Genomic DNA, 144,179 nt, shown 5'->3' with positions numbered 1-144,179 from the left:
GAGACATCCAAAACTCCATGAAATGAACTCCTTACATCTATCATGTGAAAAATTTTTGGACCTGACTAATGCCGTATCCTATTCCAATTGCCCCCCACTGGCTCATGTTTGTTGGCATACTAAAAGCTCTGCACCTATCAGTTTCCTTTTTGCACAAGCTGAACCCAGGCCTACAAAAGTAGATTTGTTTTCTTGATGCCCAAATTTTAATAAATGTGGGCCAAATCTTGAGGTTTCTCAGACTCAAAAACCTCCCAGGAATTGACATGATATAGTTCAAAAAGTATTCTAAGCATTTTAATTTTAGCATTCACTCCAAGGACTGTCTCAACTGTAAAAATCTGTTTGTCAACCTGCCACTGGGATGTGAAGAAAACAGCTTGTCTGAAAGCTAAACAAGGAGAGACTCTGTGATGTGCTGTGTGTCAAGATCGTAGCTCTTTGAGGAAGCATGACACTCTTCTAGTTGTTACTTTAATGAAGAGAAATAAAAATTGCCTTTCTAGGTCTTAACACAAAGAATAATACTATTGACAATACCTGTGTGAATATTAAAGGTCTTGTTTTGATTTGGCATGTAGCGCAGTCTTGCTCTCAACGTGATGTACCATCATGAGTAAGTCACACTGACAATGTTAGCAAGAAATAATTTAACCAAGTCTATTGAATTATCTTTTAACATTCCCACATACAGAATATGAGTTACTAACAAAATGCATTAAAATCAGTTTAAGTAAATTTATTCATGTCACACTTTCCTTGCCTCTCAGCTTGCTTAAAGACAATTCTTAATGCATTTGTATTTGTAGGATAGCTGCAGGTCATGACTGAGTAACAGTCCGGATTAATGTCAATATCAGTCCAAAATGTAACAAACTATGATTTTCAGTGTCACCTCACCACGGCTTCCATGTCAGCATACACAATTTGGTGCATCCACACACCTGTTTATATATAGCTGATCAATTAACACTTATGAACACAGCAGAAAAGGTTCTAACACCTCTGTGCGCGGATGTTACAATTGTATGTACAGAACACTTTTAGACAACTGGGTTTTGATTGTGCACATTCTAATATCTATGCATGCAGCTTCTGGACTCACCCCTTTCTGTGCTGATCTTAGTGCTTATCCACTTGTGAGTTTAGGGAACTTGTGTACACACTATAGTTTGGGGGTCTAAAATAGTGAACCAACACAATATGAAATGCACATCCAGACAGAGTATTCTTTGGGATTTGAGAAGGAGCTCATTTAAAATCTGAACACCTCTTGAGATTTTGCCTAGGAACATTCTTGTTCTATTCATTGTCTTAATAGAAAACACCATATATTTAGCATTATTGTATTCCAGGGGGAGGTGGATGAAATATTCATAGCAAATAATTTGTTTGACAAATTCAGACCCTTCTTCTGTTCATGATTCAGCAGCAGACAGGTTTTGATTTTTTCAAATGTATTTGTTATTCAAAATCATTTGGTAAACGGTTTATGTGAATGTATTTCAGACTGAGGATTGTTCAAGCCACTGTCACTATTGCTTAGAGTATTCAGCATTTGCAATTCACTGTTAGTGCTGTGTGATTGAACCTGAGCTACAGAGGACAGCATTTTCAACAGTAACCTCTGATATTGGGTGCCTCGATGTTTGACTGACGGTCTTGAGACATCTTGGCTGTGATTCTCAGTGGTGGTGAGCAACTCCATCTTCCGTGGACATTAAATACAGTTGTGAGTACCAGTCCATCAAACAGCGAGGTTTATATATTTCAGATTGTACACTCAGAATTAGAGGTCACTTTTGAAATTTTTGATCAGAGTTTTCCTATTGCCAGACTAGATGACCTCCAAGCAAACACAAACAGGTTCCAGGATGGCTAGATGAATGCTTCAGGCACAAATATATCTGTGCACACATCTCAGTGACATTTTCTCTTTCTGCAAAAACTACTGTTAATTAAAATATGTTAGTCTGAATGTTTTCAGGAACATACAGAGGCTTGCAAATATTGTCAAAAAGAGTTTGTAGTTTTTGTTCAAACCAAAGTTCTCTCCTGCCTCCTCCTCCCCCCATCCACACCATAATTTCAGTCTTGCTCAGGGTTAAGATATGAGATAGCTGCACGCTGCTGCCCAGACCATGCCTGTTCAGTGAATACAAAAAAAGAGATCTGAAGTCTGTGGAGCTCTCAATCTGCCCTAAATTCACTTTCTTTATATACAGATTAGCACGTGCAGATGAAGAGAAATGGTTTTATTTGGGTGCCTCAGAAGCTTCCTCTGTCATACTTTACAACCTGTGAGCTACTAATGTTCGGAATCCTCTTGCTACAATAAAGAGTCTAACAGCTTTATATGTAGCACTCGCAAGGAAGATGACAACATACATTAAATGGAAAAATCGGTAAAATAACAGCTGAATGTTGACTCACATCATACTGAAATCATGTGTTTGAAAACATCTATGGTCCAAAACTCTCCCTCCCAAGTTTACTACAGAAAAAATTATTTGCTTAGGATTTAAATTTCTGTTGTATGAATAAAGATGCTTTGAAGGTAACTGCACTATTTGGCTAGCCTCTGAATTAACCTTGTCCTTACAGAACTCTCCTTGTGGCAAAGTCATCGTAGTTCTAGTTCCCGGTAATTTTTTTTTCCTCCTCTCTTATTGTCACAAGAATCCATGAAATTTATTGATTAGCCCAAGGGCCTTACTTCAGTGCTCTAAACACAGCAAATGTTTAAATGTTAAAAAAACTTACACATCTGGTCATTCTGTATATTATTTATAGCCTTTTCTGATGTGTTCAGAAATTGATTCAGATGTGTTATTCAAAAATGTAATTTACAGCCTGGCATCTCTGTTTTAAAGATTTATTTTACCAACATCCACCAGGAGAGTAATCACTTTTGTGGTGAGGCAGACATAATTGTACAGAATTTTTATGTTATCTTTATGCTTTTGCATAAAGTTTTTATTTCTTCCTGTCCTTCATTTATGTAATGGGTGATATTTATGCCAGCCGTACGCTTTTCCTTTCATAGCATGATTCATAGAGTCATAAAAGAAATGTAAAATTGATCAACAAGCAAGGGGGTAATTATAAACTGCTAAGCTACATTTCCATTGACCTCTATTGTTATTACAGTCGCGTTTTGCAAATGCTGTTCAATTAGATGAACTAATTTCTTTATTGCATGATATTTCTTTCTATTTCTTTAACTGCATCAATGTGCCATGACTTTCTTTTTCCGCCAAGTAATTAAAATTCTTTGACTTTTCTTCTATCCACTGTGATTTTCAGGAACACATTGATGTGTGTATTTTTGCAACACTGCTTTTATGCTACCAAAGGCAGTGAGTATGTTTCATCCATGAATAAATGAAATTATGAATGAGAGAACTTCATGCACTTTTGGCTTTAGTTCAAGTTTTCATAAAATATTCCTGGTAGTATTTTATGGAGTGTAATTTAAATAAGGCCATCACAAAAATAATATAGGAGGATGCCTTAATACTCAGTCCGTTTACTAATGCTTGTCACCACTGATTGTTTGTAGATTCCCATGAGTTCTCAAATTTTCCTTGACCTTCACTTGAAAACACAAGACATACGTGTGTTTTGATTATTAGTGAACATAATGAAAAACAGAGGGAAAACAATTTATTTAATTAAGAAATGCAAACAATTATATTTGACCTTTATGTTAAAAAATAAGTCCACATTTCTTGTGTTTTCTTTCTACTTTCACAAAAAGTAAGATAAAGAGACGTAGATGCACTACATTACACTACATATAAACACATAACATTATATTCAGTTCCACCGCCTAGAAAAAAAACGAGAAAAAAGATGGGTGTTGCAAAATTGATGAATTAAGTGACCAAAATGTCCTTTTCCTTCAAAAATGAGTTGGCTTCAATTTCTATAGTGGTATTAGTGGATCTTTTTGCAAAGTCATGATGAGGGCTGGGTGGGAACCAGATTTTCCATTTAATGGGAAATTCGACAATTTTGAAATTTGCTGTTCTGAAACAGAATGATAATCAAAAAATCAAAATTTGTTGTGAAACAAAATTCTGGGGGGAAAAAAATCAAAATAATTTTGAGTTATTAAAACATTTTATTTCAATCAAATTGAAAAGTTTCATTCTGAATTCAATTTGTTTTTATTTTATATTATTTATTAAATTTTAAAAGAATGAAATGAAAGGTCATTTCCAAATGTTCCATCTCGAAAAGATTGGAATGCTTATTGGAATGCTCCATTTATTTTTCCCCCAAATAAAATTTTACCAAAAATCAGTGTTGCTGTAAAAAATTTCACTTTTGACAAGAGGGCACTTTTCAGTGGAAAAAAAGTTCTATGGGAACATTTCCAACCATCTCTAGTAATGATAAACATCCATATTCCATGTTATGAACTAACTAACTGGTCACACATTGTCAGACACTACCACCTCATTCTACGAGGAAGTATTAGCCAAATTTGAGCATTGAAGATCTCCCAAATATGGGAAACGTTTTCTGGACTCAAGGAGCCAGAAACTCTGTACCAAGCAGCTAATACAGCACACTCCTGAGACTGTTGACTCATTCAGGCGACCAAGAGTTCTTGAAGTACTGAAGGAAGTTTAGGCCACCCCATCTGACTCAGACACGTGCCCTTTGTGAATAGTGAAAGACAGTAAGAAGATCTTGATCCCTTTCGTAACACAGATTATCAAGACCTCTTTTTGACAGGACATTGCACAGTCTACTTGAAACCTGCAATAGTTTAGCTGGGTGCTTAAAAAGCCACCTATTGACATAAACAATCTACTCAATTATCACCCAGTGTCTAAAGTTTCATTCTTGGTCAGCAGTTCATCCACCTGCAAAGCTCTGTCCTAACTTCCATCCTATTCAACACACATTAATACCCTAAGAAAATGCCATGGACTTTAGTGTCCGAGATATGTAGATATATATTTTCTTCACATCAATCACACAGAACACCATTGCCTAGTTTTGCCAGTAAGATTATCACCACCTCAATGAAAAGTAGCTAAAACAGAATTTAGGCAAGACCAAGGGTGGTATGAGTAGGAAGAAGGAAACATTTTGAGGAACTTGCCAAAATTGTAACACCATTCCTCTTCAAGTATTTCTGTCTCCTAATCTTTTAGTTTGGTCGCACGTTTCTTTTAGGCTCTTCCAAATAGTAGCGGTGGCCAAAAATTCCTTCTAGCTTAGTATTTGTCCAGGTAGCTGTGCCTCTTGCTGTTAGATGTGGAACTGGCATTCTCACTACTCCTCCACACTTGACTATTGCAATGTGCTGTACCTTGACTTGAAAGTGAGTATCATGAAACGCTTTTGATATTACATGTGGAATCCTGCACTTGCATAACTCCAGGGAGGAGACCGAGAACACATTGCCCTGCTAAGCTGTACACTGTGCTGACTCACTGGCTAATAAAAAACCATATATAAGGGGCTGATGCTGATCTTAAAGGATGTTAACAGATTAGGCCAAGGCTTTTCAGGGATGCCCTTTCCCTCCATTACCGTGACCTGCCATGATAATTGTATTCTTAAAATAAACTGCACTTGACTGCACTTAGGGTGAAATTCACATGTCCAGGGGATGGGCTTTCTCTGCAGCAGGAGCATGCATTGGAGCACTTTTCTATCAGGAATCACAATTATCACAGAGCTCAGGAGCTGCAGAATGAAATCTACGACCTTTCTCTCATAGTGAAACCATGGGAGTGAAGGGCGCTCAGCCTCTCTCAGCATCAATCAATAATGATGTTTCCTAAGAGTCAGTTCCCAGTGAGATCATTTAGATAGAATGGTATGAACACTGCGTAACAGAATTACACTGGCACCCACATTGCTGCTGGGAAATGGGAGACAGTGCATAACATTTCTCTGGATTCTATGTTCTAAATAAGGAAGAATCTTTCATGGACTAAGATATTAAGGTCCATCTGAAACACTCTGGGTTACTATCTAACATGGTGTAACTAACAACCTTCCCCCTCGTGAATTCATCACTTTAAAACACTTATTTGTAAATATGATTAAATATAAGAATTATATTTCTTTAGTTCTATTCCAACTTCCTCAGCTCCTGCAATTTTCCTCTTTCAGCCAGTTCTTGTCTTAACTCACTCTAGGAACATAACTCCTTCTCAACATTTTCCTTCACTTGTCACAGTACGTTCTTTTTTTCTCAGCTATCATTTCAGAGAGTTCAGTTCTCATTTCCACCACCAACATTTGATTGTCAGACTCTCATATGCTTATACAATGATCCTGTGTGCTCATCTCCATAGCAGAGTGACCTTTATAAAATATCTCCCCATCACAGTTCTATGATCTATTAAAGAACAGATGTTTTTGAGTGTCTTTGCAATTATTGCTGGGGTCTTTGTTTGTTTTAATGGACCCTGGATCCTTGTAACTGGAAGCAACTTTCACACATTCACAAAAGATTTTACGATGTGCTCCAGTGAGAGATCCCTAAGTACATTCCACCAATTAATGCTTATGCACTGAAAAACATATTTGAGGCCAGAATCAGAAGATGTGATAGCATGATTCAGCCATGGGAGAAAAGATGAGAGATTGTACTTCTTGTGAGAGCCTCTCTATTTCCCATGGTTTTAAAACAAACTTTTAATATTAAAAGTTTCTTGCTGGAAAATTTTCACCTTACCACTTCCAGAAAGAACACACAAAAATAGCAGTCCATTCCTATTCTCCTGTGTTGGGCCCCATACACTCATTTTGGGGGCTTTAAAAAAAAATTCTTCACTCCCTTGGTGAAATACACACACACACTGAGATAACAGGCAAAGACAATGGATTCTTAGAAACAAAAAAGAGAAAGGCAGTGAGTCAAATTCTCAATGGTATCATGCCACAAGAGAATATGACTCAATATCCTGAGGGCCTTATTTAGGCAAAACTCCCAACTCCCATTGAATTCAATGAGGTGTAGGTAGTCAAAGTGAGTAAAGATTTCAGGATCTGCCCCGCAGGAAATAAATACAAATGCAAAATGTTTCCATCATGAATGACAGTAGCAAATTACATTACCCAAAACAATCTCTCTCGATTAACAACTTTATTCCTTAATACTGCCCCTTGTACATCCTGCTGGAGAAAGGGGAACGAATAATAAAACTCAAAAAGCAAGGAAAGAGGCAGCACTGTCCAACAGAACCATTTTAAACCTGAAATAGTTGCCTGTAAGTAGGTAAATCATCAAGTAAGTTTGTTCAGTAAAAAGTAAGCTAGTTAAACTGTTGGCAATTATAATACGGAGTTCTGCATGGCTGATGAAATTGGAAGCAGAAAATAAAAAACCCAATAGGCTATGCTAGTCCTATTATTTATCATTTGTATTTTGGTAGTGCCTAGTGAGTCTCATTCTGTTAGGTGCTGTTCATATTCATATTAAAAGACCGTCTCTGCTCTGACAAGCAGGCAAGAGAGATGCAGTAAGGATTGTGTTCCCTGTTCTACATAGAAGGAGCTGAAGCACAGAGAGATTCAGTGACTTACTCAATATCACACAGCAATCTCTGAGCCAGGAAATTAACTCAGATCTTCTGAAGTCAAGCCAGTACCTTAACCACAAGACCATGCCAATTCTCACGTGAATATATACGATGGTCGTACATCCTCACATGAACATATGAATTGAGTTGGTGGTTGTGACTGAATGGCCCAGCACCCCAAATTGTGAAAGCTATCACCTCACTTGGTCCTACTTTCCTCTTTTACAAATAAGTCTAGTTTGGCATATGTACGAAAGTCAGGGTTAAAGCGCAACTCTAAGGGCCATTGTGTTATTACATCCCTTGCTATACTGGGCCTGTGGATAAAAGGCAGGATTTCAATTTCCAAGGCTGTTCATCCAGCATGTTTTGGGACAAATAAATTCACTTAACAATTAACATACCACACTAATGTAAATTCCAAATGCAAATTCCAAAACTGTTTAACTTTAATGTTTCACAGCACCTTTGGAAAACAAAAGTTCCTTTTGCAAAACTGTAGATGAAAAGCTTTGAACTCCTAAAAATGTTTTGAAATTTAAAGTGCTAACCATCACAATGGACCATGGAGAAAAGTGCCACAGAAAACAAAAAAGAGCTGCAGGAAATAAATAAATGAATAAAATAAATAATAATAAAAATCCTCTTGTGTGATTTCTTCACTGGCTTGGCAAAAAACTTGCACTTGATACACGAAGAGCTCTGTCTGAAATCATTAATAACAAAAACAATCACCAAATGAAAGAGCAGCCTTGCAAGCAACCATCCATAAAAAGAAAGCCAGTTAATTAAACAAATCACAAGCTATCTCCAGGCTGTCTCTCTCACTTTAAAGTCCACAGTGCAAAAAAGGAAAAAAAAAATCTCATCAAATGATATAATCATAATAACCTCAAAATAACTCACACATATTTCCAGATAAATCACTTCTGAAATACCAAGTGCTTGAGAAGACTAGAAATGAAAGGCTTTTCCATCCACTAACTTGGGTCCAATTCCTCCTTCTCTGAGGGGCATTGAGAATAATGGGTCATTGTCTCTCAGTCTTCCTTCTCCCGAACATTCCTCCCTGTACCTAGAAGTGTCACTTTTTAATATATAACTTTAATTATTCTCTGTATCCATCTCATTTGGTGTCTCAGGATCATTCTACTACATACCATGATTCCGCACTTTAATTGGAGTTGAAGTCTCAGAGACTCAGCATTATTCCATTGCTGAGATTCTCAACATCTCCACAGGGTCAGGGATCCACAGCTGCAGTAGGAAATTGGCTGGAGGGGTAAAGGAGGAGGGTCAAAGATAGGGACGGGTAGTTGTGTATTGTCACCTTTCACAGCTCATGGAAAAGATAACAGATTTAGTGGAACTGGATCTGCATTAACTCTGCTGAGACGCTCTGCACTGTGGTACTGCCTCTCCCATTCCTTTTAAAGGGGTTCTCGGGTCACAGCAGTTGATGGTGTGGCTCCATTATAAGGCTCATTATGTTCCTTATCCACCGGGATTTCAATAATTTCCACCCCACCATCAACCTCAGCCTGGACCAGTCCACACAAGAAATCCACTTCCTGGACATTACACTACAAATAAAGGATGGTCACATTAATACCACCCTAAACCGAAAACCAGCTGACCACAATACATATCTTCATGCCTCCAGCTTCCACCCTGGACACATTACATGATCCATTGTCTACAGCCAAGCCTTAAGATACAACCGGATTTGCTCCGATCCCTCAGACAGAGACAAACACCTACAGGATCTCCATAAAACATTCTTAAAACTACAATACCCACCTGGAGAGGTGAAGAAACAAATTGACAGAGCCAGACGGGTACCCAGAAGTCACCTACTACAGGACAGACCCAACAAAGAAAACAACAGAACACCACTGGCCATCACCTACAGCTCCCAACTAAAATCTCTCCAACACATCATTAAGGATCTACAACCTATCCTAACAGATGATCCCTCAGTTGCTCAAGCTGTGGGAGGCAGACCTATCCTTGCTTACAGGCAGCCCTCCAACCTGAAACAAATACTCACCAGCAACCGTACACCATACAAGAAGATCACTAACCCAGGAACATACCCCTTCAACAAACCCTGTTGCCAGCTCTGCCCACACTAGACTCTAGTGACACCATCACAGGTCCTAACCACATCAGCCACACCATAAGAAGCTCATTCACCTGCACATCTACTAATGTTATATATACCATCCTGTGCCAGCAATGCCTCTCTGCCATGTACATTGGCCAAACAGACTGTCACTACGCAAAAGAATAAATGGACACAAATCAAACATAAAAAATGGTGACATCCATAAATCAATCGGAGAGCACTTTAACATCCCAGGACACTCTGTAGCTGATTTGAAAGTTGCTATACTTCTACAAAAAAAACTTCAAAAACAGACTTCAAAGAGAAACTGCAGAGCTGGAACACATCTGCAAATTTGACACCATCAAACTGGGGCTAAATATGGACTTGGAATGGTTATCTCATTACAAGAAGTAATTGTCACCGTTCACACATTCTCACCTCCTAATCAATGGTTGTGAATAGGCCTCAACTACTCTAACTGAATGGACTTTGCTTATACCTAACTTCCCCATTGTTGTTCCTTAACTTTATATGTATATATACACCCCCAATCTGATTTCTATTCCTTATATCTGACGAAGTGGGTTACAGCCCACGAAAGCTTATGCCTGCAGAAATTAAATATGTTAGTCTTTAAAGTGCTACAGAACTCTCGTTGTTTTTGCTGTATACAGACTAACACGGCTACCCCTCTGGATATATTTCTTATGAATTTAAAATCTAATTTGAAGATTTGGATTGGAATCAGTTTGGATTGGAATCAGAACCCAAGACGAGGATGATCTCAGGGTAAATATGATGCATTTTTTCCTGTGGGTGCCATAAAGCAATCTCTGGCCATCTGAGATGAGCCAGCTGCCATTGTTGCAAAAAAGATGTTGGATAATGTGCAAATAAAGAATTATAGTAATCTAATCTGCATGTTATGAAAGTTCAGAAAACAGGCTCCAAATCCATCTGAGCTAAACAAAATGTAATCCCAGATAAATATCAGATGATGGCAAGATGATTTCATAGTATTTCTGATGTCTAAAACAAAACACCTCTTTGGATCCAAAGTAACTCCACTACGTGTCATAGAATGCTATGCGGAAAGAGAGTAGAATGAAAACCTACTCTAAGATCTTAGGGCTTGTCTACATGGAGGGGTAATAAGCACTACAAGGGTGTGATTTCTAAAACGCACTAATGTGTTGTGCATTGATTCATCAGTGAAGACTCTGCCAGTGCACACTAAAAATTCCCTACTGTGTTCCACCTTTTAATAGCGCCACCAGGGTCTGCATGGACTGATTAATGAGCAGAAAGTTAGTGTGCTTTAGAAATTTCCTCCCCCACATAGTGCACATTGCAGTTCTGTGTAGACAAGCCCCTAGACAATTACCTGTATTACAGCAGCACCTAGAAGCCCCAGCTAAGACTGCAGTTAAATGGAGATCCCCTGCCCCAAAGAGCTTGCATTCTAAATAGCCAAGACATCAGGTGGAAGGGGAAAGAAAGAGAGAGAGTGGTGAAGAGGTGAATAGTTTGAGGAGTTGAGGTCAAGGCCAGAGCCATGATTCGCTCTTAAAAAGTACAGAAATCCTGCAGAGATGTGGGGAATGTTACCGAGTTATCTAAAGCAAAACTGGAATTTTTTTTTCAGACAACCACCGTCGAATCAGTTTTATTCACCTTAATTGGAGAGAGGCTTACATTGACTAATTCCAGATGCAATTAATTACAGGGGAAAAGGTCAGAGATGTAAAACTTCAGCATTACTATGTTGGAAGAATATTGACATTGTATGGTGTTAACTCTGCTCCTGAAAAGGACATAAATAAAACAGAGTAAAAATAACTATCAAGAGATAGACAAAATGTACCTATTGCTTTTTGATTAGAGGGGAAAAAATCCATGAAGGGAGGTTTAAAGTCATATAATAAGAAAGTGCTGTGAAATCAGGGACCACTGATGAAATGTCTCTGGTGAAATCCCAAGCAGCACTACAAACAAACAACATTGCTGCATATGGGTTATGCTTTCTCTGATAGCTAACAAGGAAAATTGCTCCTGATAACAAAAAAACAAACCAAAATAAAATTGCATACACTGACTATCAGCTATAACTGCAAAGCTGATTCACGAACATGCCCATGACATCACACTTCCTGTAACATCTGGACAAATAGGGCTGAATCTTAAATTTAAATCAGCTTCTGTTCACCCAATCCTGGGGCCGATGGATGCCAGAATAGCCTCTGGCATAACTCAGAGCAACCTAAAGGTTGGTCTAAATTATGCTTGTTGCAGCAGACTTCTAAAGGATCACTTTATCGTCATGGTGCACCAGCTTTGGCCCCAATGTGCCCCCTCCCTGTCTCTGGCACAGCCTTTATGGAGAGGGAAAGCAAATAACATAGAACTGGCTACATCAACTTTATGTCATCCAGGAGTTTGCTTTATACCAAGGAAATCCCTACCCTTCTCTTCAGGGCAGTTTTCCAACTACTTTACACTGTCTGTATAGAGCAACCCAAATGTCTGGAGGTTCTGGCCCAGTAGGCTGCACTGAAGATTCCAGCCACGGCTGACTTCAGAAGGAGTTGGAACTGGCTACTAAGACTCATTTATTTTCCATCACAAACTGTGGTGATGTCACAATTAGAAATTTCCTCAACACACATTGAATATATAGGAAACTAGAGAAGAGCAGATGGTTTTATTTCTGACATATCTCTTTCTTTCTTCATTTCCAACCTCAGGTACACCTGCCCTTTCTGCCTTTTGTTCACCTTATAACTTTTCCCTTCATTGTTCACTCCCAAATCCATGCTTATTTTTATGTCATTCCTTTTAATTGGATGATAGTTCCAAGCAACATATGCTCACCCTCCTCCACTGTCAAAAAAAAAAAAAATCTGAAAACATGCACCACATCTCGAACAATCACACCTCTGCATTGCAAAGGGCATAAAGGATTTATTTAAAATGGTATGCAGGAATACAAATTGAAGTGACAGGATGAAATGAAAGAGAAAATGCAATATTTATATCAGGAAAAACTTTGTGACAATGAACTCTATTAGCCCGTGAAAGTCTGTCTTGGGAAACGTGAGAGGCTTGTCTCTAAACAGAACACTAGACAAAATTGTAGAATTATGATCTAGCAAGGATACCTTCGGACTGGATCACTAGGGCCCCTTCTACCTCTAATTTCTATGACAAATCTATGATTCCATGTTCTGTAGTGTAGTGCATGTATTGGGTATTGTACTGTTTGTTTCGTATTACTCAATGGTACACTTTCTATTGGCTCAGGTAAGATTAGGGTGACCAGATGTCCCGAATTTATAGGGACAGTCCTCATATTTGGGTCATTGTCTTATATAGGTGCCTATTACCCCCACCTCCATCCTTTGTCCCAATTTTTCACACTTGCCATCTGATCACCTTAGGTAAGATCATTGAGGAAGGGATTTTATTCTTTTTTCCAACATATTTTAGCTGCTATAAAACACCATGTACAATTACAATACTAGGTCAATAATAAATAAGCACAATAATACACTATTACAAAAGAAAATATGCATATATTAGTGGTCAGTGCTATGTGTCTCACTCACTCCCAGCCAGTTCTAAGTCTTTTGGCCCCCCGACCACACAAGAGTTAGAGGAGTATTCAGTCAACCCTGCTGTGGGTCCCCTGTCCAAAGAGAGAACCTTCCATTGCAGGAGAAGTCAAAGGTCAACATAGAATCAGTACTGATTTGAAACCTATAATAATAAATAAGTGAGAATATAGCCAGAACTCACACTTCAGTTCCAGTAGACCCCACATTATATACGCTGATGAAACCTGCAGCCAGTCAGGGCCCGGCATCTTGTGCATCTTGATGGAATCAATTTTCTGTGTTTTCGGATGAATTTGATTGAATGAAGTGTCTCTGGCATTTCCTTCACCTCTCTCTCTCTCTCTCTCTCTCTTTGGCACTGTACACCTGAGAAGAATGGAATTACAAATGAGGGCATAATGGATACATATTCTGTAAGGACTGTTTTGACCACAGATAATCAATTATTTATGTACTGTTGCACAATTCCCTCTTTTTGGGAATTACATGCCGCTTTGGTACTTACAACTGAAAAGCAGTTCTAACTTCCACTCAGACACAGTATAATCTGATTAAGGTATTAGGGCTAAAAGTGCAGTGGTGACCTATGTTAATGTGGAGACCACAAAATCCTCTAAGATTTCTTCTGATGGGCTGCACCGGAATGAGCATTAGTATATATCATAGGAACCTGCAAGTCATTACTGAAAGTTGAACCAAAATAAATTAGTAATGATTTTTAAAATATATTTCTCTGTAGCAATACCACAACAAATATCTCTCACTACTGCAGTATAAAGACCTAACCTAAAGCTCATTGAAGTCAATAAGAGGTCATCTAGTTCAGAACTCTCTGCTGAGACAGGACCACTATACCTAGACCATCCCTGGCAGGGTTTGTCTAACCTGTCCTTAAAAACATACAATGGGGATTCCACAACCTCCCTTGGAAGCCTATTCCAGTGCTTAACTATCCCTATAGTTCGAAAGTTTTTCCTAATATCTAATTAACCTAGATCTCCCTTGCTGCAGTTTACGCCCATTACGTCTAGATCCTTTGCTGCAGTACTACTGCCTAATCACGTTAAACTCTACTTCGTGGAACCTCAGTCCCGCTCCCCTCAATTCATAGTGATCTACCACCATCATTGGGCTGTTCACAGAGATCAAGAGGCAAGTGTGGCCTTTATGCGGAAACTAAACCTTTGGGTATTGTTTACTCGGCATCTTATTGTCACTGGAGCAAAACACACTTCCCTTTAGGGCCACTGCTATCTCTGTTCTTTGTCTCTCTTCTTCCCCTAAAATCCTTCTTCTATTTCTCTCCCTCTTCCCTGTCTGTATCTCCTCTATTCTTCTCTCTGTATTTCATTCCTTGTGTGATGTTCAGCTTAAGTATTTGCAAGAGATCTAATTTATTCGTTGGGCATAACAAGAACTTCACAGCAATCTACCCAGACGGTTGTCTGGGAAGCTCAGCCCTTAAAGACACAGCTCCTAATAACTGCAGCTACTCACAATTCCCACCCTCTGTGGGATTCACTGTCACCCCTGCCCCATTCTATCTGCCAAAATGATCAGCACTGAAATAATTAATATTGACCCTCAAATGTTAGCATTGGATTTTAGAGGTGACACCTAGTAAGATTAATTAATAAGGTGCAGGGGTGTTTCACACTTCTCAGTCATATCTATTTGTTTATATATACTATTCTATTCATTTCCCCAGAGAGAGCTATCTGGAGAGAAGGAGTTATGCAAGTTTATAGGTCTCCTCTTGCCCCATTTCCTATCTTTCCACTCTTAAATATCTATTAAACAACAGTTTGTAACTCACAACATGAGTAAAAGAGAACTTGTCCAACCCAGTTCTATCACACCCTTCCTAAGATATTCAGTGGATATATGGAGAAAGTCAGAGAATCTATTAACAGCTAGAGATAGAAAGGGAAAATGTGAGGTTAAGGGTCCTCAAATATGCCATTCTGTTTGACTAAGGCCTCATTCAATGAGTCCAGGAAAATTAAAAAGGGCTAACTGAGAAATCTGATTCTGAAAGAGTCTGTGTCTTGCTGAGGCAAAATATACAATAAGCAAAGAAAAAATAAGTAAAAGAGGGAACACTATCCCCACTGATCTGAATGTGCTCTTAGCAACACTAGTATAAAAGTGGAGTAAACCTTCTGAATTATGTGCTGTAAAACTGCTATGAGGGAAATCGGAATCTGGCAGAATAGAGTAAATTCTCATTCACACTAGTAGTAAGGAAGGAAGTAGTAGGAAAAATAGAATAAAGTCTTTCTTATATCAAACACTTGCTCTGGGCTGTTTTGGTACCCAAGTGCGGCAGGTGAGAAGTGTGATGGATCTGCAAGTGCTTGGCTCTGAGTTGCGGTACATCTAGCACACTAATGGCTAGGGGCTTGGCATACTGGGCAGCCTCAGTAATTACACAAGATTAACAAATAACAGAGTATTTTGTTGGCACTAACAGTAGCTGTGTAAGGATATTTCAGATATTTCTTGATTTCTTTGTAACCCCCACTTGGAGTTTGCCATCTCCTGGAACTCTGCACTGAGGTTCTAGGGGACCTACTCTATGGATTACCGCAATGGATACCAGAGCCCTCTGATACAATTTCCCAGCCTGCTTGGAGTTGGGATGGGAACAGACTGGACTAGCAACACCTGCTGAGGGCAATAGGGAGACTTCTGCATGAGGTCATCTGGACAAGTAGTTTATTGAGCCAGGGCTGCTCAGCCACTCAGTGGGAGGGGACCGCCTGACTTAGAAACACAGAAACTGGTTTTTGCTTTCAGTTTTGACTTTTTGAGTTTGGGACGTTCAGAGAAAAGCAGAATATCTCAGGAAGTCTCTGATTAACTTCCCCTCCCTACAAAGGGAGCCTTTGAACTGCTGTGGGATCTACGGCATGGGTCTAGAAGTTCTAGCCCTGGCAAGACCCAAACAGGCACCAGATACTGAGAGCCAGTCGAGACATCCACAGGACTCCACACCAGGGAGGCAGGAGAGGATCATGCCCCAACCAGTGGCGAAGACACTGTAAGAGTTAGAGGACCCCTTTCTTTGTGTAAAGTGATCTACATTCCCAGCACTGCTGTAATTAGCTCCAAACTCACCCTCAGCATACCATCTGCCTGGGAAGATGCCATGGAAGGACCTGTGGGTTGGGAAGAGTTGTGAGTTTTGGGAGATAGGAAATTTTAGTACTTATTGGTTAACCCTTCCCCAGATCCTATTTTCCTGCTCCCAATAAAGCCCCCTTTGCCATACTGTTACTTTTGGATCTGTCATTTCTGTAGAGGTTTTGCTAATATACTATATTATTTCTTGTGTACTGAATGCTCCTCGCAAGCAATGGTAGCATTATTCATTTTCCCAAGGGACAGCACCTGGGGAGAGAGGCACCAGGTTTCAGAAAAAAAACCCAGGACCCAACCCAGGAGAGAAGCCATTCCAAGTTACAAGCACCAGGAAGGAGACTTGCTGATGCCATGCTTTGGAGGAGGGGCACACAATACATTAATATTATATTATTTGTGAGTGGAATGCAAACAAATCCAGATGCCCATGGAAGTTAAACAACTCTCATTTCATCTTACAATTTACATCAGCTGTATAAAATTAAATCTAATTTGATGTCTTTTTATTTTAAAAAATTATTTAATAAGCAGAATGACTATTTGCTGTGATCCCTAGTGTATTGTACACTTCCTAAACTCTGCTGTAATCGCTGATCTCATCTATTTAATTCCCTTTCCATTATGGAATATGTAAGAAAATAACTTGTACTGTCAAAAGTACAAGTTTACATTTAATAAAGACTAAAACTACAATATAACATTAAATTAGTTTCTCAGAATTGCCCACACTGAGAAGAGGACAGTCAGATTTAGCAACCACATGATTATAAAACAAATCTTAGGAAAAAAGGAAAGAAAAGATAAAACACTTCATTATGAAAATGAAGAAGATGATATTTTTATCCATAGTTTTCTATCCAGACATTATTCAGACAGCTTACTGGAACATTAGTTCTTCAATTTTTTTTTTTAATTACAGGGCCTAGGAATAAATATGCACCACCATTAGCACACTCAGGTTGAATACAAGGGGGTATTCACTTTCATTCCAGTCAAGGCACTATTCCAAGGTGATTTATACTCTCATTATAGGCTGTTGCCTTTCCTATGTAAATTTGTAATCAAATATTCTAAACGGGTGATGACAAATAATTTGGGTAACTACTGCTAGCAGCCTGAATCACAGTCAGAGGACTTCAGGAATCTAATTGGTGAATTACACACACACACACGCACAAGCACACACTCATCCTCCACCCTCCCCTCCCCTCGCCCCTGCCCCCCCCAGAACATTTTCCAAATTATTAAATCTAACAACATCTGAATACATGGAACAAACTACATCTAAGTCGTGACAAAAATCTTTTACTATGCTTAATTTAGCAAACTTCTTTCTCATTATATGAGCTATTAGAACAAAGGAACTTTAATTAACTTACTGAATCTTTGGTCATATATTTGCAGTGATAATCTATCATTTTAATAGGCTTTCCTATACGTGGAATTTTTTTTATGTTTCACCAAGTGAACCAACAAAATAACAACTAATAATTCTCTATTCATGGTTCAAATATTATGCATCATTCTATATTCTTTAATTACACTTTTATTACTGTTGTAGAATGTACAAGTGTCTTTTCAAAGGGCCAAATTTTCAGCTGGCATAACATCACTGAAATTTGTGGAGATATAGCATCACAGAATTTGAATCTTGATTTTTATTCAGTTTAATTTTTTTAAAAATGGAAGCAAAAAAGTTTGAGAGATGAAATTTAACCTCAAATACCAACTTCTATAAAAACTAATGCCTAAATTTCTAAGAGCAACTTTTTGGGTGCTTGGGAAACCATAAAGGAGGCTACATTTTTGCAAAGTGCTGAATACCCACCCTTATGTCCCTTTAAAATGTCACAGTTTCAGTATCCAAAAATTGAGGCACCCCAAATCACTAGTCCCTTGTAATAATTTAGGCCTAAGAACATTTACATCTAAAATACATTTTGATTCCCTTTCCAGCTCTTTTTCCCTTCAGCAAGCTGTTTAGGGAAAAAAACAAACATTGTCTTTTTGGTTTGCTTTTTTCCCCCCCATAACCCCCCTCTTTTCATTATCAACATTCTGCACAAGAAAGATATGACAGAACCATATTCCCTCTGAGAAAGAATGAGATGGACTTGATGACCTACTAGATCTTTTCCATGTGTGGTTTCTGTGATCCTGTGAAGAAAGAATGACTTTGTGAAGATAGAGAGATTTGACAGAGATGTTGTAGGGTTGACAAAACAAAAAAACTATTAGATGTTTACAGTAGCATTCAGCTTTTGATCTTTAACCAGAACTCCCCTTTTGTAGAACAAAACGTACTCTATACTCTACAAGACTTTGAAAAACATGGACTCTTAGTCCTGGGGGGTTCATGAAGGGGAGTCCAGGCACGGAATCCTGAAAAAGGCGTGCACACAGAGTCGAATTCACAAAGAAGTTCTCTTTTTAGAGTGAGATGATGGAATATGAATGCTTCAATGGGGAACACAATAAAGAAAAGTCAATCCATTAAATGGTACATTAAAATGTTCTCCCTATTCCTAGGAGGTCAAGGTATCATTAAGAGAAACAAAAGCATAGGGTGGTTGTGTGGGCACACTACTTGTCTAGGGCTTGTCTATACTTAAAATTCTGCAGTAGCACTGCTGTAGTGCTTCAGTGAAGATTCTACCAAGGCTCACTGGAGTGCTTCTCCCGTTGGCATAGACACACTACCACCACCCCAAGACACAATCACTAGTTCATGGGGAGAATTCTCCTGTCGATCTAGCTCTGTCTACACTGGGGGTCAGGTTGGTTTAACTGCATTGCTGAAGGGTGTAGATTTTTCAGACCCCTGAACAATATAGTTATAATGACCTAATTTCCTAGTGTAGACCAGGCCTGAGTTCCATAGGCAGCCTATGTCAATATCCATAGTCCCATGGGACAAGATCTTGTGATCTACCCACAGTTTCTGGGCACAGAGAAGAGAGGTACAGTTCCTTCCTGTGTGATCTCTGCTGCAAAAGGCGAGGTTAAAACAATAAGGATGGTACAGCCTAATTTCCTCCAGTACACCTACCCCATAGAGGGTGGCCAGGTGCCCGTTTTTTAACTGGAAAGTCCGAGTGAAAAGGGGATCTTTCAGGTGAGATCTACTGACTGGATACCAAAAGTCCGGTTACTGCGGGCAGGGAAGTCACTGTGTCATCACCCGTGCCAACCCCTACTCAGCCAGGGCTGCCCTCCTTTCTGTGTCGGGCAGCTGCAGCTTCCAGACCTGGCTCTGCAGGAGAGTCCCTCCCTACCCGAGCAGAGGGGGGATAGAGGGGAAAAGCAGCGAGCGATAGGGGGAGGGAGTAGAGGAGTGAATGGGGACAGGCCTTGAGGGAAAGAGGAAGCAGGAGTGGGCCTCAGGGGAAAAGGCAGGGCAAAGGTGGACTTGGGAGAAGGGGCAGGGCAGGGTGGGGTTTGGGAGGGGGGAGAGAAGTTCCCTCACTCCTACTGGAGTGTCCACTTTTTCAGCATTACAAAGTTGGCAACCCTAACTCCATAGTACAAAAGATCCATCCCCTTCTTCCCCATGTTTTCTAAAGGCCGTCTATGCCCTTGGGGACACATGGTCAAAAAGGTCTCTGTGTCCCCCATATTCAGAGATTGTGATTGCACATGTTCCTGCCCAACCTCACAAGTAAAGACCAATCACAATCTAGCCTATGGATGCTTCTTCCCTATGCATCTGAAAAAAACAACCAGAGGTCATTTGTACACAGAACTAAAGGGCTGTCATCAGTATTCAGGCACTTGTGTGCTAACACCTTTAGAATCATGAAACTGGTTGCTATATCTGAAAGAAGAGGCATAAATAAGAAAACAAAAGGGAACAGAATAAAAACTCTTCTAGAATGCTGTGCACAACCATTGGAGATGAGTAAACAACTTTAAATAACAAAGAACTGATCAGGACCACATCTGAAAATCAAACAGAATCTGGGCCAGAACTTGTCACAGTTCAGTTAACTTTGTCTTCACCTTCATCTACCTCTGCACTTTCTGCTGTCAGCTCAGGCCTGGAGGAGAAATGAAGCACTGTCAGAGAGGCTGCTCTTTTGTATTACATCCTGCTCATTCAGGACTCAGAAGAACGAGATATCCCTGGAGAAAGCCTCCTCTTGTGAGATTTCCAGATCTTTAGACCAAAAGCAGTTGGGATAATTTCAGATAAGCATCCAAGCTTTTCTATGCTTATCTGAGCTGAACCACTGAACCTTTCAGGGTTTGCCCATTAATAGTTATCGTGCCAGAGAGATGATTTTGGGAGAAAACTTAGATGGGAGGAAGCATAAAGGACAAAAAATGAGACCCTTTTCTTGAGAAATGTTATCAGGAAATTTGAAGGGAATTGCGTCCATCCTTCACTGGCAGACAGGAGATTAAAAGGTCACTTATCAGAAGGTTTCTAAGGGCACAATTGTCTCTTGTCCTGGGCACCTGCACAGGGAAACAAGAGCTGTGATTCATTGCCTTAGCCCACTTTGTGAGCTACCTGCATTGCAAGTCACAGTGCAGGGGTGCAGGCTCCACATGGCTGTTTTTCTTCCTCCTGCTCAAGTGGGTGGGCGAGCAGGGGTGGGGAATGGGCAGAGCCAGCATGGAGAGGGCATCGACCGGTAACATGCGCCCTGCACCCAGACTAGAACTCATCCCTAAGCACACTGGTGCTCGGGTTACTGTGCAGGCATCTCAGACTGAGCGTGCCAGGCTAAGGAATAAGATAGGGATATAAGGCAAGGGGATCTGGCCGCACCCCATAGCGCTATGCAGGATCATGTCCCCAACTGTATGCTTTCAGAGAGAGCAGAGAGTATGAATTCAAGTAACCTTAACCCCCCGGGAGGGCGACCCACACAGTCTCAGTGGCAAAGCAACGAAAGGAAGATAGTTTTCAGGGCTTATAAGAAAGAGCCTTCGACAGGCCATGTAACAGAGGGGAGACACACAGGAGAGAACTTGGATGAGACTGGGGCCAGCCCCTGCTAGGCAGCTCTTTGCATTCTCTAACCTCCTCGTGTACCCATTCCAGGACCAATCACAGCCTAGCCCCATGAACGATCTAGGGTTGTAATGGGAATTCGAACAATGCTCAAGCAAAGGAGGAGGTACTGGTTATATCTGGCCAGCTCAGAATTCCCCTGGCATGAGAGAGTTCATAGTTGGTGTAAAGCCATTGTAGCCAGCTACTATGCCACCCCTTCCAGGGTATGCTGGGGACAGGCCTGCGGGCGGGTGGGAGGGGCATGCTAGTACTACCTCTGGCAATTTTCAGGTGGCAGTTAATCCTGAGGTTACTTGAACACACACTGGGACTGGGGCTAGAGCTGCATGCTGCAGAGAACCAGGGAGCTCTAACCTGCTCCCTAGAAGTCCATCCCACTTTTCTGTACCGAGCAGCTCTAGGTACAGGAAAGCATGCAATTATATTAGAATGGCGAACCACAAACCCCACATACTGGGCACCACAGAGACTGTCCTTTCAAATAACATGGTACAATTGATACAGGAATGTGCTGTCCAGATTTCACATTCCCATCTCAGCTCCATGCCCTCCTTCCACCTGCAACCACTTAGACTTAAAATTCCAGCCTTAATGAAATAGGTAAGATGCTGAACAGATTAAACTAGAAAATACAGCAGGAATACAGAATGAGGACAGGTGATTGATCTTTGAGAGGGTATCCAACAGTGCAATGAAATTCTCAGGCAGGTTCTTTTTTATTTCAAAATGGGTTTGATTCAGAGGGATTTTATAGCAGCTAAATCATGCAGTTGGCAGGGATTGTTCAAGCTTTTCAGAGTGTTATACTCTGAAAGATGTCAAATTTGGCAGAAGCAGTAAAGCTTCATGAATTTATTGTTGTTTTCCATTGAATGCTAAAATCCAGAGCAGCTAGAGATGACACAGCAAAATTACAACACAATTTGTGTGGACTCACCTGTTACCTTGGTGAGCACAAAACTGACACCTCAGAGGTACCTACCACAAATGGAAGCCACCTGGTATGGAAAATGATATTTACAATTATGTGTAAACTAGTGGGTAACAGGAAGGAATTCTCCCCGTTGCAAACATATGCTCTGATCCTTCACACACACAAGCACTGAGTAAGTTTACTCAGGTGAGTCTCATCATTGATGTTGGTAAAAGCATGCACATGCTTAAATATTTGCAGGGTCAGGGCCGTAGTTTGGGTGTTTAACTACTTACAACAGACAATTGCCATTTTTGGGGAAAATTGGACCACTGTTATCTCAACTTGTGCAAAACTAGTGCAAAACCTCTGAGCAAAAAGTGTGGAAACATGAAACCAGGTCAAACTCGATTTTCTGTTCTTTTGTTTTTTTGAACGTGTATGGTTTTGGTTTGTTTATTTTTTTGTTTGAAACCACCGTGAAACTTCACTCAGGTTTACTAAGCTTTGTGCAAATCTTAGCCGAATTCCAAGTGAGACTGGGCACATTTCTGAGTGAACCTGGAACAGAGAAGTAGGTATGAATTTGAGTGATAATCAAAATCAATGAATTCTCTAATATGCTTTCTCCTTTGCCGTTGGCTGTCAGTTCAAAGTTGAGCCAGTTGAAAAAAATTGACAATTTTTATGAAAAATCAAAAATTTTGATGAACATTTTGAGAATTAAAAAATAGGTCACACAGGTCAAAGGGACCTGTTAACAAACAAAGAAAGTATCTATCTAGGCTATCTGTAAATTTATCTGCCACTTATGAAATGAACACAAACCAAAACTCCCCCAGAAATTACTCCAGTGTCCTAAACATTTAAAGTCTCAAATAAAACTACTTTTCAATTTAGTTCCAAATGGCTTTTTAAATTAAAGGCATTAATAAAGATTTTATATCTGCTGTTTTGTTTTCCCATCACCCACATGGTCAGTACAAAGTCAGGTACTACAAATATACTCCCCAATGTACATATCCTCCAAATAAGTGGTTTATATAATGACAATTACCACATGAAAGTTCTAAGAGTGTTCTGACCCTTTGTTTAACCTTGCAAGGAGTCTATTCTTCCTTCCATGAGATACACATACTAATGTTAATTTTTCTGTGCAGTGACAGCAATAGTAAACTCTTATGCACTTCGCAAACAGGTAATATATATCCAAACCAAGTTTATCATGGTGGAAAGAGAATTGATATGAGATTGTTATTCACAAGAGAGGAATGTCACACTTTTCTACATACTCTAGTTCAGCATTTTTCTTATTTTATAGACCCCAATTTACATGTGTCAGTGTTTGAACTCCGACAATATTGGTCTACTCAGGAAATGACTTAAAGGGGATGGAGGTCATGCACCTTTTGGGCAGTACCATACTTAGTCAATGCATAAATAAATTGCTGCACTGGCATGTCAGCAAAAATACATGTCCTAAGGCCCCTTGATACCAAGAGCAATGTCTGTTAGAAACAAAAGGTTAAATCTGTTTTTTAAAAAAATTGCAAGGATGGTGTGAAGGGAATCTAGCTAAATTTTTAGCATAAGTCCACCTTGCTTTTCAGTATGAACCTACAGAAATGGAGGTTTCTCTGTATTCATTAGTGTATTCTGTGTGGGAATTACCATTTATTTACAAACTAAGGTGATGATTACTAAGATATAAGGTATTCTTTATAGACCTGATCCAAAGCACACTGAAGTCAACAGAAGTCTGTTCACTGACTTCAAGGGTCTTTGGATACGCCTCAAATGTTTGTTTATTACCAACAGTATTCAGTGATGAGAATTCCCGTGAAGTACCCTGTGCTTAGCTAGCCTCTTTGAGAATCTATCTACCTATTCAGAAAGAAAAATATATTTCTTCATTAAAAGGATTTTGTTTATGGTTGAAGCTACTTTGTGATTGCTGGAATGCACTTAGAAATAGTTATTTTTAGTAGATGTAAGTTTTCCCATTGAATTTGGTAGAAAGGTAAAGCAACTCAAAGTCTAATAACTGACTATTCTAAACAGTAAGGAGCTATATTTCATTATAGAATCAAGTGCTTGAACAATCTCAACCCAGATTTCTCTTGTGTATGCACAAAGTCTTGAATGAAATTTTGGTGCATACAGGTAATAAAATACCTACCACTTTTGCACCTAGGTGACAGAATTTGCATGGGTAATTCATACCTAACAGCTATTCCCTACAATTGTAGGTAATAGTGTGAGCACAAATGGAGTCCACTTTTTGATCATTTCTTATTCTGTGGTCAAAGAACTTAATAAAAGAGGGAGGAAGAGATATTTCCCTTAACACTGAACACATTAGTGACTTCCAAAGGCTGAGTCGTACAGATAAACATAAAAAAGTTTGGGTGCTTAACTGAATTTCTCCAAACAATAACTTTTAAACTTTTTCAAAACCTTTTCCTCCCAAATTTCTGATTTGGTTTCATTTAAATCCTAGGCCAAAATTTAGAATCAGCTCTTACTTTACTTGAACCCACCACAAGAGCCTATCAAGGATCTAGATACCATGAGTTTTTGCTTACATTGTATTGGCATTGTATATTTGCATACAGCAAACGTTTATTTGGTTTCAATGTACAAATCATGGGTCTTGGACATACCAAATTTGGCTGCCCATACATTGCATTACAAAACATCTTGGGACTGCACATTTCCATTTAACATTAACGTTTGCATTCCATTTTCAGTATACTGTATACAATTCAAATAGAGGCTTACATACTCTATATAATATTTTAAAATTATTGTATAGCAAAAAGAAATAAGGAGAATCTTGTTTCCATAAAGAAGACTGTCATGAAAGTCATAAAAAAGTCGATTTTGTATTAAAACAATGAAATTCATTAAACAAACAAAAAAGAAACTGTTAAAACAAGGCATTTGAAAGTAACAGCTGTTAAAATGAGCCCTGAAATCTCCATGCAACATGAGATTTTTATTGGCAAACAATTAAATCTGTCTTTAAGTGCACTTTCTCTGTAGAAGCTAATTTATAATCTTATCAGGCATGTCTCTCAGAAGAATTTGCTACCAACATAAGTCTTTATCTGCACAATGCAGAATACTAACAGTTGTCTTGGATGTTTGTTTCCAGCGTCAAAGACTAAAATTCCAATATGAGGTTCTGACTGCTTTCAGAATCTGATATTTTTTAAAGTGCATTCGCTTTTGTTCACATGATCTGTTAGAAAAGGAAAATATAAGAATAATAAAAGGGCATGTTCCTGCTAAAGAAGAGGGGAAAAGTGACAAACTGAAGAACCAGTTTGCTACAGCTCATTTGCTGTTTTATCATTTTCCTGTTAATCCCCAGGGACCTTGTCTAATTTCAGCACTACTCCTTCGGGTATTAAGTTTTATAAGCATTAAGGTAAAGAAAGTTAGAGGCAAGGTGGCAATAACAGAGAGTATTTTATGTATCTTTCACCCCACATAGTAACCCTATGACTTGTAAAATTTATAATTTTATAAATAGCTTAATTTGTGTTATCAGTGCTCATATGCCATGTGCTTTTGCTTTTTCTATAATGCTAGGTGTGAATCAGTAATAAATTTACTTTCTCAGCCATAACATGAAATAAGATTTTTGCCCCAACTGGAATAATAAATAATAATTTCTCTTTTAAATGGAACCTACTACTCCCCATTTTTGTCAGAATTAAAGCAGGAAGGTAAAGGAGGCAAAGAATCAGAGAGATGAAGAAGAGGAACAACTGATTTCAGTACATATGAAAGAAAAGAAAAAAGCAGAAGGGAAACTGTTATAAAGAAGAGAAAAAAAGTAAAAATGTTGAAAGACAACCAAAAATATGGAGAAGTTGTAATAGGCCAGATTAGCTAATAGCGATGGGTAAACTACAGACAAATGATCTCATTCCAGAGGCCGGTGGTCTACCCTAGTTATTCATCTTGACAAAATTCACAAGAGAACAAAAATAAAGAGTTTTCTTTTTACAAGCTAATCACAAGCACTCTGCACTGGTATTTCCAGCCCTGCCTCACAGCCAAAATTCTGAAGCAAAATGAGAAACTGAACCACAACACTCACATAGAGGGCTTTATTAGACTTTATAACACTCTGGCTCCTACCAGCTACCAACTTTTTCACCATAAATAGCCAGTGCTGCTTTTCCAATGTCTCCTTTTATTTGGCTCAGAAACTGATAGCTAATTCCTAGTTAAGATAATTAGCCTTCAGTTATCACCAGTTACATTGTCATCTGTTCAACTTGCAATGCTTGGAACTTGGAGCTTTTCCAATTAGCATGTTCTGGTCCATGCACTAGTAACATACAGCTGGGAGGCATCCCGTTCATGAGGGGATTAACTCTTCACTTGCAAACCATACTGCCATCTCTCAGTTGACGCATTTCATAGAAACATATGTCTCCTAATATGACACAGCTACTGCTGTGGAAGAGGGAGAAACGGAAAGAGAAAGCATACAGGAACATTCCCTTAAGCATCCAAGCCAGTCTAAGTCATTCCACTTCATCTCTACATCAGAGCCATGCCCAAGTATTAAGGCATAAATAATAGTCTTCTGTTGTAATAAATTCTATGATATATGGAGCTGAAGTTACAATAAATGGAGCAAGTGGATATGTGATGATTTCAGCCTTCATTCTTAAAGAAAAAGTAAGTTTCTTGCCCTTGTGGCTGTGGAGAAAGCTTCAAAATGTGGCCTCAAAAAGCAGAAGGCAACCCCCCCTCCCAAATCTTCACAGGTGCTGGGGTGCTCCTGTACTCCCTGCCTTGAACTGGTTTCCATTATATACAGGGTTTACAGTTTGGTTCAATGGTTCTTGACACCCCCACTATAAAAATTGTTCCAGCACCCCTGCAAATCTCTTATTTTTACATAATCTCATGATTTTAAAGCCAATCTCATGAATTTTGGTGAGCCTGACTCATGATTTTTAACATTTGGGGTTGGCAATCCTGGTTCTTCTTAAGGTTTCTCTTGGTGTCCTTGTTTCCTCATTACTTGACAGCTTCATGTGGGAGTCTTGTGTTGGCATTCAGTTACATGGCCCAGACATGTCCAGCACTTCCTTCTGATTCTGGTGGAAATGGAGCTGCTGGTTGGTGATTACTGAGATTTCTTTTCATTGGTAATGAAGTCTTTCCAACTAATGAACAGAATCTTTTGTAGGCACTTATTTTCAAAGATATCAAGTTTTCTGTCTAACATTTTGGTAGATCTCCAGCTTTCGCAGCCTTGCGTTCGCACTGAAATTACATTTGAATTGATACACAAAGAAACACAGAATTCACCAGATGGTAAAAAGAAAAACCAGATCGACCACATCTGCGTTAGTTTGAGATTCAGGTAATCTGTCCCAGATGTAAGGGCATATGCAGCAGCAGCTATCAGCAGCAACAAGAATCTTTGGATTGCTAAACTGATATTAAAATAAAGAAAGATAAACTTAAAATAGAAAGCAGTAAAAAATCAACAGTACAAACTGAAAACAAAAGAGTACTGCAAAAAATTCCAGCTTGAACTAAAGAATAAATTGAACACACTGTCAGTGGCAGAGGAAGGTGAGATACAGACTGGATCTGAAGAAAAATAGGCAATGCTCATAGACTATGTGATTCCAGTTGCAGCAGACAGAGCTGGATACAAACATAAAGCAAGAATTGGAAAAACCAAAATATGTGGCATCTCATCGAAGATTGCAAAGTACCAAAAGGAAAATTTCTGAAATCTATGACCAACAAAATATGAAAACAAAACAAAACAAAACAAAAAACCCCAAAGGAGTACAAGAAATCAGATAAAGTAGTGAAAAGCAACAAAAGAAAGAGAAATGGATATATGTTGAAGACCTAGCTGCTGAAGCTGTTTCTGTGATAGAACACCACAGAGCCATTTACCAAGTGACTAAACTCCTGTGTGGAAATATCAAAATTGAAAACGGGCCAATAAAAAAAGCAGAAATGGAAAAATGCTTACCTAGAAACACTGAAACATAATTCCTCAGATTCTGAGGAGGTACTTCTAGAAGTGCTGTTATAAAACGGTAGGTCAGCTAATACACAAAATATACATATTGATATTTTAATACATGTGCTGCTCTTTCCTGGGACGTCTGATGTGGATTTATGGCCGTTCAGGGAGGTTATTAAGGCACATAGTCTCAAGTACTGAAGTCGAAAAATGGACACAGGCTCCTAAAACTCATTAATATTAAGGTTATCACAGAAGTCTTGATACTATCTTCCACGCACTCCTTCTAGCGGCTACCTGAGCACACGACATATACAGTACCCTGAAATTGTGAAAGAGAATTGGATAAAAGTAAAGAAAGTAAAAAAAGTTGGCCCAGAACAACAGAGAAAGTAATATAGAAAATCCATTAAAAGGGTTCAATGATTAGCATTGTCTGTGCCTTTTGGAGGGTATCTCTTTGTTTGGAATTGGGTTGAGGAGGATGGGTCAATAACTGGAAGCCCAGGCAAATAAACATAATGACAAGGAGAAAAGGCTGGTTGTCCAGTACTATCAGCTCTGGAATCTGGATAGCTTTTGTTACTGATTATGGTTCCTATTCTCCAGTCCATGTGTACTGTCCGATTTCTCATTATTTAGTACATGCAGTTTGATCTAGGTTGAGGATCTAGGTCAATAATGATTGTCTCAATCTGTATCCTGAACTTCGGAAAACGATGTATCTACAAAAAGGAGTCTGCTGAACCCTCTTGCAACACCAGCATCTGTAAACAGTATTATTTTAAATATGGTTCTACAACTCAGTTGTATGATGGAGATGTAGCATATTTTTAATAATATCAGTGATTGGTGTAGATAAACAGACTCAGTAAAGGGTACAATGAAACAGTCTTCTCAACTTGTAACCATAGATCTACTGAATGGTGGTTTTACTCAGAAAAGTTTCCTGCTGCCCTGTACCAATTGCAGATCATAACATTTTTCCAGCTATCAAGTAGAGTGGGAGGTGGAGACAAGACTAGGTCCATCCTCTTGCTCTCCAATTGGTCTGGGGAAGGAAGTAAATTAGCATGCAGTGTCTGCTTACTGCTTCATGTCTCTGAGATCTAGATATTGCACCCTGCATGGGGATAGGATGTTACTTCGCTAAATGGGTATGCAGTATCAATGACAATCTAGCCCGTAGTGATCAAGACAAGAACATCATGAAGATTTAAAGCAGTTAAAGGAGTTTATTGTCCAGGTGGGAAATTCAAGTGTCTAAAGTAGAGAAACATAAATTCTGCAATCCAGCTTTCCGGAGAACGTGTAAAGCTATTTGGTGCACAAGGAAAGCTCAGAATGAACTGTGGCTGATAACGGAGGGCAGAGTATGATGAGTGGTTTTAAATTATGGCTAGGGATATGTCTGAGCTGAAGTACGCAGGTTGGAACAGAAGAAAAATATCCAGATCTGCTATAATGGTGCTTTATACCATTTTTTTTGTGATGGTCAAATAAAGTTCAATTGTATAGAATGATTGTTACTTTGTATTAGTGATATATATGGTAGTTCTGAACATACCTGCCAGAATGCTTTATTCTAAGAGACAGAATAGTATTTCACATGGCGGAGATTTCTAAAGCTCTTCCTAAAATAAGATGTTGCTCCAAAAGGTGGGAATATAAAACAGATTTTGATTTTTCAGTATTGCAGTTGAAGATGAAGTGAATATTTGAGTGAACATATTATCTGGATGCTTTGTTGATATTTAAACACTTGGGAGAGCTGTAAGTACTGCAAATACAAGTAAATGAGTCAATTTAGCTCAATACCAGTATATTTAACCTGCAGTTTTCACAATTTTGTGGTGATTTTATGAGCCACATCATCACCTAAAATGTATTGGAAAGGCTGGGAAATTAATTTCCTATACATTTACTGTAATGATAGCACAATGTCAGAACACAGTATGGTCCTAGGCAGTCAATCATTACTCTTAAAACAACCTTTACAATATTACTTGTCTTCCAGCTAAGGACCAAACTCTAACATCCTTATAATAGTCCCATTGGTACTACTACTCAATACATACTACTCAGCATGAGGCAGGATGGGAGATGAGACCCTAAATGACCAGTATGCCAGAATAGTTCCACAGAAATTGTGTTAGACCCCGCTCATGCCTCTGCATGCTGTCTCATGCAAGATCAGTGCCTCAGCTAATTGGCCATACTATGGTTCCCTTTGGAAGATCAATGGTAATTTGAGGAATTTATTTGGCTATCAAACAAAGATAACAAGAAAAGAGATTTTGTTAGGAGAAATTAATAGAAAACCAAAGAGCAAAAAAGAAAATTTGTAAAAAGCAATTTAAAATTTGGAGGTTATACTTTTTTTTCTATAAGGTGAAATTTCTCACATAATTTGTATTAAAATGTGGATGTTCCTGACTCTCCCATTCAAATAACTTGAATTCAGTATTTTCTCACCCTCAAATTTGATAAGTTCTCTATTTTTTTTCAGGTTATTATACTACCCTCTTCTCTGTAATATCTGAGAGTTTTCCAGTCACACATTAAGTGACATGACTAACAACTGCCACATCTGGTTCATTCTGTCTCTTATTCTCTCCCAAGGGAGAGAAATGTGTGTGTAGTGTATTTTTAATAGGTTTTTTTTTTTTTTTTTAATGTACATGCTGCTATGTGCTTGTCTTAGAAAAGGCAAAGTTGAAGAAGTGAGCCTTGAACGTGGAGCATAATGTGACATGGCTTGTGACAGTCCTTAGTTCCCATAGTATTTCATTCCAAAATCTAGGACTGGCCACCAAGAAAGCACTGTCTTTTGCATAGACCAGCTTTAGTCTTGTGGTAGAAAGTTCCATTGTATCTGAAGAGCAGAATCATTGACCACAGTCTTTGGCCTGGTCTACACTAGAGAGTTTTGTCGACAAAAGTCATATAGGTCTCTCAGCTCCCCCCATGCTGCTCCTTAGGTCGGTGGAAGTGGTCCTGGTGAGGATGCACTCTGCTAACCCAAGGAGAGCAGTGTGGATGTCACATAATTATAGTGGTGGCTGAAAGTCGACATATCTTATGTCAATAAATTTTTGTAGTGTAGACAAGGCCTTTGTCTCCTGAGGATAATGGCTAGGTATACAGTACAATGTATGCTCTCAAAGGGTAAAAAAAAAACCCATAACTAAATAAAAAGAACTTTTCCAAAATGTATAGATGTGCATATGTTTAAAACTGATGTAGGTGTGTGTGTTTTCTGCTTTCTAAAACCATTTTGTAATAATTGAGAAATTAGGTGTGTCTGCCTGATCTTGAAGAAAAGCTTTTAGATTTCCAATACATTAGAGAAATTGTTCAAGAGCATTTCATCCTTGTGAAAATATGACCTCTGTAAGACTGTCAAAGAAAGAGAGAGAGCTACTATTGGGATGGTCTGCTGAGTAAGTGCTGGTCACAGAGGTTGAAACTGTTACGCGGCTTTAAATGGAGCATCTCATTCTTCCAGTGTTACAAAATATTTGAAATAAGACTTATTTTCCCATCTGGAGCAGTTACCTCCCTTTTCCACAAGGAAAATAAAAGGAGTGGTATACTTTATTCCAAAGTCCTTGTGTTTGTGTAGCTAAAATCATTTACCTCATTTTAATGTTTTGTAATCAGGTTGTGACCCTTCGAGGATAGCAAATAGTTGTCAGGAGGTCATAGGCATTCTGTCCTTCCCTTATTGCTAAATGGGAGGAGGATCCAGCCAAATGGGAGAAGGGTACCAGGATGATCCCTATTAGGAATGGCCAAAAACACTATCCAAACTATCTTTTGATTGGGTTTTCAACAAATTGGGTTTTCAAAAAAATGAAAATATTCATGGAAACATCTGCTTCTCATGGGAAATGTAAACTTTTTGTCAAAGTCAAAATTTTCCATGGGGGTGTGGGTGGCAGGGAGAAGCCTGCCCAGCTCTAGTCCTGGTACGAAAAAAGGCTGATAACCATTGTTCTAAATAAAAGGTCTATAATTATTTTGTCTAGAATTACAAGCTTGATAGTAGGCCCGGGGAATATACTTATTGTTCTGTATGATGGATTTGTTTTAACAAAAATGATTGCCCAAAATACAGTAATTCTTCCTTGCCACCTCACCATCCCCTTCTGTTTGTGCTGATAGCCACTGTGAAATCCTGCCTTGACTGATATTGATTTTAAGCTGGCATGCCATTATGCATGACAAAGTAATTGTTTGGACACACACTGTTAATATGCACCTGAAGCCATCACACACTTTCCTAATGGATTGCTGCATACAACCAATGAAACTATTAATTACACAAGGAGTCTTACTACTGGCGTTGGAGCTAAAGTAGCTAGATTTAAAAAAAAATATATTTTTTGAGTTCATGCCATGGCCCGCAGGGAACAGAGCTACTGCATTATCCATTTCTTCTTAGGTTATTTAACCCTTTACTGAAGAATACCAGTTCAGTGTTAGAAAAGCTGCATTTAACTCTTTCCGCTGCAGATGTAGCTCTTGTAAACTTATCTTTCTTTAAACCTCCTTTCTTCTTCATAAGCAGAGCTGCTTGAAATTTTACTGCTTTTTTTTTTTTTTTTTTGGTATGAAAATGTTTGAAAGAAAATTAATGGGTTTAGATTTGTTTGAAATGTTTTCACTTTTCTCCCTTTCCAATTAAAATCTTCAAATAAAAACTTCTGTTTTGAAAATGTTCTTTTTGAATTTTTTATTTTCTTCCCTCCTTCTCTCACTTATTTCCCCTGGAAAAGTGGGAGAAAAAATAGTAATAATAATAAAAAAGTTTCAAAAGCAGAGAAAAGTAAATATGAGAGAGAAAGTGGTTTTTGGTTGCCTGCCCCCTTCCCAATTTTCTCTAACTTTTTTTGCCATTTGGCCCCTTCTTAATAGTAATAAGTTTATGTGGTTACTCAAGCCAACAATGTACAAAACTTGGTAGGTTTGATATAATTTAAATATGTTTTGTTTGGGCTTTTGGGACACTGGCCTAGCTACTATTAGTCTCAGCAGAAGTGAGTCTTCATGACAGATTTGGAGGACAGATTGTAAAGTCATTCTATGAGTAACATGGCAACTCCTGCGAAGAGAGGAATCTCTCTATCAGAATTTCAGTTGAACTCCTAGGGTGAAGTTCTAGATCTAGTGAAGTCAGTGGGAGACTAGCCATTGATTTTAATGGAGCCAGAGTTTCACTCACAGGATCAGGTGCGCTGAAGAGTTCAACTGACTCCATTCTGTAGTGCCCAAGTAGGCTAAATATGATCCAAATCACACTGTTCATAGCAATTTTAGATCTATTAGCTGAGGCCCTAATCCGACATGTGCTTAACTTTACCCATACTGAGTAGTCCCCCTGAAGTTTAAAACTGTGTGCATATCATATATTCAGGGGTAAGTCAACAGCTAATTTGCTTCTGATTATTAATTATGTTACAATAGCATTTTAGGGAGTAAACTTTTCCCAAAACTTGTGTTTTGTGAATAAAAACCTAAACTTATCAACCTTCCTCAAGCTTACTCTTCAATGCAAAAAATAAAATAAAAAATCAACTCTATACCTCCACACCTGGGTTTAACCAAAGTAGCAACATCAAGTAAAAATTACAAAAGTACCTTGCCGCCACTAGGATTTTACAATGAGATCACTATCTCAATATAAAAACACGCTTTTTTAAAACCTTTTTTTTTTTGCAGTGACGACATAGCCCAAGTGACAGTTAACCTCAAAAGCAAAACTCCAAATGAATTTATATAGGAAACATCACAGTGCATTTTAATATGGCACTCTCTTAATTAGCACTTGGGCAATTCCTTTTGTTCTTCAGAAACCCAAGTAAGAATTGTCAAGGAAGAGAAGGGAGTATACATGCCGCTTTCATATGCCATTCAAACTAGCCTATCACCACTACCAAACAAATACTTTTTTTTACACTAACTTCCACTAAACAGTGCTAGATTTTAAATCTAAAACTGGCAGGTTTTCCCAGGGTTGCATCTGATATCAAAATCAAGGTTTATTAACATTACAAAGAGCACAGCTCTCCTATAGTGCCCATTTTAACATGCTAAGCAGCTGCCTGGAGGCAATGCATTTAACCTTGGGAAATGTGATAGGAATTCTGGGATGTCAGAAATCTTTGACAGCTAAAGCCTTTTACCTCCTCCAGAATCTACTGTATAGCTTTCGCTCCCACACTGAAAGATGAGACACTTATTTTCATTTGATGTTTATCAATTCTATTCATTGCTCTTAGAAATCGAAAGAGGCAGCAGCTTTCACTTACAAACAGTGATATTCCATTTATGCTTAAAGCGGCCCCGTTAGGAAAATATTCCTTTCCCCCCTGAAAATGCTATTAGGAAGAAAGCACTCTGAAAAATGTGCATGCTAAATGTTTAAAAATAGTTCTGTAGATTATCTTATCCCTTCCTGCTTTTTTATAGCAAAATGATAAATTTCGTTTCCCTACTATATCCCATGTTGCCATCACTACAGTGAAGGGGCTGTCATTGTTTCAATGATAAGCCCTTATTTGTCAGGGGTTTAGATCTTGGCTGTCACAATTCAGTTCATGCTGCTGGTGTCCAAGAAGTGATGCCAGTGTTCACTCTTCCCTCCAAGTCAGTACAGAACCAGTGTTTTAGTGGGATTCTCATGGCTGCTGATCCATTGGAGAGGTGATGTTTCTGACGCCCTGTCAAACTCAGGTCCTGAGAGCTTAAATATATTAAATTGGGTTACAAACCAATTCTAAGTTCTAGCCCAGATAGTTCCTTCCTTCCTTATTCCTTCCCATTGTAACTTAACCTAGATATGATATTTATTTTCACTATCCCTCTTAAAATTACTATTGTGTTTATACATCAACGGTAGTGTTTTATGTATATATCTGTCCACACAGATGAATAACTGCATTTGCTGCGGATCTATGATATGTAGATTGTTACTGGTTATTATTATGTAATATGCAAACAAACTACATTAAAAGAATGTTGAGGTTTCACAGCCAAGTGCTTAAAAATTGGGAACTGACAGAATTCCAATTGCCTGTGCAACCTTAATTTGATCGCCTTGTATGTGTGTATGATGGTACAATCTTTAATTACATGATCATACAGCCCTGTTTCCCCACATGACTCCAGTTTCATCCATTGCACAGAATAAAAAGCGCTTTGAGAAAACTTAAGAATAAAAGAGGATACAACACAGACATGTAAGTTAGTATTATCTTCAGAGCTGAAATAGTTTGGGGAGATGGGGGCAATGGTACATTGCTTAGCCTTGAGAAGAATAGTATTACATTGCTTCCTCCCCTATGTGCTGTGGTGGCTTCAGAGCTCATTATAGTTTATTTTGAAGGATTTCAATCTAGATACCCATTGCTATGAGGAAGATGAGCAAGTTTAGTTTCCCACAGCAGCTGAATATAAGGAGTGTTCTCTGAGCAGGTAAATGGTTGTGGGTGATTCAATTAGGGATGCCCTCTAACTTTCATTGATTTAATTCTGGTAAGTCTGATGTCCTTCTGCTCAGCTCACACCACCTGTTCACTAATGCTTCTCACACTGCCATCTCAGTTGGTGGTACTAGTCTGCTTGGTCAAACATATAGATGTACTGCTCAATGAGAAACATGAGGCTGACATGTGACACATTATCAAGCAATCTTATTACCACTTCAAGGATGTGACCAGATTAAAATGGGTACTCTCACATGCAAATGCCAAGATTCTTGTTCATGTTGTCAGTATGTCCAGCCTTACCTAATGCAATTCACTTTTCTCTCTTTTAAGGAACAAAACTTGCTATGTCACATCTTTTCCTGTTTGCTTTTACAGACATGTAGGGCTAAATTCTGACACCTGATAATGTCAATGGGTGTCGTCAATAAGAGGAGATCACTATATTATGAAACAATTGACTGTACTGCATTGGTAGTAGACAGACATTTAGTTGACATTTTAAAATATATATTTTCAGCTACATTCCACATAAGAGCAGTGGGCCAAATGCAACCTGATGTAACATGGCATAACACCCAGAATGAAATTAACCCAATGCTTCAATTTACTTATATTTAAATGTATCATTTGTTTCAGTATTAAGCAGTTCATCATTGTTGTTATTACAACATTTTATCAGCAGAGGTAAATTCATTCATTCTATTTTTAAAATATTGTAAAACTGTTCATTCCCATCTAAATTCTAAGACACAGTTTGGTTCCAGCTGTTCTTGAATATTGAGAAAAGTTTCAGTGTTTAATTTTGAACAAGGCTGTTAATATTCATGTCCAAACCTCCTCCCATCTGACTCAAGGGAGAGGATTCACTCTTGTATATTCCTTGGTAAAATATTCTACAGTCTAATGTCATACTTTGATGAATTCCTTGATATTCAACCTAAATATTCCTTTGCTGAATTTCATCTCATTAGTCCTAGCTATATCCCCATGGACCATGCAAAACAATTCCTCTCCCCCTTTGATGTTTATAACCTTTTAATACTTGCAGATAATTATCAGTATCCCCCTTTGTCATTCTTCAGCCAAGCAATGCATATTTAGTCTTCTTAATCGTCCATTGTAAATCAGTCCCTCCAGCCCTCTTACCAGTTTTTATTGCTTCTCCCTGAAATCTCTCCAGTTTGTCAGCATCTTTCTGACTGGATGCCCAGAAGGTACACAATATTCTAGGTGAAATCTCACCACTGCCACCTAGAAAAGGGCTTTCACTAGAGATCATTTGAATTCTACTGGGAATATATAGCGTCATGGGAGACAGGATCTGGCATCTCCTCTCCACGAGCCTGATTCAAAAGCAGTTGAAGTCAATAGAAAGGGTTCTAAAATCCTTTGGTCAGGTCCCATTTGAGCATCCTCTCCAATGAAGAATAAACACAGGCATCAAGGCTGCCTTTAGTGAAATAACTATAATGGGTGCCGATCCATCCTTGCAAACAAGTCTTTATTTGGCCCTAGTAATGGACCTTTTCCAAGGTTGTTCTTGGTTGTGGCCCAGACAATGTGAGCGGGAACAAAAGTGCAAAATCTTTCCCTGAGTTCTGGCTGGTCTTTAGTAGCAGGAAAAACCCTTTTGCTTAAAGTTAAGTATATGCTTTAGTCACATTAACTACAATGGCACTTAAGTACATACTAAATATTAAGTGTGTGCTTAGGCGTTTTCCTGAAGAGGGGTGGACATCCATAGATATTTTTCTGAATTCGAGCCAAAAGAACACTGGCAGTGCTGCCACAGACCTGTTATCCCCAAGTACTTTTTCCCCCTCTCCCCATCCTATCCTCCAATACTCAGCCATAGCTCCTTGGTGGGTTCACCAGCTCTTTTTGTCTTAAGAGGGGGCTTATGCGTACAGTTATTTTAACTAATGGGTGAGTTCACACCTTTCAATCTAAATGGGGTTTAAACATCTCACAACAAGGTTTTGCCCATCTCAGAACAATATACAAATCTCAATATAAGAAGCCAACATGCTAGTGTGGTCTCTATGGATTCCTAGCTGAGTCATCCTTTGTTGTTTCCTCATAGTTCAACCAATCTCAGACATCAAGGATGAATGCTCCCCTCCTGCAGAATTTCTGATTGGGTAGTTTGGCATTGTCAAGACTTCTGATCCATTGCAAGTGAGTCAAATATATTTAGGGCTTTTTGCTCTGCTACAAGCTGTGGCACAGTCAATTCAACACCTCTTATACCAGGAGGGTTGCAACACTGGGAGTACTTGTACAATTGTTGCAGCTCCCTGAGTATTTTCAGGAAAAGGTGAAATCTCAGACTTGTTTGCTGAACTGGGCATAAATTCAGACTGGAAGGAGCCCTCCAGGGGACCAGTTAAATGAGAAGTTTGTCAGGGGAAAGTAGTGATGTTAGTGGCTGAAAGGTGTGGGTTCTGATTAAAGCATAAGGTCTCCGAATTGTGACATACTATCACATTCCTTCAACAGGCGTATGAAGTGAAATAGGGAGGTCTGACCACTGTTAACTAGAGTTGAACATCATCAGCAAAAAAGGCTATTTGGTGTTATTAGCTATGGAGCTGGATTCCATCCCGGCCTTATTTGACTGAATAGCCAATGGCTCAATAATATAGAGGAAATAAAGAGAAACTGGAAATAAAGACTTCCTTCTATAAAGATTGGGACAACATTTCCTTGGCAGCTCCCAAATTGTTCAGGACTTTAAAAAACTGCCAGTATTCCCTTATATGTATTTTTAAAACAAACTGCTTATACTTGCAAAGTTTTCACTGATTTTTAATTGTTCAGATCCTTTCGGTTCTATTTTTCTTGAGAAAACTGATTTTTAAATAAAAAGGTCAGTAGTTTAGCCATTTTAAAATAGTCAGTTCCATCTCCCTCATTATTTCTCATTCTTTACTCCAATATTTCTTTCCCAACAGGTGTGTCTGTGAAAGCCACTCTTATTTCCTTTACTCCCCTTTGTCTATCATGAACTCTCTGCCTTTCTGCTGCTTTACATTTTCCCCTTGAAGCCTTTAGCTTGGTTCCCTCTACAATTCTCCTTTTCCACTGCTGTTTTTCCACTCTCAAATCTTTGTCAGGTGTCACAATAGCATGGTCACTCTAGTAGCTCCTTGTTCCTTTCATTTTACGTAGGGAGCTACATTTCATGCTAGTTTTTTTTTCCTTTGAAATCCATACGTGTAGCTGTAATAAAGATCCTTTTTATTAGCCATCTTCTAGTACTATGCTAAGAAACATAAGGCTAGTCCAGTGCTCTGCCAGCTCTCCTTAGAATCTATGATACATGCTAGTTCTTTTAGTATCTCATTATATGTGTCATTGATAACTTGCTTGGCCTAAAGCCACATGGCAGCCTGACAAGATGTACTGCAGTTTGGCAGTTTCCATACAGGGCACAGCTGTCAGCATCTCTTATCCTCCATTTCAGAAAATCAGCTGGTACTGGCAAGCAATCATAAGCTAAGACTAAGCTGTAACTGTGCATCCTTTTTGGTAAGGCAGAAATGGAAAAATCATTTCAGAGAGAGTTTTCTGTCCTGGCTTTTTCAGCAGCTCTTTCTCACTGATGGGAAATCAGATAGTTCTTTTCTGTTTCAGCCTATCAAATCATATAGAGCTTTTTCCATCTTTACTCTACTACTTGCTGCTAACGCACAGCACACCACTTGAAGGTATATAAAAGAAAGGCTTCCCATTATGTATCTGAGCATATGCTTTGCCTGCTAAGAACATGTACTCCAGGCGCTTCTTCAGGTCATGCTCAGGAATACAGAGTATTAGCTCATTGAAAGAGAACAGGGAGGTTTTCTGCCATGTTGCCTGATGTCCTAAGCTATTACTTTTTACATCTAAAGCTGTGGCAATCATGTGATGTGACAGAGTATCGAAGGCTGGGTAGGAGAAGGAAAGGAGGAGGGAACCTGCAGGGGAGGAAAGGGAGGTGAAAAGAAGGAAGAGGAAGAAATGTAATTTGCAATGAGTATCAAACGAAAAGCTTCTGTGTGGGTACATATGACCGGCTCTTTCCAGATAGGTACAATCAGATCCATGAGAGGAGGAAACCAGAGACACGTGGGACTACTCATGTGAGTAACTGCTCTTTAGTGTTAGTAAGGAGATCACAATCTGGCCCATTATTGTTAGGAACCGGGGATGCATAAGGTTTATTGGTGAATTTATTAGCGATCACTTACTCCCATAAGAGATCCCATTGCTCGTTTAAGTGCACTATTGCATGTAAGGGCTGTAAAACTGGATCTTGTCAAACACCTATGCCTAATGCTAGTGACAAATGTGCATAACTGAAGATACAAAACGCACATTACCCAGTGTGAATATATTCTTGGAGTACATGCTCACCAATATGAATAACAGCTGTACAATCAGGTCCACAGCATTGTTGCTTTACATATGTCATTAGTGATCATGTATCAAAATGAAAACAGCCCCATACATGAGAAAATGTAGCAAACTGTGAAAGGAGCATATAAAACTTTTGAAAAAGGATAGCTTGAAAATAAATAAGAGACCCACATTTGTTTGGATTGAACAGTAAGATGCCTACTACGGAAGAAGCAGATGAAACACTTATACATTATAGCCAAGTTGGATGTGGAGTATATAAATCCCTGTATCTTTCTAACTTTGAGTATTTCATATCTGAAGTGAAATTACATCTTTCAGTGCCTTGGATGGTGAAACTACTTAAACTCCCATGTCACCTTGCAGGTTATACAGGCATCAACGAATGAACTTTAAAATTTTAATAGCTATTATGGATATTACAAGAAATGGGGTTAGAGATGCATGTACTCCTAATCAGTCTTGGTTTCTCCTATATTTTTTTCTTTCATGCCTCCAACTGAGAGTCTCCATATTCCTTTCTCATTTTTTCTCATCATTTTTCATTGTGTTGCTCAGACAGCCTGCTTCCAACCTGCCGGGCAGGCTGCACAAGAAAAGAGAGGGCTGTACTATGGCCAGTCTAACAAATCTATGCAGTAATTGATCAACTGTAATGCCTGGCAGGCAACATAACAGATCATAGCAATGAGACCTTTGTTAGAATATTACACAGTACTGAGGCTATATAGAGTTATTGTCTGTGGCTGAAGTGGTGAAAAAAGACTTGACTTCAAAATGTATACATGATCAGCGTATTTATACATTGGAAAAATGTATGTGAATTGATCCCATTTCTGAACAACACTACTGTACTTAACAGAAACAAAAATTAGTTTTACTTATTGAAATTCACAGACAGTGTATTTTCCTTTTGCTTAATTTGCCATCTAGAACAGGGGTTCCCAAACTTTTCTCTTTGATACCTTTAATTACTTTGAGGCACACCACCATATAGTCTCCAAATGAACTCATGAATATTCATGAGCCAGTTCAGAACTCTTCAAGTAATTTTTCAAAAAATTCTGTGGCACACCTGCTCAAGCCTGATGGCACACTGGGAAACACGGATCTAGAATAATTTATTAGACTGGAGAAAAAAAGACACATATAAATGGTTGCCTCCAGGGGATAGGTTGTCTCCCAAAGCCAAACGTTTGGGAGTTGCAGAGGATGGTGTTTATCACTGCTTGGAGTTAGTCAGTGTTTGACTCAAAGGCTCAGGTTTGAGATGCCTGTACATCTTTATACTAACACCTACACATACCATCTACTTCAATTAAAAATGCATATGTTATTTGCACACACAAAAGTATGGTGACTGCATGCTCAAATGTGGACATGCAATGCACATGGACATTGGGTCTTACATTAGGAAAATCTGTGCCAAGGGGTTAAAAGGCTCCATAGAGCTGTTTGCACAAAGTAGCCAGTTATGAAGCACAGCTTTTCTTTTCTTTTCTTTTCTTTTCTAAAGTGAAAGGACCAAAGCATCTGAGATCTTTCTGTGCCTCAACTGAAAGCCAGATGACATAAAAAATTCCCCAACTAAGAGTAGATTCTTAAATAAGTGACAATTTATACAGATTCTATCTAGTGGGAGATAGAGGACAGCAATGAAATGAACAGGCTAAAAAGATTCAATCTACATCTCAAATATGCAAAACGTTTTTGACTCCCCTTCACAAGATGTACTTCTATCATCCGGATGTTTCACTAGCAGTGACAGCAAACTTAAAAATGATTGGAAGTCTAATTTGAGTAGGATATGATCCCCAAAATTTGAAAGCTTATCTGAGCTTTATCCAAACTATTGCAACTTTGTGAGGCCCTAATTCAGCCAGGTGCTTAATCACATGCTTCACTTTAAGCAATGGGACTACACAGGTGCTTAAACTTAGATACATGCACAAGTATCCTGCTGAGCTGGGATCTAATACTGTAAATAGGAGACTGACATCTGTCAAGAACTGACTTTCTTGTGGTAGTTTGGAAATTCTGCTTCTAGTTTTGGGAAGGTGATGAGATACCTGGAAGTTCGGATCTTCAAAAAATAATATTATTTAAATATATATATATTTGTATCTGCAGTAAAGGTTCATCTGGAATTGTAGAGTCTGTTGCTTGTTAAAAAGTCCATAAAATTTTGCCCGGGCACAATTTTGACTCCTGTCCCTTATAATTAAACAAGGACATCTAATTACTGTAGCACATTAATACAAATATTTAATGTTTTGAGATTTATTTGGTTTTACATTTATGAATAGATGAAATTCTCTCTTTCAATGTACAGATACTCTTACAAGGATTGTTCACTATCTCTGGATATCATGTCAGGTAATACAAAAAGAAAACTGACATGCAGAACCAACAAAGCTCAATCCTTTCACATCTATGTAGAATCATTAAGAGATACTGTGAAAGGACAAAGCAATGGCAGCAAAATACCAGTGACAGACAGCTCTGTATTTTCCTCATTCAGCTTGGACTGTGTTGTCTCAGTGAATGCAGGAGATCAGAGCTCAGAGAAAAAACAGCTGCATGAAAAACAAACTGAACCAAGGAATGACTGAAATTCTGTTAGTTGGAAGACGGAGCTCCTTTAAAGAACTTTTGCACACCACCACCATGCCTTCAGTTGAGGGTGCCTGTCCTATAGTAGTTAAGATAGTCAACAGCCTAGGAGTCACACTAGACTCATTACTGTGTGTGTAATATTAAGCAAAAGCAAAAGCAAATTCTTCCATCTCCAGCTAGCTGTCTAATCTTCTCAGGTGATGAGCTGGCCACGGTGGTTCATGCCTTTGTCACCTCCAGGGTGAAATGTTGTAATTTAGTCTGTCTGGGTCTGGAGAAAAGTTCACGAGAAAGCTGCAGGTGATAGATAAAGCAGCAGTCTATCACCTAAGCAGCATGAGCTGAAGAGAGTATATAGCACGGTGCTTCAAAACTGCCATTGTCACTGCATTGCCTACTAGATTCACTTCAGGCTTCTGGAACTGCACTATAATGCCCTTAATAAAGTAAACCCAGGGCATCTGACAGACTTGCACTCTTTTCAGAACTCAGCAGGCAAATACGATTGTCTCAAACAGTGCAACTAACTGAGTGCAGGAATAAACTTGAGGGAGCCAAAGGAACAGGCTTCAGAATAGTAGTCTCAAGTCTTTCAAACACCCACCCCAGGGAGATCAAGATAAATTCTGTCCCTGTCATCTTCAAATCACACTGTAAGAGCAGCACCAACATTTTCAAAATTAGGGCCCTGTATCCATATTTAGCTCTTCTGAAAATTAAAGGGCTAAATACAGACTTTATGTTCCTATTTTTGAAAACACTAACCTCACTTCTTCAACAAACTATTGGCCAAAGAACCAGAACAAAAGGAATCCAATATAGCACTTAAAAGGTAGAAATAACTACACAAAAGACAAAGGCTGAGAAAAAGCTGCCTGTCATGGACAGATCCCACCATTTGGTGTAACCCAGGTACATCCCCAAGATATTACAAATATATGAACTTTAGAAATGCTTGTAGATTGATCTAGGTCTTGCTGTCTACATCCAGCCTGTATAACACTTAAATCCCAAGTTTGGAAGATTATTAGCACATGGTAAAAACCAATGTACATGTATTGGGCTAGCTGCCCAGCTATTCCAGAGCTCAACTCAGCACACCTGAGGAAAGAGGCCATAGACAGCTTTTCACCACCTTTCTGCCTCCCCGTTTACTCCAATATTTACCAGCTAGAGATTGGTTTGACCAGCTAGAGCAGCTCTGAGGCTGCCCTAACTTCTCCTGGCAGTAAGGCCCCATTTGACCAGACCAGGATCCCTGGAGCACAGCTTGTTTTGTACATGGCTCCTGAATATCCACTGTGCTGGGAGAGGAAGGGAGGTAAGGGCAATATACAGACAATTGCACTGCCTTTATACAGCGTCCACTATGCAAGCGGAATTCCCATCTTAAAGCTTAAGAGAGGCACAAAGGAGACACAGTGAGGTTGAAGATCTGGCCCAAAATTTAAAGTTAGCATGACCAAAACACACAAAAAAATGTGTTTCATACACAGCTTGTTTATTTTATGGTAGAGAATTTTCAAATCTATTGTGTGTTTAAATGCTTAGTATACTTTACAACTCTAATTCTCTCTAGTAAACCCTGTTACAGGAAAATATATCCAAATGTTTCTGCTCTGGCAAAGTTAACTATTATTACAGAATGGAGATAGATTATTAATTTCGTTCCAATGGAATTGGCTGGCATACATGTTTGTGTGTGCCAGGCGATAGGTCATTACAGAAATAGCCAAACAAACCTGTTCACCAGTCTTGTTCCAGCACATTGCATTTAGATTTTAGAATCATAACTGTTGGATACCTTTCCTGAAGTTATGTACAAGACCTACTATGCCAGCAGCTATATTCCTCCATGAAATGTCTTTGATGTAACTCTGTTCTGATACCCATCTCCACATAAACAAAGTTTAACAGTTTTGTACACAATGTCAAATCTCCTTCATTCCTAATTAAGATGAAGGCGAGTAGTACAATTCTCTAATTATCTTTTATGTCATATTTATTTTCTGGTGAATTATTAAATAATGATTTATAGCCTACATTCCATTTGTGTACCTGCTAATTCAGGGGGGAAATATCAACCCTCCCTCCTCATTCAGTTAATGGGCATCGCTAATTGAAAAAATGTTCTTTGCACATATCACTAACTTTCCAATCATTTACTTATTGAAAAGTTTGACAACTGAAATGAAATGAATGACACATTAATGGAACTCTGCAGTGTGTGCATACTGCTGTGTGAAGCATACACTCTCCTCTTTTTGCAAACAGACTTTAGTTCAATGACAGATAGATATCACCATCTATCACACACTGCAAAAAAATAGAGGCTGTCAACAATAGCGGTTGAAGTTTGGGATACTGATTACATCCCAAATATGTTAGTTCTCATGATAAAGTTATTTCCTGAATGTTTTCTGCACTGGGATAGACAGCATATTGACAACCTGACTTAAAAGTGTATTACTCGCTGAGGGTCACAAGGGCCACATTTTGCTGGGTGGAGGATGTAGTTAGGATTGTAGCCATTCCTGAACATTTGTTAAAATCTGGTAAGAGATGTTGGGGACCTGTTTACAAAGTTGTTGTGAGCAGTGGTACAGGAATTGCTGCTCTCAGGTTCCCCTGTGACTTTTTGGCCAATGCTTTTTTGTTGTTGTTGCTGTAACTCCAATCTGTCCACACCCAAAGCAAATCAGGAGAAAAATAAAAATTTGTCCCACAATGTGCATATCTGCTCTCAGATCTATCAACCAGCTGTCTTCTATGGTTATATATTTTAAACTATGTTCTAGCTATAGCCAGTGCTACAAAATTCAAAATAGGTGTCATGTCCATGCTACCTTTTTTCCTAAAAGAAATCATGCAATCTAGCTACAGTATTCCTACAGCTAAACTTCACCACACATTCACCTAAATGAAATGGTTATGATATAACCGAAGCCAGCAGACACCCAAGCTATTCGACTCAGGGGAAAATATCTAGAAACAACTGCCTCTCTGTTTACAATATAATGACAGATTGTTTACTATACAATATGTGTTTCTGATACCAAACTCCATAATCATTATGATCCCCTTGTTAGCACTTTATTATAACATACAAATGCCTCTGAGAACCATTGTTAAAAAGGAAGATAAGAGAATCTATAGTATATAATTGAATTTAAAGACAAGAATTAATCAGTTCATAAACTACCATACATTAATCTCATCGAACAGTTGCAGGAGTCTAACCTCTAAAGTTAATACAAAGGTAACTGAAATCCCCCGGTGAGAACTATTCATACCCATTAATTGTTGCAATACAAGATACCGTAGGTCTGAGTCAGTTGCCTGTTCTTCAGTATCTGAAATGTGCTTCTCGGCAGAGTGGAGGACACCGCTGGGACTCATTTGACTCTGACTTTCACATTAATTTCGCTGTGCTGTGAAGAGCAAAGACAAAATCAATGTCCATCAGTGATTATTCAAGGTAAAATATCTAGTGATATTGAATACCAATGGCAGTAGTGAGCATTAAACTTACTTAAGGTTTGTTGAGTTGACAAAGCCATTTATTCCAATTCCACTTCATTGTCTATGATGCATGAGTACAGAGAAATTACACAATTATAATGAAAATGCTGGATTACAATTTTTGGCAATTTAGATGTTAAAGTAACTAAAGTATTGTGTATAAAACTCTTCTAGCAGCATACAGCTCAAGAAAGGATTGAATCATGCCAGGACGCAATACATCTTTATCCTAAGAATGTGCTACACTTTCTGACTGTTACAATTAGCCATGTTACAATGGTCATGTTACTTTTTAGCGATGGAAAACTTATTTGTGGCTGATCTGCGCATAGAAAAATATGCAAGAAAAGCGACATCTCTCCCATCCTAGTTTTGCCCACTCTCTCATTGTTTCCCAACAAACAGAGAGTGAAGGCCTGGCCTTGTTGAAGTCAGTGGGAGTTTTTCCACTGATATTAATAGGCCAGGATTTCAATTTACAACTTTTAAAACTTTGTAAGTATAGCAACAAAGGGCATGAACTGAATGAATATAAGGTTTTTGTTACCAATTGTTGTGAACATTTTCCCCCTACAATCCTTATACAACCACCCTACTTTTCCCAAAATCTCGCTATTCTTTCGAGAATGCTATTGGTTATAGCTTACAAACAGAAAGCAATTAAAGCACATATTTCCAATGGTGAGAGAGAGGTGATCCGATTCTTCTTTCACTTAAACCAGTGTATGTCAGAAATAACTCTAGTATAATCAGTGGAGATAGAGAAGGTTAGAAAATGTCCCCCCACACAGAAAATTTCAATTAAACAAACATCAAAATTCTTTTTCTCATAAAACAGAAAAGTATTTTTTCAGATGTAAGTTTGCTGTCTTTAGCTAAAAATAAATAAATAAATGAAAGAATAATTTCCATGGAGGGGAGTTTAAAAAAAGGCATTTTTTTCCACAGAACACAGACATTTATCATACAAAAATTTTGTTTAGTTGAAAAACAATTTTCCATTTGAAACAATTTTAACTGAAAATGTTTAACCAGCTCTCATTAACGCAAGATTGGTGTGAGAGTAGAATCATCAGCATGAGAGGATTAATTACTCTAATTCTGATAACCATATATAAGCACTAAGAGAAGTCCTAGGAACCATATTGCTAAAGAACTATCCACTGGATTCTTCCAGCCAATGTCCAAGCAATGACTGATATCTAACTAGTAGAGTGGTATTTCTAGACAAATCAAATATATTCTGAACACAAGTAGGTTCACATGCTAATATCATATGAGATTCAAAATGGACATTTCATCCAGCAGACATATTGACTAATGCAAAAACACGGAGTCAGAAAAGTGTCTATAAAGCCTAAAAATAACATCAGGGCTTTGTAAGGGGATTCATCTACTCAGAATGACATTCCTGACAGACAACACTGGAGGCATTTGTATAGTACAGTGATTGAGCACCACATTAATGTCCAGATAGAGAAGCAACATTTTCATATACATATGGGGTTACCATAAAAAATGTAACAGTTGAACACTTACTGTAGAGGTTAAATACTCAAGTTATTTGTTAGGAATAGTACAGAAATCACTGCTGATCAATATACCACTTTTCTCTGCTAGATCTAAAGGTAGGGTAACCAGATATCAAGTGTGAAAAATCGGGACAGGGCGTGAGGGGTAATGGGCCCCTATATAAAACAAAGCTCCAAATATCAGGAATGTTCCTATAAAAAATAGGCACATCTGGTCACCCTATCTAAAGATAGCACTCACCCATATAGAAAATCCATAATGAAATCAATAAGGCCCCATCTTGTATGGTGCTGAGCACCTCCCACAAAGTGCTGGGAACTCTCATAGATTTCAGAGGTTGTTGAGGGCGCTCAGCACCACACACAGGATGAGGTCCTATATTGTGAAACACTGTTTCTCCCAACCCTCCGCTTTCCTCCAGTGTCATCTGAGTGATTATTTAGCACCACAGGGGATTCTCTCCCAACACGCTGGCCATGGAGGTTGCCATCTTGAATTGAGAGACTAATTTTCTTGAAAATGAATTTGCCACTTGTGTATATCCACATTGACTCTGAAATACTGCCCAATAATGATCCTAATAAATCTTCCTAGTCATCATCATCATCTGAATAAAACTGTCAACCCCAGTGGCACATCTATATTTACGATGAACTAGAATCAGATCCCAAAGAAACCAGGCACTAGGTCTCACACCAACAGCTTTCCTTCCCCATATCCTATGTAGGGAGGAATAATGACTTTAGAAAACAGAAGAGTTTGCTGTGATAAGAAGTCACTGAATGTGGGAGAAAGGCTTTTACAGGTGTGTGTACCCTCTTACTGTCAATGAAAACAAGCCTTGCTCCTAAAAGGGAATCATTAGTACATTTTATTAATACAAAATCTGTGTTTTTTCCCCATTTGAAGATGAAACACTATTCACTGTTTTGACCTACAGCACAGAGATACAGGGAAAGGCGAATTAGAATGGAATTTAAACAAACAAGAATTTCTGAAAAATATAAGCCTTCCGAAAAGGGAATTTACTTTTTGTTATATGTTCACATTTTGTTTTTATTCCCTATTTTGGCCTCATTGTCATTATACTGAATTAAATTCTTCTTTTTAAATAAAATTCCTAATTAATATTTATTTATAACCTAATTATAGTTTTGCATTGTCCCATAAAAAACTAGCAGTATTTGTACATGTTAATATCTGGAGCTGAACATACAATAAAACCCCTACAGTGTCTCTCTGGTATCATAACTGCTTTTATTGTCTTGAAGCAGCACAAACTTTCAATCCACTTCCTACAGAGTACAAAATAAAGTCCCAATCCTACATTGTGATGTGCCCAGGAAGACGGTTCAGCAGTCTGGAGGTGTCAATCACAATGAGAGACCAAGGCCTAACAGCTTTTAACTCAGGATTAGAGTTTTATCTGAAAGGTTTACTTTAAATTTAAGCCTTTCAGAAAGTTGTGTAGGAACTCTCATAAGTTCTGCTAGGAAATGACAAAAAAAAGTGAAATAAGTTGAAGAATTCAGTTAAACTCATTAAGAGAGAGTGAGGTAAAATTAGGACAATAGAAAATAATCTTTTTAAATTATAATTAATGATGTGCAGGGAAAAAGATACATCTAAACTGGCCACAATAAATAAAATTACTGAATGTTAATATTTTGTAATTCCATTGGCTCATTACAAAGATGGGCAATCTTTCCATTTTAGAGAAGAGTAAAGTGAGGTACACAAACACCTTGGCTTGCTCAAGGCTGTAATTAGTTAATGGTAGAGTCAGAACTAGAACCCAGGTCTCCAGCCTCCAAACTCCACACACAATACACTCAACTGTAGCTTCCCACAGCAGCAGAGTCTGTGCACATAAAGGAGAATCCGTGTGCATGCTACTGAGAAGGAAATTAAAGTGTTGTCATAACTTTCAGCTGCTAGTTACTCCCTGGCCAGCTGCCCAAATTAAGGCCAAAGGTGTCCTGAATGTGAAAGAAAATATTTGCTATTTGTAAATTGATTTTTGTTTCCCCTTCTAAACTAAAATCAGCCATGCAGATCCAGCTCCTTCAGTTTTAAAATGTCATGTAGTGCAGCATAACAGTTATTCAGGTGACATTGTGCAAGTGAATTCATAAGTTAAAGGGGACATGCCAAGGACAGTCTTGTACAGTGATATGAGACTAATATTTCAACTAACATCTCCTTCAAAAATATCCACTCTTGAATTATTTTCTGAAGTGTGCATAAATGTGTGTGTTCCAATGTACAGGAAGGATAGAAGAATTGTAGAGACTGTTCATTTGTTTTCCTTTTTAACCACAAACACTCCCACTTAGCCATAGCCAAAGAAGGGAGGCAGCATCCCTGGGCAAATACACTTGGATTAAGCTCATTTGCTAGAAAGGTTTATATGATGTCCATAGAAATTACACGGACTATGTTAAGAGTTGTGTAGAGTGTTCAACTTGTGTTCTTTGATATGAGAGTTGGTTGTTCAAATTGATGTAGAAGGCTTCAGAGTGTTTTTTCGGGAAGTAGGTTTGAAAATGATTGCACCTTGGCACAATCTGATGCTGTCTAAATGAAAATAAAGCATCACTCTTTGCAAGGATGTTTATCAAAAGGGCTTAAAATGGGTGTATTGGCAGTATCCGGAGAAGGGGCAAACTCCATCAGAGTCATCTCTTCATCTCCTCCTTCATATTGGTGGTACAATTGCAGCTCCTGTCCTCCCTCTGCCCCCAACTCTCTCCCCTGCCAGCATATCACTACAGTGCTTTCCACAGCTCTGATCTCAGCTGAAACAGACATTCAAGACATACAGCCATCCTGCCATTTGAGTAGAAGGTTCAAGTTGAAGAGGGAAGGTAGCTCTCTCCTTCCTCTCACCACTAACCAACGTTACCATGCTGGAAGGTTATTCAAAACATTTGGCCAAAGAAAAGCTGGTGCAAATGATTTGCATCAATCATCTAATAAGCTGCTCCTCATCCCTCTTACCTGGTCATTCACAAACCAACTAAAATGTCTGTATTCTTCCAATGTTTGCCTTAATGATTGCTTTTCCACCAGCTCTACTTAGAAAAGTTACCAACTTAAAGAAACTCTTTGTCACATATGCCTTTTTGAAAATGGCAGCAATAATGCTCATAGGAGTTATGTATTGCCACTTATTCTAAAACTGCTACATCTCTCTCTCAACAAATGGAAAATGAGTCTGAAACCATAAGGGAAGCAGCGGCAGTGGAAACCAGTTTTAATAAATTGCCATTAGACTCTCAGTTCAGTGAAATATTTGCCAGGGATGAATATTCACTGTCATCATTGCTTGCACCATGTCTCAATGGCAGAATTAAAACATACTTCTAACCCCTACAGACAAATTGCAGAAAGGATCCTTTCAAAAAAGAAGAGCTGAAGGCCATGTCATAAAACGCCTCCACTTCCTCCTCCTCTTTGTTTTGTCATCTCCCTGGCAAGGTGAGTTGTCTGACAAATAATTTATTTTGAGAGCAGTCAAGAATGCAAAAGGGATTAGTGAAAAGAAAAAGAGCCATCCTGACACTACCAAGATCAGCTGTAGCAGTAAAATTGGGTGAATGCCCAGGTTACGCTATTTTAAAGCATAATAGAGCTTAGAAAATATTTTGTCCTTTTCTTAGTGCAAGAAGACTTCAGTATATGACTGGGGTTTTTTTTCTGAAGTTGACTCAAAGTTATCTTTTATATTACACTTTATATCAGATTAAGCCAGGAATCAGTGAACTATGATTATGAACTGTAAAAAGGTGGATCTCTCTTTGTAAAAATCAAATTATTGATTACTAACTAACTGATACATTTTATTGTATTTATTGCTCCAGAAAAGTTAATTTACTTTTCAACATTGGATTCAGTGTGGGAGCAGAGCCAGCTGCCATAAATATTTTAAATATATTCAGTGAGCGTTAGCAGATATTTAACATTTTACCTTCATTTTCGGCTTATTATTCTAATTCTTTTAACCTGTGAACCCAGCATTCCAGCAAAGCTGAGGTCAGTTTATGATTTCACATGTCCAGTTTTATTTCCCCACCCAACTCTCAGACCAGCTCAGTTACTGTCTTCTAGGTATTGTACTTTTCTATGTGCTGCAATGCCCAGAGTACTCCTTTTTTCCATGAAGAAACCCACAGATGTTCTTTGTCTACAGCTTTTCACAGGGATTTGCTGAAATTAATCACTAACTAGTTTCAGTCTTTCACTGAAATCATAGCTCCCAGGGATTTGTTAAGATTTAGTCAACAACATTTACATTCTTTAAAGAATTGTGGAGGATGCATTTATCAACTTTTAAAAAAAATTAATTTTGTTTTTTTTAAATACTGTTAAAAAACAAATCAAGAAAAATTGGTCCCTCCAAAATCTATGTAAATCACAAAGGACCCAACATATGCATTGAAAGGCACTCTATTTTTAATTAAAATAGCAATATCCAGATCTGTTGATGGCCTGGCAATAAGCTTATGTCTCAGAAATCAAAGAACAGCATCTGCAGGAGAAAATATCACTCTGGGGAATATCTTTATCCTCAGAGAACCTCTCCCACTATAGCCTCATTCTAGTGAAATGCTATTGGCCCTCTTGGAATAGGGCAGAGGAGTGATGTCACCAACATGCACTTATATCTTTTCTAGATGGTCACTCTCCTTCAGCTACTGTCAAGTATCTGCCATAGCAGTGTCCATAAGGCCAGCCCTCCATCTCCAAAAACAACCAACTCATGGTTACGCCCAAGGTCCTAGTTTATTAAACCATGGGTGAAATCCTGGCCCCAGTAAAGTCAATGGCAAAAGTCCCGCTTAGTTCAATGGGATTTCACCCTGTTACACCACTTAGTCTGGCCTATTAGATGGGGGCGGGGGAAAGCAAGAGTAGCCCAACCTCCTTATGGATAACAGCTCTGATGTCTTGGTTAAAGTAATGCGTGTTTGTTCAGGCACAAGGGGCATTTATTTCTTGAAGCTGTGGCACACCCACAAACTCTCAAAGCAAAGGGACTTGTGAAGGAGAGGGGTTTGCACTGCTAGACCCAGTCTGCACTGACCCATTGCTGCAACATGGCATTGTGAAGCTCAGACTGTGCACCCTGGCTGAATATCTGAAGGGGTCGTTTCTTAAATACTTGTTTATTTGCTTTGTGTATTGTATTTCTTGTTGTGTGCCCAACCTAATGTAACCTATGTAGAAGGGAGGTAAGTGAATTTACTTACCAATTGTGTGCTACAGGATTTCTTTGTCTGACAAAGGGTTTGCACAGATCATGAATTCATATCCTTGCATGAGACAATAGCTAGATTTTTTGTAGGAGTCTCTAAATACTAAAAGTGGAAGTTGTAATGGGATTGACTTTCTTTCTCTTCCAAGGAATCCAGTACCAGTCTTTACCGTAAGAGAGTTACACACACTTACTAGTTTCAAATGCCTTTAACTGAATAAGGCTCCAAAGATAACACATTACAGCACAGCAGTTACAATGCATCCTACCTAGACTAATGACACTAACGAGAGAGATGTTATTTTCCTTTAAAATGAAGAATATAACATAGGTCCTAAACCTGAAATACATATTTTTATAATGCCTTACAAAATAAATACAGGAATTGGGACTTCAGACAATTGGAGATCTTCTGCTTTCACGTTAGCTCACCCTGGGTATTATACTGACAATTAAATAAAGCATTTAGTTGTCCTACATAACCAACTGTTTCAGCATCCACACCATTGAGTGCATGCGTAACTTCAAATAAGAAAAATCCCTGACAATGACTGTAGCAGCTAGGTTCACACACTGTCTTTGGTTCCATTATATAATACACCTCAGGATGACATTTGGCCTCCAGTCTATGATTCCTCCTATATGGTGTTTTCCAAGTCTCAATCCCACTGACTTCTGTAAAGTTACAGGAAAATATACTGAGATTCAAACCACAGATTCAAGGCTCCTCCTGGCAGCTCTATCTCCTCCTTACAGGGTTGGGCTGGATCTGACTTGTGCTCCACAAGCCTGACAATTTTGTATCCCTGACAGAACTCACTACTGATTAGTCAGGAACTTGCAGCTTCTAATTAAGGGTGTATTTGTGTACATGCAGGAATGTCTGCCTACCACACCAGCTTCAAAATAGCTACTGAGCCTGGTTAACAACTTCCCGCACATGTTCTATTGTGCTGAAATAGCAACTAGTTCTGTGCGGTCAATCAAGGCTCTAAACGGCCATCATGTCTGGGAATATTTCCGTATCAGCTCAGAGCAAATAGAATCAGCAGCTGTAATTACAGCAATAAGGTGTTTTTGTCTGATTGCTGAAGACCATGAAATAAGAAAAAGAAAAGGTGGTTACACCAGCATTTTACACTCTTTTCCAATATTCCTGTAAATAAAATTTCTGATTTACTCCACTGGTATTGGTGAGAATTTCCTCTCATCTCAGTGAAGGTTTGAATGAGGTTCTATGTGCATGAATGTCACAAATGTCCACTTTGAATAACTATCCATACAGATATTTGCACTGGAGATGCTCTCCTGCTCATTTTGAAAAGCTATTTTAATATTAATGCAAGGTGAGTCCTGGTGTAGAGAGCCATCTTTTTGATAGTCTAGGTGGTACATGGACCTTCTGCTGGCCTTTTGCCCAAGTATGAATTGTACCTTCAATAGATTCATCAGACAGCTACAAATATCTACAGATCACTTGTGAACAGGCAAGTTTAAGAAGCATTATTATATAACTTAGGTGACTCGTGTCAAAAATAAATGAACTGGGAATATTCATTGAGACCAACAACTGAGTTGCTCATTCAAACTATTCCTTGAACAGCTGCAAATAATGAATTAAGGCCCCCCCCCCCAAAAAAAAAAACAAACAAAAAAACCAAACAAAAAACAAAAAAACGTATACATGAGAAATTCTTGAACAGAGAAGAGTTCACTGGGCTCATTATTTTTAAAGAGCAAATTATCAGTGCTACATATTCTCTAAGTGAACTACAATAACATGTTATAACAAATTATTTTTTAAAAACAATGACATTGTTGGGGGGCAAAGTGTTTTTTAAATGAGCTTTGTTTCCCAACATTTCTTTTATTCACAAAGAACATTTGCTTACTTTTATAGCAAAAAGATATTTTCTATAATAAGTAAATAAGAAAAATGCTGCATTTTTATTTGTGAAGCTTCAGTACAGAGTGACAACACTGAATTGTTTTAATTTGCAATGAATTCTTTGTGTGATTACTTTGTTTTGCTGCAATTTAGATCTGCCAGCTTGGAAATGGCTATTTAAAGGTTTGTGGAGGTTGTCAGCATTGTTTTATCACTGCATAGGTTTATATTAGCAGAGGCTGCTTTCACAATCAGCTATGTATCTTGAATGCTTAAGATGCCTTGCTGTACTAGGCAGCATAGTTATCTAAGGATATATTTTCCCCTTGGCTGAGGCCTGAAATCATTTTCTGGTGGCATAAGCTGTCTCTGTAAAATGTGTCTATATTAAATGGACTGGGCCCACAATTCAATTGCTGGTGCAGCCTCTAAAAAAAATGTACCCCTCTAGGTACATTTCTAAGCTTACCTAATGAGTCTGAAGTGTTTGTTTCAAGTTCCCTGACAGGAAAAAAGATAAAAAAATTTTAAAAATTGCGGCAAAATTGACATTTTCCCACAACCATCTCCAGCCCTGATCCATCCAAGGAACTGGAATGGTACCATACCAGTTATGTGACCAATCACAGCTCTGAAAGGGTAAAATTCACCCATATGCCGAGTGGCATATGTACCACATAACTTTCATTTGATCCATCTCTTGAGTGATGCAAGACTTGTATTATTAGTCTGCTGTACAGGAATAAATTTCACGCATAGTGAATGCTTGCAGGTAATCCACAATGTTGTTTTAAATCAAATAATAAAAGTAACTGAGGAAACTGTGATCTGCTTAGGGACAGTTGAAGTAGAAGAAAAGAAAATTTCATTTAATAAATTTACTGCAAAGTATGAAAAGACTTACAGATGATGAGAGACTGCATGAACTAGGATTATTCTTTCTTTGAAAGCAGAAATGGTTAAAAAATGAGCAAGCTCACTGAACAGGAAAAAAAACCCACTTAATCCTTTTACTGTCATTCAGAAATCAAAACAAACCACTTATTCAAACTCTGTGTGCTTAATCTGATCTGTAACACATACCTACTGTTATTTTCATTGTATTGTCAGTGTACGTACACTAGATATGGGCTGTATAACGGCACTGTGACAGATTAGATTTCTTAGCGGCTTCCCCTTCCAAACTTAGGTCCCTCACAACAAGTATGAATAATTTATTTGTTTTTATGCCTTCTTGCCATTACAGTTTAGGTAAAATGGGTAAATCTACGGAAAATGGGAGGTTCGGTGAAATGCAGGGAGTTCTTTTTTTAAAAGCTGTAGATTTTTTTTGGTAAAATATTTTAGTTGGGAAATCATATTCTAAGTCTTCTGACTGTAATTAAACGCACGTAGTCGACATGGACTATTACAAAAAAATAAACCCATTTGCAAGTATTCTCACTTTACAGCCTCTAAAACTTGAGAGATCTTCTCAAGTTGATGAATGTATATCTACAGTCTTTTCAACCTTCATTTTACCTTAAATTCTTCCTGCTATTTAGTCCTCTGCCTATGGGTCACCCTTACTCACACTTTAGTAGTACTTAAGCCACTTGTTTCCCTGAAATCAGTGAGGACACTTATATAGTAAAATGCTCTTCAACATGAGTAAGGGAGGCAGAATCTGGTCCTCTGCTTACTCATACAGTTATGTTGATAGCATTAATAGGAACTGCACTTTACATCTACTGTAGTTTTGGGTATTGAGATAACAATAGTCCCCCGTATAGTCAGCAGAATTCACACATGCTTTTACTTTGTTAGAAAGAATTCTTTAGGAACTAAACTTCTCACTTCTAGAAATTTGAGAAGAATCCCAGAATGCATTTATGCTGCAGAGGTGGAATGTAGAAAAGTAAACCACCATTAGCAAAGTTATTTTATATAATATACAAACATCCCAAGCCACTAGAGCATTGATCTTATATTCAATTCTGAGATAAGATCTGCCCACATTGAACTGCAGATGGTGATATTATATGATTCAGGTGCACACCTCCCAACCAGAGACTTAACAAGTATTTAACTAGAATTCACACAGAAAAGAGACTTTTTTGGGAAAGCCTTCACAGGTGATCCCCTTCCCAGGGAAGTGGCTGAGGTTGGTTCTTTACTACTTTGCACTAACTGTACATGGCAATGACATGAACTCAGGGATGGATCGGCCTTTAGGAACAGTCCTCAGCATGCGTCGCTTGTAGCTGCATTACTCCAGAAGCCACACCAGGTAAGCATTCAGTCATACAGAGACACACTTCTTCCAGAGCTTCCTTGTTTCCCCCAAGAGGAGAGGAGAGAATATGCTGCACCAGCCCTTTACAAAATGCTGCATACACCTCTCTCTCATAAACAGCAATTTCCACAGGGGAGGAGCTACAGCTCTGCCTACTTCCCATTCCTAACCTGCTCTTTCTCTGACCACTTAATTGCTGGGGGGTGTATTGGGTGTGCAGCCCATACTGTCCCACCACATATGTGAAGGCAAACGTCAGCTAGGTCTTACATGGATGCCCAGGAATGTTGGATGGGGGCCTGTCACAGGGGGCCCTCCTTCCTCATGCATTTTTTTTTGCAGACAGTTCTCACACACACTCTCCTGTGGGTCCAACACCGTGTACATTATTTACCATGTCTCATACAAGCTCATATCCCCACAGCTTAAGACTTTCCCCAAGTTTCTACCCGCTCCTAAGACACAGGGTGAAAGGGAAGAAGAGATTTCACCTCTCTGAGATCCTAGACTTCTGTACCCTTCCTGCCAGCCTCCGCTCTCTCTTCCTGTCTCCTTTTTAACCATCCCCAGCTGAGATCAGTTAACTAGGGGATTCAGCTTATTAATCACCAGTCCTTAATTATCTCCTCAGTTTGGCCCCTGTGGGGAAGCTTACAGGGTGGTGAGTCAGCCTTAGGCTACTCCCACTCTGTCACAGGGCCTTATTACTTTGCTCTGCTGGGTAGGAGTAGTACAGCATAATCTAACCACTAGATAGTATGGGGTGAGATATGTTACATTTTACATATGTATTAATCTAAGTGAACATATGTAAAAAGACCTCTCCCAGACAGGGATACATTGTGTTCATTTCATAGTAGTTGCCTAGTAAAGATGTTCCAGCAGAGGAAGGGCTGAAATGTTTTATTAATTCGTTTTGTGAAACCAAACACGGACTGAAGAAAAAGATACAAAGAAATAAAACACTAATAATACTAGGTCAATGAAAAGCAGGAGCATAAATGCACTGACATTAGTCATTACTGATGTATGGGGCATGTGAACATATTGGATACCAAGTTGGCCCTGCAATGACCAACCCTCCTTCAGTTATAACAAAATATTACCTCTGCCAAAATAATTGAGGTCACTGGGCATTTGAAATAAAACAAACTAGTCTGTTTGTTTTATTAGTATGGCAGTTAATTAGTGCTATGCCTGATGCTGTGAGTTTCAGATGCTGGACTAACATCTGTATCAGCTGCAGTGGGAGCACACAGAAACAATGCTATTTCTTTTTTAGATAGGGGGTTTATTCTTCAATGGACCCACAATGCAGCCTGGCTTCTGTGAATCAGGAATAACAGACTGATTGAAATACTGCATCTCCTTTCACAGGGATTAATTTTGGACTTGCTAAAGAGCTAGATTAGAAGAAGGAAGGACCACCTTCAATTACTGGGTGTACATTAGAGTTGTACAGCAGAGAAAGGACTAGACAATGTACATTAACTCTAATCGATATAGGAAGCCTCCTCTGAACAGTGTTCACTTTTAAAACCAAGCATGCATTATTTTCATTTATTGCCTTTTCTTTGAGCCATTATGAAAGTCTATACCCTTCCTTCTCCACAAATGGAGATTCTACAGAAATGTTATCACTCAGCAAGAATCTGTGCAGTGCAGTAGAAAAAAATTCCTTTATTCAACTTAAAAGGATTAATGTATTTCTTTCAACAAAAGCTCAGCAGGTCTCCCTGGTCAAGCCCTTTGAGTTAACTAGGATTTTTGTTTGTTTAAAACAAGTGTAAACTTGAGATTTCCTGTAGGATAATCAGGTTTGTTTGTTTGGTACCAAGGGACAAGTGGTCTCTTGGAAAATCTCAGGTGCTGAGATGTACAGGTTTGTGTTTTGCAGACAAGAAGACAGTTGGTATAGGAAAGAGATTTTAAGTGTATAAAATCCCACACTTAGCATAGTTTTTTTTTTTTTGGACTGGTGTAGTTTAACTGCAGTAAAGCCCAACAGCAGAGCTTCTTATGATTTCATAATAAAAGATTTGAACAGTTTCATTACATTTGATGGTCCCAGTTTTTGTTTGGGGGTGATTAAAACACTAACATAAAGGTGAGGATCAATTTCTTGTCATTGTTAAATTACAAAGAGTATTGTATTTGTGCTGTGTGTAGAGAAATATCTTGAGTTATACACTGAAGTAAAAATAGATTTTCACTATCTTTTAACAACAAAATTGAGGATCATATCACAATTATATTACAAAAATACACAAAGTGCTATAATGAGAGAGTTAAAACTTGGACTGACATTGACTCTAAAATTAAAAACAAAGAAGAAAACTGTAAATAGTACATGATCTCATACATAATTTGGAATTTCAGTGCATTCCTGACCTGTTAATCAAAGTCACCTTTCTTGTAACCTTAACTGTTTGAATATAATTTCTGTTTGAGTGTCAATACAAGTCAATAGAGAAGGTCACTGGAGCTGCTGCACAGTTCACTCAGTGTCCTTTATCATAGTCACGATGTATTTCCTGAAGAGGCAAACAAATGAAGCACTAAGCAAAATCAGCAAAACTTTGGAATTGCAAAAATAATAGTTTCAATTAAGAATAGAGCTTGTTGAGAGACTCCATGAACTAGAGAAACCCTGGTAATAACAGTAGGGATGAGATGCCAAAAGGTACAACTATCCTGCTATCACATGACTCTGTCAGCAGACAAGCAGTCTTCTTTCTGACTGAATAAAGAGTATTTATCATGGGGAGCATTTTATGGTCAACATTCCACCCATCCACAGTCACTGGATGAGCCCGAAATATTTTGGAAGTTTAATTCAGCTACATAAATACTCGGGCCTCGTCCTGCAAACACCGTGTACATTCATCTCCCTCTGAAGTCCATGGAAGTTGATGATGCTCAGCAATTGGGAGGATAAGGCCCTGTTTTGCTTATTTTGAGCTATTCAGAACTCTGGGGTCTACAATATTAGACTGCATGCCTGAGGGGGGAGGGAAAGGTTGGGGGGGCAAAGGGTCAGAGCCTCTACTGCTCCTTGCCTCTCCTCATCTACTTTACAAAAGCTAGAGCAGGAGCAGCAGTGCTGGCTGTACTATTTATATTGCCATAGTGTCCAAAATATATAACGTCTTTTCTAAGGCCCAAGGAGCTTGCAATGCAACGGCAGACATGGTACAAGGAGCTGGAACTAATACAAGACTTACCATTCGCAGAGCACCCCTAGGCAGCACAGTGTGGAATTGCAGCTGCCCTACTTCAGCTTCCCCCCTATACTTCTTGGCCTATTCCAGCCATCTGTATGGCTTCGCCAGCCCTCTGGCTGAGCCACTGTAAAGAGTTCCACCCCTTCCAGGGTAACAAATCCTCTAAAGAAAGGACAACAAAAGCATAAAACAAAGGAATCTTCAGCCCAGCCTGGATCAGCATCCAAACTCCTTCTGAACAGACAGGCTTCAGCTGCAATGGCCTGTCTCAACACCCATGCAGGTGCCTGTGCTCAGATCCTCCCAGCAATCCAGTCCAGGTCCACCCTCCTACAAAGGGCTCAGGCCAGCACAGTCCCCAAACAGCTCCTGGCCCTCAATCAGGCTTCTTTCCCCCAGGTGGGAAGGAGCAAGCAGACAGTCTGAGTTCCTCCAGTCAGCCCTAAACTGATGAGCTTTCTTCCTCTTAAGATCAGTACCAAGTGTAAGCATTGCAGGGCTGGGCTAACTAAACAGGGCTGATTGGCCCCAGATCTCCTGGACCTTAGAGGACCAGGCAGCCCTGTTTCAGAGTGACAATAATACACGGGGGAAACAGAAGGATTGGTGGATGAGGGGGAAAACATAAAATTATAGTGTTACTGAGTTGTGTTGCACACATCTTGTTACAAATGTGTTCTACATTATGTACAAAATTCCTTCCCCCCACAAGGCAAAGAGCCTTTTTATCCAGTCAGCCATCCTCTCCTACTGTCAACTAAATACAATGCCAAGCAAAGACAGTCTCTGAATGTTATCCCTGACTCTATCCCCTTTCACTGTCCAAACATCCTCCACTATCCATGCATGTCCAAACATCCTCCACTATCTTTTCCATGCCCTGTCTTTTCATACAATCCAACCAGTGTGTCCTCACACTAAATGGCAATGTCTCCCAGGAGATGGTGAGAGAGAGATGCCTGACTCAAGTGATGCCAGATGGGTCTACTTTGTCCTTCTGCTGTCTGACCCCTCTGCTGAGGTACAGGACAAGGGGATGCTCCTTGCGCACTCACGCAGGGACAACTATAATTCATAGGTTCATAGAGTCTAAGGCCAGAAGGAATCATGGTGATCATCCAGTCTGACCACCTACACAACAGGCCCTAGAACATCCCCAAAATAATTCCTAGAGCATACTTTTTAGAATCCACAACGACCCTTGGAAAATTGTTCTAATGGTTAATTACTTTCACTATTTAAAATTTATGCCCTCTTTCCTGTCTGAATTCATTTAGTTTCAATTTCCAAACACTGGATTATATTATACCTCTCTCTGCTAGACTAAAGAGCCTATTAAGTATTTGTTCCCCATGTAGGTATTTATATACTGTAATAAAGTCAATACTTAACCTTCGTTTTGTTAAGCTAAATAAATTGAGCTCTTTCAGTCTATCACTATAAGGCATGTTTTCTAATCCTTTAATCATTTTCGTGGCTCTTCTCTGAACCCTATTCCAACATATCTTGAATTGTGGGCAACAGAACCAGACACAATAACCCATGCCAAATACAGAGGTAAAATAACCTCTCTTCTCCATATCAAGAGTCCCCTGTTTATGCATCCAAGGATCACATTAGCTCTTTTGGCCACAGCATCACACTGGGAGTTTATGTTCAGCTGATTATCCCCCACAACCCCCAAATCTTTTTCAGAGTCCATGCTTCCCTGGATAGAGTCCCTCATCCTGTAAGTACAGACTATATTCTGTGTTCCCAGATGTACACTACATTTAGCCATATTAAAACACATTATTTGCTTGTGCCCAGTTTACCAAGTGATCTATTTTGCTCTGAATCAGTGACTTGCCCACCTCATTATTGATCACTTCCCCAGTTTTGTGTGTCATCTGCACACTTTATCAGTGATGATTTTATTTTCTTCCAGGTCATTGGTAAAGATGTTTAATAGCATAGGGCCAAGATCCAGTCCCTGTGGGACTCCACTTGAAAATCTTGTTTTTGATGTTTAACAGATCTCACTCAGTACAGAGCTGTAGCAAAGTGTTTGTGTAACCCATATACTTGCATTGCAGCAGTCAGTAAGTAAAGGAAGAACCAATGGGGAAGATGCAGAGTTTCTAAGCTTTGTTTTGGGGTATCCTCAGTGCTAGCAGATTAACAGGATCTAGGGTGATGCTGGATAGTCCAAAATCATCCAGAAATTGGGTGTGGCAGGCACTAGGAATGTTCATGGACTCTTTGAAGCTACTTTTATTTCCACTGTATGCAAAAAGCCTGGCAAGACATACCCAGAGTCTAACCAATGAGAATGCAAGGGGGGCCAAGGAGTTTATAAATGGGCGATGAGCCAAATGGAGCCAGACTGGGAAACTCAGCAGTGGTGTATTGGAAAGACTTCAGTATTGAGAAAAGAAGACTGAGGAGAGAGATGATAACAGTCTTCAAATATGTTAAGGGTGGTTATAAAGAGAATTGTGATCAATTATTCTCTATGTCCACTGAAGGTAGGACAAGAAGTAATCTGCATGAAGGGAGATTTAGGTTAGATATTAGGAAAATCTTTCTAACTATAAAATAGGGCAGTTGAGCTCTGGAATAGGCTTCCAAGGAAGGTTGCGGAATCTCTGTCACTGGAGGTTTTTAGTAACGTTGATGTCAGGAATGGTCTAGGTGTACTTGATCCTACCTCAGCACAGGGGGCTGCACTTCTCAAGTCACTTAGTGACTTTTCAAGGTCCCTTCCAGCCCTACATTTCTATGATACTATAAAATCGGAAAGGTCTGCTGTAAGGATTGTGGTCCAGGAACTTTGCCAGTTTTATTAGATTACATTGAAAGCTCCCTCACCTCTCTGGAGAAGAGAAAGAGGACTAGAATTTGCAGTAGGCTGTAAAATAGCAGACTGTCATTAAAAAGACTCAAGGGGAGTTTGAAGGAGTCTGTGGGACTAATCAGATTCAGGGAGCTGTCATGCCCTACAGAGGGGTTGGACACTATTCCACAGAAACTGGGAAGGGTAAAATCCTTCCAGATAAGAGGCCTAGTGAAGTGTATATATGAAGGCAACCATAAATTATATTTTGCATTTTAACTTGTGATAATAACAAGTATTAAAACTTGGAGACAGAGCAAAAACACTGCAAAGTCATCTTTAAAAAGTTGTTATTCATAATATTCACAAAAGTTTCTTGGATTACAGGTAGATTTATGCATTGACGGATAGACAGATTTCATAAATATTTTCCATTAAGGAGTTTCAGTCACTTTTGTTCTCTCAGAGATTTAACTCAGACAAACAAAATCCTGAAAAGATCATACTCTGATCTCTACCACAATAGAGAAGTAAGCTGAGCTACAGGAAGGGGAAAGAAATATTATCGCTGACAGTGACAATCCTGTCACATCTGCATGCAGTAAATTTACTACTGCCAGGCAAAGGCCATGGTTTTATTGATGCGCATTAAAAATCTTTGTCCAAAAGTGTAGTGATAAACACACTGCACATACCAGGGAAATATAAGGAGCACGACACATAGGCCTTCAGGACCTCTCACCAGATGTTGAGTCCCTTAACTTCAACGGAAGTTGAGGGCATTCAACAACTTGCAGAAAAGCACACAGCAGCCTTCACAACTGCCCCTTTATCACCATTCCTCAGTCACTGCTGATGATGCCAGATTCAGGACAAATTGCTGAGAAATAGGGCAGTCATGCCAAATTGGTGGTTATTTTATCATTAGATTATACCAAGCCAGTAACAAAAGTAAACATCTGTCTCACCTCAGTGGTTAACAAGAAGTGAAAAATGCAGTCTCCTTAGGCACTCCAGCCCTTATTTCACCACCCAGACACCAGATTTTATGATGAGTGGTAACTGAAAACCAATGTAATCAAAAATAAAAGTTTATTAATAAAGAAAAGAAGAAGAGAGTTATTAATGGTTAATAGATCATATACATACAAGTAATCCTGCAGTGTTCATAAATCAGGGTTGTAGAAGTGATGTTATAGACAGCTGGCTTTTAAAGTCTCTTACAGTAACTTACAGAAGATTGGAAAGTCCTCAGTCCATAGTTCAAATGCTCCTTTTAGTTGTAAATCCAGGGTCTTTTATACCCTTTACCATGTGCCCAGAGATTTTCTGTTTCAAAACAAAGCTCATAACCTCATTTTGTGGAAAGTTACGGCACAAGATGGAGTCCAGAGTCAAATGAGCATATCACATGTCCTTATATGATTTGATGACTCTCAGGGGCAGCCATTGCCCATATTCTTTCTAAAGCGTCCACAGGAGTAGCTTGCTGGAAAAGGATGAATTTCTTTGATGGCCCATTGTTTGAGTTAAGTGTCCTTAAAGCGCCATCAACACATATCTGTCTGGCTCAAATGTAAATCTTACCTGGGGGGGGGCAGGGCTGCCAACCGTCCATAAATTTACAGACAGTCAGTAAAAAAAATGTCCAATTTTAACACTGTCCGTAAACCCGTAAATAAATGAAAATGTTTGTGAAATTGGGTAGAAATAAAACATATTGTATTTTGACATTGATTGTTGTAGTTCAGAATCACTTCTTGTATCATAAAACTACACTGACCATGACTTTTATCAATTTCCTGTTTTCTATTATTGGCACACGCCCAAAGAACCAGATTGATCAATTAACTGCAGCTAAAACAAGTGCATAATTCTGAATTCTTGTCTACAGAATATTGCGAGTGAGTACACGCTTTTGTATTATTATTGTATTGTTTATGGTATTTTTAGTGATGTCAGTAAAAAGTTTACTGTGTCACTAAAACAAAAATCAACTTCAGTTCTTCATGTCAGTAAAAACTAAAATGCAAGGTTGTCAATTTTCCTGGGGGGTGTGACCTAGGAACAAACAAATTTGGGATACCAATGCATAGCCAACATTCTTAACTAAGGTTAAGATTCTGTCACAAGTATTTTTAGTAAAAAAAGTCAAGGACAGGTCATGGGCAATGAACAAAAATTCACAGAAGCCAGGACCTGTCCCTGACTTTTACTAAAAAACCTCTGGAGAGGGGGAAAAACAGAGCTCCCTGGGCTTGCAACTGCTCCCGCATACTACTCCAGTGGGTTGGCCCCTAGACAGCTGTTTGGTGGCCCCAGGCTGGCTGCCGGTCACCTGCTCCACAGCCCCGGGGCCCATCAGCCAATCAGCTGTTTGGTGGCACCCTGGGGCTGACAGCTGCTCCAGGCCTGCTCCAGAAATCACGGAAAGTTATGGAATCCAGGACCTTCGTGATCAAATCATATCCTTATTCATAACTGTAAATACAAAGATGATGCAAGAATATAAACGGATAACCATATTTGATCGATTGTAACTTCCATTGACACCTTGCATGACATACTTTCTACAAGCTTTTCTACAATTATATCACAGTGGCAACATCAGTGATGTAAAAGATCATATTTCAATCATACAGCATCACATCCTTACATTCATTTTATTTGTTCTTCTGCTGGAATTTTCAAACGGACCAAAATGATTTAGGCACCCACCAACTCCCACTGACTTTCCAAAATCCCAGCCTTCATGAGTAAAGTCACCAAAAATCTAAAAGGAAAAACTCCAGAAATTCCAATAGAATGAGACAGGAAATAGATGTGTGCCTCTATATGTCTGTCCAGGTCTGTCTATTTATTGGTAAGAAAATTTCTAGGTTGGGTTACAGCTAACATTTTGTAACTAGTATTTATAAATATGGATGTGTTTTCATTTCAATTTTGCATCTGTTATCACAATGCTCAAACCACAAAAGGTAATCTATAAAGAGCAGACTTCCCTAAAAGATGTAAATGTGCTACTTTGATTTGCTCTCATACCGGACTATAAAAATAAATTAAGGTATCCTTAAGTTTTAAAACCTTATCCGCACTGCAGGTTTTTATGCAGTGAGGTCCTTTTTTAATTAAACCACCTTCCTTTGGTTCTGCAGAATCTGTGCTCATGGCCTGATGAAAGAAGCATTTAGTCAATTAACTATTTTATTAACCAATTGATTTTTTCTGTAGGTTCTAAACTCTTTGTACCTGTTAGGAATGGTTATGAAAGCTGAATAAATTGGTTTCTTTCATCTCTAAAAGGCAACAATAAATATTAAAACAGTTTGAACAAGGTTTCAGTGGGGAACCTAAATACGAATAAAAAATACCTGCCGTGTATTATACAATGTAAAATACTAACCGCTCAGAGCAGCACAGTATTTCAATAAATCATTTTGTCACACTGACCTTTATTAATATACCATTTCCCAACTTAAAGCATCAGTCCTGCTGCTTTAAAAGATCTTTTGTTGTGAAAGACCTGAGAAGTCATCAGGTAACAAAATAACGATTTGTTATCCATAAGGTTCACTAAATCAATATTTTAAGAGGAAACAAAAAAAAAATCCTCATAGGAGCAATTTAGTTTTTGAAACTTGTCTGGCATCACAAGATGCATTCCTGAAACAAATAGAAAATGTGATTTATTTTACCAGTTAGTAAACTCACAGGAAAACAAACCACCAACATCACAACTTCCATTTCCAGTAGTTAATAGACTGCTTAATTTTATGAAGCATCCTGCTGTTATGAAGTGTTGAAACTATGTAATGACAATATGGCATTATAAAATGCAATTCACCACATGGACTGAAACACAGCAGATTTATTAGTTTCTTTGTACCAAGGGCCAAATTGGACAAATTATTGCTGTGTGAGGTAAGCATTTGTGAAGCGATGGAAAAGATCATCTTTCCACAGTGCGTGTGTTCCTTCACAGAGTACCCCCCCCCCCCCGGTGTTTAAATAGAAAGGAATGAAGAAAAGTCTCCAGTTCCAGATTAAGATCCAGATTGTGGTTGAGCCAAAGGTTTCAGTTGAAGGGTGAATCTGAGTATTAGGGATTGAAGAGCACTAAAATAACACTTTCATGAGATTTCTGTTGCTGTGAATGATAGAGATCTTGTGGGATCCTTTGTATTCATGGATTTCAGAAATGCTGGCTCACCCTGATTTTGGATACAGTTCAGAACCAAAGTAGTACAGTAAGGAGGGAAGCAAAAAAAAACAGTGATAAACTAAAACTAATGGTTTTGTGACCATTTCCCCCATGCGGCAACTTCCACCCCTCCATTCCAAATCCTGTCCAATAAGGAAGAATGTGTCAAAGAGGTTTATAGCATGGCAGAAGAGGGATGTGCAGCTCATCTGATGCCTCATTGGAGGTATATTTGCTCCATTCATTGGGCTGAGATCTGTGGGGCTTGAGATGAATCTCCAGCCTGCATGCATTCCAAGGGCTGTGATCTCTGTCCCTTCTTGGTTACTGCTGGCTCTGCATATAAAGCTAACTACAGAGGGTGGAGAAGATGGTGCAGCGATTGTTAGGTGCTCCTGTCTCTGTAGAATTTTCCCGCACAAAATTCTCCCTTTCCATATATTTTTATGTAGATGAGTTTTTAGTGACGTATTAAACCTTGAAGTGCAGCTATAGTGATGAATCATATTTTCTGTGAGATTAAAGGGTTTGCTGCATTCCATAGAAATCTGATTGGGGAGGAGCTCCTTCCTCATTTGTCCTTTCCTCCCCTAATGACAGCCCCTTCTTACTCCCTTCTGCACTGCTGGCCAGGTATGGATCCCTGAGCAGCTTATTCACCCATCTGCCTCTCCCTCCCTTTGTTTCCTTTGATGTTCCTATTCCCCACTTCGCTTACTAACCTGTCTCCTATTCCCCCCATCTCTATCTATTTCCCTAACAACCCAACTCCCTACTTCTCCCATTCTCCTCCCAGTCTGCACCTGCATAGCCTAGCTGTACATCCCTCCCAACTGCCAGGGAAACACCATCCACATTGCCCATCTGAGCTTCCTCCCAAGCTCCCCACCTCCACCCCCACCCTTCCTCTTCCCCCTCCTTCTCTCTCCACCCAGAAGTTATAAAAAACAAATCAGGAATGGAGGGATCAAAGTCAGCAACCATTGGATTTAAATGCCAAGTGAGAATGCCAGCATATTGCATATTCAAATCCAATGTAATCAAAACATACCAGGGTAATGCTTTACTTTTCCCAACATGTGACATTTATGAGTTGCAGACATGACATTGCTATGTTAGCAAAGGTTGCATTAAGCAGTGTCATAAGTGCTGGAGACACCAGATTTGTTGCCATTTTTGAGTGCACCCGTCAAGAACCCTATCTTGCCAGTCCCAGGGCACCTCAAGAGAAGCAGAATATAATGAAGTTGATTGATTTGTGTTTGTCATTCATTCAAGTGGCTTCCAGTTCAATGTTTCTCACTATCATTCTTTCATTGTCATTTGGAGTCACTGAAATTTCAGATTCTACAGAGTCCACGCTGTTGGATTGTCAGCTAGTTCAAAACATCTGCACAGCATGAACAAACTGTTTTGGTAGCTCTGATAGAGACCACAGCTATCCCTCTTTTATGCTCTGGTAGGTAATATTCTACCTTTTCTCATGAGAAAAAAAGTTTTTATTTGATAGAACTTTTTCCATTTAAAAAAAAGAAAGAAAAACCTCAAAATGCCACAGCAGTGTGGGGCCAAGGGAGTTTACAAAAAGTACTGGTCTCAAATTGCTAAAACTAAAATGTAACAGTTATTCCCCAGTGCCCATAATATGACTCATGAAGCACCATATTCTTAATTGACGCATTAGCAGCAGCAGAACCTAATTTGCTTTTGTTTGTTATTTGCTAGACCAAAAGTTCTTTGCCCATTCAAATGTATCAAGAGTGAACCAGCTTGTTCCCATCAAATTGCCAAACAATTGCATTCTATAAGAACACTCAATATCCTGGCCAAATTTACCAGTCTAGGAGTTTAAGGCCTAGGGATTTAAATAAACAAAAACCCTATTTCTTCTTCTTTTTTAAAAATATAATCTTTATATACACAGTGTGGTTTGTTGCTGTCAGTCCAGAAGGGCCTGGATGGGAGACACAAGGTCACTGCAGTTGAAAAGAGACTTTTCACAAGTAGTTAGGATGAAAGAAAATCCCACTGTGGCTTTGGACTTACTATTTCCTAGCTCTTGAAACTAAAAATAAATGTATCAATGTCTGGAGTCACCAGCCATAGTCTCTTTCTTGAGGCTAACATTATGGTCAGAATTAAACAGGTGAAGTGGATGAGACCCTTATGTCTCATCAGTGACTTGGCTTCTGTACACTAGGGGACTGGTTCCATTGAAAAGTCAGCAGAAAGCTCTCATTGACTTCAATGGGGCAAGGATTTCACCATAGAAATGTTTTGGGAGAGACCTTCTGATTTCACTTTCTTCAGAGAGTAAATAGTTGTATAGGTTTATGGAAGTGCAAAAGAAGTATAAGACGATGATGATGATTTAGAAGGAATTCCATATGCCATTAAATTGCCTCCTCACCCAAAGCAAAGTTTATTTTCATTTTCCTTAGAGAAGCATATGGTTCCATTGTGGGAAAAATCCTTCAGGACTATAAGAAGCAAGCATTGAGGTTTGGTAGTCTGGGGCTTAAGCCCTGAACTAAAACTCAGGAGAACTGGATTCTGTTCCTAGTTTACCTACTGACTTCCTCACAGACCCTGGACAAGTCATTTAATTTCTCAGCTCCCCACCTTTAAAATGGGGATAAAAATACTTCCCTACTTCATCTGAATGTTATAAGAAAAAACGATTAATGCATGTGAGGTGCTTATGGTACAACGATGAGTGCCATAGAAAAGCCTACTAAAAATAACTACAGTGACATGGCAAACCATTAATAGGTAAAAACAAACCTGTTCACCTTGAAAACTCTGGGTGCTTGACTGAACTAACCCTTCACACACTTTTGAAGGTTCACCTATGTGTACTTCATACACGGTAATTTAGAGAACAACCTTGTCAATACTCTCTCCTGTCATTGAGAAAAAAAAAAAAAATTAAACTCCAAGGAAACTCTCAAAAGTATGAACTGTTCGCAGACTGGAGCTCCATGTCTGACCTCACACAAGGCCCAGCTGTGACTCACACCTGTATCATTCAGTTTAAAATAGACATATTCATCGCATACTCACTGGGGGAACTGCAGTTAAACTGTGTAATGCCTTCCTATGCAGGATGCGAGTTATCCACTTTAGCTTCATTTTGACTAATTCTTTCCATCATTAGTGAACTTTGGGGTAATGGTTTAATCAAGCCACTGAGTAATGAGGGAATTTGACCTCCAAAAATAATATAAGCAAATCATAATTGTTTAAACGTGACTTCAGAAAATTTGCTACTTAAACTTTCTGGACTTGATGCTTAAGATTGTGCTGAGCCTGCAGCATTATGTCCAGTGTTGTCTGTCATGTTGTATGTCTGATTCAATTGGACGTGATACATGACACAGCCATGCTGTCCTCCACTAAAGTAAAAAAAAAAATTTTTTAAATGGCAGAAATGGGAGTCCTCCAAAATCCTGTTAAAGTTAAAGCTGCAGTTAAGTGCCTCACCAGAGTTTCATGATCCCCAAGCCATCACAGGCTTACGAGTACATGAGTGCAGTACACCCACTGGACTTGTGAAAAAGAACAAGTCAAAAATACTTTCTGCCTTTAAAGCTCTTGATGAAAAGTGACCTTTAAAAAAAAATCTGTCTAAATTCTTGCCACTGATCCTTTGGGAAATTCAGCTTGCTTCAAATGCAAAAATTTATCAGATCAGCTGAAACCTCAAGGTAACAATCCAAATGAGATCATTGCATCATCTTGCTCTGCTTTTTTTCTTTCAGGGAGGGTTAGAGGGGTCCATAATGTCAGCATTCTGCAGTTTGACCATCTCTCTCTCTCTCTCTCTCTCTCTCACACACACACACACACACACACACACACACACACACACACACACACACACACACACACACACACACACACACACACACACACACACACACACACACACACACACACACACACACACACACACACACACCCCGGAAATGTGAATTAGCCAACCCTGGGATTTGAGGGGGAAGATATGGTTCTGAGTGCTTTGAGGATCAAATAAGACTGAAGGGGAAGGCCGAGGAAGGACATGGATAAGCTGTAGTCAGACAGGTTTCTCATTAGATCACTGTACAGCAGCTACTGAGCAGGTTGGGGTGCCTGATCCCCAAATAATGATACATGGATTTCCACTAGTTTCCTGATGATTCCAGTTGCCTCCTGACTTACGGCATTATAGCCTTTCCCCTTTAAAAGGCAGGGACTAAAACTGCAATATTTACTTGGCTTACATAAAGATGTGAATAACCTGGTCTTGGAGATTAGCTATGGTATCAGTCTATATTGTTGTTTACCTGTGATCTCTACCTTGATATCTCACCATGCCTCTGATCTTCTCTTCTTCCTCACTCCCTCAAAGCATGAGGTTACATATTGCTTTTGTTTTACCATCATCAAGAGACTATGGTGAAGTGGTAGGTTTTGAATTTGTTCATCTCAGTGGCAAGACTCATTGTGGTTCTTCTGAGTTCTAGAGGCTGGGAGCTCACAGCAGAGAGGAAGTCACTATTTGTCGCACCCTCCTGCGCCTAACTGTTTTGATTAGAGAGCACAGCTCTCATGGTAAATCATCTCTGAGAGGAGGACAGCTTAGCCTCTGAGAAAACCTGACCTCAGCCCACTGGTTGCTTAGTCTGGAATTGGATGAGATGCCCACATGATGTCCAGTGCACTGAAGAGATGTGTCTGACAGTATTCTTATTTACCAGCTGCATTCTGAATCCGCATTGCGGGGCTATTCTTGTAGTCATGATCAGCTGGCATGAATTCAAGAATCACTGTGACTAGGTCTGCATCCATTAAGAGGAGGCAGAATTTTTCCACCCTTAGAAACAGGAAGGTGCTTCTAACTGCTGTTCCTGTCTTGGTAATCAAGAAGCAGTGGACAACATGGTTATACTTTCAGCAATTTCCCCATTTCACACAGTGCTGCCTAACCCATATTTAGCTTCAGCCAGCTGCCCTTCAGCCAATCACTGATCTCCTGGGAACATCTGGGATAGTATTGTTTGCTTTTGTAAAAGATACTTATAGCTGGGTCTCTTTTGCCCGGTGCTGCCTCAATTTCTCTCTCAGTGATTTTACATATTTGGTACGTTTTAGGAAGGTAGGGATATACAGCGCTGCAGAACTCCACAAATGAGAACTCTAGAGACAAATTTGCTTATGAAAAGAAGACTTGGAAAAACTTATCCATTTCCTTGTATCCCTTCCTGGTTTCTAAAACGAGTCAATAGCATCCTGATGTTGGTGATGAGAAGCACACTGCTGAGAGACTCAGCAATGGATGATCAACGTTCATCTGTTGCTATAAACAGACTATCCATCAGGGTGACCAATGCAGTCGCTAGCCCACAGTCACGTGTAAAGCCTGATTGGGAAAAGTCCAGAATTATGGCAGAGGTTAGGTGTAGCTGGAGAAGGGTATTTATCAGATCCTTGGCTATATTGCTCAGAAACAGGAAGTGGGACACCAGGCTGTAGTTTCTTTGTACACACTCCATTAAGTGTATATTGACTACTAGACAGTACAAAGTGAATTGGAGCTACTCCTGATGCAGACTTTCGGCTAGTACCTTTTGATTGTCCCCAGGATGAAGGGAATAATTTAGTTTGCTTCTCAACTCTGGCACACTCTACTAGACAAACTGATACATGCTTCTATGAGCAAATCAGCTTCTAAAACTTACCTGTTACATTAAACAGTCATCACATTAAAAGTAATAAGATGATCTGGAAAAAGCAGAGTTCATGCAGGCTATGTGATACATACTGCCAAAAAATACCTGTAGAAATGGTTAAATTTGAATAAGAACATGAAAAAGAGTGGATATAATTCCATCAAGAAGTGTAAACTGAATAAGAATTGTAAAATTATATATCTGGAAGATATGACTCAAACACGTCTATTACAATGCTACTACTTATATGCTATCACTTATGCATTCCTTATTAAGTTTCTTACCTCTGCAGTGTGACTTCATGTTCTACCAGATCAATGCATGCCTCATTTCCTTTGGGACTCTACCCACTCATACTGAGGGCAGCTTAGTTATGTTCCTAGTAATCAAATTAGTTTTTCTGTGGCTTTCCTTTGTTTAAAAGACTATGCCATTAGTAAACACTGGATGGAGCCACTAAATTGCATTTACAGTAGAGGCAATATACTGAATCTTCACTTGATGAAGAGAGTGGACCTTAAAATATAAGGTTTGGAGAAGACTGCTGGAAAATGAAGTACTTGGAGACCATGCTGTATATATACTGATGAAAATGTACTTTGGAGATAAATTTGTATGTGCAAAGTAAAGATAGTACAATGGTAAATAAAGGTTTACACACAAGTAGTCGTTTAGATGATAAAGTTAAGCACATAGTACGTGTTTCCAGGAACAAAGTCTGAACCGGTAAAAAAAAAAAATGTATATGCTACATCAGCCTTCCAAAGTTTTACATGCAAATTTACCAGCCAAGGCACATCTAGTTATCTACTTCTTCCATGATACTAATTCTAATGAATGAAGTGATATTAAAATGAATTACTTGCCCCAACTGAGAGGGCAAATAGAGTTATACCAATTTATAGTAAAGTAATACCTCTGAATGCTTAAATATGTTCTTCTAGCCAAAGCCAGACCCCCTTAGGCTGGACAACTTAATGGGGTGTGGGTGTGGTTTTAAATTTCCTTCCTCTGATGCATTGGAGGGATGTCCATGGCTGGTGATGGGACACTGGATGAGGATTACCAGGGCTCTAAGATGGCATCGAGCTCTCTCTCTCAGGTGCTTGGGTTGGCTGGTTCTTGTTCACGTGCTCAGGTCTGACTGACTGTTTTGACAGATATGTCAATTTTCTGCAATATTTCTGGGAGATCTTATTGAACTAAGTTTATATAGCCTTTAAGTATAAATGCAAAGTTTCTTATTGTGGGATTGTGTGTAGTTAGGGTGAGACATGGCTAGTGTAAACCCTGGGGAAATATTATGAGAGTCAAAGGACTATTTTAAATAGTGTGCCAGATCAGGAGGAATTTTTGGGATTTAGTTAAATGGGTTCCTAGAAAATACCTGGAGGGAGAAGAATGCAAATTTCAACTTTTAGACCCAACTTTTTGAAGCTAAACCCTGAGGAGTGAACAGTTGTCTGGCTGATTACCTGTTCACAGTCTCTGGAGATCAAAGACCCAGACTGTACAAAGAAAAGGCTAACCTATGCATAGGTGTTCTTGTTCTGCTGTTATAAACTTGTAAGCACAGAAAAATCCCAGTATGGGGTCTGAAAGACTGATCACCTACTAGAGCCTTTGTTGGAGTTTGGGGTGATCTCTGGGAAGCTTAATAGCATATGTGGATGGTCTTTTATTGTTTTAATATGATTTTTCTGTTATCCTTTCACTTTAAGAATAAATATGTTTGCTTAGAAAGATCTGTGTGGTAATTTATAACTGCGGGGAATTATGCTGTTTATAGCTGCTGGAGAGAAAGCAAAGTGCAGATGCTGGCCATTTACACGATCGGTCTTGCTGGGGAATTCACAGTGCGGGTAGGAACTGTGCAACTTGCCCAAGAGAGGTGACAGCAGAGGAGCCAGGTGCTTAGAGTTGGTGCCCTTATTGGACCATGAAGGAAGAAATACAAGGGCAGTTCCCCTGAATGTGCTAAGTTCCATATATGAGGTCAGGAAGGAATTTTTCCACAGGTCAGATTGACATGACATTGGGTTTTTTCCATTTCCTCTGCAGCATGGAGGTGAGGAGTTAGGATTCTCTCTCTCTCTCTCTCTCTCATTTCCCCTGCCATTGTGGGGGGGCCTTGGGTACCGGAGCATCTCAGTCCCTTCTGTTCTCTGCCTGCGGCACTCAACAGTCTAGTCTCCTGGGGGCTGTAATAGTTTGGTCTAATTTTGGTTGTTGGGTTTAGCATAGAGGTGCTTGGTGGTCAGGAGGTCAGACTAGATGATCTGTTAGTCCCTTCTGGCTTTAAACTCTATGAGATCCACCTCAACAATTTCATGAAAGATGTCAGAAAGAATGTCATTATGGCTTTGATGTTGTTGAAGATATGCATTGCATTTCTAAGTGAATGAATTGGAAGGATTAGCTCAAGGGATGAGTGTCTGCCATAGGAAGCTGGGACAAACAAGGAGACCACAATAATATCACCATACAGCAAGATATGTCCTTCAGATGGAAATTCTGTCTCCTTTAAATAAGAAATTGGACTCAAACTTCAGCTAAGTACCATCACCAAGAGTAACTATTGCATCTAAAAGGATTTTAGGCCTGAAGGCTCGGTAGCTCTTTATAACACGTACATCTTATTATTGTATCCGTTACACATAAATTAGAGTATAGATTTTGTGTTCTTTTATATAAGAGTACAAGAAAGCTAATTCAATGCTCTTTGGGGGAAAAATCCATATTGGAAAAAACACAATCTTTTAGATGCTGACATCTGATTTAATAATTCTATGGTAATTAGCCAAACCATCCAGAGAGGTCATGGAACTTGTTTCAGTTAGTCCATATTTCTGCAAAGAACAGATTTAAGTATTTCTGTAAAGGCTATTCTGCTCCTGCAATTTACCTTTTCAGCAGACTATGCAAATAATGTAATGTCTCTTGTTTCACTAGTGATTGGCAATTATAGTGATATAGGACATTTCCACTGAAAAGGTTACAGTATGGGGAGATGTATTATCCAGACAGTCATGAACAGGTACAAATCATTCCTTGGTTTTTCCTCAGTATGTTAAAAAGAAATCACCAATCATCATTTACTTTCTTATGCATATTTTGGGCTCAGTTTTGGCTTCAAGTCAGAGGCTGAGGCAGTGAGTAGTTCAGAGATGCAGTCTCTCATCACTTGCTCAGAGGCATTGAGCCTAAGGAAGCTACCATGCTTTCCTCAACAGGAGTGAAGAGTGTGGCTGATGGGAAATTCTTTGGTGGGGTGCTTTTTCGCCCCCACACATTGCCACCTCTGCTGGCTGCTGTAAGAGGGCCAAGCTCCTGGTCCTGGCTTTAACTATAGAAGATTAGAACAAACAGACATGCAAGTTTAGAGCAGTCCTTGCATTCAGTGGAAGACAAGGACCTCCATTGTGTCTCAGGTGTGCTAGGGAAATAATCTGGTATTCATCCCCCTTTCACACCTGTACATGGCTAGGCACAATCAAGTCCTTAAGATTTAAAGTTATGGGGTCTGATCGATACTGCAGTCCTTGCCTGGGCGCACAGCCCAATTTACTTTGTTGGGACATCTCGCGCTACCAGAATACAAAGAATCATAATCGTAACAGTCTCTTAAGGATCTAAAATGTGACAAGACTGACAATGGATACAATTCAGATTAGTAATTCCTCTTGTACCGTCTCATCTGAGAGTGTTTGAATCCAGCTCATCATAGAGTGAACAGCAAAGAGCTTTTGTGCTTAATCATAAGAAATAGGGTCTGATACTTCATTGCATTGCCCATGCAAAGTGAGTGTGTAAAATGTGACTGCCATTTTGATTGAGCGTAGAATTCTCATTTGGAAAGAATTATGCAGAGGGAAGAACAATAAACATACTGTGCTTCTTAATTCTTACAAATGTGGTTATGTGCTTATTCATGGCAGCCTATTTTAGAAGTATTACCTATTCAATAAGTATGATAATACATAGTAAAATGCCATGAGGACTATGTGGGGTACATACTTTCCGAGTGGTTCTATTCTCTGATGAATTGGTGATTTGTCAAATTAAAAAAATACACTAAAATAAATAAGACAAAAATGGAGTTTTCAAGTTAACTTGCAAAAAGATTTGACTCAATAGCAAAGCATTTAAAAACACTTGAATACACAGATTATGGAATATATGTATTGGAAAAGTGGTTAGCAAAGCAAACTGCAATGCTCAATAGTTATCAGTTTCATTAAGAAACATTTTATGTCCCTTTTCAAGCAATTTTAGATGACTAATAAAGCTACCAGCAATCAGTTTTAAGTAGCATAAAGCTGATCTTAAATGCAATTACTCTGATCAGCATGGTGTCTTAAAAAATTAGCCATGACGACCCTGAAACCTGGTCGCAGTTAGAATGATTTCTAAATGAAGGATTCCCACCACAGCAATTTGCTATCAGTGCTGATCCTTCTCTATCAGGTGTTTATATAATATTTGCTAAGTTTATGCAATGCTGACATATCTTAATAATACTGATGGTACTACTACCTGCAGAATCAACTGGAACTTGTTTAAAGAAGTAATTCTCAGCCTCTAGTAAACGCACCCATTTTGGTTCTTCAGACCTTTGCATCTGGGACTCTGAGCTCCCCTACAGTACAGCTATATCTTCTGGCACAACAAATCAGCATAGACAATAGGAATCACTGTACCAGTTTCTTATTTCTGATATTGGTCAATACCAGATACTTTAGAGGATGGCAGGGGTGTTGGAACAATTCTTATAGTGGGGGTGCTGAAAGCCATTGAACAAAACTGTAAACCCTTCAAGCCAGAAGGTGCTGCTGCACTCCCAGCACCAGCACCCCTGGAGGAAGGTGCAAAAAAACACCATACTAGGAAGGTTCAGGGGGCAAAAATTATGCAGATTCACCTTCCAAGTATTCTATGAAGTGGTAGTGGTCAATAGCTACTATAGGCATGAGATGCCACAGATTCCATCCTTCCTCACTCTCTACAGAACTGCCCCTGCACACGTCCCATTTACTCAGGCTGTACAGAGGGACCAGCATTACTTCTTAATGATACGCCTCTGTGCTGGGCTATACCATTTCATCATGCATGTGTAAACATGCCCAGGAACCGTCTTGGGCTTCTCCAAATTCTACTGTGGCAGGTCAGAGTGGACAAAATTGAACAGGAGGCATTGTCAAGGCAATGACAAGTGCAGTCAAATCAGATAAATTGGTGAAATTGCCCCCCCCCCCCCCCCAAAAAAAAAAAAAAAAAAGTTTGAGTCTAAAGATTTAGGTTCTGGGTTTTAGTTTTTTAGTTATTTAACTATTTCAGTAAGTACTCAAAGGGCAGGGGGAGCCTGAAAGCATATGTTAATAAATTCAGATATAATGCTTGCCTATAGACCTCCAATTCTGAACTCCTCCTCCATCTATACAGGAGGGTAGCTTAGCTCTTACATGGCATCTTCCATCAGGAGATCTCAAAGCACTTTACAATGAAGTCAGCATCAAGATACCCATTTTACAGATGGGGAAACTGAGGCACAGAAAGGTGAAGTGATTTGCCACAATCATCAAGCACGGCAGTGACAGAGCCAGGAATAGAACTCTTGTCTCCTGAGTCTCGGAGCAGGGCAGTGCTCCACCTACTAAATCACACTGCTATGAAAAGAAACCAGCGTGTAAGAGATCTCCACATCTCTCAGAAGGCACAGACCCCAGCATAATCTCTTGTGAATTTCAGGATATCAAACAAGCCCAGCTCAGGTGACCCCAGAAGAACATCTGCAACCCTCTTATGCAAACCCTTACCACTTCACCGCAGTGCTTCTGACTTTCAAAACTCTGAGTGAACTCAAACAATTTTCAAATAATGTTCAAGAATAATGCGTATCAAACACAGTAATTTGGGTTTCCATTCATTAATAAATCCTCACCCTTCATGACTGCTGTAGTCACGGACGGTCTGGCAGCCACTTGGGCTCTGTAGTTTCTGTGGATAATCATAATTCCTCAGGGAAAACTTACATACAATGTAGCAACTATGGACCTTCTGCGTATGCCCAGAGGCAATTAGGCTCTTTATAATAGCCCTCAGGAGGATACCACTGAATTAATTTTAGCTGTCCCTCTCTAGTGTACACTAAAAACAGCAGATATAATTATGCCTCTCTGAACTAGGGATGTAAAAGCCTAACCATTTACATGTTTTAAACAGCTGATCACCATTTAAACTGGGGGGGGGAGCCACTGCTCCCCTGAGCCAGAGCAGCTGGACAGCTCTGGCTAGTGAGAGGTGCAGCGTCCCAGGTGGGGGGGGGGGGGTGAGTAAGGGAGGCATGGAGCCCAGCAGGAGGGTAGCTACAGCTGGACTCAGCTCCCCGCAAGCCAAAGCAGCTGGGCAGCTCTGGCTCTCAGGAGGTGCGGAGCTGACTGCAGTTCCCCCCACAAGAGCACAGTGGGGGGAGCCGCAACTGGGCTTGGCTCAGCTCCCCGCCAGCAAGAGCTACCCAGCTACGGCTGTGCGGCGGAGGACCTGCAGCTAGGCAGCTCTTGCCTGGCAGTAAGGATCAGAACCCAGCACGGCCCCCTCCCCCCACGGTTAAATGGATTTTATTTTAGAACGTTTACATGGATTTTTTTCAAATAGATTTTTACATCTCTACTCTGAACATACAAATAAAGTATCCCCCAAATAATGGTTTTAGCATGTATCTATCTTCTTTCAATATTTGGCAAGATAGGATAAAGAGGGATATGGGGAGGCCAAGTCCCTTGGCTAATATTGGAGGCTGTTGCTTAAGCTTAATTTGTTCTTCAGAAAGTTCTTCCACAACCCAGTGTTCAGGGCGTGTGTGTGTTCTGAGAGCAGTACAATTACATTTTCATCTCTATGATAAATCAGCCATTATCTTTCCAAAATCCCAGTGTGTAAGTACATCATTGTTTTATGTATCTAATCCTATTAAAGACAATCAGCAAGCTTCCAGCCTCACAATCAGTATCTCTGATTTAGGGAGCACTGAGGTGAATGGGATTTCTACATGCACAGTGAAGGAAGAACAAACTCTGCTTAGCACTCATTACTTTATGCTTATATCTGCACAAGAACTGAGGGCCTGAACTAGCAATGCTAACACAGAATAAAATTCTATTGACGTTCAAAGGAGTTTTGCCTGAGACTGCAGGATTGCCATTCAGAGTAACAAAAAAATACAAGGACATATTAGGGGAAGGACTTACCATTTGAAATGGATTCTCTCAACAGCTCAAGAAGGGGAAAAACAGCAGCATTTTATGAGCTGCCGCACTTAGGCAATATGTTTTTGATTTCAATAACGTGTGTGTTATTAAGGCGTGCAGCAAGGTTACCTTTAACTGCTGCACAATGTCATCGGCTCATTCTCCCATTAGCTGATTCCTCCCTCCTATGAGCCTCAAATGCATAGGTGAGTTAATGAAATCATTTATTTTTGTCAAGATATCATAACTTCTTAAAATTCAATATTTTTAATTATAGAAGAAGGCAACAGAGGCACTGATGTCTTTTGCTGATTTAATAAACATGATTTAATTAACCAAAACACCAGCTCTTTATATATTTGAAAGGAAAGTAGATTTTTAATAGTTCAGTCATAGCATTTACTTCATTGTTCAAATGGTATTTTATCAACGTCAAACTATTTTCAAATATAACTTGTCCAAAGAAAAGTAATGATATGTAAACTACTGGGGAACACTGGCCTCATGAAACAGCATTACATTTAAAACTTAATGTTGAAGAACATACCATCGAGCATTCAGTTGTGAAGAAAAATTGAATGTTCGGATAGATCTAGTATTGTAAATTGTGTAAGTACAATTAGAAGCAGGTTAAAATAACCTTTGCAGGGTTAGCTGTCATATACACATGAAGCACATTAACCCATGCCAGATTAACCCTTGCAAAACATCCTTTCTGAATCCAATTGAAGAAACATCACAGTAAGGAGAAATTCCCTTAAAAATAATTAAAATACACCTTAGAAAAGGATTAGGGGGAAGTATAGAGACAGCTCTGCAGAATTGTCATGAGATTCTAATTATTTGTAATATTAGGATCCCTTATCTATCTCCTGGTGTCAGCGCACTTCTGAGTATGCATAGTTGAGAGATAATGACAGGGTAGCCACAGCCTCTCTTGCTCACCTGGGAGGTCTCCAATTTATATAAATATAATTTGGGAAAGGAGGAGAAACAAGTTTATGACTATTTTTTTTCTGTTTGAGATCATTGTGTTATTTACTAAATAATACTTCTCAAAATGAGTTTGTCTCACTCATTCAGCTCTCTAAGATTCTGCCTCCCTCTGCTCACATTGATAATACCTTGACTCCTGGACAGACCCACTGAAATCAACAAGCTCGCTGGGGTAAGTAGAGCTGGTTAGGAATTTTCCATCTAAATGTTTTTGCCTACAGAAAATGGGGGTTTTGACAAAATATAGTAATAATAATAATGCTCAGGACTGAAAGTCAAGAGGCCTAGGGTCTATTCCCAAGACACCAGATTTGGCCCATTGTAGCTAATGCTAAAAAGAAGCTGGTTAAAACATTTGTTTCAAGGCCAAATTGGAGAAACTTATTAAATAATAGTTAAGAGAAATCATTTGTTTAATTTTCTGTTTATATTTTTTCCTTCCGTTAGATATTTTAATGAAGTCCTGGCCCCATTGAAGCTGATGGCAAAACTCCCAATGTCTTCAGTGAGGCCAGGATTTCACCCTAGTGGTACTTTAAAACACAGATTCAAATGGACTAAAACAAAAGTCTATTTTTAAAATGAAAGCCAGGTCTTCAGCTGATGCAAATCAGTGCAGCTTTATTGAAGTCAATGGAGCTACACTACCTTACACCACCTAGCAATCTGGCCCCTGGAGTTTAAACATTTCAGTCATTCACGCCTAGAAAACCTTCCTTTCTATTTTGCTCCTAACGTCTCAAAAAAAAAAAAAATGGTTGACCTACAAACTAAATATATTTTTGGTTTTGCTTTGTTAGCTGTGTAAAAAAGTGACTTGATTTTTTTTAATGGGGCTGTGTGCTTGGAGTAGAGGAATTACAAAGATACATAAATTCAAAGTCCTTCTGATTGCTTGGCAATGACCCCAGCAAAATAAGTGTTCCAATAATCCATGCTAGAAGTGACAAGAGCAAGGAGTTAGATTCTTGGATTACCTCCAAGACAACATGGGTCATTTTTAGCCTGGAGAAACTCCTATGACAATATTATAACTTTATGTCTTAAGAAAAAGCCCCAGTGAAATACCACCCAAAGATTGCCTTACCAAAGAGTATGACAAATAATATATCATCAAAAGGACAACCAGAAAGGAAGGTGGATGCATGTCGAAGTGACAATCATCCCGTTTTATCTGTATTCATCATTAGACACTATGCCTCTAAAGCTGGATTTCTTTTAAGACAAGTAGACACTAGATCTAAAGCTAGGTCTTCATTAAGTTCAATAATCAATCAATAAGTTCACCTGTGGTAGCCTAACTCACTATAATGCGACCACACTACAGTGCTGTCATACCCCATGTCCACATTGGTGCTGTATCTGGCCGTGACAACCAATATAGGTTGCTGGGCACATATTTCAAGATTCATAACTAACTGTGCCACTCTGTGCTTGGATTTGCAGGATGTATGGGACAATTTGTCTGCCCACTCTGGAAATTGTGAGAAGAAATGGTCTAGGCCTGGAAAATTCATTTTCTGGCAGGATCCACGTTGGTGCAGTGGTGGGGTGTGGTTATGTGCCAGAAATATAGATTCTGCACTCCTTAATAACTGGGACTAACAGCTGCTGCTTTTAATAGAGGCAATGTTTTCTTTTCATGCTGGATGTCCCTCTAATGAATTCAAATCAATGTTCAGGTCTGACAGGCATCCAATCCTTTCTTCAAGGGAACCCTGTACTACTGATTATGGGATTGTCCAATACTCAATAAAACCGTGATCTCTTAATTTGCTCTGGGTAATAAATTGATCAGGCTATGACTGAGGAAGAAGCCAAATGCACCTACGGTGAGAATTTGAATAGGAATAATATATTATGCAGCATTCCTTAGCTGCCTCAATTTCCTCATTTTCAGCTGAGGTAGAGCAAACACTGAGACATGTGCCAGTTTCCCCAATTTCAACCAGGGTATTAGCCACAGCACCACTCAACTGTGCCCAAATTTCCCTTGTAAGAGAAGGCCCTTAGCTCCTTTCTAGGGGGATGTGTGTGTAGGTCTCCTCCCCTCTCCTCTGGGCTCCAGAGTCAGCAGGATAAAGCAGCCAGTGTTTAGACCTGACTCACCGACAGACTATTATCTGAAGGGGGAACTCATCACACTGTACTCCCCACTCCTCTCTGAGGAGAATCAAAGGTGTTTGATACCCGCTGAGGAGACCTGCACTCTGTTGGCTGCTGCCCACACCCCAATCTGACATTCATATACGGCCTTCAAGGTGCCAGTGGGGGTCATTTGTCTACCCCTTTATTTCCGAACATAAGGACTTAAGGTGGCCACCCACCTCACTCCCAGAATAGTGGATCTTCCAGTATTTTCAGGAATGGTGCGAGGCCTGCCCCTGCCAGAGTGACTCCAGCTGCACTGACGTGTGAAGTTATGCCAATGGAGGGGAACCATCTTTAAGAGCATGCCACCCCATCCCCCACCAGCGTGACCTCGTATGCATGGTGCATGTGAGGTCATGCTGCAAAGGGGACGTCATTTTGAAGTGACAGAGGGGGCGGAGTGGTGTCCCTCATCTGATACCAGACAAACCCACGTCCAGTTTTGTCCCAGTATCAGACTGGGGACAAACCTCTCAAAAACAGGACCATCCGGTCAAATACCAGATGAGTGGCCTGCCTCCTGGGACTAGGAAATCCAAGATCAGAGAGTCCAAACCTTGGGAATGTCTCTCTCCCTCCTGGCATTCTCCTTTCTGCCCCTCGGGCTCAGTTCTGGAGTAGAGAACCGAGTAAGCCAGCCACTCACCCTGAACCCCATTACCTAGGGGCCACTCACTTATAGTGCTGTGCTGGGGAGAGGAGAGCCCAACCAGCCTCCTGCCCCTCTAGGAGCCACCATAATACACCTCTGGTCAGGGGGCTTATGGGAATGGGTTGGAGAATACCACCATCTGCATAGGTATGTTATGGACTAACCAACAATCAAAGTTTTTGAATCAAGAAGGCAGCTGTTGGGGATTCTCAGGCTGATGCAAATCATAACTCCACTGACTCCAAGAAAGCAGAATGAAGCCAATGGAGCTATACCAATTTATATGAGAAGCTGACATTCTCCATCCTTAGCTGAAGTTTCTGTACCACTTAAATAACCAAGAGAGGAATAGGAATCTCATGAGAATGGGCTTTTTTAGTGAGACTCCCAGTGAATCCTATTTCCAGTCAGACCACAAACTCAGCAACAGTCATACATCTGATTTTAACCTGAAATACCATTAAGGGATAAGTTGTGCTGTAGTTTGAATGCATAATGCCTTAAGGCTAGTAAAGCAGCACAGCTAAGCACAAAATCACTTTATAACTCGGGGTCAGACTATGAACCCCTTACTCACATGGGTGAGCAGCTACACGCATGAGAAGTCTCACCAATGTGTTCGGGTTGCAGAATCTAGCGCTCTGCAAGCAGAGGTAAATGGGCCTTGATATTATAGCTTTGTTCCTAATAAATAAATTAATGCCAACTTGGGAGAGTCTATGAGATCAAAAAGCATATATTTCCTACAGAATTCTCTTCTTCCCTGGATCCCAAGTGAAAAATAAATTAACATGTTATAAAACTTTGCCATAATGGAACAGAAGTGTTCTGGCTAAGCTTTGGAGCAACAAAAGCTAATCTAGTAGTTGGTAAACCAATTTTCCTGGAATTTGTAAACAGTATATTGTGCGGATGAGCCTGCTGATGTCAGTAATTGTGGACTGAGTCCTTTATAGTTGCTTATTCTAACACAGCTTTCCAGCCTGTTAAAATGTCATATGGATAAAGGAGTAAATTCTGACAGCTGTGACAGGATTATCGTTGCTGTGGAAATCACATCCCTGGTATTCATATGTTCAGTACATCTATTTTGCTTTGTCTTTGGCCCTGATTGAACCAAAATTACTTTTCCAGACAAGAAAAAAAACATTAAAAAATTAATTTACTTTTATGCTTTATATTGCAACAATAGGAAACCAACAGTTTAGGGGTTGTATTAATGTATTTTGTTAAGAATTTGGGGGCAAGACCAGATTTATCTTTTCAGAGACATAGCCAAAATCTATTTCAGTTATGCACAAGTGGCCACTGTGGGATTTTACTTGTAAATACATTAGATGAAAAGTATTGCAGAAGCCTTCACTAGTGTTAGGCACTCAATCTGTCCATCCATGTGTAATATGGATAAGGATGATCCCCAAAATGATATTTACAATGCTCTAAAAATGTCTCTGATCTTTAGGACCACAGGAATTAACAGAGTGGAGCAGACCACTGGTCCTTTAATCCAGGATCGTTTCTCTGATTGAGGCCAGTATCTGATGCTTCAGAAGAAGTTTCGAGAACTCTGCAGTGAACTGTAACTTTCTTTATTCCTTTGTTCTCTCGCTCTCATCCCAATACAAAACTGAAATAGTTTAGGGACTAAAAGAGTGACAGCAACTCCTACCAGGGCTGGCACTGGGATATTCTGTTCCCTAGGGTTCATTCCTGAACCCAGTATAACATAAGTTCCATAACTTGAAATCATGATTTATGGATTCTGAAATATCAGCCCCAGAAACACCATCTTCCAGTGCTGAATAGATTCTAACTATGCAGTGGATATCAGTTGTAATAATTAGTGATGTTACTGGGGTGCATCTGAGCAGCTGCAGGAGTAGAAGTGTGCAAAATATTTGATTAAGTTATAACAAGTACTCAACAATAGACTTAATTCAAGTTCTAGCTTCATCTGGAAACATGCAGCATTTTATTAGGGTTCTTTTCTACTCAGTAGTTATTGTGTTGAATCCAAGCAGGAGAGACTATTTTTCAAGGCAGCTTTTTCTGGTGTGTTCCCTGAGCCTGCCACGTGTACTTAATGAGATGTGCAGAAGCCATCTTGATTCACCTTCTTAGGTCTGGTTTACACAAAAGTTGTACTATATAAACTATACAACCATAAAGTGGTACATCTCCTCTAGTGTGAATACAGTTATACCATGATGAAGGTACTTATAGCAGAATAGCTTATCCCTGTAAGGGAAATGGAATAAACTACACCAGTATAAGGCATCTTTAAACTGGTATAACTGCATCCACATCAAGGACAGTTCCAGTATAACTATCAGTAAAAAATTACACACCAAACCAACACATATATACCAGTACTAAAACTGTCAAGCAGTCCCTAGAGGAAGAAACTGCATAGCATGTTCTCTCTCTCAAGAAACACCACAGTGATTATGTGTCTTTAAGGACAATGGTCAGCTACCCTATTGCCATTTGATAGTTCCTCATATATACCTCCTGAAAATCAATGTACATTGCCAGTGTTTGAAATACTAACCTTGACATCATTTATTATTATATTGGAGTTACCGGGAAACACATTTCCTTGAGAAAGATCAGTATTTTGTTCTGTTTTTTCCATCAAAAGACCAGTGTCCCTGTCTATTCAATAAGACATTTGATATTCTGCTCTTCCCATTGCAGACATCCCCCCATCTCAATACAGAAGATCAAAATAAACCACATTATTACATTGTTTTACCAGGGTTCCCTAAAGGATGAATAAGAGCTAAATCCCACAAACACTTGGCCATTTGTGAAACACTTATCCTTTTCAAGTGAAGGAGGCTTTGCATTTAAAAAAAAACAAACAAGCCAGTATGTGTTTGCCCCAACTATTTAATAGAAACATTACATTTGAGGGGGTGCAAAATTGACAAACAAAATGTCAAGGACTTCAGAATGGGGTTACATGAAACAAGTAACCAGCTTGTCACAGCTCTAGTTATTTATTTCTATTCCCAATGCAAAAAAATCCCAACACAATAAATCTGGTAAGTCTGATCCCAGGTAACCTATCATATTTAGGTGCCTAAAGATGCAAATAGATTAAAGTCAATGGGAATTATTCACCTAACCTGCTTAGGTGCTTTTGTAAATCCCATTAGATGCTTGTCTGCACTTTATATGCCTAAATACTTTAAAACTCTTGATTCTGATATCCAAAAAGAATCACTTGTGAACTTGGTTGTACAGTATGCATTTGGGTAATAAATACTGCTGCACTATGGTCCAAATGATCAGAGACTCCATATCATTCCAGTCCCAAAATGTGCAGCCGCTTGCTGCGTCCATTTTGTTTTTGCAAAACTCACATTTCCACTTGCTAACAGGCATTTCATGCTCAATTAACCAATTTGCATTTGTGAATGTAGGGTTTTGCATTAGCAAACAGGTGCACTTACAACATTGACGATCACATTTTGAAAGGTTCATTTGGAGCTGTCAAATACTGATCTCCTTACACTTTAAATGAACCTCAGGGTCCCCCCCCCCCCCCCCCGACACACTTAAGCAGTTTTATTTAGAGGACGAAGCAGACGTAGGATCTGATCCAAAGGTCTTTTAAGTTAATGGAATGACAGAAACATTGGTGGGCTTTTGATCAGGTTACAGAGACTTGTTTGTGATTATCATGGTATTCTAGTCAATTTCTGTTTTTTTACTATTGTTTATATTGAATAAAGCCAATACCGGCTGAATGGTGAAAGCAGAACATACTACAGAAATGCCTTAGGCTGTTCGTGTTTGAAACATTCTATAGCTTTTCACCCTGACAATATCCTGCCAAAAGTCCTCTAGCTGCTTACTCTGGAGTGAAATGTAAACAAGAAAGATGCAGAGACCTTAGAATCCTCGACAAAACAATAATTATACATGTATAGATATTTTGGTTTTGTGAATATTTTACTACGGTGACACTTTGGGATTGAGCCCAGACCAGCAAGGGGTTGTCTCACCACTGGCCCTGCAACTCTGGGTGCCTTAAAATGCTATGCTGCTGTGCCTCACAGCCTTGACACCAACAGTCAGCATATTAGCATGCAGGTCACACCCTGACTTCCACAATACTGAATATATTCAGAACAGCCTGACCTGTAGCGTCCAGCCCTTTTGCTGAACACTTAGAGAAGCTAAGTTTGCTCTTCCCTTAAATATACAGTACTCAGCAGTTTATTCGCTTAACTGGAGTTAACAAACACTCTATTTTAATCAAAGCACTGAACTGGTTTATAGCAAAATGTAGAACAAGTTTAATAACAAGTCATCATGGGATTAAGTGATATCAAGTATAAGGAATAAAGATAGGAAGTTACAAGCAAACAAAAATAAAAATATACATCTAAGACTAAAACTTAATTTCAGCAATAATTCCAATCTCTGCCTAAGTAGGTTTCTTATCTATATTCAGATCCCAGAGACTTCAACCCCTTTGGCTGCAGAATCCATCATTCTCTGATTTCAAGAGCTCTGGCCCCTTTAGCCCCTCAGGTGATGGATGCCATGGCTTTTTCTCTCTCCTTGTGCCTTCCCAAAAATCATTGACCCTGCTTCAAGAGGCAGGAAGGCTTCCTGGGAACACAATCTCCATCCCCCGTTGAGATTGTTAAGTGGTTATCTTTCCCCACTTGCTCTCCTGACGGCTTTGTTTACCTTGCATGTAAGGGTGGTTTTGTCTTTGGTCACACCTTGCTTAATTTACATTGGAGAGCCAGTCAAGCAGGCAGCACCACAGTCCTTTTTCTGGAACAGGTGTAGCTTAGGTACTGCTCCAACATAACTCCAACACATATATATACATATATAAACTCCTTTGTGGGTTTTACCATACATACATCACACAAGAACATGAATGATCAGTGTTAGTTTTCCAACGATAAACTGTGCGTCACCTTTTGGGTACATAGCATGCCAACTGGCATTGGGTGCTCTGACGGTCACACCTGCTGACATATCTCTTTTCACTCTTAGCAGTTTTACAGCAGCAGAATTCATGAGACTGTAAATGAGGTTGTGTCACCACTTTCATTAACAACCTGTTTTTAACTTGCTTACTAAAAAATCTTTCTGGTCTGAAACTTGGCATAGCATGTCTCATCCTGTTTTTTACACATACTATATTAGGATAAGAAAATGCAAGAGAGTTGGGTGCTAAAAAAGGTTTAAACCACCTTTGCATCCTTCTAGTTCTGAGGTACTCTGGGGTCTGGAGAGACCCCTGGTGCCCCAGTGCTAGCAGTCTGTCTAAATTATGGCAACCTCCTCGGGCTGCTTTATGGCACCTCTGCAGCACAACATCCCTAGCCACAACACTCCTCCCATTTCTATCCCTTAACCAGCATGTCGCCTACACCAGGTCATACAAGGGGGTTCTCAGGTGATCAGGGCAGCCTATGGCCATCTTCTACAGTTCCTGTACCAGGAGACTCTTTCCCTGGCTGGATATTCAGTTTTTACGACCCTTTACACTGCTCTATCACTTTTACGGAGAGTCAACATTTTCACAAATTCATTTCTGAATAGATTTTTCTGCTGATAGAACATGACTTTTCTTTGTACTTACATGATGGTACACAATAGACCAGAGTCACTTGTGTTTTATAAAACATGAGTTTATAAAAAGGTAGAAATATGCTATTACTATCTAGTTTGGAAGAGTTCACAACAAGTTCTCTTAAAATCGATCAGACAAATACTATGTGGCCAAATCCAGCTGCTTCCCCTGTAAGCGAAGATGCTCCCCTGGCAGTAGAATCAATAAATGTGTAAGGGGTGGTAGTGGGTATAATGATTCCAGAGTAAAGTCTATAGCAAATTACCTCACAGAGTGGCACCACAGCTTCTTAATGGCTTTGGAAAAAGGGGGAGGCAGTGGACAGGAGGATTCCTCTCCCATAATCCTCATGTATGCATATGGCCCCAGTGCCTGGCTTGGCTCCTCATGCCAGGAGCAGGTCCAAGGATTTGGGCTTCAGAGAGATATTCTGTTTAGTGTAAAACTTACATCAAATTGTAACGAACAGTCTAAAACACCTTCTTAACATTTCAGCATTATTTTGTATTAGGGTAGAACGTAGGGGCCACAATAATAGACCAGAATCTTATTGTGCTAGAGGCTGTACAAACTCATAACAAAAATACAATCCATATTATTCATACTACATCTCTACATTTCACACTGGAAATTGACTGACTCCAGTCTACAATTTTCATTGCTGTTACTGTACATTGACTATCTCATAAATGCTAGTAACAGAAAATGTTACTTAGACCAGCAAAATTAATTCTACATTTTTTGAATTTTTGGAAATACTTGTGTGTGTCCTTCATTTTGGACTCATGTCCTTTTGTGTTGGTACTTAGCCTTGACTTGTACTATGGTAATATATAAACTTTCTTATTATTGATATGCATGACTTAAATGATACATTCAGACAACTAAGCAGATTTTGACATGTGCTCCAGAATTTAAATAAGCTTTTTCGGGTTTACATATTCCATTAGAGAAAATAACATGTGGAGAGGCTTAAAGAAAGTTGAGGAAGAGAACAGATAGGTGAACTCATTCAAGCCTAACAGAAAGGTGCAGCCAACTGAATGGATAAAGTTGGAAAACTGGGCATCTTGGAAATGAGAGCACTGGAAAGGGGAAAGGAACAGTAATCCTTTGGGTGATTACTGCATATGAGGTGAACAGCTGTTGAGACTGGAGGCACTGGACTGGCCCAGCAGGACAATCCATTTTATTACGTTTCTCACAAAAAATGTGTTGTGGTAACAGATCCAGTTTTGAAACAGAGAAATGCATGGTTCTTGTTTGTTCCTTTCTCAGTATTTTTATCTTTTTGTAATAGATATTTCGCTGCATTCAAACCTATGTTAAAACTTTCAAACTGCTTGTTCTTGTTTCCTCATTTCAAATGTAGTAAATATGAACAGAGAAAAAATGTACATGTTAACCCCTGTAAGCTAGTTCTGTTGCCAACATCTTGACAAATCATGTCCAGAAGAGCGCAAGCTGGGCCATCAGATGCGGTGGAGCTCAAAATTGCTGTACGAGTCAATTTGACATTGATGGAGCATAACTTTTATAAGGAGTGGGCTTAGAGGAAGGTTTATAGCTTGGGTGATGCTTCTCAGGAACCAAAAAAAAGTTTCCATTCTCATGCTGGCATTTGAACATTAGAATGAGTTATTTATTAGCCAACCTTCTCAAAGTGGAGACAGGACTACAAAAATAAAGCACAGACATCCCCCTTTGGCCATTTGGCAAATGATTGAAAAAGGGTTCTTTAAACACACTCAGGTATCTTTGTGACATGACACTGACATTAAGGCAATTCATGCTGATCTGGAGTACTTTCTCTCCTATTTACATTTATCATCCCTAGCATCACATGCACATGTGTTTCCACTAGTTTATTTATATTCCAATTATACCTCTTTCAAACAGAAAAAAAATCTACAACCCTTTCACTAGGATATATTGACATATAATTGCTTGCTATTTCTTCAAGAAAAACCAATATAATATTTGTATGGGTAAACATGATACTTTCAGAGTAGTTATTTTGAAACACAACTTACGAGATGTGATGTTCATGAAACAAACATTATGGAAGTAAAATCCTATGAAAAACTAGGAAACAAACATTTCTTTTGTAGCATATGTCTCTATTATTATTTGAAAGATTCTATTCATACTGCGACACAGTTGGCTTTAAAGAAAAAAAACCACATTCTTATTTGAATGACCTAAGGATATAACACCTGTGTTAACTAATTCTACTAGGACTTGGTATAAATAAACGTAAACTTAAAATATACCTAAATCTGCTATTTTCAGGTCATATTAATTTCTTACCATAACATTTTTAGGGTTTTGTATCTTGCTTCTTGAGAGGAAAAAACAAGCATTTATCTGTCTATTGGGATTATTAACGGTAAGCGATTTGCATGTTAACATCAATAGCAATAATGAAAATGTCTTTTTCAATTTATCCTGGGGAACCCTGAGTGAGAGCTGTTATTTGGCTCAGGCTTCATCTTTTAATAAGTCCAAAGATAATTGACTATTGAAAATTCTATCAACCAAATAAATCTTTCAGTTACCAAATTAATAATTTCACTGATGCCATCAGCCTTCAATTTTCACTCCATTAAATTCCTAAATTCATGTTAGAATGGCACAGCAAACAAATTAAAATGAGATTCATATAAAAAATGAGAGATAAGATTGTGCCTTCTGAAAAAGCAATTTAACTCCAATACATTATTTTTAAATTATTAAACGAGACATTGCATTAACTATAAAAAAGCAGTATAAAAGGGCATTGGGCTATGAATAGTGAGACACCTATAGACCTCTACAACCTTGAACAATTATATCTGTAATAATTGCATCATAAAACTTTATGATGTCTCGTACAATATTTATTTTCTCCTAAGCTAGGATTCTCAGCAGTGAAATGATTAGACAACGAAAAGACCGGATCAAATTGTGTCTCTGGAGCACATGGCTAAATGTTTTCAAACAGATGCTCAACCTACAGCATTAATGCAAAGCATTGCTTGAACAGCATGGATTATTGAATGACTCATTTAAAATATTGCTATAGCAAGACAGCTGAGTGTCAAGAAGGGATACAGTAAGAATTCAGGGTACAAGGCAAGAAGATTCTGTAATTCTTTTCTTTAGACTATAGGCTTGAAATATGTAAAGCCTGCACCTTCAGGTGTAGGTCTGATATTCTGGTCTGACTGTTCTCTGCTTTGGTGTCCTGTCCAGTCAGCATCTCGGGGGCTAGGGTGCCGGAAGATCAGCAAACATGAAATAAGAAAAAGAAGAAGTCTTTTCCTAGCAAGACAAGGGAAAACATAGCATTTGTATGTAGACTAATCCTGCATAAGGACCAACTACTGCTCTCTATATGTGGAAGAACCCTCAACTGATGCTTGTAGATAATGTATATGTGGGCAGTATCTAGCTGCGAATGAGTGTGCCACACATATAAGAAGTACAGACTTTGATTCAGATAAACAATAAAACGTGTCAGGACCTATGGAATCCACATCTAGGCCCTCCTTTCCTGAACGACTCCTTCCTTATCAATTCCTGATTCTCCCTATCTGCTGTATACATGCTGAAAGACAACAATATCCATTCTTCAGAATTTACTGGGAGTAGGGTTATCCATGGAATTCACTATAGGAGTAATCTTGGCCCCACTGACATCAATGGGAGTTTTGCCATTGACATCAATGGAGCCAAGATTTCATCCTGCATATAAGAAACCTGTTGTAGAGTCAGATTTACTGCTTACTCTTGTTTTTAGAGGATGATGGACTTTGATGTATCAAGTCTCCTCCGTGAAAGGCTAGCAGGCATGAATCTGATTTCTCACAAACATTCTCTGCTTCTTTCTTCATAGAGCGATGTGCCACTCTGTTCCATAGTAGCAGGAACCTATAACTTCTGTGCTGGTTCCAACTGCCTGAGCTCTTTAACAATTAAGAGTTCTTTGGTGCTTTCTCTCCACCCAGAGTTTTACGTGCTTCCAAAAAATAAAACAAAACAAAAAAACCCATGATTGTTTATAACGTTGTCTGGCTTTGAACTAACGGTTCCAGACATGAACTATGGACCTAGACAACAATGTGAGTACTAAATATATTTATGCACCGCAAGATTTTGGGTACCGCCAATCTCTGTACCATTGATTTCCCAATGATGCCCAGAATAATTACCTTAGTAAAAAAGTTATTAAGCCAGCACAGGAAGATAGAGTACATTGAGGCCACCAAATCAGCCTTTGATTTTGTCTGACAGAAAATTAAAAATGAATGAAAAATATTTTAATAATAAATGTATTCATGGCCTTACTGGGATTCACAACTCTTTCCCCAATGTTAAACAACTACAAGCAATTGTTCCTCTTAAAGGGAAATAATGTCAGAGTTATTAAACTGCACAGTCTCCAGCCACCATTGCAATGTATTTGAGCTAAGGTACAGTAGATAGAATACGAAGAAGAGCTCACATATTTGCCTCAGGGTGCTGAATTCTTTAATGAAGTGTTGGAAGAAAGTTATACTTTTCCCTCTTTAAATAATAATAGTACTTAGCAATTACCGCCTCTAAATACAGCTAAATCATTAAGGGCCAGATACCCTTCCTTACACTGAATAGTACTTTTGTCTGCAGACAGGCCTATTCAAATCAATGGGATTATTTGTGGAGTAAAGGGCTACTCAACATGAGTATCAGAACTCGCCCTAATTCTCACAACACCTTTGTTATGTATTATCACCTCCGTTTTGAAGATGTAGAAACAGACACAAATAGGGTAAATTAAGTTTCAATTGCCACTTAGCAAGACAGTGCCCGAGATGAATTTAGAAATCCTGCACTCATGGCCCTAGACCATGCTGCCTTTATATACAATTGGAAACAATCAGGAACAGATTATATCTTTATTTATAGTCAGTAGTAATTTACACCATGAAAAGTCAATGGGTTTACTTCTGGAGGAAGGTGTTCCCAAACTATAAGAATGGTATCAGAGTCTGGGACTCAGTTTCACAGCTACATTTACATTGCCCTGTTATTCAGAGAGTTGGCAAATATGTGCATTTGTTTACATTTGAAATATGGAATATTCCTCCTTCACAAAAGGACTCTTTTCCCATAGATCAATCAAAAACTTTCAAGTATGCTCCATTTCCCCCCACAGATGCCCAATCCAGAGCAGGGAGAAAGCAAACATCAGAAGAAATAAAACAAAATAGATGAAAATCCAATTTAAAAAACAAACAAAACAAATCCCTTACTGCATATGAAAAGAACCCATAGTTCTTTGAACAAATACTGGTCTGTATAGTGGATTGAGATTGAAAGATTTAAAAGCAAACTGCTGAAAGGTACTATGCCTAGTACAAGAAATGACTTGACAAACATAGAAGTTACTTACCTTCAAATGCATGCCATATTTAACATCAAATGGGGGTGTTTCTGGTGGGGTTCTGCAGGGATCAGTATTAGGCTGGACACAATTCAACATTTTCATCAGTGATCTGAAAACAAATATAGAATCACTGCTGATAAAACTTGTGGATTACCCACAGAATGGCAAAATAGTAAGTTATGAGGACAGGGCAGTCATACAGAGCCATCTAGATCTCTTGGCGAGGCTGGCCCATTCAAACAAAATGGTTTTAAATTATTCAAATACACCAAGTATAAGGAAAGCAGGCCATACCTGGAGAATGGGAGACTGCATCCTGGAAAGCAATTACTCTGAAGAGGATTTAAGGGTCATAGTGAACATGAATTTCCAGGATGCAATGCTGTGGCAAAAAGGGCTAATGCGATCCTTGGTTGTACAAACAGGGGAGTAGTGAGGAGGAGAAGGGAGGTGATTTTCTCTTTATGTGACATTTGTGAGACCGAATACTGTGTCCAGTTCTGGTGTTTACATTTAAAAAAGAAGTGCTGAGAATTTGGAGAGGGTGCAGAAAAGAGCCACAAAAATGATTCGAGGGCTGAGAAAATAAGATGACTTGACCGCAGTGTCTAAGTATCTTCACAGGAGAAAATACCAGATACTAAGGGCCTCTTTAATTTAGCAAGTTATATTAGTCTCACTCCACCACCCACTAAACTTCCCCCTGCTCTGCCCATCTCTTTTCAAAGGCTTATAATTTTATCAAATTTGGGCAGATTCTCACAGAGACAGCAAAATCTATATGCAGAGTTCATATCCAAGTGATAAATTGCAGAGTCATGATATAATGCATTTCTTATACAAAGGCATATGAATGTGCTTGTGCCTAGAGGGACCCCTACTCCGACACCAGAGCTATCAAGCCAACTGTGCTAGGCACTGTATGTACAAATAGGAAGAACCCTTTCTTACCCTGGAAAAGCTTACAATCTAAATAGACAAAGCATGGCAGAAAAGTAGTATTAATATCCCCATTTTACATGTTGGAGATAAGTAACGATCTCTCTTGTAAACAACAGTTTAGGAAGCAGGACAGCCTCCAGGATAGAACACTACTGTATTCCAAAGTAACAGAAATGTTGGCTTATGGACAACAGAGGAAGCTTGCTCACTGAGGGTCAGACTGTGGATCAGAACAGTGTCAGATGACGCACAAGACTCTTCTCTGCCTTCCCCCAACTTCCTCCCTGTGCCAGCACAGAGCAGAGCGTCTCTGCAGTGCTTATCACAGTGGTGTGTCTCTGCATTGTCTCTTGCACAGGGCTGTGGCATAGAAGCTATTATCTAGTCCAAGTTCTCCCTGCTGCATGTGTGCAGTGTTAATGAAGGGGCTCAATTAATGTTGATTTATGAGACTGATCAGTAGCTTTAAATCAGAATCAGCAAACTGTGGGGTGGACTGTCTAATATGCCAGCCCTTTTATTGTCATGTATATTCTCTCATGTTTTAATTTTATATTAGACATTAACTACCATTATCTTTTCAATGCACTTGTTTGTCTAGGGTTGACATTTTATTCTACATGATGGTATTTACTGATTAGATCTAAAGTTAAGAGGAAAATTAATACAAATGAACAGTTTTGTTCTAATTACATCAAGGTTACTAGACACTCAGTCTCTTTCCAAACATCTCTGTAGTTGCTTCCCCAGAAGCAGGCTCACAAAATACACAATTAAAATAATGCTAAATCCCTGATGGGGGAAGGGATGGAAAAGCATTTCTGGCAAAACCAATATCTGCACAGATGGTGAGAAAATTGATTGTCCAGCCTCCAGCACTCTTGCTTCGACACAACACAGGATATCCAGATCAAGTGTCCTATTGAGTTACAAGAGCCTGTTATAATCCAGTTCACTCAGGAAAATCAAGGAAGATTTGCCTTGGTGTCAAAGTAAGTTATGGTACCCTAAATATTACTGTGATGCCAAATCAGTAGCAAAGAAAAAAAAATACATAATTTTTTTCAAGTGTATGGTTTCCATAGTTCAGAGGAATGTCAAAATGTGAAAAAAAAATTAAAAAAATACATATTACAATAGAGAAAAGGAAGAAAAGGGTTTACACTTGGAATTGTTATTCTTCCAGGACTGGTCTTCCCCTAAACATCATTATTTCAATAGTTGGCATATTGGACCATATGCACAAATGTATTTCCAGTGGACTTCAAAGAAGTTGACAAAGGGACAAATTCTACCCTACACGAATGTAGGATAAAATTGAGATTCTTTCCAATGCCCTCAATGGCCTTTGGATCAGCTATTATGTGCTAATTTAGGCCAATTTGTAAGACATCACAGAGTTAGGCTCATTGGGACATATTAACTTTAAATCCTTGTCAAATCCATACACCGTTTCCAATCCATAAAATTAAAAACCTCATAAACGTATAAATATGTTTATTAGTCTTCCACAGACAAACACTGACTAGTAAACATTTCAAAGTCTTCATCCCTCTAGCCTCAAGGGTGTCTTCTTTAAAGGAGTCATTGATTTTTGTCATCAAAAACCAAGTATTCAAGTAAAAGTCTCAAACACAGGCTGATGGTAAAGTACCAGGATTCCCAAAGGTGCCATCTGTAAAAGGATCATTGATTTTGACCTTTTGGGTGGATTTGTCTTTTTTTCGTAGTGTTTTATTATGTGCATCAATAACAGGCAAGGCAAGGCAAGACAAAATGTGAGAGAGAAAATATTACTTTTTAGAGCTTTACATTTGGAATTCTGCCAAGAAAACATTTTGCGTTACATTATCCAGTGTTACCAGTTCCTAGTCCAAGAAAATCTCTGAAAACTGAACATGACTTAGACCAAATCATCTGCCCAAGAATTAGTACAATTGTCTGTTCTTCTCTGAGTCTACCATTTAATGGCCTTAAATTCATACCACATGGCATCAGAGCCACTAAATTAACACACTATGTTTCCCATTATTAAAGTGTAACTTGTTATACTTTGCCACGGTACAATGAACTTTTAATTAGGAGGAGGCAATATTCAAAGAGTCAGATTCTGCTGTAAATCTAGAGAACTCTTACTGAAGTCCATGGAGTTACTCCAGATTTACGGTAGTATAATTAGAAGCACAATATGGACCAACATTTCTTGTGTAGAGAATGCTTTAACATTACTTTCAGTTGTGGGTGGGGCTATCCTGTCCCTCCCTTCTGCACCCCATGGGGGGAAGAAATTCCCATCCTCAGACTGCAGCTTTGTGGAAACAATCTCCGATTCTAGATTCGTGGGGAAAGGGACAAAACATCAGAGGATAATCCTATCTGCTGGGTTTCCACCCGTCATGAGGTGTATGGCATGGCCTCAGAGAAATTGTGTGCACGTCATGAATATGATCTTTGGCAAACTCCTCATGAGCAGACCTCTGAAAATAGTGGAAACCCTGTTCACTGCAGCTGATTTGCTTATTCTGACTTCTCGCTGGTTAAGTCTGCATGCAGTCTGACTGGTCTGCCCTCATCTCCCCCAATCACACAGCCAATCTGCCAGTGGAGGAAGGAGCATGGAAGAGTACTTCAACTGGTGCCAGATATTGCTTTGCAGGAGACCAGACCATCAGGTGAAGCAATGGCCTCCTGTCCTGGATGATCATAACAGAGCACTCTTCTGATGCCAACCCCTCTGTGTCATGAGCCTGATCCTAGTCCAAACACTTAGAGCTGCATTCTACTACCACCTGTATGCCACGTGATATCTTTTTTAATGAACTCCAAACAGGAGTGCCATGTAACCTCTCTTTTCTAGCTTATACTATGTTCTGTTGATATTCTGCCATTCCTATTCATATGCATCTTGGGTCACATTAGCCTTATATAAAGAGGGAGTACAGTGTCCAAATATCCAAATCCATTAAGGTAAAATGGATGTGACTTGCCCCATTAAGCAAGTTGCATCTGTTCTTGACTCCCCAAGCATATGCTGCTTGTGAAAAATGAGGAGTGTAAGTTACATCCACAGTGCCTAGCTGTACTCCAGCTGTGGAGCATTAAACTTGTGCTCCTTTTCAGCTCCTACAATGGATTTAACTAAGGGCAATTTTGCACATTAGTAAGAATTTTTCTAAACAAAACAATCCTTTCAGTGCAAGTGAAGAGGCTTTGAAAATGATTGCAAAGTGAATTAGGATCACTTACAGTAGATAGCTGTTGACAGGATATTGCTTGCAATTGCCATGAACATACATTGATAGATGCCAGCAAGGAAGTTAATCATTGAAATAATAAGGACATTTCGACATATACATGAACAGAACATATTATGTTAAAAAATTCCTGTCATTTCTGTAAGGATATTTCCTTTGGCTATAAACCTATATGCATTCAAAACAGTCCATGAGTGATTTCATAGTCTGAGTCGCCCAAATGATTCTAATCCACTTTGGAAAGAAACAATTTTATCCTACGGATTGTGTTTGCACACATCCACTTTACATGTAAAACAGATGTTCATTCACAGAGCAATTTTACTGAACATGAAGAATGTCAGACAATCTCTCTGGTGCACTCCCTGTTTCAATCTTCTTTGGAACTAGCTAGTAGACTACAGGATTGTCACCTTGTTCTGCAGTGAAGTGCCTAGTATTTAGCTATTAATCAAGACTAGACTGGTTTTTAAATGTTTCAGCTGCATTTGTTCCCAATGATCATATGTCTCTGGAACTGTTACCCAGCAAAGAGAGCGATCTTCCCATTGATGGGATTTATTAACCTGTGTTTATTAACCTGTGCACTAGGTACAAACCCACCAGGTTTAAATGATTATGAGAAATGCAATAAAGTAAGGATTTTCTACTGCCCCTTTTGGTGTGTGCACATGCACACACTCTAGTACAGGCCAAGATAATGAAGAGGAGAATTCATTTAGGTGTACCTGGCATCACTTATGTAGTAAATATCTCTGCCACCTTTATGTGGACTGGAATGAGATCAAGAATTTGCAGTAGGGAGTTTTTATTTTTCCTGGTCAATTATTGGTGAGCTTCTTTCTTACTCTGCATTAATTTTAGAAGAGCCAAGTGTGTTGGGTTTTCCTCCATAATTGTCTTCTAGCAGCTCAGGGATCTGCAGAAAATGAAGATCTAGATGCAGACTGTGTGGTTTTGGTAGGATCCCCATTGCTCTGGGTAACTTTGTTGATTAGTTGTCTTTGTTGCAAGTGAGGTTTTCATTTTTCCTGCTAACTGAATCGGCCTTAGGTCTAGTAGGACCCTCCACAGCTAAAATATTAATGCTTCCCTACCCTTTTGGGCATTTCTGCCCTTCTCTCTACTTCTTCTCCAGTCTCTATCTCTTCCCCCACCTCTTTCCTGTTGGTCCTATGGCTCTCTCTGTTCCTCCTGCCTATGTTCTCTCCCTGAGATTCTGGGAGAAACTCAGTGTTGTCATACACTTTCAATTATTTCAGCGGAGTTGCATCTGCTTACATCAGCTGTGAATTTGACACTTCATCCCTCCTCTTGTTCCACTCTGACCCCATTCACTTCTCTCCTCCCCGACAGATCACATTTACACACACTCCCACTTTCCAAAGCAATGCTATTCTAGAAGAGAGACAGCACTCACAGCAGAGGGAATTTTGGTGTTTCCTGCAGTGTGGCATCTTAGACAATTACCCAAAATACTGTCACTCAGGCTGACAGTATTTGCCGGTTACAAAGGACAATATAGTTGTCCCTAGAGTTTGCCTAGATTCACTAAGAGGACCAGCAGTCAGTGACACAGAAGCTCCTGTGAACCCTTGATCAGAAGTAGAGCCTGGATTCAAGGCAGAAGCATGAGTAATGTGAACATTCAAAAAAGATACTTCATAGGTGCAGTCCCACGAGAGATTATTAATTTGTGTAAATCTGAAATACGTTGCTGGGAAAAAATCACTGCTGTGAGCAGCTGGGGTTTGCTTCTTTCTGGCACTGCCATTCCTCCTTTTGAGATGTTCTTGTGTCTGCCGACTGGTGGTCAGAAACTAGGGGAGACTGACCGATTAGTGGAGTCCTCATCTGGTGGATGGTCATGCTGTGTGTTTGGCCTGTGCATTACTGCACCTGACACTCAAAACAGGATTCACACAGTGCCCTGGAAGCAATTCTGTCTGAAGAGCCAAAAGGGAGTCTCCCACTGGGCAAGCCAGCAGGTGCTAAATATATGCTAAACTGGTCTCAGCTGGAAGTCACTCTTTCAATGGCAGGGGATTGTCGTGCATATTCAACATTTGCTGAGCTATTTAAACTAGAACCATTGAAGGAATAATGTTTCTTTTATCCCTTCTAACCTATCATTAACAATAAAGTTAGTCTGTCTCGCTTTTCAGGCAGGTTCAGTAATATTGTAAATTTAAGGGAAACTGCTAATGGGAGCAATTAAACGAACATGAAAACAGCTTTTAAATAATAAAATAATAATAAATAAAAATAATGAGTGTTACCAAAGTGACTTTCCATTGAGAAGACAATGCATAGTTTCTTCCCATAAAAGAGTGGGGTTAAGTCACTTGATTTTTCTAATGGGTCTGTGACCAATTGGCTTCTCTTGTTATGAATAAAACCCATTCTTTCGGTATTGAGAGCTCTGTGTTTCATATCTGGAGGGGTCAGATACGATTATTTTCTTGGTAATAGCCCAGGAACTGAATTATGTTTACTATTTACTGTGAATCCTGATTTTCCATGGTTCAGCTGTTAGGTTTAACTGTACACTCTGTGTTGGAATGGAGGAAAAAAAATCAGGACTTGGGCTTGTGAAATCTAATCTTAAGGGGCAAAGAATGTGAGTTTCCAGATATATACATAGTACTACACTTAACTGATAGTAAACTTTCACTCCCTACTAAGCATTTTAGACAATTCTTTCCACCTTAAGAATTCTCTGATGCAAAGCAGATGGTTTATTATGTCTAAATTTCAGACACTTACAGGCATTATTTAATCACAGGCTAAGGTGGTTCAAATAATCATTGGGACTGGGGACATATCCTCTTATATGGTTTGCTGTTTACGTGAAAAAGTAACAATGGCGTGTTATGACAAACATCAACCGTACGTAGGTATACTTTGGGTTTGTCCTCTGATAACTGGAGACTATGGATTTGGGGGGCTGTGACAGTAACCTTCAAGACCCAGCTAGTCGTCTGGCTCATCCTCTCAGCCATGCCAAGTGGTCTCACCAGCCTAAGGAAATGGTTTCAAGGACACCAGTGGGGAGGAGACGGGGAGGAGGAGAGGGACCGACAGTGAGAGGGAGGAGACTTTGCAGGGACAAGCCTTAGGAGCAGTCAAATGCACAACAAAGCTCAGGCAATGGGCTATGTCATGTTATTCTTAACTTGTGAGTACAGGATATATCAGAAAGATGGGTGAGTTCTGGGGACTAATAGTGCACACATGCATGGAGTGGGTGGAGACTCTGCCACCTCCTGGGGCAGAAGAGGGATGTATAAACTTTAAAAGCCACTATAGTGGTACATACCCCCAAAACTGGAATGTTATTGAAATAGGCATATGGTCTAGTAACAGTAAGACTAGGATTCAGTGCCAAGATTCCTATTGACTTCAATCATTGTTGGATCAGGCCCTGAGCTAACTGACTAAGACTCAAGGCTACAAGACATTTCAAATTCATTGCTCTAAAAATGTTTCCAATTAGTAAATCTTTCACGGCCATAAAACAATATTTTGTTTAATTTTAAACTTGTTACAGATATTTATTAAATAGTCAAGACTGTATTCTCTCTCCTAAACTGGACCTGATATGTACTCTCTCCTCCTAGCTCTTTGCTTAATGAAAAAGCCCTAGCTGTTGTCATTTTAAAAGACGACAAAAGAAATGGGAGACTGGAAGACAAAGGCAGACAAAATGCATTAGCAGGAATGTCTACAAAACAGTTGTTAAAATGAAAAGCTTTTCCGTAATTGAAGAGTCCTGGCTGCTGTCTCCGTGCAGCAAAACAAAAGAGAGGGCAAGTGTGAAGACAAGGAAGGAGCTCTTCATTAGGAGAATTGTCTACCCAATGTTTCCTCAAAACAAAAGCTTTCTACAGGACTGACAATTCCATTAAAAGGGCAGGAAGTTTGCTATGGAAAAACGTTCAGTTTTAGAGACCAACTTTTGGGGTAAATTAGGGTACATACCGTACTTTCCAAAGTCATATTCTGATGGACAGGGTGGGCCTTAGGGTGATATTACAGACATACACCTGCTCTCAATAGGACACAGATGGGACTTTGTTATCAACAAAACCTTAACAGCCACTGGACCTGATACTCATTTACACCAAGGCCCCTTTATGTTACACAAATAGCACAGCTAGGCATACATTACATTCACACCCACATTAAGGCCCCTTCACAATGCCAGAGTGATGTAAAGGGATTTTAGCATAATAAGAATTGGGCCCATTAGGGCTTAGTGGGTAGAAAAATCATGGGAAGTTGGTTTAAAGTATCCTTTAGCCCTCACCTTCCCCTATTTTAATTTTACATTTAAGAGAAATGTGCTGGCGTTCTCTCCAAATGTAACCAGTTCCTATAACCTTCCATTTCCCTGTTCCCACTCCACCCTCAGTGCCACTCTGCCTCTGTTACAGCCAGCAAGACTCCTTTAAGGTTTTCTTCATCCTTAAAAGGCAGGAGAGTGGGGCCCTAAATTAGCTTTGAAATCAACTTTTTAAAGTAGGACTTAATAAGCCCAGCTACTTCTCAGGAGCCGCTTGGTGCCACTTCCTTTCCTAGTCTTGCTGTGAAACTCAGCAGCAATTGAGAAGTGCTGGGCTTGCTTAAAATGCTGAATTGAAAGCTGATTTAGCTCTCTTCTCCTGCCTTGTCTAGCAACCCATATTCCCAAGCCTAGGTAGATTTCAGTTAAAAGATCAAAGGAAAGTTACCAAGAAACCCCCCCCCCCCCACACACACACACACAAACTTTACTATATAAAGTGGGTTTTACTGATCACTTCTCCCTCTAATCTAGCCTTTGACTAAAACAATGGAATCTCTCTAGACACTGCTATAGGACTAGTGGGATAGAAATACCTGTTATACTTGCCTTTTTTCCTTTGAGTCTAATGGGGAAAAAGGCTGGAGAACTGTGATCTTTTCCAAATTTCTTGCAATATCTTGTGAACAGCTTGCTCCAGTTCTTTGCATTAACCTCCAGACCTTACTATTTAACTGCAAATAGAGTGCGGTCATGCATCTCTTAGCAAGGCCTGGAAGGGTAGCTGGTGGCACAGCTGTATTTATAAAATGCCACACAGGCCCTATGATGAGGATGTCAAAACAATCAAGACCTCTTTAAAGTAAGTCTGGATGAGACAGGTAGCTCACTTTGGTGTGAAGTCAGACCTTTCCTTCTCCTAAGGTGTCAGGTTTGAACAGCTTATCTGTAAAGCTCATCCCATAGATATGCTCATGTGAGCTCAACTGATGTCCATGTCCAGTGAATCCCAGAGATCTAAGGCATACCTCACAAGTCTTGCCTGACTGTTGTAACTGGGCAAGGGCTGCTAAAGTGAAAAGAAGTGAGTGAGCTAACATGTGCAAGTTGGAATGCAGGAACTCTGACAGGAAGGAGTCTGGAACTATGTGTGGTCTTAAAGAGGAAAGGAGTGAATGTGGCACATGTACAGGCAACCAAATTAAACAAGTTGGAAAGCCAAGACTCTAGTAGGGGACTAGCACTCAGGGAGTTCAAGCCTCCAAAAATGGTGTTGAAGTTACTCTGATGAAACTATGCAGAGGCATGTGATAGAGGTTGCCAGGAGGTGGGACCAACTGGTGTGTTAAACTGTGTTGAAAAGCGGGAACTATCCATATGCTAAGTGGGTATGCAGCAGAATTAGGAGAGGAGCAAAAAGTAAAGGGGGAGTGTTTTTTCTTTTTTTTTGATGATTTGTTGTTCTTTATTGGAAACACACTATTCAATGACAGCAGAATTATCGGAACAGATCTCAATGCACAGGTTTGTACTGTGAAGGCTGGATATGAAACAGTCCGTGGAGAGCATGGCATTGGAACCACAAACTCTGAAGGGGAAAATAGTCCTACAGACTTGTCTGGCACTGGACTTGGTGGCTACTTTCAGAAGAGTAAAAGCCATCTCATAACATATTGCAGTAGAGGACACATGTCCCAGATTGATTTCTTTTTAACTTTATTTAATTGATTTCTTCTTTTAAAGAAGAGGTAGATCATGAATAACTGATTATAAGTTAACACCCAGCAAGTGCACTGAGAGACGACACAGACTTCTACTTATGGACTTCAGAATACAGAGACCTCAGAAGCACCTGAGCCCTGGAAAGGCATAATTGATGGAAACTTAAAGATGGGAATAAAAAAACCCAACACCCTTCAAATGAGGAGTAACAAACAGACTCCCTGACTACACCCAGGGATGTACGGAGAACAAATGGTACAAACTAAACTTAACTTAGCTGGAAATGGCACGTGAGACCAAGGAGTGCTCAAAAGGATAAGCAGCAAGATTTGGTGGTGGACTCATCAAGGAAAAAAGAAAGAAAAAACTAAGTCAGGCCAGCAAGCTTGAGCAATGATAAGATGACAAAATGGATGCAAAAAAGAAGTTCAAAAGAAGCATTCCGAAATCTGAAAGTATGGTCTGTGACAAGCAATCTGAGTAGAAGGACACGAGGAAGAAGGAAAAAACAATTTATAGACTTGTCATTTTCTCTCCTGCCATGGCAAGGGATGTGAATGAGTTTGCTTATATTAGAAATGAAAATGTTGCGAACAAACGGTGAATCAACAAATCATGGAGTGATTATTTTGAAAGACTGATAAATGAGGAGTACCCAAGGGAGGAACTAAGGACATGTAAGCCCGAATGAGGGTGGGATAGATTGTATACAGGAGAAAAAGATTGCTGCAGAGGCACTTAGGAAAATGAAAAAGGAGAAAGCATCTGGGCCAGATTAAATACCTGGGGATATGCTGAAGCCATTGGGAAGGAAAAGGCATAAAGTCTGTTCAATGACATTCTTAAGAAAGAGAAAATGCCAGACAAAAGGCATAAATGCTTTGTGGTGCCTATTTTTAAACAGAAAGGAAATATTACACTATGCAAAAATTATTGCCCAGTTAAGCTGATGTCACATGCTAAAGTATGAGATAAGATTATTGTAAAGTGCCAGTGAGGAATAGTTCAAATTTGGAAAGCTCTGTATTGATTCATACTAGGAAGGAGCACAACTGATGCCATTTTTGCACTATGAATCTTCATGGAGATGTTCAGAGAAAAAGAAACAGCAACTGGGCTTGGTCTTTGTGGACCTGAAGAGGACGTATGGTCATGTACCAAGATAATTAGTTTGGCAGAGTTTATGATGGAGGGGTGGGTCAGAAGGACATATCCAGGACATGTACAATGGAGTGACTTCCATAGTCAAAACTAAATGGGGCTACAGCAGAGAATCTCCAGTAAGTGCTGGCCTGCATCAGGAGCAGCACTGAACCCCTAGTAATTTGGGTTTGTCATATATGTGATAAGTGAAGATATACAAAAGAAGCGGCCTTGAAACATGCTGTTTGTTTGCTGCTGACTTAGTGAATGTGTGGAAGACTGAGAGACCCTGCAAGCCAACTTTGAACAGTGGCAACTTAGCTTTGAGCTGCTGGACTTCATAATCACAGCCTCAGTCTTACCAAATGTTCACTCCAAGGGAGAAAGATTCACAAAAAGGATATCATAAGAGTGAAAGAAATTAAATACTTACAAGCAATGGTTGCTGATAATTGTGCTCTCCTGAGTGATGCCCAGAATCATACTAAAGCTCCTTGGTGCAAAATGGGAGGAGCTGACTCCAGTTCTTTGTGACAAGAAGATGCTAATTATAGTTAACAGGTACAGTATATGAAACTGGAATTCAATCCATCCTATGTATGGAACAGAGACTTGGCCAAGCACAAGAAAAGAAATCAGGATGCCTTCAACCGTGGAAATAAAGATATTGAAATGGTCAACAGTGATAGGAAATGAAATGAGGTTGTAAAGGGGCCTAATCAGAGTTGCTCCAATTGAAGACAATTGAGGGAGACCCATAAGTTGTTATTAGCAGAGACCTAAGAGCTATGTCAGAAGAATAGCTCTTGCAATGATCATGGCTGAAAGATGACCAAAGGGGAGACCAAAGACTTGGAACATGGACTTGATATCAGCGGACCTCAGAGAGACCACTCTACATGACAGCCTGGCATATGAGCATGAGTTTTGGAAGAAGGCTATAGAAGTCATCAACCACAAATATGGAAGTGGCAAGGAAGAAAGAGAGGAGATTTAGGTCATGCATATTGACTTGTTTTGATGACAGTCTAAAGTTTAGTAATAAACTGTACTCAAGAAAATTAAACTGTTCCAGAGCAGTACTCTAGAATTGCAGTTTTGGGAAGAGCAAAATGTGACAGATCAGATGGGGATGAGGAGGGAACAAGCATATTGGCACTGCTCAGGACAGCCTTTAATTTTTAAAGAAAATGATCATTCAGAAGAGATTATGACAGAGATAAAGGGATAGAAGGGGGGGGGGGAAGGAAATAATAAAATATCACAGAATAGGTGTCAGAGAGCTTGCCATTAAAAGACAGACATTGTATAAAATCAATAACTGAATTACAAAATGGTTTAGGTCTCTCAAATTCATTTTTCCCCTTGTATAAGATCTGATAACTTTGATAATTCTACGTCCTTTAGGGAACTTTATTATGTAAAGGCAATGTAATATTTATTGGTATATAAGACTGTCCATCTTATTTTTTCCTTCTTTCAATTTACCTCAAAACCTTTTGTAAATTTATGTATCTTGTCACTGAAATATTTATGCAAGGAGATTCCAGAGGGAAACAAACAATCTTGTTTTCACAGGTTGTAGTTGGTGCTCAGAGACAACTCCATGGACTAAGCAAACAGTGAGAATCAGAATTATTTTTGAAAATATTTGCCTACAGAACATGCTCCTCACCATTTTAGTAAATATTTGGAATTTGAAGTTATAGAACTAAAGGGCTAGATTTTCAGCTGTTGTAAACTAGTGTATCTCCACTGAAGTCAAAGCTACAAATCTGATGGGGATCAGCCTTAAATTATTGTTCTGGTTCTTTATCATATTTGATTTGGGATCTTATTCTTTCAAAACACAACAAACAGATCAGGTCATCTGTCACACTGATCTAAATTTAAGCTACTTCTTTAAATATGCTATTCATGGTGTTTGTTTAAAAATGTTCTGCTTTGAATGCAATTAGGAAAATGAATCTCACTGTGAAGAGTGAACATTAGACAGCTTTCCTGAACAAGCAAACATGGGAAGAAAACATCAGGTATTTGTATTGGGGAAATGGATTACTGAATAAAATGGTGAACAGCACCTTTGATTTAGGTTTTCTGTTCAAGGTCTGCTCACCTCCAGGATGATTAAAGTTGTTACAATCCAGCTGTTCAGGGTCTTAGGTGAAATCAATTGACCCTGAATTAACCTGACTTCACCTAAGACCCTGACTGTACAACTATAAACCACAAAGTCCCCCTTTCCCATAATTTGTCATCCCTTAGTGAGGATCCAATGTATATGGAGAAGGAAATAGACTCTTACCCCTAATGTTGGCTTCTTTATTTCAGGGTTGACCTGCTTTGACATGGCTGTGTGGCACATCTTATTCTGCCCATGTTGTACTTGATATAGCATATCAAACTGAATTCCGCATCTTTTTCAATTCTGCACAATTCTTGCTTGGCTTACTTCTTGAATCTTGTTTCCCAAAACAGTTTGTCTCACATTCCCACCCTGCACTTCTCCACTAACATCAGTCTCACCACCTCTCCCACTTCCATTTTTGTGCTTTCTTCCCAGCTGCTCCCAAGGCATGGATCCTACCCCTAATCCCAGTTTCAACCCATGCCCTTTTCTTATTCCAATCCTTCTTAAGGCTTCTTCTTCTTTGATGCTCACAAATAGTAACCCACAAGAAGTCACATGCTTTTTTTTGGAAGGAAGGAACTGGGGGTGGGGGAAACAAAAACAGACATCTTCACTGGGTCTCATTATATAAGCTCCTCAGTGCAGAGAATGCCTTTTTGTGTGTCTGAAAACTGAAGAGTATGTCATGCTTAACATAGAACAGGCCAGATCCTCAGCTAATGTAAATTGCCCTAATTCCATTTAAACCAATAGAGCTATGTGGATTTACACCAGCTGAAAATCTTCCCACAAAATAACAACAAAACCCTCCCAAATAGAGACAATTAGGAAAAATTCTTAAATCAATCTTGGTACAGTATGCACAGGCAGCCCTGAATGCCTGTTTCTACACTGTAATATTGTACCTTGCCGTATATGTTCAGGTAGCTTCCCTTGGAGAATTCCATCAGTCTCATATGGACAGAAAAATGAGAACAATAAACTGTTGAAAAGGTCACCAAGATATACAAACATCACAGATGGCATAGGTGAAAGCACTGCAAAAAGCAAAGTGAAAGAAGACTATTGGGGGAATGTCAGTCTTTAATTGGTAGAGTTAATTGCATGCCATCTTTATTAATATTAACAGGATTACTGAAATTACATTTTACAACTACTTGCCAACTGGTCCTTACCCTAACAGAGAACTGAAACACAGCCTCCCCCTTCACTGACACTCCACGCTGAATCCCCATTCAGTGGGTATTACAGGTAACTAAGAGATCCAGCGCTCACAGAACTGCACTCATCTGTCTTATGTCCAATATAGGAAAACGTCCTTCTCTCTTTCCCCGCCCTCTTCTCCAACAAAATTACTTCACAGGGAGCTATCTTGAGATTCAGTGTTTTAAACTACACTTCCAGAGCTGGAATAAACATTTTCTGACTCACGTATGTCTAAAAATCCCCAACTCCTTGTGGTATATGTTAAAAAAACAACTTAGGAAGAGTACCAGCACTGCATTCCCAATTTCCTCAGTAACTTTGGTCTTACCAAGATGACACAAGGATTTAGGATTACATTCCACCAAATTCAGGAGTTGGAAGAAATATATATGCAGAAGGTTGTTTAGATATCATGATTGAAGTCCAAGATGCGTGGAGAACTCAGCTTGGCAAAACAAGCTGAATACGTCCAGCTTTAGCATCAGATTCTTGTGTTTGTCAAGAAGTGTTTAGTCTTGAAAAGAAGTTAAACTGGCAGTTCTGTGAAATGACAAGCACTAGTCACCATTAAAAAAGTCAACATATCCCAACAGCCAATGAGCTAGAACAGTCTTTCCCCATATTTAGAACCGGAAAGAATTGTGCTATTTCAGGCAGCACCGTATTGGGAACCAAACTAGCTATAAAAATGTAAAGAATCAAGGCCAAGATATTATACACCAGACTGTCACTTAACAAAACATAAGCTTGATTGCCCCTGACTCTGTGTAGGTACACAAATGAAAGGAGAGGGCACAAGGACATCCCCCCTCTCCACCATCATCAGATGGGTACAATCTGGACCTTACATTATCTTGAACTAAAGATTCTTTCAGGTTAATGTCAGCCATGATATTATTTCCTCCCAAAGCAGGCAGAAAAGGGATGAGCCCCAGGGTCCTGACTACTCTGCACCAGCCTGTGGACTGTGGACCAGTAGCAGGGATTTTCTGAACACACTGGAGCTACTGGAAGCAATATCCCAGCAAGAGCTCCTAGCAGAGTGTGCACAATATAGCCTGTATTATGACTTTCTGACACTCAGCCTAGAACAATGAATATTTGAACACCTTAACGTATTGTATGGAATTAAATGTTTATTCTATAGCCACAAAGGAAAGAAAACTCACCTTGGAATAAAATACAACAGCAGCATCATATATTATTAGACAATAGTAAAGAAAAAAAAAGATTCCTCTTCACATGTGAAGAAGGGATGATCTGGGCCAAGGATGTGCAGTAGGATTGGAGGAATTGACAACAGCAGTCATGAAGACTTCACAACAGTTTCCTTGGAAATGCTGTTGATAAAAAGGTGCTAAATTCTCACTTGCTGGAGTAGTTTTGTTCATGATAAATATCTAAAAAGTCTCAGGGCAAAATGAAGACCTACATACGCATAAACATCTGTCTGATCATATTGTAAACCAAACAGCATAACAAAAACTTCTCAAGAAAGTATGCACAGATAACCATAAGAGTCAGGTTATCAAAATGAAAAAATAAGCATGTCTTCTTCTGGGAAGTCTGCTATACTCCTGAAGCTTAAGTACCAGTAGTCAGTGTAGACTTGAAAGGTAATAAGGAGCATTACCTTTTAATTTATTTAGAGCAAATTACAGCTCTCAAATCCACATGGCAGTTTTGTTGGATATTCTATTTTCCTAAAGCACTAATCTTCCAGTATTCCATGCACACAAATGTGGAATATCAAAATCCACCTTGTAGATCTGAGATCATAATTTCATCCTCTGAAAGTATCTGGTGGGGAATACTTGTTAAGATTTGAACGACACAGGTGAATATTTTTAGCCTAAAATACTTGCTTTAGAAGAGAGAGAGTTACAAAAATATCAAATAAAAGGAAATCAATAGGAAAGAGCTCTTCCTAACCACTAGACCGAGTCTAGCTTAGTACCGCTGTGGCCCTTCAGATAGGACACAGTGGTTTAAATGAAGGGTCATGGTCACCGTATTAAAAAGGTATAGGCTTACAAAAAATAAAAAGGAAAATCTTTTATGTTAAAAAAAATGGTTCTTCAAAGCCTTCCAGAAGATCTAAGAGACTCAGAAGAGAAAAAGCACTTTCTCACTGTCACTTATTTTTTTTCCTCTCATTTCTTTTTTTCTCTTTTATTAAGGAGGAGGAGTTACAGCAAGGATCAGACTTTGTATTCCTTACTGGAAGTATATCTCGATTAGCTTTCACAAAAGCCTTCTCTTGGAGCACCTTCTCTTGGAGCACTGTTCATTTAGAGCCCTAACTAGCCCTGTGCATTGGGTAGGGGTTCAAAGTCAAGGTGAGAAAGGAAGAAAAGGATGAGTATAAAATTGAACAAATAATTTTAAGCCTCTTTTTTTCCTTTGAGGTTCGGAGAGAATCCAGAGCCACAAAACCAAATCTGACCCTCCCCCCCCCCCATCCCTCTGCTAGGGGAGGGGATTCCATGAACACACAGATTCTAACAATGATCCAGCCAGTTTCTGGCAAACCAGTGTATAGTGCGCCTTCCAGGCTGGTCTATTGTATGCCAGTTGTACTTTATCTGCTGCACATCCCACAAGTACACTTGCCCCATATAATCCTGCTAGAGCTTCAGTGATGTTTTGAGATAATGTAATTAGGAAAAGAATCTATTTCCATGTCTTAGACAGCGGAGAAGCAATACATTCAGATCAGTGAGTTCAGAGGAGAAATTGTTTCAGCTGCTTTCAGACAAAGAAAAGCATGACAAACTTCTGAATCAAGCACATGAATTTCCTTCCTACATGAAATGTTTCTTCTGGCCTCATAATTTTGCCACATTCCTTCCCAAACAGCATTATTCCTCCAGCCTCATGGACTCCCCCATGCCTGCATCATCAGTTAGTTGCTACCTTTAAAAGACCTTCTTCCCCATTCTCTGCCATCCTATATCCTTGATCAAAAGATCACTAACTTTTTCAAAGAAAAAATTGTGAGGTTTTTTTGTGAGTTCCTTGCTTCATTCTAGACAGCCCTTATGCCCCAGTGAAGGCATGCTACCAGGGGCACAGACACAGCTGAAAGGCAAAAGGTCTCTGAATGAAGACCCCTGGTGTCCTACTGATGCTTGAGAATTTGGAAGACAAGGCCTTTGGGGAAGGTTGTGGAAAGGACAGGATGGAAAATCTCTCTCATCCTAAAACGGAACAATGAGGGACAAATTTTTGTTAGGAAAAGTTCTCAGAGCTTTCCTCCTTTTCTGCCAATTCCCCAGTTTTCCTACTGGGCAGGCAATCAGGCCCTATGTCAAGCGTGCCATTATATTCTACTGATACAGTATTTGATATGACAACATATTTCTGGTGCAAAAACATATGCTTTCTTTTCCAACTATATGGCACCAAAAAGATTTCTGAGGCCATTACTCACAGTTGTTTGGGTTACAGATAGAAGGGAACACATGAGAGACAGAGTATGCCTATTGGCTCTAATCTTCACGGCCATGCTTTTGCCCAAGGCAGTAATTGAGTCTATTCAGAGACCCTATTGTGCTAATGTCAGTGCTGTGCTATTTTCCCTTTGGTTTTGATTCTTAGTCTGCACTGAATTTGTTGTTTAAAGTTAATGGCATAATTTTTCAGACTTTCAGCCATTTTGTCATCTTCTACATTTTCCATTTATTTTTATTATATAGATAGTTTTGCTGAATTAAATAAAATGAGGTTAAGAAGGTTTAATCAGCTGAAGCTTCCTTCCTGTAATTCAGGCTCAGATTGTGGTCAGTCTCTCCTGTGACTACAGAAGAGTTGAAGCCAGAGGGTTCCCCCTTTCCTTCCCCCAAGTGGCAGTCAGCTACAAGATGTAGTCCTTGCAATCCCCTTGGTGCCTCTTAAGGGGCAGACCAGTATTAAACCATCAGTAATTTATGTGACATTATTATGGAGTCATGGTAAATGTCCCATAGTTAAGGCTGAAGTTAGCTTCCCATTATAAGCCTGATTGTCAACGTCCCCAGCCACAAAAACAAAACAAAATACACTGATTTGCTGAACATTTCCAGGCCACATCTCATCTCAAAGGAGAGTTTTTTTTTCTGAGAAGTGTAAAAACCAGGAAGGGAATTTGAAAGTTATATAGTGCAAGGCTAGCCCCATTGAAGTGAATGGTGTTTTGCCAGTGGAGCCAGGATTGCACCCATAATGTTGTGAACACTTACTCGAAGTTTGCTTCTGAATTTTTCTCCAACTATTTTCTGGGGGGAGAATCAGAAATATCTCCCGTTGGCTTAGCCTACAAATTCCAGGTGTGTTTTGTGTCATTGGCCTGCCTGAGTACTGTCTTTTCCTATTATCCTGGGAGTGCCAGTGGGGGAAACTATAGCTGGTGATAATGAGTGACCAGGGACTCATTAAAGGAGGGTTATTAAGAGGAGCCAATGGGATGCTGATGAGTGTGTGAAGGAGGCTGGATGCAGTGTTATTTCTCCCACCCCACCCGGTCCCCTAGTTTAATCAATTAAAAAGAGTCTGACTATGGCTAAACTTGAGAGCTTACGGTAGCACAGATGCATTGGTGCTGCTGCACCTCTGTAAACTCTCTAATGTAGTTGCTCTACGCTGACGGGAGAGAGGTCTCCCATTGGCTTAATTACTCCAGCCCCTGTGAGCAGCGGTAGCTATTTCGGCAGGAGAAGCTCTCCTGCTGACATAGTGCTGCCCACACTGATGCTTATGTAGGCATAAAATAGGTCACTCAAGGGGTGGCTGATTCACTGAGCGACATAATGTATATCAATTTAAGTATCATGTAGCCAGAGCCTGTATCTTTAATACACATCCTCTTCCTCCTTGTATGAGTGATCTTGAATACAATGTGAACTGAGGGAATGGCCTAAGGCTACTAGTCATTGGATATCTTCTAATTCAACTGCCTCTACAGACTACACTAGAAAAACAAGAGGGACTGCATTCAGGATTAGAGTTCAAAAGAAAACTGAATGCTAATTGTATTGTATGCCAGAAAGTCTCCTAAATAAGACTATTGGTTGTGTTTGTTTTTAAGGCAAGGTTGACCAAACTAAGACCAGCACACAAGTCACATAGAGCAACCCACAGAGGACCACAAATCAAATACAAATGAAAATGGAATGACACAAAGAAATGAAATATTAAACTAGGCAGAAATACCTATTGTCGTAAGAGAAAAACCAAAGAAACCAAATCACAACTCTAGAGCTAAAGAGGCAAGATGGGTGAAGTAATAACTTTTATTGGACCAACTTTTCGGTTGCTGAGGTAGTAATCTTTCAGGCTTACACAGAGCTCTTCTTTAGATCTGCATCCATTACCTCTCTAATATCCTGGGACTGACACAGCTACAACAAAACTGCATACAACTCCAGAGCTGGTCAAAGAAGTTTAGATAGAACCACATGTATGAATATACAACTGAAATGCTTCATGAAATCAGATTAAATTCAACAGGTGTATATATATATATATATATATATATATATATATATATATATATTGGAAAAATGACAATCAACATGGCCCTTTTCAACATTTTCAGAACAAAATGTTTTGATTTGTTATAAAAAAACTGTTTGGAATTTTGTTTATTTAGTACCATTATAACACAATGCAAAATAAAAAGAGGACATACCAAACCAAAACATTTTGATTTTGTCAAAACAGAACATTTTGAATGACCCGAAACAAATTATCTTGGGAATTTTCCTTCACACAAAATTTCAAAATTTTTGGATTGTGCTCTCCATTCAGAATGAAGACAAACTTCCATCTTCCACACAGCTCTACACAACTCACTATGAAACAAGCTAAAATTCTAGAAGAGACAGGCAACTGGATTTCACATCATCTTACACCTGGTGCAATCATTGTGCAAAGTGGGTGTATAATGCTACCACATCAGAATGGTAGTGTTTTACATCCACTTTGCATTCGTTACATTGTTCATTTAATGACAAGATGCTGGGCAATGGAGGAGCCCAGGATGTTCTCCTCAGATAATTACCTCTTAGCACAAATTACTTTAAGTTTAGGGAATAACTTCTGTTAGACATACAATGCTCGCCTATGCTGCTGATTGTGAGCCAGAGGCTAATACCTTGATTCTTGCCAAGAACCTCCTTATTCCATGAGTAGTTCCTGAAATAAAGCAACAAAGAAAAAAAGGGAAAAAAAAGAGATAGGGAGAGTCTTTGGCTTGAAAAACTTCCTTGCCTTTCTACAAAAATTAATACTTTACTTTGCATTTGAAAAAGGACACAACAAAGCATAATCTCAGGGGTATGAGGCACTCTGCCTGTCCCCCACACTAACCAAAGGCCAAATAAATGTTGGCAAACAGAAATGTGATGAGTTATGGTATTTTCTTTACTGCAGTAGCTGGGAGGGGAAAAATTCCCCTAGAAAGCTTAAGAAGCAAACATGAAATAGGTCTGGAAATTCCTATTTGTTGATGCCCCAGGGCAAGTACTTTTAACACCTATTTTTGAAAAGTACCTGCCCAGTGAGGCACCTAACTCATTAAGTACTGGCTTGTTTTCAGATAGAATCTCTGATGTGATTGCTGCAGTGAAGTTTACTAGTGTTTCTCCGAAGAGGGTAATCTTAGAACTAAAGAGGGTATTAAGGAAAGTATTTATTGAAATATTTTATTTCCTGGGATTTTATACAGCAGGGACCCTGAACATACTAAACAGTAACTGGGTTTTAACTCCAAAATTGTTCTTCATTTTAAAGTCCTCTAAACTGCTGATTCCACATAAGGAGGAAACTTGCATGAGTGCCTAAATTATATCCACTCTAAAACTGGTTACACAGGTTTAATGTGCTGATTTAAAGTTCTTTTTCCTTCAATAAATTTGGCATTCAGTGTATGAATTTCTCATTCATGGTACATATGCAGTGCTGAATAATATCATTCCCTAATGGTCAGAAGATGTTCTCCTAGATTTAATTGTCAGTTCTTAAGGAAAATGTCACAAGATTACCTTACCCCCTGCTTACTGCTATTCTAGCCCCTAGCAGGAGGGGATCCCTTTGTTTGAGGTTTACTAATAGTTTTTATTTCAGACATATTCAATTCTTAGAACCTTGGAGGCTTTGTAACCTCACTTAAAATGTGGAGGTATACAGTAAAATGCCAGGCATATTGAGATGAATCAGACCCACCTGAGCATGAATGAAATGTAGTGAGAAAGTCCCTTCTGGCATCCTTTCTGGGATTAGTAATTTGTGAAACTGTGGTGATGCAAGTGAACAGCATGAGAAAGCCATTTCCTTCCCCTTTGTCCAGTCTAAATGCAAATCTGAACTTTCTTGGCAGTTCATTTGCATATTAATGCATGTACTATTCCACTTCAGAGATCACTTCGGATTTTCTAAATTGAGTTGGGTGGGTGGGCTGAAAGGAAAGGGGTCATTTTTTACAGCTGTCTGTACATTCCTAGACACTGTGCACAGAAACAGACAGACAGAAAGGCATTTTAGGAGCCTGACGACACTTCCCATTTGCCAGCTAGCTCAGTGAGGTGGTAGGGGATGGAAGGAACAAATGACCAGAAGCAGGGGAATGTTTCATGTTGCTTTCTTGAAAAAAAAAACAAAAAAAAGATGATGAAGTTAAGAAAGGGTAAGAGAGCACTTTGGGCTAATTAGCATTTCCTCCTGGTAGTTTGGGAAATGTCAGCCACCAGTTGGTGGCAAAATAAAGATGTAATGTGAGTGATAATGAATTAAATTGTGGCTATTTGCATTGGAATGCTAAGATAATGATCTGAAATTACTATTGTAAATATTCCCCTTGACAGTCCAAAATTAGACGTAAAGCCAATAGCACTTTGGATGAACTTTAAGCCTTGAAATCACTTTTAATGCTTTACACTCTTTTTGGCTATGACTGGGTTTCAGAAAGTTAATTTACCTCTGTTTTGTTCAAGCTGTTTGGTAATTGATGCATATATCATGGAGGTTTTAATGAACAACTACAGGGACTATTTAGTTTATTTACCAAGTACAAGGAACCACCTGATTATTATTTCTAATTCAAACAGACAAATGGAATTGAGCACAGGGGTTGCTGTTGTAGGAGGAAGAGGAGTTTGGCTACGTGCACCAGAGGGCAAATATTTTCAGAAACTGAATATTTCAGGTACGTTTTAATGCATTAGCTTTATTTATAGCTCTGCCATTAACATTAGGAGTCACTTATGGAGAATTTGTGTTCCTGCATCTACAGGATAGAAGTCCTGTTGCACAAAGGTTAACCAGCAACACACAGAATCGGTAAATATCTTCACAACATCAGTTGTGTGAATAGCTCTCCAGTAACAATCTATTCTAATAGTGCATTTAAAATGAAGGGTTTTTTTAAACCCCTGACTATGGAGACAAATTATATTATATTTTTAAAATAAGAAATGCTTTATTTAAAAATAGATTATGAGAAAGCTATAGCTATTGCCTAGAACTGAGGCATACATCTGAAAAGCACTTTTTTTTTTTTTTGGCATCATTAAAAATAGTGATTTTTTTATTTTTTAAATCGTGAATGACTCTGGGCACTCAACTTAAGACAACTTTAAGGGGCCTTCTTTTCAGACAGAGGTCTCAAGTTGTGGTTTCTGTGTGTGCGCCCATCTGCAAATATGGGACTTTATCAAACTCTTTGGGGTAACTGAGATCCAGAATAGGAAACATACATTTATCTGGATTTGGTGGAATATATATTCAGAAAATGTCATTTTCTGCTTTTGGAGCTCTGCAGCAGAAATCATGCCCAAGGCAAGCCCTGCCTCTTCCAGTAGTGCATATCACTTCTTACCTACACTCCTCACTGGTCTGAGAGGAATAGCTCTGCAGAGGACAGTTAACTCATTGCTTTTGCCCACTGCTTCTGATCCAAGGCTGATTAGCTTTTTCCTTTATCTAGCAGTTTCAGTAGCTGTCCTGCCCCCCCTCAGTTCTCTTGAACAGTTGGTGAGTTCACATATGTTTTGCGTACATGTGTGCGCGTGTGTGTATCACAGGGACGTTAGCAGCTACAGAAAATTAATTGCCAAAAATAAACAAGCCTTAATATAAAGCTAGGGTTTGCAAAGTTAAAAATCACTCGATGCCAGGATATCCAAAATATATAGTGCAAGAACCGGTGTTAACTGATTGCAAGTTCTTCAGGGCATTGATAGTCTTTTTTATGCTGTGTTTGTACAGTACCTAGCATAATGGGGAACCTGTCCATAACTGGCTGTAAAAGACCCACACCAAACTAAGAAAACAATCATGTCCTCTTTGAGAAGATCACCTGGAAGGAGCAGTCTTAAAGTTCATAAGACCCTTACCTCAGGCCCTCATTTGGGCCTCCTAAAAGTACAGCAAGCAGTCTCGGAGCCCAGTCAGGCTATTGCCTTAGAACCTGAGAGAAGAGCAAAACCAGGGCCCACTGGGCTTCCAGCCAGCTACTCAGCTTCCTCTTCCTGTTCATAGCCCAGCTCCACCTGGCACAGGGGGTTCTCATTGCTCCCCAGCTTGCTTCAGCTGTACATTCTAGACTTTTCCTTAAAGGGATACTACACCCCACCAGACTAGGACTCCTGGGTGCTACAGCAATGATGACTGGATCGTATTACCCCCGTTATATGTTTTGTGCTATATCACTAAGCAGTTGTTCTGTCGTGTTTCAGACAAAGTACCCTACTGCAGGAGCAGCTGTCATTGAGTGTTCCAGTTCAGATACAAAATGTTGCTGAGTCACTGCATTTCCTCTCTCTGACACATAATATGCTCTCTTTCTAGACTATTTTCTTGAATCTGAATAGGTAATTAGACAGGAAAATACACATTTGGCTGTTCATCATAACTGTCCTGTTTTGTGCAGCTCCCTGTGTTTCATTTCTCCCTGAAGAGAGGGTATCACAAATTTCCCCTCCCCCCATGTTCCTTGCTTCTGCAGTTGCCAAGGTAAGACATGAAGCTGCACAACATCTGACAGCTCTGGTGGGGGGAGATGAGAGGAACCTGGAGGGTGCCTGGAAGTTGCTGATTAGTTGGGTGCTGTGGTAGGCAGTAGGGTATCCAGGCATGCTAGGGCTTTCCTCTCAACTTGTCAAGCCCCCAGTGTCAGCTACAACACATGATGGAGAACCCACAGTGAAGAACATAAATAATTTTTCATGCCATAGACTTCAAGTCAGGTGTGATTCCTTTCCTTTTGTGTAAATGGTTCTTGGTATAATATTTGTGGGAGGATTCTCTTTCTGCTGTAAATAATTTTTAACAATAGAAGGGGAAAAAAGACACCATTTTTGTGGTGAGTAGGTAACTTTGGGACTCAAAATGAGTGACAACCCTTGAAATGAGGTACTCTAGTGGTTACATGTGGGCTGGGCTCTGTCTGTGGGCTAGAGGGATGCAGTTGTCTCAGGGCTGGGTTCTTTGTGAGGATATGTGGGGATGCTCAGTTCAACTATTGGGTCCTGTACTGACCCACTCCCACAGAGCCCCACCTCAGGAGGAAGTGTGGCATCCCCCCCACCACAATCTTCATCCTATTCCCCCCCCATAGAGGTAGCTCAGCCCTCTCACTGACTTACTTCACTGTGTTCAACCCCTGCCGGGGTAACAAAGGGCTTTCGTCTAAGCCCAAAGCCAACATCAAAAGAGTCTTTGACCCCACTGGACTCAACCTTCAGCCCCCTTCTTTCTCTATCAGCGTCTACAGAAAGTGCACCATCATCTCCGCAGCACTTCCTTATGGCAGAAAATGGGCCTGCTGTGACCTACCTCAGTTTCCCTTCCTTAATGAGGTCACTTAAACAGCCTGGTCAAGGAGAAGTCAACCACTCTACTTTACAGCAGAGCACCAACCTTTAATAAAGCCTTCTGAAAGGAGCATTATAAAGGGTTTAAAGGCTTTTACCTCAGAATCCAGATTAAGACTTAAAAAGCCCTCTCCAGCAGTACTGTCTCACATTTCTCCACTGCATGAAAAGCTATGCAGTCTTTCCCATGGTTGCCCAGGGTTTCTCCCTGTCTGTATAGCTTTTGCCTTTTCAGGCCCCTTACAAGCAACTTTTCTCCTCCAGAGTTTTTTTTCAGTGTTCTCTCCTAAGCCTTTTATTAGGCCCAGCTGTTCCTTCCTTAATTAACTGCCACTAACTAAATATCCCCAGGTGGACTTGGGTTGGCTCATTCGTTTCAGTGGAGCCTATCACAGGCAAGCTGGGCATCTGACCCTTTTAAAGGGCCAGCCCAGTGACATGCTCCTATCAGTACTGGTATCTTGCTGTCTAGCTGCTTGCTCTTGGACTCCCACTGACTGAACCACCTCACCCAGGTCTACCTTCTACTAAACATCTCTGGCAGGCCATAGCCCTCAGTCAGTTCCTAACTTGCATCCAGCTTCTTGCTTCATTTCAAAGCAGCCTATCCACTTTCCCTTTAGTCAGCCCTTAACTGCTGGGTCTTCCTCCTCATTCCCTGAGTTCTGGTCCTCTGGGACTCATTCTTTACATGCCTCCCCAGATATGGCCTCACCAACTTCCTCCTGGCTGGGGCATCGCAGCTTTGGATTTAGCTTCCTGGTTCCTTAGGCCTTCTCTGCTTCCTCTTTGTGACCCATCTGTGCCTAGGGTAGCCACCTGAAAATGCCAAGGTCAGGGCAGGCTGCAAAAGGAGAGCAGATTCTCCCAGTGCTGATGGCTGACACTGAAGTCAGGCTTCCCAAACAGCCACAAACTGCTTCTGATTCCCCACACTGATTATCAAGAAGCCAGTTCACAAAAGAACACAGCCCCCTTTACTGCATTCCAGTTCTTGGCTCCCAAATCAGCCACTAGGTCCCATAAAGAGCTCAGTTCTTTAAACTTTGTACTTTTTACTAAAAATGTTCCCTGTGACCCCAAAGGGTCAGTCACAGCACCAGATCAATGGAAGTTTGGATCTTACCCAAAATATCACACTGCCAGCCAATCCTTTAGTAACTAAAACTAAAGGTTTATTGTAAACAGAAAGAAATAAACCATAAGAGAAATGTTAAAGGGTCAAAGCAAATCAAATACATACAGATGATTGTAAGTCCACATACATCAAGTCTCTGGGAGAATCGTGGAGTTGCAAGCTTGTACAGTTCCTCTGGTACACATCCAGTACCTGGATAAGTCTAAGTCCTTCAGTTCAGTTGGAAATGAATTAATCCAGAGGCAGGAATGTGTCTGTAGCTGAACAGGAATAAAGCCAAAATGGATTCTGTGGCTTGCCCTTATGTACCCTCTGGCCTTGGCCATGCTGTCTTGTGGAATGTTACAAGAACTAAAATGGAGTCCAGGGTCACATGGGCCAATCCAGTCTTCAGGTATGCCTTTAGTTTCTTCCTGGGCCCTTTGCTTCGGTAAAGGTTTTGATGGACCATTAAGCGGGCTATTGTCCTGCCGCCTCCCTATCTGGGGTGTGTCTTATACAGCATAGTTTGAAACACAGATACATCGAATATGTCCATAACTTCCATTACAGATATAACACATGAACATAAGTATTACCATCTTTCTCAGCGCATAACATCCTTTCTAACAGTACCTTACATGGCATATCTTACATGAAACGTTATGATTTTGACATATTATTGTTACACAATACAGTAAACACTCCCCCCCCTCAAGCCAGCCCATGTGACACTCTTCACACTTTTAATTACCACACCCTGCATGGGCATAGCAGGGCAGAGTTAACTGAAAAGGGCTGACTAGCCCTGGACCTCTTGGCTCTGAAAGCATCAGGCCATCCTTTAACAGTCCCCTCTGTCCTGCCAGGTGGATTTTACCACTACTCCTGCCTGGCTTTTCCTTCCCCTTTCAGATCCAGCATGGGGAGTATTGAGAGGGGAGGCAGAGAGATAATCTATCCCCCTGCAGAGCTGAGCAGGAGTAGGAAATGCAGTGCTATTCCTACAGCCCAACTTGATGTGTGAGATCTGGGCATATGTGACAGAGGGACATTGCTCAGCTCTGGTTTTATGGATTGAAAACTGAAGCACAACAATAATTTTTGTGTCATAAAAATGTGTAAATATATATTACTATGTCTTTAACCATAAGAACAGGGATAAGAAAATGTGATAGATGTGCAGCTGGTATTGTTGATCGAAACTTCTCATTTGAATTTCTTGGGTTGGAGGGGGGGGTTAGTTTGATTGTGCCCACTTACCTTTGCATTCACATAGCTTTGGACATTTAATTGCCTTGGTTTTTAAACAAAAGAAGGGAAAAAGGAATTGCTCTTGTTAACAGTGCTACCACTTAAAAGGTAGGGAATAGACTCTGAAATGTTCATTCTCTTTAGGTTAATGGGGTGGCTGAGGTCTCATCTTTGTTTCACCTGTTTTCTCTGGTTGGAAACAGTTTTCTGCTAGGTTAATTTGACAGGGAAGCTGCACATAGTTCATATTCTGATGGGTCCACTCTAGGTTTCACCTCATCAGTTAATGTGTCAAAATACAGTTTGCATTGTCTGCAGTAGATCTTTAAAATGTGTTGGCTAAAATGTTTCAGCTAACACACCCTAGCAATACATCTTTTATCCTAGGCCCCTAGTTTAGACAAGAGTGTTGTGGATAGCAACTACAGGAATAGCAATTAAAGGCGGCAGGGGTCAGGTAGGATCATGGGCACAGGGGACCAATCAGCATGGTTTGTCCAAATCCTTAGCTATGCTAAATAAGGCCCAAGATCTGAGCCCAGTGTGCAACCCATGTAGCTGGGGAAAGTAGCAAAGGAACCCAATCTGTGTAGCAACCATAGAGCTGTCCTGCAGCCTTAGCCCTAAGCTGCATAATAGCTACCAATGCGCTAGTTAGATGCCAACCCTTCCGCAGACTGAAGGGATGAGGATCCGTCTAGCAGCAGTGGATCCCCTAGAACTGCACTGATACACAAGGAGCCACGGAGGAGCTGAGCTCCATTTCCTGCAGGCGGTGTGTACAACTGCCACAAGTCCTGACTCTTAATTACAGAATGGAACTGAACCAGTTCTGCTGTCAGTACATGAGTGTGGCTTCGCACACTCTGGATGCAAGGGAGGCTGGATTTGCCCCCTAAGCGGTGACAAGCAGCAGCAAGTGTTTACAGAAAAAGGGAAGTGGGGCCACATGAAGTTTCAGGATAGTAGGGGAGCACGGTCTATGCTGGCAGCAGGGTGTATGCCACAATGCACAGCAAGTGCTCAACGGAAGCGCAGGACACACAGCACGTCTGCTGCAAGACAAACGGAAACAACATGAGAAGCAAAGCTGATCAAGAGATGACAAGGAAAGGCTGATGGGAAGCCCTGGAAGAATACAGGTCCTGGCTGGCTGGAAGGTTGACCTATTCCGCATGTAGGTCAGCCTGCCATATGTAATGAGATGTTGCAATATGCTGCAAACTCTACTGCAAGAAACTGCTTCTATAGCTTTATCTCTTTCCTATTAGGAATAAAGGTCAAGCACAGGCACCTTCTGTTCCTGTTGGCTATTCTAAGCAAAAGCCTTGGAAGGAACCCATTGCAAAATAAAATTGAACTGCTCCAGGCCAGCAACTTACATAGCCAATAGGAAGGCAAAGAACACATGCAAATAGTATGGTAGTAAATAATTTAATTTCTTGGCTTCTTCTACCCTCATTTTCGGATGGAAGCTGATGTTTTAAGGGCTTTCGATTTCAGTTCTGATCAGGAAATGAAGTTAGTTGTTTGAAAAGCAGCTGTTTGAAACAGCTTTGTTCTCTCTCAAGCCCCACAGGGGTTTCAAATCAGCTGCCAATAGGGAGAGATGCAAATGCCGACTTTAAAAAGAAAAAAAAGTTAAAATAAAACAGCTTTCCTGTCTCCAAAACGATTGTATTGTTTCAACAGACTGACAAGTGTTTATTAGGGCCACATGGGCGAACGGATTGGGCACTGGAATGGAATTTGGGAAACCTGGGTTATATTCCTGACTCTGCCAGTCACTTGCTATGTGACCTTAGGCAAGTCACTTCATTGTACTGTAAGCCACCCGCCCCCCTGTTTCACACTATGTATCTGGGCTGGTCTGCAGTGGGAACCTGCATAAGAATAGCTATGTCTCTCAGGGGTGATTCCCCTCCCTGAGAAACATTGCTATGCCATCCTAACTCCCAGAGTAGGTGGTCAGTGGAGCAATTCTTCCATAAATCTAGCTATCACCTCTCTGAGCTGGATCACCTACGCTGACACTGCAGCTGTAGCTGTTTAAGTGTAGACATACCCTCTGTTTTGTGCATTTGCTTTCAGATTGTAAACTCTTTGGGGAGGGGCAGGGACCTTCTATTAATGGTTTTTCATAGTACCTAGTTCAGTGGATCTACCTTAAGGCCTTTAGGCACTACCATAGTGCAATCGTCAAGGGTGGAGACAAATCTGTTGATCATTCATCAATGATGAATTTTCATTGCTGTGGTTTTTCATTACTGTGAATATACAATAACTCTATTTTGGATACACATGGTAGATACACACGGACTCCTACCACAGCTACTACCCAGAATCTCTTTTGATTGTTGCAGCAAGAGATCCGGGAACAATCTGAGTTGCAGATACATCATTAGCTGTGATATGTAAGTAACCATCTCTTAGGGGTTGAAGGACCTTAATGAACTGACTCTTTGATTTAAGAGCTTGGGAAGGGTCTAGGAGAGCATTTGTTTCACTTCTTTGTAATTTTTATCATAATCATGCACATGTTTTTGTTGTTCAGGCATGCAACTGGGACTTCTAATAAACTGGAGTGTCCTATTATCCTCTATGTTCCTGTGTTTATGTGATGCTTCATTAACTTTGTTGCAGCCTGTTCAAGAGTTTCGTTGGAGCACAGAAGGAAAATGGATCTTTAAGTCATCTATATAATTTCATATTCTGATTATCAGAACATTAAATAAAATTGCCTCAATACAGGGTGGCAACTCCCAGCAGGGACTCAAAAATCTCTGTTGCAGTTTAATTCCCACTTCATGGTTTGGCTTGGCGAGGTCTCCTCCTAGAAGTACCACTGAAACAATGAGAGCCATGGATGTAAACCAGAGAGTATCAAAATTACCTGTACTCACCATCACAGGGTAAAAAGTGAGCATCAGTAAATAGGACTGGGTCTAGGGGAGTCCAGTTGTAATTTATAGGCTCTAGAACCCAGATGAAGATACAAAATCACACCACCTTGGACTCTCTGAAGTCACCTCTGGCATAATGTGGTTTGAGGACAGGGAGATGTCTTTGTGGGGTAGTGGCTATGAGTAAAGAGAAGGGAAAGAAGAAAATAAGGTAAGAAAGTTGGTTCTCATTGGCCTGACAATAGTAAGAAGATGGACAGAATACAGATTAAAAAGCAATGAGAAACAATGGAGTTATCAAATGGCGTGATAATAACCAGAACTATCCACATCTTATCGGAACAGTCTCAGAACATTCTGAAGTTCACCATTATGTAATAATTTATACAGAATGGAAAGTAAAACAGGAAATTAACAGATAAGTATAATAAAAAAAACCCTCTATCAAAGCCAATCTGAAACATGTACACTATACAATAAAAATCTATAATAAAAAAGCAGTCTGAGTAACATAAATCTATTTATGTGATATTAGAGATCATGTGTACAATACTCAGTTTTACCTTGGGTCTTATGCTGCTACTTGGTAATTCAGTAAATTCTAAATTCCAGTCTTCAATTCTTGGGATAGAAGAAACTATGATTTATTGACATATTTCAAACTATTTTTTCTTGATAGCATGAGATGAAGTCAACTCCTATGCCAGTCATTGGATACTGGCAGCAAGTTTTGTGAATCAGAGGCGATAACCTAAGTAGTCTGATACTTAGTCTGACACCAGTGTCTGGCACCTCCAATATCCATTGGACACCACAGGAACACATCATAGTAAGGCCATAAAGCTTGACAAGCATCTGTGCATGGTCTGTTTGTGTGTGTTCTCTCTCTCTTTCCTATTATATGCATAGACAGATATATATTCACACACATCAGGAGACGGTAGCTTTTTTCTCTAGGTTGAAATAGGGGAGTAAATACTGGAAGGGAAAGGAGCTGGATATTTCATGAGAAAGGTACCTTAATCCCTAGTAACTGATACCAAGAGCAAGAAAGAATTCCATATTACTCATTTCACTCTTAACTGCAGCCCAGCCATAAGCAGCAAGAAAACTTGGTTAATTGTTTAGAATGTATAGCATCTAACCTTCCCAAACACGGATTAACTTGATACCCTGCAGTGTTAATTGTAGCAGAGTATCAAAGATGGTCGGGAAAATAACTTTCTATGCCTCAGCAGGTAGGTAAGCCCTCCTTTTAGAAAGAAAACACTCATCAACTGGAGACAAAAAATGTATTTTCGAATCTGGAATCAAGATTATATCAATTTGTACAAAGTGTAAATCCAATGACAACTAGTTCAAAAGAAAACAGAAAAGCAGAGAGAGACCTGAGCTGCAACATTCAGACCCAGATAGAGATTTAGATCTGAACTATTCCATTTTTAATGGCTGTTTGAAAAAGTCCATTAGCTAGGTAGGGACCAGCTGCGATGTTCAGTCCTGGAAAAGAGAAAGGAAACATGATACCCAGAGTATTTCTCAGTTGATCCAAATTTTAGATTGCAAACTCTTTGGGAGCACAGACTGTTTTATTATGTTTGTACAAGGTCCAGCATAATAGGTCACCAAATTGACTAAAGTCTCTAGGAATTTGTGCAATATAAATGTGAAATAATAATAATTAATAAATGATCTTACCCCATTTTTCTTTATCTTCTGGTCCTTGATTCTGTAACTGATCGGCATGTGGAACTCTTATTAATTTCAGTGGGATTTCCTTGCATAGAGCAGTTTTAGATTTAAGCCCTTGACACTGATAAGACATGCACATCTGCTAGAGGCCCGGATCATGTAATCTGATCCATGCAGGTGAGTTTGTACACTTATGTGAAAATGCACTAAGTCAATGGAGCAGGAATGGCCCAAGCTGCTTTGCCAACCAATCAGAGCAGAAGAAAAAAAAAAAAAAAGCTGTGTGACACCGTGGTCCATCACCCTCTAGAAGTTGGCACCCAGGGCAACTGTACTACTTGTCCACCCTAGAACCAGCCCTGCAGTGGGATTCCATGTGGAAGAAGAGGTCTACCCAGGCAGTTCAGATAATAGCATTAAGGCTATAGTTATCGTAAACAGTACTTAACAGCTGGAGTGACACTCTCTCTGTTGTTTCTGAGCATTATCTGAATATTTTCTGCACAAAACAGTTTTCTGTGGTGATTTCACGACAGTGCCTCTCTTAAAAAAAAAAAAACCAAGAAAGGCACAGCCTATTTTTAAATCCTCATATTTGTCATGAAGTGACAGCAAAGTCACAGCTTTAAATTAGTAAAATAAGGTAAAAAATATATTTGATAGTTCAATAGTGTCTGGTACATGCATTGTGCAATTGTACACATCAAAAGCGGCACTGACAGCTTTTTTCATACCAAGTAAAGGGAAAATATAATTATTTGTTTATATTTGAAAGTTCTAAGAACATTGTGTATATATTTCATTTGACTATATCACAAAAGAATAATTTATTGCAACTACCTAACAAAAAGCTCCCCCCACAACCTGGCTCCTTCAATTCCTCACTCATTTCCTTTTGTATGTCTTCTATACTGCAGTGAAATCTCATCTCCCCAGCCCTCTGCTGTACGCTTTTAGGCTGTAACAAACGTCAGTTTAAAAAATGTCGAACACAATGAAAAATGGAAATCACAAAAGAGAAAGTTGTTCTTAGTTGCGCCTCTGGGTCTCACTCTTTCCAGCTTCTGGGTCACTGACTGAACTGCATGTGCAAGCCTACCGCTGCCACCCACACTGAGCCTAATGCTCTATGCAGTGTCACTGGAGCGCAGTTCACAGAGAGAAGAAACTTCTCTCCCTCCCCACCTCCCATATCTTGCATCCTCAAAGAACAACATAGCAACAGAGGTGGCTGCCAATATAAGAGAAAAGAGTTACCCTGTTAAACAATGGCCAAAGACATATAAGAATAAGTAGAAGCTCGTGAGTTACTTTTTACTTAAAGTAAAAAATTAAAAAAAAAAAAAATTACCCCAGGATTTATTTTTTGAATGTTAATGACTATTGCCATGGCATATTTACCTATAACACGGATGCCCATACTGTGGATCAGAAGCCACATGTGGATCTTTTACAGTTGAAGTGTAGCTCATGGAGTCATCTACCCCCCTCCCCTCTCTGCCTACCAGACTAGGATGGGGATTTTGGGGCTTCAGCCCTGTAGTGGAGTGGTGGGGCTAGGGACTTCCGCCCCATGGGAAGTGCCTGCCGGGGCTCGGGGCTTCAGCAGATGTGCCCCGCGGGACAGAAGCCCTGAGCCCTGCCACAGTGCTGAAGCCCTAAGGTCCAGCATGCATGCCCTGGCTCTCAAACTTCTGAAGATGCTTGTATGTGGCTCAGAGAGTCAGTAAGTTTGGCCACCCCTGACCTATAAGATCCATTCTGGTTTCTTTTGATCTCCAGTGTTAAGCATCCAAACAAATGCTCACAGCTTCTAAGCAAGAGTGAGGATTTTGTCCTCTGGACCAAATTTAGAGTCTTGATGAAGAGAGCTCTGTCTACATTCCCAGTGTAGACGGGGCTGGGAGAAGAGCGCACATGACACGCTACAGGGAAAAACATTTTCTTTCAGAGGATGCTTCTGTTGCAGGACTGGAACAACACATAGTCAGTCAGTTTTGACCTTCCATAGCAGTGAGGTGAGGAAGTGGTTCAAAGGACACTTTTCATGAAAGTCTCAGATCTCAACCAATGCTTCTCCAAAACATTTGTGTGCGTCCATCTCCTTCTCTCCCATTAGACATATTACAGGCAAAGAGACACTGCCACAAAGGGCAATTACCATCCCAGTAGCAACAGAGTGATGGGGATCCAAGATGCGGCGAGTAGAGACAGTAAGAGGATGAAGTTCACAACAGCTACTAATCCAAAGTATTGGTTGGCACATGTAAATGGAGTGTGACTTTTATGGTTGTATTTAATGATGTGGTTTTTGCTGGGACAACTTTTAAGGGAAAGTCACTTTGTGGTCATAATGAGAGTTATGGAAACAGCATTTTAATTTAAAAATAGTCACACGGAGCATTCGAGCAGTCTATTCATTTAATGGTATTCATTTACCGTTACAGTTGTCAAGGACAATGGGGTTGATCCTGCTTTGAGCCGGCGGTTGGACTAGATGACCTCCTGAAGTCCCTTCCAACCCTAATCTTTTATGACTCTATGATTCACCTGTTTACCAGTATATCCTCTCATAGACAAAATTCCCAGGTACATGGATATAGAAACCACACTAGATTATTGGATTCACCCACTGTACTGCATATGTAAAGAGATCTGCTTCTTTAAAAACATAACTAGCTTTAGCTCTTTTTTCCAACATGTGCTTTTTGAGTTATATCCAATGAGTAAATGATAAAGGTCCTTTGAAGTTAAGAGAGCAATGATGACTTACACCAGCTGAGTATCTCATCCTACAAGTGGAGCTATCATTACATTACAGAAAAGTGAACTAACTGTTTGAAGTATATGGAGTCCTATTCACTCCTCATAATTGCAATGCATTTGCACCCTTTCCAACACAAGTTTAGTTTGGTCAAATCAACACTTAACACAATTTTAATGTGCACAGTCATAAGTTATAGATAAATGTGTCTCTCTGTACAAAAAGCAACTCTCTAAAGCGCAGTGACTGGCAAAGGAACAATTAATTCTGACATCCAAGGTTTTTTCACAGTGTGTGCTCTTTTAAATTATTGATAGTGATCAGGAGGAAACAGAGCCATGAAGAAGAGTGCAGCTGTCTCAGTTATTTATTTTTTTTATAGTGAGGGGGGAAAAAACCCAGAAAATAAGTAGCTTTAACTAACAGTCTATGAAGATTAAAGGTAATTTAACTCCTCAAATCTAAAGCTTCAAATAAATAAATAAATAAAGCCAATAACTTCATATCAATGTCTAAAATCAGTGAACAATGAAAGTACCTGGAATCCTGCTGATTGCTATTACAGATTCCCAGCCACACAACAAATAGCTATAATTTGAATCAGATAACTTTTTTATGTAACCTTTCTGCCAGTCGGAGTTGGAAGCAAAAAGGACCGAGTTCAATATCTAGGGATTCCTTTCAACAGTAAAACACAACACTGGCTTGAGCCTTCACCCAGTAACCTGGTACAATTACACATCACCCCTTGGGCACCTCTAGAGGCAACACTCCCCCTCTCACGAGAGCAGAGTATAGAAAAGAAACTTTTAATAAAAGAGGAAAATTAACTTGGGAAAACATTGCAAACAGGATTCACATGCATAAAACCAGGAACAAAACACTCACCCTGGAGTTCATTGGGCAGTTTCCTTTTGCTTCAGGTTCTTAAGTCCAGCAACAAGAAATTCTTTTAACGTGACTCTTCCTTCACAGCACCCCGCTCATAGGTGTTGTCCTTAGTCAGGGCAGACCCAGAGTCTAGAGGTGCAGTTATGGGGTTTACCTCCCACCTTGGCTGGGGGCGGGGAGAAGGCACCTTGCTCGCTCCACCATCCACCAGCTGCCCTGCTGGCCATTCATTACACCACGGGCTGCTCCACCAGTCACCTGCTAGCCGCCCTGCCAATCACCCCACTACCTGCCCTTCGCCAGTTGCTCCGCTGAACACCATCATCTTCTGCTACCACCTGCTTCTCCACTATGACCTCTGTGGGTCATTCGCTTGAGGTTCCACACAGCTCTCTGATTCTCAGTGAACCTCAGTTCTGAGGTTGGACAGGAACGCTGTCCTCCAGTAGATGAGTTCAGCTGTAACAAGAACTGAAAACAAAAACTCCTAATGGAATCTTAATTAGTTCTCATTTTGAACAGTGGGAGGGGGAGGTTAAACCACAGCAGGGGGTCTTAGGCAGAGCCGACACTACCAGGCAGGAATACCTGTCCCCACCCCCTATCCACCTTTACAGGGCTCTAGCGTCTGAGCCCCTTACTTAGCCAGTTCTGTTCAGATGAGAGTGACCGTTCAATCAGAACAGGCTAAGCACATTTGCACATCTACTGCCATTTGCTCGTACAATAAGGGGAACAACATTTCCTTATCCCTGCATTTAACACTAAAGTGATTTGTAACCCAACACCAGCCAAAGGGATCATTTGGGCAAAGCAGTCCCATCATGCTGAACACCTAAGCAGGGTGGGTGCGCTCAAAATATAGTCTGGCCCTGATGCCTGTTCCCCTCCCGCAGCCTGCTAGGCGGGACGTTCAGATCCTGCTTACATCAGTAATGCCCAGATGTGAGTGCTATGTTTGTAACTAAGTACCAGACTTCAATATATCTGAAGATCAGCTATGTGTCCCAGTTGCTGTATGAAATCAGAAATGTAAAAGCAGCATGGCAGGTGTGATGATAAACATTGTAATGCTCGCCTATTTCCAACTGATATGATTTCCCTGATTAAAAACATTACAATACAAAACAATGACAGTTTACTTTTAATTTACTTTTTAATCAGCTTTATTTTAATCAGAAAATTGTATCTAGGAAAACTCATTAAATGATATCTAGAAGAAATGAAATGAACCCCTTAATATTATGTTGATTGTTTTTATATAATGTTTAGTATTCATTTATGCCCATTAAGCAGGCTATATAGTAAAACGCTTATGCAAAATAATTAAAATGATGAAATCCAGTCATTTATTTTTAAAAGTTACAACATATTTTGTGTGCTGTAATGCTGTCCATTAAGATATTTATAGCATTATAGTGCACTATGCTGAAATCAAAACATTATTAGCCATTTTAGGGAAATGAAAAAGTATATTAACTTGCATCTTATTTTTCTTTACGTATATTTCTGTACAGTTAAGTTAAAGATTTTTTGGTTTTTAACTCTACTTGCCTCTTAGAGACCATCACTCCATATTATTTCTGATCTTCCTGTGGTTTAAACTGGATGACTTTCATAATTTTTTTAATCACTAGGGAATAGACTTGGCCAAAAAAATTCAAAAAAAATCTTTTTACCATTGGAAAATACTGTTTCACTAAAACCAACATATTTTTCAGGAATGCGCCACTTTGAATATTTCTAGTGGGAGAATTTCTCGGCTCCAGGATGGGAAAGGTAGGGGAAGGGATTGAATAAAGGTGACATTTTGCCCTGGAGGGAGATTTTAGTGGTTTGGGCCGGTGTATTGGTGATTAGCTTTGTACGTATTTAGGCAGATCCTTTGTAACAAGGCAAGTATAAAATCTCAGGCCCCAAATCAGCAAAGCATTTAAGCATGTGCTTCTCTTTAAGCATGTGATTAATCCCATTGTCTTCAGTGGGATTACTCATTTAAAAAGTGCTTTGTTGGATCAAAGCTTGAGTAACCATGTGATCTTATTTTTGTAACTCTCATCTGCCTATTCTCCTGTTCCCCATCTATTATTGTAGCTCTCATTTGCCAGTAGATTGTACCCTCTTAAGGTAAAAGGTGCATCTTCCAAAATTGTTGGAAAGCTCCTGGCACTTACATAATACTACAATATAAATAATAAAAATTTAATCATGAAAATACAATTGGACATGAATCATCTTATTCCCCACATAGTCAATGTACATTTTCATTTCTATGAATTAATATAATGGAAAAGAGTCTTATTTAATGGCATCATGTGTTATGCATAAAGTTTTATTTTCATGGTTTAGCTTTGGATACAGAACATGATTCTACAAATAAATTAATTCAAATTTATAATATGATTACATGATTCAGTGGCCAAACACATGCTTCACCCTGCATCTCCAGAACCATGGCTCCAACAATAACCCTCTACTAGCCTGGTGCCCACCTTTTCATAAGGGATGAGTAGAGTGCAGTAATTGCGTCATAATGATGGAATGAAACATGGTCAGAGAGAAAACTGAATTTGGCAATAGAGAGAAGCTTGAATATTAGGAATATATTTTTTGTTCTTTTTTGAAGAAGTAACTTGTTTATTCCTTACTGGTTAAAATCTTGGATTAGAATGAACAACTTGTAGAACAAGGAAGTATAATTTTTAAAAATACAAATTATGTTACAATTATGTACACTCCTCCCCTCTTGATGTTTTTCTCCCTAAATTCTCAATTAATCTGGGAAATTATTATTAACTTTGGCAAATTAAATCATTTGGTGTCAGATACTTCCCAAGTTTCTACCTTACTTACTGAAACTTTGATGTTGGAAGAGAGATGCTTTTACTCAGAGAGGAACAATTCTCACACTGATTTCTGTTTATTATTAAAATTATTTTATCTTATTGAGCCTGCTTTTATGTGATTTGTATTAAAAAGAAATTGAGGATATGATTATTTTATGTTAAATATTACTCTGATAGCCTGGAAAAACTATTTTAATTATCTTTTAATGCAACTTGATACAGGCCAAACTGAACTGAATGGAATTTAGTGGGATTATTGAATGGTATCCACACATCATTCCATTAATCATAGTCTAACCTTTCAAGCTTTTCAACACCTCCATACTTTGCTGACATACTTTTCTGTGGTCCTGAGGATAAGGAATTGGATGGGGTTTGCGTGCTGAAGATTTCCAGCTAACCAGAGATAAAGTTACCTATCTGTTATTTAAGCTTTTCAAAGATGGCAATCACCCCATACCTCCAAAGCTGTGTAAATGCACAGCTACCCCTAATACAAGATATGATACTACGCAATTACTTGGTCCCTTGAGTGCAGCAAGAGGTTTACAAATCTTTTTGTGATGTTCTTCATTCAGATAATTTCTCCTTAGAGAGATAGGAAGCTGGACTGAGAAAATTCTCTTTTTCCTAGAAGGGTAAATGTGGAATTAGGAAACAAATGGGAAGCCAGCTATTAATCCAAAGTGAACCAATACAAAGTGGTAAATGGAGTTTGATTAATAGGAAACAGATTCAACCCATTACAAGACAGTAAGTGTGTTCTTTCATTGATTCCTTCGACCAACTTGATCCTGATGATTAATTGTAATAGTAATATTATATAACTACAGAATACACTACTTTTGGAAAGTTTTTTGGCCTTTGTTGTACAGAACTTCAGGCTAGATGATCACAATGGTCCTTCCGGCCTGGGAATCTACGAATATTCCAAAGGATCCTAAATTCCTTTACAAACTGTGACTCCAACCCTACAAACAAACACTGAGGCACAGGCTTAGCTTTATAACCATGAGCAGTCCGACTGAATTTTCTGGAACTATGTGTAAGCATAAAATAAATCATTTGTCTATATTTTTGGAGGATTGCAGCCTATGTAGTGAAGAGGTGGAATCCCCATTGACGTTAACAGTGTTCTGTGCATCCACCGACCTAAAAATTATTGTATGATTGGGGCCTAAATTCTTATGCTATGGTAAAATTATCAGTATTAAAAACAGAATCCTTTGCCCAGGAGTTTTTTCTAAAGCAGCTGTGGATATTCGTTTCTCTATCTTTGACCTCGATCACCATAGTGTCTGGGCGCTGTGTTCCATTGCTTTGCTACGTTCCTTGATTGAAAAAAGCTATTAGAACACTCAGCCAGTTGAGCGGTCTGGCCATCTGAACACTCTTAGGTACTTTACACCAAAGTAAATACTGATCTGCTGAGTATTGTTAACGTGGTTAACATTCTGTAATGAATTGTTTCTCCCATATATTGATTTGCCTTCTATAGTGAGTTTATTTTGCACCTAGTACTTTTTTTCAGCTCTGAACATCTCATAAAGCTTCCCCTCTGAAGTCAGATGAAGTAACATTTTGGTAAAATTGGATATAAGCTATTATATGGTATACGTGTGTGATTATCTAGCTGAGATTTTACCAAGGCTTGGACAAAGCCCACAGAAAGTCACAAGCCATATATTAGTATGGTGATTACATAGATATGTTTTGTGACTGTTTGGGCTAGTTGGCAATGAGAATTTTGAATGAACTATACATATAAACTTCATTTACCCTTTACCTTTAACCTGAGGCTGGGACAAGCAGAAATGGATTTACAATGAAAAGATAACCAATGCTTTCCTCAGTATGTTTCTAGTGTAAAATGATTAAAGGGACATTAAAAGCTTTATTCCTTTGCTTTTGAACATTACGATTTACCACTGGAAGGAGCTAGAGTAATGATGTTGAATTACTGAAGAAAGTAGCAATAGTCCAGCAAGAGGGTTAAACATTTACAAGGGGGAAAAATAGAACTCTCCCCTGTCCCCTTCCAAGGGTTTTACCTAAAAGCAAGGGAAATAAATCGCTTATTTTCTGAGATGCAAGGAGTAATAGCTCTGAAATGTACAAGATCTTCATAAAAATATTAAATGTGGGTCTTATGCATGAAAAACACACGATGATAATTGAAAAACCTGGTGTCTTTTTTTTTTAAAGGAATCGAGAGAATAGTGAGATTAAGGAGAAAGATGCTACTGAAGTGTCAGTTTTCCTTGGCAAAACAGTCATGGTCACAGGCTAGTGGCTCTGGATGAAGGAGATGACTCATTATTAGATAGGAAATAACAATTTGCATTTAAGACTGTCGAAACCTGGGTTCACGAGTCACCAGGATTAGAATAATACAAGAAATGACATAAACCTTGTTACCTGGCAGCTCTGTGTTCTTGGGGAACCAGGGCGCAAAACCCCAACTCTCTCTGGCTCACCTGAATAACCCCCCACAGCCCCGGCTTGAACCAGAAACCAAAGGCATCTCAATATGAAAAGGCAGTGGACACAACTAAAACCCTCCCATCAAGGGTGATACAACTCCCTATGCCTCATCTACATCAAAGATGTAAAAAGGAGGCATCTCAATTAGCACATTGAATGGAGAACAGAAGCCTCTTTTACATGGAAGATGGAACATGCACTGAACTCTTGGATTGCCAAAGCAGGGATGCACTGCATGTTGGGAGATCTCTGCTCTTGATGTAATGAACTCACACCTGTACACAGCCAGCTCTGCAGTTATCAGACCATTCTAGTTATTGATATGTAAAACACTGAATCCTGGTTGCTTTGTGAGCTCTCTCTCAAAGAAAACTGCCCATAGCCAGGAATGATCAGCTCCTTTTGTCCAGACATTGTTTATCCATAAACAAACCTGGTGTCTACAAAACCCCCCTAAAGTTCAAACTTCTGTTCTGATGCTTGGATCCAAAATGCTGCATCAGTCCCACTGGAACTTCCCCTCTCCCTGACTGATTGTGTTGGGGGCTCTGCCTGTCTCAAAACGCTCCAGACCCTAAGCTGACCAGACTGTCTCCTGGGAACCTCTGAGCTGCACGGAGTGGTGAGATCCCCCCATTTTCCCTTCCCCCAACACACTCTCTCTCTCTCAGTCCAGGTATAACATTCTACTTTTGTAATCAAACCTGGGATAACTTTCTCCAATACCCGAACTGTAATTGTGTAGTATTATAAGCACTTGATTGTTTTTCTCTCCTTGTATGGCATTACTATTAGTATCATAAGTTTTATATACTTAGCAATAAAATAACTGTTATAATCAAGCTGGTTGCCACTCTCTATCTCTCCAAACTTTATTTTACTCCTTTGTGTTCTTGGCTTCCCTATATTGCTCTACAGCCATGCTTCTTTACCTAAGCCAAAGATCCCTGGGGTGCCCAAAAATTCTATGGGGTTTGCTCATCAAGGGGGTTACTGCTAGAACAATTGTGGTGTAAAGGGACATATGAAGGGGACAGCTGAGAAGTGCTGCTCTGCCTAGCCTATGGAGTCCAGGGGCAAATAAGGGGGGCAGTCAAAAAGTGCTGTTTGGACCCAGCCTGCTCAAGAAGTGTGCTCTATTCTGGTGCGTTGCAAAGGGGCATATAAGGGTGGCCACTGAAAGTGCTGTGTCACCCAGCCTGCTGAGTTCAGGGACACCTGAGGGATCAACTGAGACTGCTGATAGCCCGGTCTGCTCAGATTCACTTGGTTAATCTAGAATGTGTGTGTATATCTGTGGGGGGTTTATCTGAATCTGGGGCTGGAGGAACCCAGCCCTGAAAACCTTAGGTCCTGCAGGATAGCTCCATTGGGAGAGGACTTGTAGCATATGAACACACAAGCAGTACATTAATAGAACCACACCCCTATAATCACACCCCTTTCCAGGAAAGTAACCCTAATAAATGAGCTTACCCCTTGGTGATGGGCAAATCTGGTAACATCCTTCAGTTTACAACTTGAACATTAGATATAAACTCTTTTAGACCTGGGTTGCTTTTTCTTAAAGGTTAAAACAAAAAAACAAACAAACCCCTCCCTGAATTTCCCCCCTCATCTTTAAAAAAATCATGCTCTTGCAGAGCTTCAGCGGTTGAAGTTCTAGAACCCATTTTTATTTAAAACAATTTTTTTTTTATGGACAGGGTTACAGGTAACTAGTATTATTTTCAATCTCTTTTATACCCATGCAGAAGATCATAGTTTGCTTTGAGCAATATATCTTTCACATTCTAAACTGTGGGGATTCAGTATATGAAGACATTTAGTTACATAGCCCAGGCCAGAAGGACTTGGTGCAGCAAAATCTTCTTAGCTAGGTTTGATTTTGCAAAACCCAAAACAAAGGGCAGGAAAGGGTGAAGGCTTGTAGTTTGGATGCTAATCCAAACCCACTAGAAACACTAGTGCACCATTGCACTAACTATCTCCCAACTCTTGATCAGCCCTGGAACAAGCACACAAATCATCATGCTTTTTTTCCAGCTGATCACAGCACTTACATTCAAGGGAGAAGCTGTTGAAAGGTGCAATACTGAAAAGTTGCTTTGTGAGCAAGGAGTGCTCAAAAGTGTTGCAGCCAGCTACTCCCATGGGACTGATAGCCAGATCCTTCCTCTCTGTTCTGAATTCTCACACTGAACAGCATGAGAGTCTAAGGTTCAAAGTGAATTGTGCCCTGAATCATGATTTGTGATTTTGAAAAGAAAATTAATTTTCAACAAGTCTAAGCTATATTTTTCATTGTTATAAATTATACTCAACTGGGGGTTGTTGCATTTTTTTTTTCTCACTGTGAAAATATTCAAAATATATTTCCAGTATAGCAATGGCTGACAGTTTGACAGCCTACCCACCCCCCCAAATGTCAATTGTTATTTAAAGTCTGGGTTTATGAAGTGGCCTGATTCAACTCCCATTGAAACTAATAATACAACTTTTGCTGACTTCCATGGGAGTAGAAGCAAGCCCTCCACTTTGCGACTCGGCTTTTCCATTTGCTATTATTCTCCTCATTCACTAATCATCATTTGCTCAAAAACAGCCTTTTGAGCCAGATTCTCCTCTGCCTTATGTGTTAGGTAAACATTTACACCTGTCCAGAGTGCAAAACCCTGCTAAATCAGCTGTACAGAATGACCCCACAAGGTGAAAGGCACTAGAGAATCCTGCACATTGCATTTAAAAGCTATGCTCCCACATCAACTTAACATGTCAATTGTGTCTGATCCTCCCTTATTCCACAGGTTGTTGGTTGCCCAACTTTAAACTTTGTTAAACTTACTTACTCTTTTAAATTAAGGTATTTTTGAGCTGTGGCTATTATCCTGTCTTTTAGGTTACTGACTTTTACTAACAAATCCCTGGGATAGTAGGAACTGTGGTGTCTTGGATGCTGACTAATGCCCGAGCACAACAATTCTTTTAAAGGTTTTCTGTATGGGTTATTTTAAAAACTGGTTCCCTTTTCAGCTGTGTCATTTCCTATTGTACCAGCTAAAAGCACTCACCTGTAAAAAGTGCATCCAGCATGTTGAAAATTGTTCCTTTTAATCAGGCTAGTATATTTCTGTTAGCACTTACTCTAGTAATCCTCAGTAGATTTCCCTTAACTCTGAAATGGAAAATAAAACTGCAAGCTTGTCAGAAACCATTCTGTTTGTGAACTGGTAATGACACAGCAAAGGATATCTACAAAAAAATACTGGTTTAGAAGAATAATGACAATTTCAATCTACTGGCTTCATCAAAACAAATGTAATAAAATAGTGAGTAGGATATTGGCTGATCTGACCTATAGGAAGTAGAGGATAACTCTCCCCCTTTATAATTCGTTATCAGCACAATAAAAACAATGGAATAATAGATGTTTGAAATAAAAAAGAATTTTGTTATATCTTCTAGAGCCAAATGCTACTGACTCACATTTATGATGTATAAATAGCTGTTTTGTAGGTAAAATCAGCAGAGCTATGTCCCTGGCCTACCTCACCATCTAGGCAGAGTAATTCCATACTATATGATTACTGGTGTTATCTCAAGTCTAGTTTGAAATGTACTTAGAGATTGGAATGCTACCACTTTCTCTGGAAGACTAGCTAACAGTGTCTTCCCCTGGGTTTAGCTTGTAGAATAGCCTAGAGAAGGAATTATGTCTTGGTGGTTAAGGCACAGAACTGAAAGTTTGAAGACTTAGCTCTGCTATAGACTTACTGTGCGCTTCTTTCTTAACATCTTTTGCTTCTGCTTATGAACACAACACCGCACGTGGGCTGTGCAAGATTAAACCCTCCTTGTGTTAGTGGATTATTATAAAAATCTAACACTAGAAGCATATTTACATGGTATAGTATGGTATGATTCAGAAAGACAGTGGATCAAATGCTATTGGATTTTAAACACTAATCCAATGTAACATAAGAAAGTGCATATTTGTGATGTTTGCTGAAAATTTTAGAGCTGTATATGATTCACAATTTCAACCTGAGGTATAAACAGAACTAGTTGGTGCTGTTATAATGCGTGTAAATTTTATAGTAGAACCTACTCCTACACTTTATATAATACATACTAGGCTGACCTACTCAGGTACTGTACTGAGGCTAAATATAATCATAATTTGGTGCAGCTATTTATGGCAATCTTAAGTGTCAAATTCCCTTGACTCATAAAATTGCATCAGGGAAGCATCACTAGTCGAGGAATTTAGCTTTCCAGAGGAAATCTACATACATGCATGTTTGTGTATGAGCTAGCTTGTGTTCTCAGTTCAGGAAGACAGAATTAAAAAAAAAAAATGGTTAAAGAAAAGGTGTTATTCAGCAAGCAGAGAGAAGGTGTTCTGCGAATGATCGACAATATAATTAGAGAATGCTCTTTAGGCAAAAAAAGTGTTGTGGACTAGAAAGTTAAGAACAGAATAACAAACCATGACAAAAAATTCCCAAGGCAAAGCAAACAATTCCATTTTCAGGTGCATATAAGGGAAAGTTATGAATAATGCATTTTATAACATTTTTGCCATGCATTATTGAAAGTATTTGTGCTGAAGACAAGTGATCATATGGCTTATTATTCATTAGAGTTTCATGATGCGCTTAATATTTTCTGTTGATCACATTAGTGTAAAGACAAGTTAGGGTGAAGGTTACACAGAGCTGAGGCAAATGTCATTCCTGGCTATGTAGCTATCTGGAATCTTAGTGCATATGCGAGCCACTACCCTCTTCTAGACAAAATGACAGACTATTTTTGAATATATGGCTCTCCAATGGCAGGTCCACATCCTACTGCAGTTAATGAATGAAATCCTGGTCCCACGGAAATCTATGGGAGTTTTTTCATTGATTTCAAAGAGACTAGGATTTATTAATTATTATTAATAATAATAGTAATTTGTTTTATCAGAGCACCTGGGAATCCCAGTCAGGACATCCATTGTGCGAGGAACTGCGCAAACACAGAACAAAATGAAAGCCCTTATCTGAAAGAGCTTATAATTTAAGTATAAAACAAGGAAGAGCAGATAGATATAGATAGACTAACGGGGGAGTACAAGGAAACAATGAGCTCAGCATGATGGGCAGTGGCCTCAGCACACCAGTGGCCTAACAGTTGTCAAATTTTTTGTAGGCATTATGGCGAAGGAGAGTAATAAGGAGGGTTTGAAGGAGGATAATGATTTAGTTTTGCAGATGTTTATGGGGAGGACCTTCCAACCCTGAGCACCAGTATGAGAGAAAGTGTGAAGGTGCTTGTTTGAAATCTTAGCAAGTGGGTGATGAAAGTTGTTATAGGCCTGGCAGAGGTAGGTGTCAACATTTTAATTGCTAATGAGAGCTGATAGATAGAGTGGGAGATAGGCCGTGAAGGGCCTTGAATGTGAAGACAAGTAACTTATGTTCAATATGACAGAAGGAGGATACAAAGAGAGAGGATGATTTGTGGTGTGAGGGGGAGATTAGGAGCTCTGCTGAGTTTGAGTTAGACATCCACAAGGAGATGTCAGAAAGGCAGTTCTGGAGTAGAGAGGTAGATCTTGTAAGTTGTATACATTGAGATGGTAGTTGGATTTGTGTTTGTAGATGAGATTACCTAGAGATAAGGCATAGAGGGAGAAGAGAAGAGAAAAGAAGAGAAGGCAGCACGGATAGAGCATTGTGGAACCCTGTAGAAAGTTGCGGGGGGATAAGGAGGATCCTCTGAAAGATGCATTGAAGAAGGAAAACCAGGAATATATTACCATTATTAATACTACTGTAGCTAAAAGAAGTTTTCATTTAGCTAGAGAGGTAAGAACTGGCAATCTTCAAGCAGAAGCTAATCAGTTTTATTCTCACTTATCCTCACTTATGACTGAAGTCCATGTAGACATGTGTAGAATAGTTAATGATTACAAAGCCTGAGAAGTCACAGGATTGTTACAACCAACTTAAGTTTTCATCCAACCACTGGACCATTTTGTCCCCACCATAAATGCCACTTTAACAGAGCATCTTTAGGACTCATATGTCTGAGGCTATGTCTACACACCTGGAGCCAGGGATGTGATTCCCTGTATGCACAAACATACTTGCATTAACTCTCATTGAGCCAGCATGCTAAAAATAGTAATGTTACCATGATAGCAGTGAGTAGCCATCCCAAGTAAGTACCCACAGGATTTACATGACTTTGTACTTGGAGTGGCTAACTATGGCTGTTTACTCTTTTAGCTCAATGAGAGATAGTGTGAGTATGTCTACTCAAGCTGGGAATCATACTCCCAGCACCAAGTATAGATGTAGCCTTAATCGTAACAAAAAGTCTGCAAGTTTTCCAGGACCAACCTTTAAAGTTCAGTCCTAGATTTCATGTACAGAAATGTCATGTACATAAAGCAATGCAATTCATATTATACACACACACACACACACACACACACACACACACAGCACAAATTTACTGACAAACTATTTGAAAATCTGCAATAATATGGAACCAACTCTCAGAAAATAAGCATGAAAGCTGAATCAATGAAATTTGCTCAAGACCTCAGAATCCATTCAGATTCTGTCACTGAAGACACTTGCTTATTTCTGCTGAATGAGCAGGACCATAGGCTGTAGTTCACATTGAAGGTCTTAGTTTAGATGTAACTTAAACCCATTATTAGGGCCTGTTGGATAAGACACAGATTATTATTTTTTATTATTATTATTTGCCACAGCATTATTGCTTGAGACGCTCTTATGAAAACAATTCTTCTTTCCTTGTAATATCACCAAAAATTCCTTTGACCCTGTACTTTGACAACCTGCATTTATAACTTTAGTCAAAATTGAACTACTCTATAATCCATCAATTATAATTTTTTTCAGGCTTGCTTCTGTTTCCATTGAGCTCAGTGATAAAACTCCCATGTAACATTGAGGAATCAGATCCTTAATTTCTTTTTTATTAAACTCTCAACCACATAAACAATTTAATTTATTTTGAACTGTCTAAGAGTTCAATGATGGAAACAAAGTAGAATTTTAATTTGTAAAAAAAACAAATAAAAATGGCCCTTATATGGCTTGTTTTCCATAATATTTATGTTCTTGTACAAGGAATTACACAAATCATTCTTTTGCTTGCATTTTTTAGAATTTTTTCTAGTCTTCATTTGAAAAAGAAATGCAGCAACTGGTCCACCATCCACTGCAGTCAATAGGAAAACCTCCACGATCAGATCCATGGTCTATATGTAATCTATATACTGTCTTTGACAG

General features: G+C 39.4%; 1 long non-coding RNA gene across 2 annotated transcripts; it reads right to left on the bottom strand.

Moving 5' to 3' along the window:
• Positions 1-45,972: 45,972 nt before the first annotated feature.
• Positions 45,973-121,206, bottom strand: LOC137147643 (uncharacterized). 2 transcript variants are annotated; one of them, XR_010918282.1, is made up of 4 exons: positions 121,014-121,206; positions 95,389-95,491; positions 46,422-46,472; positions 45,973-46,320 (listed from the first exon to the last, which is right to left on the bottom strand). It is a non-coding gene; the product is annotated as an uncharacterized lncRNA (long non-coding RNA). The 2 variants fall into 2 exon arrangements; XR_010918281.1 differs by lacking the exon at positions 121,014-121,206 and adding an exon at positions 119,437-119,687.
• Positions 121,207-144,179: the final 22,973 nt, after the last annotated feature.

Source organism: Emydura macquarii, unplaced genomic scaffold (assembly GCF_026122565.2).
Source record: "Emydura macquarii macquarii isolate MOO-44397 ecotype Brisbane River unplaced genomic scaffold, CSIRO-AGI_Emac_v2 contig_561, whole genome shotgun sequence".
Classification (NCBI taxonomy): Eukaryota; Metazoa; Chordata; order Testudines; family Chelidae; genus Emydura; species Emydura macquarii.
The sequence above is the reverse complement of the archived record's forward strand: the minus strand, read 5'-3'. Positions and strand labels throughout refer to the sequence as shown.